The 121896-nt window shown below is 38.0% G+C and overlaps 3 protein-coding genes across 4 annotated transcripts; 2 read left to right on the forward strand and 1 right to left on the reverse strand.

Moving 5' to 3' along the window:
• The first annotated feature begins 8665 nt into the window (after positions 1-8665).
• Positions 8666-12712, forward strand: myf6 (myogenic factor 6). The gene is made up of 4 exons (XM_036575536.1): positions 8666-8862; positions 10209-10588; positions 11733-11826; positions 12329-12712. Exons 1-4 carry the CDS (start codon positions 8718-8720, stop codon positions 12439-12441), a joined length of 732 nt encoding a protein of 243 aa, XP_036431429.1. The 5' UTR covers positions 8666-8717; the 3' UTR covers positions 12442-12712.
• A 12595-nt stretch (positions 12713-25307) lies between these two features.
• On the forward strand, positions 25308-31029 carry myf5 (myogenic factor 5). The gene is made up of 3 exons (XM_036575538.1): positions 25308-26091; positions 29287-29362; positions 30015-31029. Exons 1-3 carry the CDS (start codon positions 25651-25653, stop codon positions 30206-30208), a joined length of 711 nt encoding a protein of 236 aa, XP_036431431.1. The 5' UTR covers positions 25308-25650; the 3' UTR covers positions 30209-31029.
• Positions 31030-36671: 5642 nt separating this feature from the next.
• lin7a (lin-7 homolog A (C. elegans)) lies at positions 36672-121625 on the reverse strand. Of its 2 annotated transcripts, none has more exons than XM_036577200.1 (6): positions 121566-121625; positions 85297-85415; positions 69499-69570; positions 59375-59584; positions 48013-48227; positions 36672-39143 (listed from the first exon to the last, which is right to left on the reverse strand). In XM_036577200.1, exons 1-6 carry the CDS (start codon positions 121600-121602, stop codon positions 39119-39121), a joined length of 678 nt encoding a protein of 225 aa, XP_036433093.1. In that variant the 5' UTR covers positions 121603-121625; the 3' UTR covers positions 36672-39118. The 2 variants fall into 2 exon arrangements, with proteins under 2 accessions (XP_036433093.1, XP_036433094.1); XM_036577201.1 differs by having other exon boundaries at positions 48009-48227.
• Between the last annotated feature and the right edge of the window lie 271 nt (positions 121626-121896).

Below are 121896 nucleotides of genomic sequence, written 5' to 3' on the forward strand. Positions count from 1 at the left end.
GTTCACCACCCAGGTGGACACTCTCATCACAGCTCTTTGACCTCCTACCGGCGGAGTGGAAATCCAGGTGTGGAGTGATATATAATGGAGTGAAATATACGATGTGTCCGTCATGCTGAATGGGACTTCCTCCAGGAGCTGAACAATGATGTTGTAGATTTAAAGAAGAGGCTGCGTTTGACCCTAAAGGTCACTCTGTTGAGTGTCGACAAGGTTCAGAGTTCAGGTTTGCTCGAAGCCTGTTTATTAGGTGTGTGAAGGCGGTGATTAAACTGTAGTGATTTTGTAATGTTAGATTGATTATGATAGATTCAAATAAATCCTCACTCATATTTATCCTTTATTTGTAATTCTTCTTAGACTCAAACAAATTACATGCAGGTAAATGCATAAACAAATCCATGAATATATTATTAAATGAATAAATAAAATATAGAAATGTTTACACTTTTTCTTCGGATTCAGCTTCAGATTTATTTATTGTCAATCTAGAACAAGTTGAAAGGAAATGAAGTGAGGTGCTCAGGTCCCTGTTCAGGTAGCAGCAATAATAAGAGCAAAAAAAACACACAGTAAATACTTCTAAAAATAGAATAGGTAAATAAATCTATAAATATAAGTGTAAAGTGAGCAGATTGTAGATAGAAATAAGACTATGAAAATCTAAAAGGTAAACAAGGTGGCCAGGTGGGCCCTTGTCCAGCAACTTGTCCAGTGACGAGAGCAGTTGTCCAGTAAAGACTGTATAATTTTCAGTCTTAAAGTGCAGAAATTTAGACTTTATCAGATAAATTCTTGATCTTAAGCACATTTAACAAAACTGGGGTCAGATTCTTCATTGTCACTTTCTTAGAAAAGCAGAAATATCCTTTTAACACTTGTTAAACTTAACTCATTCTCATTGTTTTCAGTCATTTTTCACAGATTTTTACGGAACAGTTAACACAGATCTCACAGGAAAACACAGAGGTCATTGGATAACTGTGCAAAACAAAAGGAAAACATGCAGTAACAGCTTATAGGAAATACTCTCATACATATAAATACCTTCAACACCTATGTGTACTGCAATACACAATTATTAGCTCAGCAATCAGCATCACTTGCTGACGTAAGCATTGATAAAAGAGCTGTTAGACGAGTGTTTATCAGATGAGAAATAGGGACTAGGTAAGACTGTCATTATGTAAAACCCATTAACAAAATCACAGACATAATTATTGAGACTGTGAAACATTCAGACAGTGGATTCTACCAAATGTACTGTAACCATGTGTTTATTTACTGCACACCACCACCCACCAAAAAAACAAAGAATTCACCTGAGATGTTCAGAAACATTTGTTTGCTTTTTGCCTTTTTCTGTATTCAGTGAAAAAAGGTGCGAATAGTGGAAAGCTATATTGTCCCAAATGATGACAAACAAGAGGCCGGAGACAGCGATAGTCTGTGGAAGAATCCGTCTGACTTACCTTTTGAGGTTTTTAAAAATTTGTATAATCAATGCTGCAGTGTGTCGACTTATTTAAGGAAGGTTTGATCCTTCCTCCACCTTCGGTCATGGATGTGCCATGAATGATGACAAGGTTTATAACAGTTTTATTGGAATTTCAGTGTAGATTCCAGTTGAGTAAGGTCTGTATGTAAGGCCTTCTGTTTGAGCCCCTCTGACACAATCTATCCCTCCACTGATACACCCAGGCTGAGGGTTTGGCATCATTTTGGATGATGTTGCTCCCAACACTCACACCTGTGTTATATAAAAAAAAAGAATATAAAAAAGAAAAGCTGAATAAATTTCTTTGTTTCTGAATATTATAGTTTCTTTTGTTTTTGTGTTTTGTGTTTTGCAGAGCTTATACAGGACATTGCACTGAAATGGATCTCCATATTGTGATATTCTTACACTTTGGCACGTTCTATTAACAGCACTGATATACAGCACTAATGTAGGCTGAAGCCTGTAAAACTGAAAGATTTAGTATTTTGACTTATTTTGGTTGTTGTTTAGTGAGTGACTAAAGGAATTTGCTCTCGTGATAGTCAGTTTAGTGTTTGATGGAAAAGTTTGCTTTTGTGTTGTGTGTTCAGTGTTGTGTGGAGGTTTGACCATCTTGGACAGAAGTATTTTGGCCAGCAAGCCTCTGTTTAGTATCACCTGTGATTGTGACCTCTGAATGGAGAAAAACTGCAAATAGTTAAATAACTGAACTGTTAACACAACCTCTCTACAGTTCTCTCTACAAAGAACACACTTCAGCACACTTTACAGTTTTCAGACATTATATAGCACTATGTAGTTCACACACATGCTGAACGTGTTCATAAATATGAAATACTATATATGAGAGTTTTTTCCGTAAGCTACCTCTACCTTTTCCCAGTAAACCGTTGTGTTTTTCTGTGAGATCTGTGTGAATTGTTCTGTAGAAATGAAAAATGAGATGAACACAGTGAGACCAGGTTAACACATAAAAGGACATTTATGTCTTGCTAAGAAAGTGACAATGAAGATTAAAGTCAAGCTCAATTTCGTTAAATGTGTTTTAGCAATCAAGAAAAACTATAATGCACAATATTTGAATAAAATGCAAACATTCATTTGGTGAAAGGACAGAGAGAGAGAGAGGACAGAGACACAGACAGAGAGAAAAAAGGAGATAAAGAAGACAGGAGACAGAAAGACAAAGAGGAGATAAAGAGAATGGAAAGCAAGAGAGAGAGTAGAGAAATGAGAGAGACAGGAGAAAGAAGGGAGAGCAGATCTGAGACAGAGAGCAAAAGAAAGGAGAAGAAAGGGAAGGCGAGAGAAAGAAAAGATGCAGAGACAGAGAGTGCAACAAGGGTGAGAAAGAGAAGGAAGGAGAGATGAGAGAAAGTGAGAGAGAGAGAGAGAGAGAGAGAAAAGAGTGGAAAAGAGAGAGAGGAGAAAGAAGGAAGAGCAAGAGAAAGAAAAGATGCCGAGATAGAGAAAATGAGAGTGGGACAGAGAAAGAGAAAGGAGAGAAAGAAAGATGGAGACAAAGAGAGGCGAGAATGGAGAGAGAAAGAAAGAGAGAAAGAAGAGAGAGCAAAAGAAATGAGAGAAAGAGAAAGGAGGGTGAAAGAGAGAGAGAGTAAGGAAAGAGAGTTAGAGTGCAGCGAAAGAGGAAGGGGGGGGGAGAGTGAGTGAATGGAAAAGTGGGTTGTTGACCCCTCTGTAGATTCCTCGTAAATTTCCACATTAGTGTGAATGCGTGCTGCCCTTGCTGCGTTATTGTCGTGTGTATTTATAACTCCAGTGCAATGTAATCTCAGTGTACGGGGGGACAGGACCCCAGCACTGAGCTAATATACAGCATTACATAAACTAAGGACAGCAGGAGAGCAGAGAGGAGGACAACCTTCCCACCACTGATCACAATGACATCCCCCTTTACTTAGATTTACGTTTATGGCATTTGGCAGAAGCTCTTATCCAGAGTGACTTACAATTTGATCATTTTACACAGGTAGGTGAAGGTAGTATTAGAAGTCTTGCCCAAGGACACTTATTGGTATAGTGTAGGGTGTTTGCCCAGGTGTGGATCGAACCCGTCTACAGCGTAGAAGGCAGAGGTGTTACCCATTACACTATACCAATCACTTAGAGACACTTCTTATTTTAAAGGGGAATTCCACCAAGTTTTCAAAATTTCTGCATAATTCAGTCATACTAACTACATTCCAAAAAAGTTAAGACAGTAGGTGAACTGCTAATAAAACTAGAAAGCAGAGAGACAGGAGAATGTTTATCACCTTTCTTTTTAACAACACTTAATAATCGTTTGGAGACTGAAGACATCAACTGATCCAGTATTGAAAGCAGACCTTTTTGGCTATTCTTCTGCTATGCAGGTCTTCAGCTGTGAGATAAAAAAACTGTTGGATCATTGGATGATGCATTTTTTGGCAAAACAGCAAGATTCAACCCATCCTCTCGACGAGGCCACCTGTTTAAGAAGTTTTTAAAAATTTCACAATGCTACTAGTCTTTAGTTGCTCCTGTTCCAACTTATTTGGAATGTGTTTCAAGCATCAGTTTCAAAATGAGCATATAGTTTTAAAAAAATGAAGTTGATCAGATAAAACGTTACATATCTTGTTTGTACTACTTTGTTCTTCTACAAAGTAGATACACAGATCACTTCTGCCTTTTTTCATTTGCATTTTATCTACTGTCCCTTTATCGGGTTGACTGTTATGTTTGTTAACAGCCATTCGGAGAGGTTTTAGTGTGCGTTGCACTGGTGCAGCACACCTTCAGAAGCACTGCCATGCCTGATCCACTTGCACCAGCGCAACACACACTAACATGCCTCCACCACCACATCAGTACCACTGCAGTGCTGGGAATGAGTCACCACCCAAATAATACCTGCTCCGTGGTGGTACAATGTATGCAGAGAAACAGATGGACTACAGTCTGTAACTGTATGACTACAAAGTGCACCTATAAAGTAAGTGGAGCTGATAAAATGGACAACAAGTAGGTAGGTAGTACCTAACAGTAGTACCTAAGTGCTCAGTGAGTGTATATACATAATCAAGAGCTTTTCCGGTCCTTTCATGTGAAAACCCATGTCCATTATAATTTCTAGAAAAGAAAGAAAGAAGCTGCCCTGAACCTTAGAACTTTGATAATGGCTGAAGAAGTTTCAGTATGTTGTTTGAGAGTGTAAACAGGTGGTAAACATGCTCCAGTCACACTCCAGTTCTATCTCTGGGATGCCGAGGATTTTTTCTGTCGTCTCAATCACTGACCCTGTGTGTGTGTGTGTGTGTGTGTGGTTTGGTGGGTATTTAGATGCTGCTCTTGAGCAGCTGAAGCGTCAGCTCCTTGACACGCTGAGAGATTTATCGACACATCATTCTGGAGCCCCCTAAGACGGCGTGATACAGAGAGGAAGAAAATGAGACCAGACCTTAGTCACTCTTCAGAGAAGCGCTGTTGCTATAGAAACCAAGGATGTAAATCTCTGACCTCAGCTCAATTCAGTTTGATTAATACATATGTAATGTGTAACACGTAATGGCCATTCAGCTTCTCTTGCAATCAAATAAACAAATACACTGAATACATATACATACATTCAGAAGCTATTAACACAGACATATAAAAAAGATACTATGTGTAGTACACTATGATTCATTCATTCATTCAAAATTGCCTGAAAATTATGTTTTTGGCAAATAATTACTGCAGCCTTTATTAAATGTTATTATAATTCATTATAATTAATTCTAACGCTCCAAAATTGATTAGGTTGCACTGCCAACATTGCATCGCTGTGCATTTTTGCACCCTTAGCAGAAATATCTATACTATATCTCATTCAACCAGTGTGATCCAGAGAAAGTGTAAAAACTGCAGATCAGTTCCAACAGGATTCGATTCTGACCTTTAAAACATTTAAGAAACATTATATTTGTTGCGCTATGTTACGAATGTTAATACATCAATGATGAGCAGACAGCTCAGTAATCACATGTGCTCAGCTATAGTTACTGCCATAGCTTTGATACGAGTACAGGATGTGATGCACAATGCTGAAGGCACAGGAAGCACAAACAGTACTTGTAGAATCAGGTTTGACAGACTGCATAGTGTGAAAAAAACACACTATTTAAGGAATCAGTGGACAAAAAATGTAATTTACACAGTGTCACCCACTTTGCTCAAATGTAGTCAATCAGTCTGGTTGGTGTTTGAAATTTGCTTCTTTAGTTTTACACTGAAGCTATGAAGCGAATGTAGCTAACGATTAATCAATGTGTCCTGGTCTCATCCCAGGAAAAGAGGTTATGGGTCACATGGGATACACAAGCATCTCTCTGGGGCAGTAACAGTGCAGTACCAGTGTCCCTGGACATTTCGTCTCAGTAACTCAGTAATTGTCACAAAGGCACACAAGTGCTGCAAGTGCTGCAGATAAAATACTGATAATATCTCTTTATGAAAGTGTTACATTCTGTGATATAGTTATTCTGAACAAAAAATAAACAATGTTGTCAGTAAGAAGCACTAATAACTTGCTAAAGACACTGTATACCTTTCAAATAGAGTTAGAACTCATCAGTTCACTATAATTGGATAGCACAGTGAATGGCCTTATAGCCTTGTATGCTAAAATGTAAAGTTGATTGCAATGTGCTGCAAATTTATTTACTTTTTCCCTTGAGACCCTGCCCCCCTACAATATACATTGGACCACTCAACAGAATTATTTCAAACTGCGCTCCCACTGTAAAACTACTTAAAAAAACAATTATGTATTCAGACTTTAGAAAATTATACAATGATTATGTTATGATCTATTGAAACCCAAGGATTAAACTAAGATAGTAATAAGCTAAATATATACAAAATTATCTTTTATAGGGTACTTTCTATTGGGAGGAATCTGTCCCAAAACCTTCAACTTGTGTATTTTTTGCATTTTTTCAGTTGTTTTAAAAAAGATTGTTTTTTAGATTGTGTTACATTAAAGGATGTATATTTGTCATGAGTTTAATTTGTAAATAAAAAATAAATAAATAAAACACACACACACAAAAATGCTGTCCCAAGTTTTTATGTCACTACCAAAAACACAAAGAGTTTTCATCCATAGACAGAGCCATAGTTTAGTCACACCCCTACATTTTAGAGCAGGAAGTGAGACTGCATCACCCTCCTTCATCCACATGGTGAGCAGTTAGATCTCAGTGTTTTGTAGTAAATGTGTCCCAAAGTTTGAAAATCAGTGTGTAACCTTAAGAATCTCAAATACAATTTTTTTTTGCAATTTAGTAAACTTTTTTGTGTTTTAATCAAAATACTAAAATATTATGATTTTATGTGTGTATAACTGTTCAAAGCTATGTTTGTTGGTCATGTACTGGCCAGCGTTTCTGAGTTACTGAAACAGTCACTACTGAAACATTTGGTAAAGTTTCACTAGTGTTATGATAGTTTTGTTAGTGACAAAATGAAATGTTAAATCATTTGTTTTAATAAAAGAAACATAATTAAGGTATAGGGTCACTCAAAGCAAAAGGATTTTAGTCTAAAGTCTGAGTCTGTTAAAAGTTTGAAATGTGTTTTCAACTCTGACTTTCATCCAATTTGGTAGAATCATCTATATATGTAAATGACATCTATTCTGATTGGCTGCTTTGTATCATGCCTCATTCAAAAAGCAGTCTTGGCTGAAACACTCTTTATAACTTCTGCAGGCATGAGTGGGGCTAAACTGCTGTATGTGCTGGAGCCCATATCAGCGGTCATTGGGTGGAAGGCAGGACATCACAGAAATGTAAATTCAAAGCGCTGTTTTTGCAGCTTAGTTGTCATATATGGACTGTATTGACTGTTCACATACTACACCAAGCTTCTTTATTTCAAAAAATTGAGGTGAAGTGAAATTTGGTTTTCCATGACATGGGTCATTTAAGGACTCTCAAGTAGACTTTCTGATCTTATGTATACTTTTGTCCATTTTTATACATATGTGGGTCAGAAACCACATACAAGAAACATGATGCATCTGTGCCTGTCCAGTGTAATGGCTATTTCGACTAATCCTCCAAATTTTACAGAGGAACAGAAGCATGGTACATACTGAGCCTGCACTGATACTGTAGAAAGGGCTGGTCAGAAAGTACTGGACTTTAGGAGCATTGCGAAATATCAACACCTCCCTCAGACAAATGTTACGACTCTGTACTCACTCAGAAAAAAACACACCCCCTCCCCCACCCCACCCCTATGTAGAGCGGGAATTCCCTCCCATCTGCTTCTGAAGAACCCGAAGCCTTCACACTGCAGCACAGCTAGAAACATCCTGAGCAGAGAGCAAGCCATCATGCTCATCACATGACAGTAAACAAACAGAGCAATTTCACTGAGCTACATTTAAAAACAACAGTTCCAACATACCCTGTTTACAACCTCTCCCTCCTCTTCTTTTTTATTATTTATCTTTCTATTTTATTTTATTCATTTTATTATCTGTAGCACTGACCTTTTACAGGACGTATGGAGAAGTAACATACATCACTAACATGCTGGCCCCGCTGAAAAGCCCCCTCCAAACTTTTATTGATTCGAGAGGAGTTGTAGGCTTTAGGAACCCTATTTATACTCTGCACACTTTTCAAAGTCATTTTCTCTGTTTCTATTTATGACAAGGTATGCCAAAACAAAACACAGCCCAGTCCTAGGCCATCATATAAAAAAAAAAAAATCCTTTTTTAAGGTATTATCTAACAGTCGTGAATGTTATGGTGGTCTGTCCTCATGGTCAATCATGCTTTTAATAAATGAAAAAAAGAAATAAAACATTCACATTTGCTCCAAGACATTCATGCGGTCTGTTATAGTGAACAACCATGTAATCTGAGACTGTGCCAGTGGTATATAATATTAATGTTTGACCATGAAACAGATATTTAAAGCACCTGCTGTAAGTCTGAGGTGACGTTTCAGCTTTCATTGAGAGGTGTTAAGGTGTATTTATTTTTTTACACAAACTGCTAGTAGTAAAGGCCCATTGAAAAGTATTTGATGCGCTGCGACAGCTAGCTGACGGGATAGAGTTTCAGATTCTATATTTAAGTCCAGGGGGAACTTGTGTCACTGCGCTATTTAAATGCCAAAGACAAAGTCTTACTTACTCTCAGAGAGCGGGACAGTTTAGAGCCGGGCCAAGCACAACATGATGGACCTTTTTGAGACCAGCACTTATTTCTTTAATGATCTGCGCTACATAGAGGCGGACCAGAGTTCCTTACAGAATTTGGATATAGCAGAAGTGTCTCCTCTTTACCAAGGCAACGGGAGTCCACTATCTCCAGGCAGAGGTGGGTAAAAATTAGCCTCAAGGTACATGTACTTAATAATACTTTTACTTACCATCACTATCAGAACAAAATCTTGCATATCAAAATTGTAAACGTTGTAGAAGAAGTAAAAACATTTTGAACATTGCAATGTATTTCAATGTAACGATTTTATTTTTTGTATTCATGTATTTTATTACATTCAAAATGAACAGCAGATAATGTTTTTGAATGGTGTAAAATATAAATATATTTATAGGTACCTGAGTATATTTGTGAACAAAATCATGTTCAGTTCCATTTTATTCTTTCATGTTTAGTTGCTCAATACATGTTTGAGTTTAATTTCATTCTGTTTGGTTGGTTTCAGCTCCTGGACTGCTTTACTGTTACTCGTACAGTAGAGTAACAGTAAAGTAGAGCTTTAGCATTTTATTTTAGACTAAAAGGAAAGAGAACACAGAACATAGCCTAACAAACCTCAGTTCCTGTGTTGATATATGTTGGATGCACTAAGAAGTTGCACTGCAGTTCTATAGGTGAACTTAGTACTGAAAAAGTTTTTGGGTATGACACTTTCTTTGTTGGCTTTTGCTGAGTTACTTTTATTTTTCTTTGACTCATTATTTCAAAATGACCAGCTTAGAGATTAAAATGCACACCAAACCACACCATCATTCTCCACCAAATACCAACATTCTCCAACAAAGATCATCATTCTATTCCAAACACCACCATGCCAACATCCTCCTATAAACACCATTATTCTCCACCAAACACCACCATTCTCTGACAGACACCTTTATTCTCTACCAAACACCAACGTTCTTGACCAAACGTCAACATTCTCCACCAAACACCAGCATTCAATCATAAACAACTCTGTTCTTGACCAAACACCAACATTCTCCACCAGACACCAGCATTCAATCATAAACAACTCTGTTCTTCACCAAACACCAACATTCTCCACCAAACACCAGCATTCTATGATAAACAACACTGTTCTCCAACAAACACCATAATTCTCCATCAAACACCATTATTCTAAACCAAACACCATCATTCTCCACCAAACATTATCGTTCTCCATAAAAAATCATCATACCCAAACAAATAACAATATTCTCCACCAAAGGCCATCATTCTCCAACAAACATCACCATGCCCCCTCAAACACCAACATTCTCCAAACACTACCATTCTCCAACAAACACCATTATTCTCCACCAAATGCCAACATTCTCCTATAAACACCATAATTCTCCACCAAACACCATCATTCTCTGACAAACACCACTATTCTCCAGCAAACACCAACCATTTTCAGTATGAGTTTAAACAATTCTGCCCACCTCTGTTTTCAGGCCAAGATCCTATTTCAAGTGAGCCAGGCTGTGATAGCAGTGGAGAAGAGCATGTTCCTGCCCCTCCAGGTCTCCAGGCACATTGTGAAGGCCACTGTCTCATCTGGGCCTGCAAAATCTGCAAAAGAAAGTGTGCTCCAAGCGACAGGAGGAAGGCTGCCACGCTGCGGGAGCGAAGGCGTCTCAAAAAAATTAACGAAGCTTTCGACGTGCTGAAGAAAAAAACGGTGCCCAATCCCAACCAGAGGCTGCCCAAGGTGGAGATATTACGCAGTGCTATAAGCTACATTGAGAAACTCCAGGACCTGCTGCACACCCTGGATGAGCAAGATAAACTCTCTGATAGGAGTGCATACGGCTATAACATCAAAGAGCACAACGTAAGAACCTGCTGAACTGATCAAATCTGTAATATCTGCAGAGGTGGGTTGAGTAGTCCAAGTCTATATGTAAGTAAAAGTGTTGGTACCTCATGAAATAATGATTGTAGAAGTAGGTACTAGTAAGTAGAAGTAAAAGTAGCCTAGCAAAAATAATTCTTGTTTCTTCAGTGAAATAATGACTGAAGTAGAAATAAAAGTAGCTACAAAAAGCCTTTTTAAATAAAAAATAAAAAAAGCATGAGGTCCAAAAACTCTTGTAGTACTCTGCAAGACTCTGTTCTTCTCTTTTTGCGTCCTTTTGGTCTAAAATACAGCACTAAAGCTCCAGGGTGAGAGGTGTGAGTAACAGTAAAGCAGTCCAGGAGCTAACCAATGCAACAGAATGACGTAAATAAACCCAAGAAAATGAATTAGATGCTAAATGTTAAAGAATAATATACATGATTCAGGAAAAGGTAGGCTTTTTATGTCAAAGGATATTAGAGAAAAGTACATCTAGCTGAGTACAAAAACTAATTACTACCCACCTCTTCCTATCTGACAGCCTTGTGCTTGAGTACCTACTATGACCTTTAGTAACAACTATAAATTATTCTGTATCATGAATTATTCAGTATCTACTATCAATTATTCAGTAACTACTATGAGCTTTTCCAGAAAATACTAAAAATTAATCAGTAACTACTATGAATTATTTAGTATTTAATATGATTCTTCAGATATCAACTATGAATTATTCAGTAACTACTATGAATTATTAGTAAGTAAGAAAGTAAGTAAATTTTGTTTATATAGCACATTTAAAATCTGAGTGCTTTACAACAAACACAAAAAGGATTTTCACCTTCCAATCACCATCACCATATATTAACACAACAGTGTACTAATCAGCATCTACTATTGATTATTCAGTATCTACTATAAATTATTCACTAACTACTACTAATTATTGAGTATCTACTATGAATTATTCAGTAACTAAAATAATATGAATGTTCTGTAGTCATGACAGTGAGGAACTGAAGTGTTAAAGAGGCATTAAAAGGATTAAACATTTGAAAATGTTTTCATGACATAGAACAGTTCATAAACTGACATGTGGGGAGATAATGGTACATTCTCATCAAATATGTCTGTTTAGGTGGCTAACAGTGAGCATCATTGGAAAAAGACTTGTCAAAGCTGGCAGGGAAACGCGGATCATTCCAGTGAGAACCTGTCTCATCACAGAGAAGGTGTGTACAACTGCTTCCTGTAGTTCACTTCTATAAGCGCTTGTTTTACTAGAGTGATCATTGTCATGTTGCAATAGTATTTAAATATAATCACATAACTATATAATTAATTAGACAGTGAGTAACACAATCACACTGAATCACATTTACAGTGCTGTGCACCACCCTTCATTTATTTCTATGACATTTGCACTATACTGTACATTTGATTTACATTCTGTATGGTTAAGTTTGAATCTGCACTTTTGACATCATTCTGTTTCTTTCTATGTAAAAAAATACTCTACACACAACAATACACTTTCATTTATTTCAGATCATAGTAAAATATCTCCTCTTCTACCTACAAACACATGGGTTGAGAGTTTACAGGTTTATAGAGTGCTCATGAAACCTCAGGCTGACCATCAGAGGTCCAAGCTAATTTTTAAGCCTGCTGTAAGTCTTTACTGCAGAGCTTCTCAGTTTAACACGTGTAATTCTCTTGATTTTGGATGTTTAGGATGTACAACAGAGTCGTCAGCGTCCAGCCTGCGCCGCCTCTCCTCTATCGTTAACAGCATTTCCACAGATGACACTAAAGTGCATTGTCCTGAGGAGAGCGCAGGAAAATGAAGAAGGATGAACGAGAAGCCATCTCACATTTCCACATTTCTGTTATGTTTTGATTCTGCTGTTGTATATTTATATAAAAATATCACATTTTTATTTGTCAAATTTGTGGCCAGTGTATTGTAGTACTGCACGTGATTCCAATCTTTTATGGTCATTCTTCATCAACAGACTGATTCCTGGTAAATCATATTTTCTTTCAAATAACATGTACAGAGACTGTAGTATTTTATTATTACTTAAATTATTTTGTATTTGTGAATAAAAGAGGAATGAATAGGAAATGTTTTTGAGAGCACTTAATTACATGCACAGACCATTTAGCAACAATTAGCAAATTTTGAAATATGTATATAGTGAACTGTTACAATATTGCTTGCTATTCTATACGCATTGCAGGAAACTAGCAATGGTGTTTGGCAAGTAATTATAAAAAGTGATTCAATATCAAGACCTGACCTGTTTAGAGTCATAATGATGCTGAATTAATGGCATTGACGGCATTATGATGCTGAAATAACCACATGCACTGTAAGCCTTATGATACATGCATGGTAGTGTTTCTGTAAGAATGATGATGTTTGGTGAAAAATTATTGTGTTTCTTTGAGAATGATGGTGTTTGGTGGAGAAATATGGTGTTTCTCCACAAATCACCATCATTCTCCACCAAATGATGGTGGAGAAATATGGTGTTTGGTGGACAAAGATGGAGTTTGGTGGAGAATGATGGTGTTTCGTGGAGAAATATGGTGTTTGGTGGAGAATGATGGTGCTTGGTGGAGAAATATGGTGTTTGGTGGAGAATGGTGTTTGGTGGATAAATATGGTGTTTGGTGGAGAATGATGGTGATTGGTGGAGAATGATGGTGTTTGGTGGAGAAATATGGTGTTTGGTGGAGAATGATGGTGTTTGGTGTAGAATGATGGAGTTTGGTGGAGAATGGTGTTTGGTGGAGATATATGTTTTTTATTGGACAATGGAGGTGTTTTTTGAGAAAGGTAGTGTTTGGTGGAGAGTAATGTTTGGTAGAGAATGATAGCATTTACTAGAGAATTATGATGTTTTTTGAGAATGGTGGTGTTTGGTGCACAGTGATGGTGTTGGTGGAGAATGATGTTTGATGGAGAATGATAGTAGGTATTGGAGAATGATAGTAGGTATTGGAGAATGATGGGGTTTTTGAAAATGGTGCTTGGTGGACAATCATTTTGTTGGAGAATGAGAATGAGAATGATGCTGTTGATAGGAGAATTAGGGTGGAGAATGATGTTTTTTGGAGAATGTTGACATTTGGTGGAGAGTGACAGTGTTTGCTGGAGAATGAAAGCATTGTGTTTGGTGAAGAATGATGGTGTGTGGAAGGAGAATGTTGACGTTTGCTGGAGAATGAAGTTTGACGGAGAATGTTTCGGTTTGGTGGAGAATGATGGTGTTTGAGGGAGAATATTCAAGCTAGGTAGATGTTCTCATTAAGCTTTGAAATTAGCAGACACCAGAGCAGCCGGCCTTTGCACTCTGAGATTTATGAGCGTCAGAGCAGTGCCCATCACGGATGACCCTAAAATAGACTCTCAAGGTCCAGTTGCCAGGGCTAAACTCTGGCTCTATGTGGTATATTTAGTCAAAGCTTTGACTTTAGCGCATGATCTGGTCAGGGTGAAATGTTGCAAAGCCGTGATCAACAGTAAAGGCATTACTGTAAGTGTACTATCAGAGGGTGTAATTACTTCCCATGTAGGCAACACTGGGCCGTATGTGACATGCCAAGTCTGACCAATTCATGGTCAGTAAAATTCTCCTCTTTAGTTATAAACCCGTTGGTGGGGTCTAATTTTGAGTATGTAAGCAGCACCCTTACCAATCACTGCCCACAGTTGTTGTGCCCCCCTCCACCGTCACATTTCTCAGGTCAACAAATGGACGGTAAAGTTAATTTTCACTAGCTAGTATTAATAATATGAACAGCCATGAGGGGCAATTTTACCACCATAGTGTATTTTAGGAAACATTTTAAAAGAATGGACATTCAGTTTTGAGATGATATTGTATAATCAGTCAAACTTCAAACTAAAAATTATGTTATAAATTAAAATACTCTGTTACAGAGTCAGTGGCAAGCTGTGAGGAGGATTCGAGGCGCAGGATGCACGAGAGTGTTTGCGTTGGCGTGTCCATCACCTGATCTCACACTCTACTATAAATCAAAGTATATTTAACTTCATTACTGCCAATTCATGAAATGGCGATTTTCATCCTGTGATCAACTATAAATGAAATCAACTATAAACATATTCAAAGTTATTGTGGCCAACATTAAAGGTGCTGACTTTCGTCAATAGTTCAATGTTGAATCAACGTAAAGTCAACATTGAAATTTTAACCTCAACCAAAATGATGATTCTGATGGAAAATCAATAATAGATCAATGCCACTCTGCTATCTGGTTGTAGATTGTCTGTGTACATTTCAAGTCATGTGTTACCTACAATGACTTTTTGTGGTTTTACTCTGGGTTTAATCCTCTGGGGTCTAAGAGCATTTTCTCAATTTTTGCATATCTTCATATAACAACAATGTTCAGTTATCTTTATCACTACTTTCTAAAACTGCTGCAGAAAACGTAGCAGCTGTAAACTTTCCCAAGTGTCCACTGGTCAGTTTCAGAATGGATGGACACACAAATCCACCAATTATGCGTGGTGAGAGACAGATGACGTATGTCTCTTCATAGCATCATAACTCTAGATGTGAGTCATGTACAATCTCGTGATGAGATGAAATGAAAAGGGTTACAGATTCAGGAAACATTTTAACCATATTTCTGCACTGTTCTATCTCTAGGATAGAGAGACAGAAACATTGAATTTGACATGCAGGCAAGTTTAATGCAGTAGCAGCAAAACGTTCTCAGAGAAACAGTGCTGCAGTAGGGAGCTAAACTCCGGCATGCGTTGGTGAAGGCCAGTGTGTGAATAAGGTGATTTTGTATCTCTAACAAAATCCAGAGCCAATTTACGAGTCCCCCAAAACATGGACCCCACAGAACATGGCCCTTACTCAAGTGCGTACCCTGCGTACCCAGACATTACGCCACTGAAAGCTAACTCATCTGACTGCCTGTTCCGTCCATCCATTTGTTCATTCCTCCATTCATTCATTGGTTTGTTCAGCCATCCGTCTGTCTGACCAACAGGCCACGCCCACATTACCTGCATGCACGTCCAGCAGTAAAGTAAGAACATTATCTTTTTTTAAGACGCCCCCATATAAAACCTGGGTAATGTTTTCAGTGAATCATAGGCCCAGCAGGGTTTACAACACCATCTGTAAATGTAGCTTATTTCACTCATTTCTCCCCACTTTGCTTGCACTGTTGTGTTTAGTTCTGCGTCAGTGGCATAGCAGGCAGGTGCTGCGTTCAGGTGCACATCGGAAGGTTGTCCATCCAAGATGGTTAACTGGTAAATGGCTGCTGTCCAAAATAGAATAAAAACCGTCTAACGCTCAATATTTGTCATTTTTTTATTTTTTATACCATTTGAACATGGTGGCTGTCCTTTAAACTGTGTTTCTATAAGTTTGAAGCACCAGTAAAATAGGCCAAAACCAATAGACACCAACTAGTTAACCCATTTCATAACCTCAGTGTTCTCTCACATAAACCACATCAACACATACGGTTCCTTCTCTGAGAAAACTATTGCCCCACTTGCACTTGAAAACAGCGAAAGATTGTATAATACATCACATCTTATAAACTCATCTAGAATCGCCACTGTCGTACATGTAAATATGACTTTGTCAACTGTTCAAGTGCAATTTACAATTAGGAAAGTTTCTGATATCACTTGAACCCAGCACTGGGAGAAATTGACTCCCAATCCCACCTGTGCTCATGGGAATATTAGGACCATGCCAAGATATTTGTTAGATATGTCTGATAAGCAGTTTTTAAGCCATGTTTTATTTTGTTTTTTATTTTGTTTTTTGCTGGATGTTTAACAAAATCTCAATTTTAGAACCATACAAACATTTATAATACTTTACACTGTGTTCTCTGGACTTTAAGATGTCTTTGGTGTTACTATTGTGTCTTTCCAGTGAATGTTCTCATTTGTTGGTTTTCCTAAGATGGACCATGACGACCTTTGCTTGCTTCAGTCTGATTTGCCTTGCAACCTAGAATAACCCTTGGCCATGATTTTGCATACACACACACACACACACACACACACACACACACATGTATACTCATGCTTATGCATGACTCAAACTTACCAATGACTCTCTCAGTTAGACTGTGGCAGTGACGCATGTCCAAAAGGAGAAAGTCATCCACACTCTCAAGACTCATTACTGTAATGTACTATAATTACTGTGGCTGCAGAAGTGATAAGGTAAAAATTAACATAAATTGTGCACTAAAATTTCCCCCAAAAAACTTTAAGGATGTGGAAATCAACTAAACATGTCATTTGACCAGAGGTGTTCAAACTTTTTCTTTATTTCAATTAATGTGTTTGCTTGTTCAAAATCGTAGTTTGTGACACAAACAAAATAAAATCTATGAGTTTTTCGCTCTGTTAGATCATGTTCTTTATACATCAAACTAAATATGACAACAGCGCTAATAAATCATGTTATTAAAGACAAACTGTAGAGTGAATGGCAGAAATAGTTTTTTTTATGCTAATCTTAGAGGGTTTATGCAAAGACTTCATAATTAAGAAAACATCACTGTAATAAAAGGAATAAATGGTAATCTTTACAAATATGTATTGTATCCTCCCACTGCGAAAATGTGCCTAATGTAACCACTGGTTACAGACATAAACAAATTTCAAGGGCCTTAGAAAGTTGCATTTAGAAGTCCTTTCCTCTACCATGATGAAAGGCTATGAAAGGTCAAAGATCAATAACAAGTCAGAACCTCATGAATTGGGATGGTGTCTGGAGATTCCACTTGTAAATTGTAGGTTAGGAAGTCAAATTTATGATTATTCTGATAGCACATTAATTCAGCAAATACAAACCTCAATTCGAAAAAAGTTGGGACAATATGTGAAAAACAAATAAAAACAGAAAGCAGTGATATATAAATCTAGTTTGTACGTGTATTCAAACAACCTGTACTGTATACTAAAAACACAACAAATATAAGATATTTAATGGTTTACATTATCAACTTTGTTACATTGTTTTTCTCTAAATACAAGCTCATTCTGAAACTGATGCCTGCAGTATGTACCAAAATGGTCAAGACAGAAGCAATTCAACGCTTGTGTGGTGTTTATGTTTTCATTACTCAGTGGTCTGGTGGACCCACCGCAGTATTGTTTTTTTTTTTAAATCAATACAGCCATAACAATTTTTGTAAAAATGTTTAAAGATGTTTAAAATGTCACAAGTGGCCAGTGTAGGGTTCTCCTTTAGCAGCTGTAGCCAGTCAGCAGCCTGTCCATGTTGTCCACTCTCACACGCACACATATACAAACACCTACACACACAGACACACACACACTAACAGCAGACCATGTAGGAGGAGAACAGAGTGAAGGACACAGCACCTCCACACTTTTATTCCCTGCAGGTTCACCCCAACACCACACGTGTAATATAAATGTGTAGGGGGTTTACAGTGTGAAGACACTGAAAATGTGTTATTTTATATGTTCTTCACAGAAAATGAGCAAAGGCCAAGGAATCTGAGGTTGAAATAATAATAAATTACATCATTTTTTTCTTTTGGTAAACAATGAAAATGGGTCCCACAAACCCGAACAGCACACAAGGGTTAAAACTAGGAACATTGTTTAAGTGATCAAAAACATAGAGCATCCAGGAATGGTCTAGTCCTTTTATAGGCAAGGACAGATTGAGATTCACCACTTTGCCAAAAAATGCGCCAGCACAGGATTTTCACTACAATGCAGAATTTCATCAAAAGATTTAGGGAATTTAGAGAAATCTCTGTGCATTAAGAGCAAGGCAGAAAACCACTGAATGCTTGTGACCTTCGATCCCTCAGACAGCACTGAACTAAAAACCAGCATGCTTCCATGATGAATATCACCACACAGAGGACTGATGCATAATGGAAATATGCATAGTTGTCTGACGAGTCAACAACTCAGATTGTGTATGGAAATAATGGACGTCGTGTTCTCCAGGCCAAAGAAGAAAACGACTATCCAGATTGTTACCAGCATAAAGTTGAAAAGCCAGGGTCTGTCATGTATGTGGGTGTATTTGTGCACACTGATGTGCAACTTGCACATCTGTGATAGCACCATTAACACTGAACACATTTTGGAGCAACAGATCCTGCCTCTACACATCTTTTTTCAGGGACGTCCCTGCTTATTTTAATATGACAACATTGAGCCCCATTCTGCACGTGTTTTAACAGCATGGTGAGAGTGCAGGTGCTAGACTGGCCTGTCTAAAGTCTCCTCTTGAAAATGTATGGCACATTATGAAGCACAATATACAACAGCAAAGGTTCCATACGCTTGAAGAGCTATTAAAACTGGATGAGTTGGCGTCTTCTTGATTATTAAGTATTAAGGTGATGTAACACAGTGGGAAACATGCTTCTGTCCCAACCTTTATGTAACAAATTTGGTATGAGTGTATATTTACTCAAAAAGCAATAAAATAGGTCAATATAATTGTACTGTTTTTAACTTAATACAGGTCAAACAGAATTTACTTTTTATTAGCATTTCACATACTGACCCAGCTTTTTTGGAATTGAGGTTTGTATCTCTGCAGTCTCCATGTGATCTGAAACTGGCAGACAGAAAGAACAAGTGGCCTAAAAGGCATCAGTCTCAGTGATTTGTGCATGCTGAGAAGATAAAAATAATCAAAACATCGCTGTGTTCTTTGCTCTGTTGGGCTGATTGAGTGAGATTGAGTGTGCGTCGGGCCGACGCATGATAAGCTAGATCATATTCAGACTGCAGCACTTCAAAGTCATCTCTCATGTCTCTGCTCTGATGGTGTGGAGTTAGAAAGGCAGACTGAAATCAGATAGCTCTCTCCGTCCCAGGCTTTAATGGGCTGTGGGTTTGAGTTGGGTGTGATTTTATGGGGCTGAATCACACTCACAATGCCAGACGCTCTGCATGGGTGTAAATATACAAAGGCTTTGTGAAAACACTTGATAGTTCTGGATACTACCATTGCAATACTGACACCATCAAGATCTGATTAATTATCAGTTAAAATGTAAATAAACTAAATTCACAAACAGAATCTTCTTTGTTTCCCAAGTAGGGAACAATTTACATTATTACAAAATCTGTACAAGTGGTTCTTCCATGCCATCGCTCCAAAAAAACTCAATTTGACACCTTTATTTTAAACAGTGTAGATAGAAAATATATAATACATTATACACAACTTAGATTTACTATGTGTTCAAAATGATTTTACTGTTTTACTATGTAAAGTTCAAAATGCCGTGGATATATTATTTATAAGTTAACTTCTGTTCTATTTACAGGGAAATTCTGTGAAGGCACCATTAATGCTGAATGATATATACATGTTTTGGCAACATATGCTGCCATCCAAACAACGTCTTTTTCAGTGAAGGCCTTTTGCTTATTTCAGCAAGACAATGTCAAACCACATTCTGCATGTATTACAACAGCATTGCTCTGTATTAAAAGAGTCCGGGTGCTAAACTTAAATTCAAAATGAGTATATATTTTTCAAAAAACAATCAAATTTCTAAGTTTTAACATTTGATTTGTTGTCTTTGTACTATTTTCCTTTAAAAATGTGGTTTACATGATTTGCATTTCAATGCATTCTCTTTTTATTTACATTCTGCACAGCGTCCCAACTTTTTTGGAAATGTGGTTGTTCATGAAATTGTTATTAATACACTGTCTGATGTTATAGACATTATTTCATAATAGTTTTGAGCCGGTTTGGTCTTAAACTGATTTTAAAATGCTGGAAAGATACACACGTGTTGTAAGGCAAAATAGCCCCCAAAAACATATTTGTTCAGATCTACCACTACTTTACCATCATCAACATTACAAAACTCTGAAGACTGTTAGTCATGTCATTTCAGCGTTTCTTGTATGTATTGTAGATATCAAGTCCTCTGGTTCCCATCACCAGTATATTTCTCTACAATTAACCATTTCACATAAGACCACTCTGAATGACTTTGTTTACATCTCAACCACTAAATTATGAAGAAATTGTTAAAAATGGTGTTAATTTATTACAAACATTTGTTACAAAAAGTTCAACCTATCATAATTATTGTTACCACTTACTTCCATAACTGCATGTAAGTTGAATTTCATCATTTATTTGTCTCTAATCAGGTGGAACAGTTCGTAATCAGGTCAAACCGTGTCGAGCATTTACACAGTGGAGGCTGATGAAAAGATGATTTGGAATAGGAAGAGAAAAGTGGTGATTTACTGCCGTGCCTGTGTGTGTCCTGCTCCGAGGTGATTCTTTGCTGGACTGGAGCTGGCAGGACACTTCCTCACTCTGCCAGACAAATGCTGCTGCCAATCATCCAATCAGATCATGTGATCTAATATGATCCTGTTATTGCAGAGGAGAAAAATGCAGCCAATAGTCGGTCTTAGCAAAAAAGAGGCTTTGGAGAGAGGGGGTCAAACGGAGGTGGAGAACATTTCTGTCTCTTGTTTTTTCCGATTTAGGCGACAGCATATGAAGTTGAGAGCCAACAAGAACTTTGATGCTATTCTATCCATATACAAGCACATACTGGAATGAAATAACATTACTCTAGGGTCTTACCATAGTTAGCGTGCTAATTACTGTGCTAATAAGCTTCTATCACTTGTTAGCTACAATAGCCTTGTAATTAGGGCTGCCAGGTGTCAGGTTTTGGACCATACTGTCCATTTTTCAGCTCCGTTGTCCAGTTCTGTCCACTCACATAAAAAACATGGTCAAGCCTTATTTTATATGCATTGAAGCATATTACGTAGATTAAGTGCAGTTTTAGCCCTGTTATTGCATCTCTCTCTCTCTCTCTCTCTCTCTCTCTCCCCCCTCTCTCTCTCTCTCTCTCCCTCTGTTTCTTTCTTGCAGGGAGGGGTTGTTCTGTGTCTGTGAATCAAACCACATATGCTGTACTAAAACATTTTTCTTTATACACTTTGCTTTCTATACTTTCTATACTGTGGTGTTCCTCCACTGGTCATGCTGCCATATGAGCACGGGAGGCGTGGCCATGCAGATATGTAGATATGCAAAGAGGCTCTTGGGAGCCAGTATTAAATGTTCATGTTGCTATTGTTCAGGTTGGGCTGTAGAGTAGCTGGTGTCAGTGTTAGTGCCTACTGTAAAAAGAAAGCGTATGGCTGGAAGTGACCTGTCTACTTTCCCAGCCCACTAAATAGCGCTGGGTTCTCTCTTCCTGCCTGTTTAGTAAAAGAGCATTTGCCCACATGTGCAGTATTTCCTGTGGTTCTTCTTTGTATAGGTGCTGCAATACTTTCTATACTTTCTTGGTGACTTTGACTTTATTTCACAATTTAAATGGTGCAATATTAATGCTCCATACTTGTGACTTATTGCTTGGTGAACACCTCCTCCAACACCACCACATCCCATCCCAAACCTGACTCTTCTGGTTTTGCCACAGCTGAAATCTGGCAACCCTGCTCAGAACTCCAGAGCTAAAACTAATGAAGCAAACTAACACCTAATACATCCTGGCGGAGTGACTATATTTGGGTTGGGCGGTGGTGGGGGGGGCTTTGGCAAACTATCGCTACAAAGGCGAGACTCAGATGTTAAATTTGTAAGAATAACCAAACAGAAGGCATTTGTTGTGTTTGTGTCTGCATTGTGTCTGAGGCCATACCTCTGATCAAAACAACATTCTGATAGCACGTCAGCTGTAACAAACGATAAACAAAATGCTTTTTGTCATGATTTTAGGCGCTCATTTTTTTAGGCTCTCACTCTGTTTTAGGTTCTTCAACCGATGCAGTCTGTAACAGATTTCAAAATAGTTTGAATAAAATAGTTAAGCAAACATCGATATCATCTATGGCTGCACAATATGTTATTTGTTAATTGGTATCGCGATACTGGCCTTTGCAATACGAATGTCGCAGAAAGCTGTATTATGCAAATGAGCCCTCTAACCAATCACAGTTCCAGATACATTTCTGAGGGTGTTTCGATGAATCAGCATATTTATGTAATCCAACAACAGTCCGTTATTTTGGTGCAAATGTTGCAAGATGATCTTTTGATCATTTAGTACCTGTAGCAGATTTTATATTTTGCAGCAGCTTCTTCCTGCCTGTCAGGATGCCCACCCAAGCACCCACCCACCCACTCTCTCACTAAACTCCACCCACTCCCTAACTTAACAACTTTCATCCTTGCACTAGCCACATTCACTGTTCCTAGTATAAAATATTGTTGCTGTCAGAGCAAAACCTTGTATCTCCAATTTTGTCTTTTTTTCACACATAATCTGAAAGTGCCAGCTGCTTTTCACACCATGTGAAAATTCCCTGACAAAAGAACCAATAAAACATTTTTCCATTAACTTACATTGAAAGTTTTTGTGTTTTTTCCTACTTTTTTGGAGATACAAGGTTTTGTTTTGGCAGCAATGACATTATGTTGCTGTTTGTGTTTGTATGTATTTGGTGTTACAGTACACTCAGTACACACACTGAACTTCTCTTATGAGCATCTTTTTTGCTGTTATTGATGATAACATCATCATGTCCATCACGATGCTTTAGATGAGTGAGGAAGCACACACTGCAAATGTGCAGCGGTATAATCCATATCACACAGCCCTGACATCTATGTCTGCGGAAATGAGAAAGTTGTGGAGTTGAACACTAAAGAAGCCCCTGCTGCCCTGCACTTAACACGGTCCCTGACCCCTAACTACAATCCTCCAGGGGCCAGCGAGAAAAAACACACTGCAGCTTTCCCAGGAGACCACAGCTACTCTACACATCTCACCACAGGTCTGCAAGAGCCTCAGAGGAGCAATGTGCTTTCAACATGTGCTTATGCTATCTCGGCTAGACTCACTCATCCTGGCAGGTTTTCTCGTTGTCTGTGTTGTCCACAGTCAATGGCCTTTGATCCCCGGCTCAGTTAAAGAGCGTTATCCCCCTGTCCATGTCTTCTTCAGCTGTGCGCAATTCAAACTACAGCGCGAGCTACTGCCTGTGTTTGCTTAGCTGCGGAACACAAACGTTTTTAACACACTGGGAGAGATACCCACACTGTATCCTTACTCGCTGTCAACGCTGACCACAAGTAACGACCTCCACTGTTCACTGAGTCAGCTAATTGGCTTCAAATGAGTTCTCTGTTAAGTCTTATTTCAGGAAATTCAAACAAATGCAATCTTCTAAAAATAACTCTTACAGAGTTAGTAGGTCTGTTGTTTGCCCAGTATTCCAGATCAGATACAGTCATAAGCAAATGTTTGTGCACCCCTAGTCAAATAGCATGATTTTTGGTTTTCTTGTCTACAGGAGAAAATCAACAAAGCATGTAATTTGACTGAAGATGTTCACATGTTTGCATACGAATGTGCATTTTACATCACACATGAGTGTTAATTACCCCTTAACTAACTTAATTTGCTTGAAGTAACACTGCTATCTGCATTCCACCCTTCATAGCTGAACAACTGTTCAAATTAGCTCTCTATTAACCCTCATTCAAGCAAAAATTTCAATCAAGCAAAAAGCTCTACTTGGTAACCTTTTACTTCACACTCTAATGAGCTTCAATTAAAACTTGTATCTGCATTGTGTCTGTATTAGCCATCAACACAGAAAGCCTAAATAATGACCTGTAACACCACTGCCCAGTAGTTTAGCCTCATGTGTTCTCATGCACCAACATAGTGAATCAAGTGTCATACAAGAATTTCTCTGTTTTTAGTTCAATGAAATGTTGTAATTTAATGTGATACTATATATATATTTTTGTTTTTTTGTCACACGTGATTGTTAATGACCTATTAAGTAATTTAATGGGCTTTCAGTAACACTGTTCTGCCAGTTTTCACACCTCCATGAGCAGTTCTGCTCCTTCAGTTCCTGGAGCCCTGCAGCTCTATAGCGCCCCCCGTGCAGCTGGGGCCACAACTGTGAATCAATGAGAGAGAATTGGTCACTATTTGTATTTGTATGCTATCTCTTTTTGTGTGTATTATTCAAAAATAAAAAAGGCTCACAAAAAATTAATATTAATGACAGAAATACAAAAAAGAAAATAATATATAAACATAATATAAAGTATGTAACTTCTTTAGGCCTAGTACAGTTAGGCCTGCAGGGGCATACAGTGTATTGTTTATTAAAATCACACAAAATAAAGAATAATTATGATGTGTATATTAGTATTTGGCATTTTTAGTCCAAAATATTTTCTGTCAGGGCTCATAAAATATATTTAATAAAATAATAATTCAAGTTCAAAGTCTCTCAGTTTTTGCTCTTGCTCAAAATATATTCCAAAATACTTTAGTGTTAGTTTGTGGCTATTAAGGAAATGGACATAAACTGCAAAGTATATTAAAAATCTCCATTGTAAAAACTTTCAGATATGGTTCTAAACTATATTTGCTCTCATCACAAGTGGGCCAAATATATGCACACTTTATTGTATATTAAAGTCACAATAAAGAAAAAAACAATGAATATGAAAACGAGTGTTTCTAATTTTTGCTCTTATTGATGATAAAACCCTCTTGCTAGGTCCATCACACCAGGAAGCTGTTTTAGCTAAATGAGAAACCACTCCTTCATGCAGATGTGGGAAACTCCACAGGGTGTAGACAGGAGTCGGGGTGAGGAGGGTGAGGGTTTGGGGTGGAGGAGAATGTTGGGGGGTGGGAGGCGCTGATTTCACCCTTTGCTTTGGGCCAATGGGGTATGGTCATCACAGCTGGCCAATGTGGGCCCAGGCTTGTAGGACAAGCTCCTATAAGAAGAGGTCGAATGGCAGCAGCCTTTACACCTCACTCTGAAGCTGCCAGCTTCAACAACCTCTTTTTACATCAGTCTGAGGTTACTACTTCATTTCAACCTCTTTTCTCAGAGGGTACTACCTTCAACAAGCTCTTTTTACAGGTTAGCTAATTTTCTCTCCAAGAGATTACCAACGTTCCAGTTTTTCCTCCAAAACTCCCCTGGCCTAAGAATGGATGTTTTCTGCCCAACCCAAGCCTTCTGTGCCTCTTCTCCTGAGGCTCTGGAGTTTGGTCATTCAGGTGAACTTGCTGGATCTGAGGAAGACGAGCACATTCGAGCTCCTGGGGGCCTCCATCAGCCTGGCCATTGCCTTCAGTGGGCCTGCAAAGCCTGCAAGCGCAAAGCCAGCAGTGTAGACCGTCGCAGAGCGGCCACCATGCGGGAGAGGCGCAGGCTGAAGAAGGTCAACCACGCCTTTGAGGCGCTCCGAAGATGCACCTCGGCCAACCCCAGCCAACGGCTGCCCAAGGTGGAAATCCTGAGGAACGCCATCCAGTACATCGAGAGCCTGCAGGAGCTGCTGAGGGAGCAAGTGGCGGAATACTACAGCCTGCCCACAGAGAGCAGCTCCGAACCACCCAGTCCATCGTCTACGTGCTCTGACAGCATGGTAAATATAAATACTTCAATATTAAACTTTCTCGCAATGACAACACAGTGAATGTAAATACTCTAGCACAGCAGCTCTCAACATTTTTGAGTAGAGTATGTGCCATCGCACACTTGGCTTACTGGAAATTTGTCCATTTTGCTAGCTTCCTCTGCACCTATCACCGACCTGCATGCACCAGAGACATGACGCTGTTCTATCACAATGTAAATCGTTAGGTGGGCACCGGATAGTCATGAATTGTGATTTGTTGGCATCATTAATAATACTACTTTAAAACAAGTTTAAAACAACCACTTTTTAGATATGACCAAAGCAGATTTAAGAAGCAGATCTGGCTAGAGATCTGCTGCTGTAGCACTTCTAACTTTTCTTTCCAACTTTCAGTCATTATTGATACACGAACCACAAAGCTGCTATGGTTCGCTCCAAAGACGATATGAAAATACCCCCAAAAATGAACCGTGGGGGTGGTTTGCTTGTGTACTGAAAATACCATATTACAATTGCAGCTTCAAATATGCTGATTATGAAGAAACTCCAATTGACTGCATATGTGGCATAAGTAAACGTAGTTCTTATAATTCTAATAATATTCTTCATAAATGTGCAGTTAAGTAGAGTGATATGACCACATGCTGTGGTTTTTAGAAGTTGTGAATCGACTGGACCTATGGTATGATCTTGAAAATGTTTCTAACTGAATGTCTTTAAGACCGTACCATACTTCTTTACATTGCCTAGTTTCACGCTTTTCTTTACCATAACTTTAAGGAAAACGCTAAACTTTGCAAAACCAAGCACTGTTCTAGTCATAGCCTGGACACAGAAGATTTACGAGCCTTCCAGAGATGCAAAATAATAATATTTCCACATGAACTAAAGAAAAAAAAAGTGTAGGACTTTTAGATATAATAAGTTGAAAAGAATAACAGCTGACAAATAATGGATAACACATTTTTATTTATCTCATGAAGGTGATATTAATCATAATATGGCACTGATATTTCTTGTATGTGTAAAACCCATTAATATATGTATATCATGTTAAAAAAATCTTTAAAGTGGTGAAAGTGGTGTTTAACGCATTACGTAATTTGCAAAAGTTTAAACTTCCCCTGTCAAATGACATGTTTTGTTGATTTTCTAAGAACAATAAGTTAACATACCCTCTATGTGCCATAACTTTTGCACAGGACATACTTGAGATATATATATTTTTTCCAATATGTTAAATTCAGAAAATAAACAGTAATTGTACACTGAAATATGTAAAAATGTGTTCTCTGTAAAGGATGTGTTGCCTCCACTTCAATCAACAAAACATGTTATTTGACTAGGAGTGCCAAAACATTTGCATATGGCTGTATGATGTACACGTTTGAATCCCTTATATCAGTGTGGCAATTCCAGGACTGAGATCACTGACCTTTGAACTCAGCTTATAGGTATATGTCTATGTATCTCTGTGAAATACACACTCATACAGTCTACTGAGCTTCTCTCTCTCTCTCTCTCTCTCTCTCTCTCTCTCTCTGTCTGTCTCTCTCTGTCTCTATCTCTGCGAGTGTATAGCTGTCTCTCCCTCAGAGTGTCTATAATAAATCGCTGCCCACATCTGTCTCCTCTTATACGCCAACATATTAGCTTACTGCTTCTTGTCTGGTCTCTTAAGGCTTAGGCAGATTTTATTAGCGTGACGTCCAAATTGTCTTTATTCTTGCATTGCTTCTTTATGGGGGCTGGGAAGCGATCCAAAGGAAGGAAGAGGGTGATTCTTACTGATGAAGGCCTTTTGGAACACACTGGGGTGGCTTTTTAACCTTCTGTCTATAGCCATGATACAATAGAGGGCTTTTAATTAGTAGTGATATGGAATATTAGACGTATTTGATATTAGATTATTTCATATTAGTTACTAAATAATTCATAATAGTTGTTCAGTAATTTGTAGTGGATATTAAGTAATTCTTAGCAGATTAAAAACATTTTCATAGTAGATGCTAAAAAATTCATAGTGGTTACTGAATCATTTGTAGTAGATATTAAATAATTCATAGTAGATACTAAAGAATTCATAGAATATGCTAAACATTTCATAGTAGACAATGAATCATTCATAGTGGTTACTGCGTAATTCATAGTAATCACTGTATAATAAGTCTTAATATTAATAGTTCAACCTGGCTTGCACTGTAAGGAGTTAATTTAACACGTCTTCAACTTTTGTTTCTCAAACATGATTTTGGCCTAATCTGAGTCATTTAGCCGTTTATTTGGCCCAATAGTTTTCCAAGATGTTGCTTCTTGGGACATTAGTGATTTAAGACGTTTTTAAATGGCGGATGACGGCTGGCTTTTCCCACTCAGCTCTTTACAGCCTAATAAAGCCTGAGCTAATCCAGGCTGGGCAGGCAGGCAGGGAAGCCTAAGCGGAGCTGCATTCCTCTCTGAGCTCACTGCCTGAGCTCTGTTCCTGCCAGGATTTTCTGCACATTTACTCTAGCCAGAGCATCGTCTTGCACGGGCCGGTGTGCTTTTCACTCAAACGATCGATTCGGCACGCCTGGAGCCCAGCATAGCGTGGGAGTTCCTCGTGGGGAGTAAGGGGGGGCATGAAATAAAGAAACAGCGACCCAACAGACGAGGAACATGAGAAACTGGCTAATGTATCTAGATCCAGTATACATACAGTCCCAGTCAAGACATGAATATATGTTCAAAAGACATTTTGATAGGCTATTGGACAAATCAGTGAAGTTGATGCTTCTCTATGAATTCATTTCCAAACTGAAAATTCTCAATAAAATGGGCCCCAACAAGTGTTTCTCAGCCAGCATGAAGTGAGTATGTATCTTCTTCAGTGCTGCCAATAAAACATCTCAGGTGGCTTCTCCTGAAGCTGCTTGAGAGACTGCCAAGAGTGCGTAAAGCTGCACTGAGGCCAAGCAGGGTTGCTTTCTAAAAGAATCTGAAAAAAACAGTTTGGATTTGTTTTAAACCTTTTCTGCCCACTGCATAATTCCATATGTGTTATAAAATGCAAAAAAACTGTGAAAAAAACTATGAAAACACTTCATTAAAGGTGTGTTCAGACTTTTGACTTTTTGTAGTGTAGAGAATGGCCTTGTTGTTACAGTGCATGTTTGGATATCACGCAAAACTGAATAGTATGTTGTTCTGTTCTCCTTACAGACAGACTGCAGCAGTCCCGTCTGGTCTCAGATGAATTTGAACCCCAGCAGCTCGTATAGCTACAACGCCCAAAGCAGTAAGTTTTGTTCATTCTTTTTCTTTTAGCTCAAGTTGGCAGATCTAAAGTTTGATTTAAAGTTTTGTTTTAAAGTGAAATTTTGGCAAGATGTATACAATTCTCCCAAATGTTGTCGACCAGCCAGGACATGAAGTTTGTTTCTTTAGTTTAGCACGGGAGCTATGAGGCTAATGTAGCTAACAAGTAATGAATGCTTATTAGCACACATTTAACAGTAGCAAATGCATGTATAAATTATTACACACTTGCCTCAAACCACGTTGAATTGCAATCTCAGTCACTAATATACATGCTAATAATGTTTGCATTAGCTAGCTTGCCAAAATGTTAACTTAGATGCTAATTCTAAAAATAGCAATCAACATGTCAGCACACCATTTTAGTCTCCAATCTGGTGTGTTTACTGGTGATTATCCTCATCTGGAAGAGTAAATGTTTCACTAAATTGTGTTTCTATACGTTTTCCAGTAATGTTAGCTTCAACTTAAAGTGTCAGCAAAGATAGAGGAGAATTTCCAAGTGAAGGCAGAAACAGCTCAAATAAACAAACATTAATGACAGCTGCCCTCTAAACATGTTCTTAACAAGCATCAACATCAGTTCTTTCTGACCCCTGACCATTTCAAACTTCTCTCTCTTGTTTTTCCAGTTTGTGGGATGGAAAGGGCCGTCGGAGCGTCCAGTCTGCAGTGTTTGTCCAGTATTGTGGACAGGCTTTCCTCAGTGGACGCTGGGATTGCTTCTGGAATGAGGAACATGGAGGCCCTTTCACCAACACACAGCGATTCCCAGTCCAGCACTCCAGACAGTCCAGGCAACAGACCCATCTATCACATCCTGTGAAAGCAAGAGCACGAGAAAGAGAGAGCGAGAGAGAGAGAGAGACACTCCAGGACACCACATGATCCTAACAATCACCATGCGAATATAATGTTGGCATTTATATACACTCTTCTCATGGCTGTTGCTGTTGTACACTCTACATAAAATCTTTCATGTAGGACAATCTCAGTAAAAAAAATGTTCTGGCTAAGTAAAAGGCAAACCTAGTCATATGCAAATGTTTGGGCGCCCCGGCTGAAAATAAGTTAACATACCCTCTACAGAGAACACACTTCTGCACATTTTAAAGCACACTTACTATGTGCTGAATTTGACATTTGGAAAACGAAACCAAATGTGGCCTGTGTTATGGCACATTTTATGTTTTATTTTTTTGGAATATGTTCAACTCAGCGTTGAAATTGTGCACCACAATGTGCACAAACATGCCATATTTAAGTGTGTTCTCTGTAGAGCATGTGTAAATTTATTTTCACTAAGAAAATTCAGCACAACAGGTCATTTTACCAGAGGTGTTCAAACTTTTGTTTGTGACTGTACATCAGCCTTATTTTGTCATTATGCCTTGCTTGCACAGTGACATTTCCAGTAAGTTTTAAATGAAGGGCTAATATAGAGACAGTAAAGTGAACGTTGCCCTGTGTTGTAAATAAGTTTTGTAAATACTGTATGTATGTTAATTTACCATTACTGCATTCAGTTAAAGTCATTGTATCATATTTAAATTCTTTTCCTTTTTTGACTGTGTCTCAAGTATGAGTAGTCAAAGAACTGTATTTAATAATCACTTTAAACAAGGAAATAAAAGTTGTTTTTAAAAAGGTGTTTCTTGTCTCTCAGTAAGCGTGAATTGGCATAACTTCAACAAATTGGTTTCTGCAGTCACATGCCATTTGTCGTCACCTGGTGTGTGTGTGTGTGTGTGTGTGTGTGTATACGTGTAAGGAGGTAGCAGATGATGGAGTGATGAGATGGGGTGTTGAAGAGAAAGAGAAGGAGGAAATGAGGTGTGTGTGTAACAGTATAATGCAACAAATGCTACTCATCTTTCACACCTCTTTAATTCCGTTGTTATGAACAAATGGCTTTGTGCTGACACTTCAAGGTGCTGTGTGTGTGTGTGGTGTTTTGAGAAGGATGTGAAGAGCTTTGATTGCGTCTTCCACTGTGTTAGATCTCAGAGGTATAGCAGGAATATCAGCTGTTATATTATTTCAGTTAGCCATCCTGCTGCAGCTCACTGTGCACTGAGGCATTTTCCACAGTGGAGTTGCACTTGTTACATTAGCCTAAAAAAGCCACCAGTTTGCTGTTTTCTCCATCATCTTGCTTCTCTGCTTCTTGTTCTTCTCCACTTCTTCAACAGCTTGTAAGATACAGCCACCAAAGCCAAGTCTTCTTACTATAGAGGAGTTGATTGCTTTTGCTTTTCATGTTGATTTTTCTTGTAGTTTTTTAAATAGTACAGATTAGATGTACTATTCTTACCATATATTTACACGGTGAAATGTTCAGTGCAGCCTGTCATTCACAGGCCGCTGTGATGTCATCAATGCAGCCAGTCCTTGACTTTGGGACATTATGATGTCATCAGCGCAGACTGTCACTTATAAGTCATTGTGATGTCATCTGTGCAGCCTGTTGATTATAGGCCATTGTGATGTCATCTGCGAAGCTTGTCACTCATGGGCTATTGCAATGTCATTAGAGTAGCCTGATATCTATGGGCCATAGTGATGTCATCAGTGCAGCCGGTCATTTTTGGGCTGTTGTGACATCACCAGGTGCAGCCCGTCATTCATGGGTCATTATAAAGTTATCAGTGCAGTTTGTCACTTGTGTCATTGTGACGTCATCTATGCAACCTATTGATGATGAGCTATTGTGATGCCATCACTGTAGCCTGTCACTTGTAGTTCATTGTGGTCTCATCAGTGCAGCCTGTCAAGTATGGTCTGTTGTGATGTCATCAGAGCAGCCTGTGACTTACAGGTTATTGGGATGTTAGCTGTGCACTCTGGAACTTATAGGCCTTTGTGATGTCATCAGATCAGCCTGCCAATCATCCACAGGCTCCATCTAGCTTAAGAAACAGTACAGTGAACACTAAACTACTCTCCTCTACAGGAATTATCACTAACACCTACCTACTATCATTCATTTTCTCCATTCTCCCATTAAAAGTAATTCATTTTGGAACCCCTTGAATTTTCCAGCTTCAACCAAACTTCTTGCTTTCCAACTAGTTATGTACTTTGAGTTATGTTCTTATGTACTCAAGCTAGTAATTTCTAGAAGTTTGCCTCTTCTAGTTCCATCTGTCGTTTGTGTAGCCATATATCAGCCAGAGAGAAGATCTTTTCTTTCAAGAACTGAAACTCATTGGCTAGTGGAAATTGTCTTAATTACATACTTTCATGCTCAGTCAAGTTGCTTAATTGCCACTGGCAACATCAGAAACATTAATCATAAAACATGCAGTACTAGTTTTGGCCACCGGGTGGACACAGCCTGCATTCTCTATGCACTACACCCACTCTGCTAGTATTTGTTTATTTGTCTGTCATTTCATGAGCCTACACAGATTGCACAGCATTATACTGCAGCATCTTCTGTATACTGTACAATGAATCACAAAACAACCCAGACATTAGAATGAGGTGGGAGAAATAACAGCTTTAACATTTAGCATTCAGCCTCACGAACAAAAGCCGAAAGGTCATTCGGGCGTGACCTAAACTGTGTTTCTCAAACCCAAAGGAGGTGTGGGAAACGTGGGAAGGAGTCTTATTGGTTTTAGTGCGGCCTAAAACATCATTCTGAGACAAGTAGTAGCAAAAAAACTGAGGTGAAAAGGTAGCTGGGTTTACTTTGAAAGCTTCTGCAAAAGGTTTTAAACTGTCCCACTGTTTTCATTTCTTTAGTTTCAGTGTCACTTGAGACCTTGAATTGGTATCAGCACTCCAGTTAGTAGATTAGAGAAGATGGAAGCCTAATGAGGCGTTAAAATATCACACACTTCAGTTCATATCAGAAAATGAATCTGGTAAAAAAAAAAATAAAATAGCAAGCCCTGATTCCTCTGATAGCAGAATTGAGATATTGGAATACTAAAGTGCTTAATCCAACTCAATCAACATATGTCGCTACACTGAACACATTTTACCATTAACATATGCAGTAGTAATTATTCTGCTGCGAAATGTAAAACTGAAATCTACTTATACTTCTCTCTTTTCTGCATTAGGCATGTTTATTCAGTTTCTCAGGGAAAGAGTTAACATGCTGATGTATTTCCATACAGAAATCTGACATGGGAATATACACGTCAAATATATGCGACATATATTAGCATATAAGAACTTCTCTTATATCTAACTTAGATTTTGTCCTTTGTGGACATATATGTGACATATATGCCAACTTTTTTGAAATTAGCCATATTCATATATGGGACGTTTATTGCAACATGTACAAACACATATGTGTAAAGTCATGATAGAAAACATTATTTACATATTTTTTTGCTTTTCATTTTGATTTTTTTGCTTTAAAAATCTTTTGGTGTTTGTATCAGAAAGATATTGAACCTACATTGTATGTATAATCCATATTTTCTGCATGTATTCACCCACCCACCTATTAGACACACATGTATGATCCATATATAATGCATGTATGTTCAGTATTTGATACTTACATATATGTACACTACATATATGACCATTTATTTTGAAATATATAACCCTTAACAATATATGTACATATATGGTCATATATCAGATTTCATATGGGTTTTAATGCCTCACTGCAGTGCCTCAGAAATTAACTCCTCATTCTCAAGGTCCAGTGAGTGTTGGTTTAAGTCTCAGTATTGGCCTCACCTGGACTAATCTAATAAGTAATTTAACTATTAACATTATAAAGAGGGTTAAAAAACAAATACTCAGACTTCAAGATAGCTGCTACTACTGTGTGGCATGCTGTTATCTATAAAAGTAGACAAAGAAGTGTCATACCGTGCCAGAGGACATTTAAGCAAGTCTATTTGAACTTACTTAACAACATGACAGAGTGTGAGACATGTGTTTGACGATTTAGGCATGCAGTTAGCACCATGCTAATTCATTACTTGGTTAACACTTTATTTGGAGAGTTCTTTTGTGATTAATAAACTCTTAACAGATTATCAGTAACACATCAACAGCATATCAGTGAAGTAGCAGTAGCAGTGAATACACTGAAGTAAATATAGTGTAGATGTTCTGTTGATTCATTACTTACATTAAGTAGATGTGTTATTAATATTTTACTTTCATTATGCAAAACCTAACCTTACCCAATCTTACCCAAAATCGAACCCTAACCCTGGCCCTAACCTTAACCTCAGCTCAAAACCTAATCCTAACCCTGACCTTAACCTCGACCCAAAACCTAATCCCAACCCTCATATGTTTTTGACATGTTACTGTGAGTCCTTTGAGTGTTTGTTCAATCTAAAAAGGACCACTAAAAATAAAGTGTCACCATTACTTGTTAGCCTTGAAGCTCCTGAACAAAACTAAAGCAGCAAACTTGCCTTGGCTGATTGACTACATTTGGTATAAGAGGGGGGAATGCCAGTACATGAGAAATCTGCTATATACAGTGGCGAAAAAAAGTATGCAAACCTTTTTTCTGCAATAATTCATTATAAAATGTGATCTGTTCTTCATTATAGTCACAGCTACAGAAAAACACGATTCGCTAAATCAAATAACACACAAACAATTATAATCTTTCATGTCTTTATTGTGCGCACCAATTAAACATTCACAGTGCTGTTGGAAAAAGTAAGTGAACCCTTAGATTCAGTTACTAGTCGAACCTCCTTTGGCAGCAGTAACCTCAAGCAAGCGCTTCCAGTAGCTGTGGATCAGACCTGCACAACGTTCAAGAGGAACATTGGACCATTCTTCCCTACAGAACTGCTTCAGCTCAGCCATGTTCTTCAGATGTCTGGTGTTGAACTGCTCTCAAGGTCGTCCTCAGCGTCTCCGTGGGGTTAATGTCTGGGCTCTGGCTGGGCCACTCTAAAGGGCAGGTTTTATTTTTATAGTACACTCATAAACAGAGATGTTAACCAGTTCCAAATATGTCTTTAAGGCTTTAGTTGCTATTCTAGAGTTCTTATTACATCAATTAGCATTCTGCGTTGTGCCTTTGGAGTGATCTTAACTGGGCGCTCACTTTTGCATAGCCTCAGTACTAAATCATCTCCATGTATAGACAGTTTGTCTGTAGATTGATAAACTCTTTGAAATTAATTTGTAACCTTTTCCAAATGTTTGCAAATCAACAATTATTGATCATAGGTCTTCTTTGATCCCTTCTTTTGCAAGGTATGGTTCATGTCAGCAAATGTTTCCTGTGAATAGCAAACTCAGAATGTTTGAGTAGTTTTTAGTAGTCTTAAGTCAATGTAGCTCTAACCCACACTTTCAATCTCATTTCATTGAACTCCTGACTTCAATTAACTTTTGTTGAAATCATTAGCCTAGGGGTTCACTTACTTTTTCAAATATACACTGTGAATGTTTGATCGATGTATTCAGTACAGACAAAAACAATACATTTTCTTGTGTTATTAGTTTAAACCGATTGTGTTTGTTCTTTATTGCAACTTGATGAAGATAAAAAGCAGACCATATTTTAAGATGAATTTATACAATAGTGTAGGTAATTTCAAGGGGTTCAACAAAAACTGTGCATTAGCAGACAGACTACAGTCCCTATTTGTCTGTACACCAGCAAGGTGGAGCTATAAGAGAGGGGGTTCTGACAAAATGGCTGGGAAGTTAATTAATCTTGCTGATTAGATTTATAATTTTTGAAATATTAAGTTTAAAGTAAAAACAGTTTAAGCAGTTCAAAGTGTTTTTTTTTCCCATGACATCTTCTCACTTACATGATGGAATTTTCAGTGTGATTCCAATTAAAACTGTCACTTATGGGCCACTGTGAAGTCATTAGTGTAACCTGTCACATAGCAGCCAGTGTAAAGTGACCACCGTGATGTCAGTGGTGCAGGCTGTCACTTATGGGCTATTTGTGATGTCAGTGGTGCAGGCTGTCACTTATGGGCTATTTGTGATGTCAGTGGTGCAGGCTGTCACTTATGGGCCACTGTGATGTCATCAGTGCAACCTGTCACTTGTGGACTATTCCGATGTTATCAGTGCAGCCTGTCACTTGTGGGCCATTGTGATTTCATTGGTTCAGGCTGTCACTTATGGGCCAATGGCAAAGTCAAACTGTAAAACTCAGCAATGGCTGACCTTGGAGTTGCAGACATGCCCTTTGTTTCATTTGGAGGAAAAAAGTGTATGCATAACCACTATTTGCAATGTCCTCCCTTAATCTTTTTTTACCCATTTTTGACAGGGTTCACAGAGAATCATAAGGAACAACAGAGAGCATTGTGCACACAGACATATATATTTATTTATACAAATATAATATGTATAACAATTGCATATCACCTGGTATTGTTTTTGTCTCTCTGTATAGTAAGTACAGTTTTAACCAGTCTTGAAAATGCAAGTCATCGGTAAGAAAAGTGTTTAAGTAAACATACAAAAAGGGAGAAAAGTCAGTAGATGAACAGCTCATACAGCAGATCGAGGGACAAAAACAAAACTTCACAGCATCGCCAGCTTCCACTAAGAACATCTGTACTTACTAATACTTCTCTCATAGGCTACCAACAGCAAAGGAACAATAGAAAATATTCAGGTTCGGACCAGGAAACTAAACAAACAAAGTAACAATAATATAGATACAACACTACCTTTGACTACTGTTGATCATTCACTGTTCAACTTACTGTTCTATAGCTGCTTTTCCACTGCATAGCACATTCCAGCTCGACTCTACCAGCTACTTTGTTTTCTGCTCCAGATAGAGTACCCCCTCAATGTTGCTGGTCATCATAGCAACGTCACATGAAACTACCGAGACGTGAAAGAGACAATTGTTTGTTCAGAAAAGCCGGATGGCAGCATGATAAAATACTGCTAAAAAACCAGGAAAGTTTGGGAAATACTACATCAGACTTCAGACGACGAAACAACTCTGATTGTTCAAAGGCGACGCAAGAGGGAACGCTAACCTGGTAACTAGCGTTAGCGTATATGATTAGCAATTCTCTCCAACCAATCGGTAGTCTGTTGCATTTTTACGTCACCTGGTGTCAGCTCAACTTGCTTGGAACCTCAACGGAGGTGGTACCAAATATACTACCCGATAACAGGTACAATGTACCAGACTGACCAAGTGGAAAACCAAAAAAAAGAAAGTAGAGTCAGGTAGAGTCGAGTCGAGTCGAGTCGAGTCGAGCAAGTACCATACAGCGGAAAAGCGGCTTATGGTTCTTTGATATTAGCGGACATACAATAATTTATATAAGGGATGGATTGCTTGTTGTCTGTGTCAGTGTTGTGGTTTGGAAAAATAAAAATACTCCAATAAATGCAAATCTAATCGAATGATTGTCAAAAGTGGACAGTGTACAGGAAAGAGGTGGAGGTGATCTGATTAGATTAAGTGGTCAGTTATTAGTTGCAGAATATACAGTAAATTTTAATACAGTAACATCACAATTAATAGCCTGCTGAAAACTCTGAGATCACAAACTAGAAAATATAACCATTTAAAAATAATAAAATATTATGTCATGACCCCCCCAACACCACCACCACCACCACCACCACCACAATATATATATATAAGTTTGCGCATATCTGTTTGACATTCTGCTCGTCCTCAAATAAATAATATAGGAAGTTTTTATAGTATAGGCTTTTTCATATTAAATATTAACCTAGCATAAATAGAGTATCTTTTCATTAGATTTCTGTTGTGAATAGTTTCCTCACATTTCTAAAATTGCATTAGAACTTTGTACGTAACATAACGTTCACACAGTTTCCAGACATCTTCTGAACGGAAACCTCTTTGATTAGCACTGGTGCTGCAGCTAGCCTATACATTAAGGACATTCTGTGCAAATGAAGTCGATGGCAGAACCTATCTTATGATAAAAAGGATTGTTTGGCTAAAAATGCTAACATAGCTAACAACAAACCGGGCTTAGCAGAGCATGAAAAGTTGGCCGTTAGCTAGTACATAGCTAGGAAGCTAGCTGCTGCCTTTTGTTCCCTGTTCTGCTAGCTTGCACTCGTTGCTAGCCATGTTAGCATTTCCGGGCAAGCGATCCTTTAAAGGACCACAGCACTACCATCATAAGCTTCTGTGTCCTTTATATTCCTTTAAATTTCCCCAGAATTTAACAATGACGCATGTAAAACCAACTTAAGTGTGTTATTGCTAAATCTACCTTGTTTATACAAAATATTCCTTGCTACAATATGGTATAAAATACCTCACTTTTATCCAATCAAGGACACGTTTGACACAAAAAGCAATTTTCTTTCGCACAGACACAAGCACCGAAGAATCCGTCAAGAGGTTATTGTACAAAGCTGTGGCAATGGGAAAACGTAAAAAAAAAAGGTCTGTCAACAAATTCAGTTGAACACAAGTAAATACGGCGTCACAAACTACGAGAAGGACTTTCTTTGGAGAGGGTCACAACTTGCAACTGGCTGAGAAGGAACTAAAAAGTTAACAACGAAAAGATAAAACAAGTGCTCTCTCTCTCTCGCGCTGTCGTCTTTTCCAAAACCAAGCACCAATGTGTATACGTTTCAGGACACGGATCATAGAGGTTTGTCGACCTTTGTAAAGCTGTAGGTAGTACACTGAACGAGGGGTGGTCTTCGTTGGAAAACAGCATGACCCTCCTTTCTCTTCTGCTGGATGGCTGCAGGTCGCCGGATTTGAGTTCTAGCAGAGCTCACTCCGAATCCTCTATTTCTTCTTCTTCTGGAACAACCTGCAAAGCACCGAAGGGACAAAAGCTGAGAGACTTAAGAGCGAAACCTGGCTGTCAGCTAAGGAAACAGCTGGACTCCTAAATGTTTCACTCAAGGGAAATCCAACACACTAAGTCATTTCAGGAATACAACTGCTTAAAATTATAATTATAGGGCAATCTGACTTTTATAAGACTTTACAATAATTTTACATCATACAGACCCATGTGTGCTTGTTATAGAGGGGTTTACATTTAATGAGGTTTATACTTTTCTATTTTATTTATATATTTTTAAGATCAACAGTATTTTCATGAAAGGAAGTTCATTAAAGTATGTCCTCACCAACCGTTGGGCACTTTGTCGGTGCGCCACTAAAAGACAATCAGGTTGAGATTCAAAGAGTCTCACAAGGCTGACGTTTACAGACAAAATTCAGACTTGGATGATATTTCCAGAGTCACCACTTGGCCAGATTTAGGGGGGTCTCCCACTCTCTTTGGTCACCCACTAAATGTTCTTTAGCCACCCTAAATAGGAACATAACTTCTTTATACCATCAATAGTTTTTTATCATTAATTCATGCATTGTTTATTCAACTGTGTTATTGCGTCTCCAAATTCAAGTACAATATACTGTGATAGCAGAGCACTAGGACCTGGGGGAGGCAGCTGCTGCTCTAATCCAGAGCCACTATGCCTGCCAGGAAGGTGTTTTAAGTTGGGGTTCCTGAAATTTTAAGCAGCGTATATGTGACATAAGCGATTATGTCATGCAAAATGATTCGTCTTTTTATTCGTTTTTGTTTTTTTTTAACTTTTTTTTTACATTAAACAGAACGTGTCATGCAATGAGGTAAGAGATGAGAATATACACATATAACTGATACATCAGACCTCTGCCTCACATCCTCTCTCTGTTCTTTCATTCTGGACAAGCTTTATGCAAATGAGCTGAGTGACCAATCAGATTGTTGGTAATTGTTGGCAGGGTAACTGATTGTGTCATGCCCACAGTCACACACTGAGATTTAACCCTGAAATGAAATTTATTACTTAGCTAAATCTAAATCTAAAAATTTAGCATTGTTAGAATGGGAGATATAACTGCAGATTTAAAAAATATATAAAACACCAACTCCACTCTTAAACAAGTACACCAGTCTTTATTAAGCTCAAATTACTATAAAGTCCAGATTGTTTTATAATTATTATTAACAATTGCAGTCCTGAAATAAGGGGGTGCTGCAGCCCCCTCAGCACCCCACTTCCCACATCCCTGCTGCCCACTTTGCAACGTGAGTACGATGTCAGTCAGCAAAATTGAGATGCTGGCTAAAAGTTTACTAAAACACTAGCTAATTCAATAAATGTCGTTGCTGTCCAAAGAAAAACAATGTATCTCCAAAACAGTAACTTTATAGGAGAAGGAAAAAAAAACATTCTTCATGTTTAATATAAGTCAATGTGAAGAATGAAGATTATCATTACGCTACATAAATGTACAAAGTGTGTAATGTAAAAAAAAACTGAAGGAAAATGGTGTGGGAAAAGTATTGCCTGCACACTGCTGAAAAGTCAGACAAGTCTAACCGAGATATATGTTTATTCCATTAAATTGAGTACAAAAAGCCAGACACAAACCAAGCTAACGTTTCAGCTCCTTGTTATTATCAGCTCATAGTGCTGATAGCAAGAAGCTGAAATGTTTGCTTGGTTTGTGTCTGGCTTTTTGTTTAAAAGAATATATATATATATATATATATATATATATATATATATATATATATCTTTGCTAGACATGTCTGACTTTGCAGCAGTGTGCAGGCAATACTTTTCATTTCTCATTTCATTTTCATGTAAGTCAATGTAAAAAAGGTTTTAAAGCATTTCAGTTGGTCCATTCATCATGAAATTTTCACACATTTGCGGTGTTCAAATGATTTAGTGAAAAATAAAAATAGAGAACAATGGAGATACATGTTTTCCTTGGACAGTGACGATATACAGAGTGAAGCAGTAAATAGTTACAGAGTGAAGATACCTAGCTACAGTTTAAAATTGTGGCAAATTATGGTCAGTATAACTAGCTAGCATATAAACATGACTTCAGGTTTATATGAGGTACAGAAAAGGGGACAGGCCATATAACGTTTACATTTGAGGCATTTAGCAGATGCCTTCATCCAGAGAGATGTACAATTTGTGAATTTCACAAAGATAGGTAAAGGTAGTGTTAGGAGTCTTGCCTAAGGACTCTTATTGGTATAGTGTAGAGTGCTTGCCCAGGCAGGGGATTGAATCCCAGTCTGCCACAAGGCAGACAGGGGTGTTACCCACTACACTATACTAACCATACCAACTGCTAATTTTATAACACCAATGTTAACTAGGTGATGAGCCAACTATTTTAGGAAACTTCACAGACTGTGAGATGTGTGAACGAGTGAAAAAGATAAAAATAAGGTTACTGATAAGTTTATATTATTTGCTCTTGTATCTCTCACAGCAGTGGTTCTCAAACCAGTCCTTAGGAAGCCCCAGATGGTCAAGATTGTTGCTCCAACCTAACTTGTAAATAATGTGGAGCATCTGGGGTCCCTGAGGACCGGTTTGAAAACTTTAACTTAACTTTACAGCAAGTTAATATCAGTTAACAGCAAGTTAACACAGTGTTAATCATAATGCAATTTTACATCCCTTAACTTCTCAATCTGTAGATGGAACATAGAAAACTTCTTTAAAAGAGGTTTCAGCTTTGCTGATGGCCAGTCAGGTCAGTTCAAATAAAACTGGAGTTGAATGCAAAAATAGTGTTATAAAGGCTTAGCCCTTTTCATCTATAAATCTCTAGTGATGACTCTGGATATTGCTTAAGGTGTAATGATTTCAGTCCTGTATTGAATAATAAAATAAAAAAGAATATTTGAAACCGTGTGTTCAAAACTTTTCTGAGTGTGTCTCATTTGCCATCTTTCATGGAAAACTCAAAATGATCAAAACTAGGCATCTGTGTGCAAACTGTAAGAGTAAAGTGAGCAGGGGGCGAGGTGTATGCTATGGCTACATCCATACGCAAATACCTGTTGAGCTTTATTAACTCTAGAGATTGTGATCTTTCATGCTTACTCTGGGCAGTGCAGCAGGTGTTGAAAAAGTTATTTTGGAGAGCTGTTATTTAACCGAGCCAAACCAATCTACATCCAATAGAACTGGAGCTCTGTAGAATCAAAAACATTGCAGTTCATGTGTCATATTCTAAATGTGTCTGTGCATTATCAAAAACCAATAAACATTCATTAACAAAAAAAACTTAAAATTAACACATAAAACATCAGAGTCAAATCAAATTCTGACCTCAGAATAGAAATCCGAACCTAAAATACGTGTATTGTTACACCCCTAGGTACTACTGTTTTCAGCTCTGTGGCATAGTCATCTATAAATGTGGACAAAACAACATAAGCAATCTATTGGAGATTACTCAACAACATGACACAGTTTGAGGCAAGTGTGTGATACTTTAGGTATACAGATTGGAAAAACATGTGGAAGTAGCAATGACTAGATTGGGCAGAAAAAAGATTTGACTATTGAGGATTTTTGCCAAACTACTCCTTTAAGTTTTAGTAGTATTACATTAGGCTGAGTTTAAAACGTGGCCTTGACAAGCTGTGCTGTCAGGTGGTTAATAATAGAGGCCGCTTTTATAATCAACTGTAGAGCTTTGTCAGTGTATTTGACATGTGTATGCCACTGTGTATATATGACTGCGTCCATGTTTTAGAGGTGTGAGTGTGTGTGGCTCTGTTTGAGCGTGCACTTTGTGTGTGTGCTACATTCTCCATTTTATTACATAATATTTCTCACACAGCCTCTCCGTGACGACACGGCCTACAGCAGTATCAGAGGATTACAGCTCAAACCCAGAGAGACTTCGCTGCCTCTGGGGTGAAATTTCTTTTGGGAAATGCTGCTAAAGCTGCTAAAGCCAGTGAATTCCTTATATACACTGCCTATAGGCAAGGTAAGTCGTCCGATTTGCTGTTTGTGTTCGAAAAGGAGATTTACAACGGACACATTACACACTGTGCAACATGACTTGCCTTGTCGCAGCCATATTCAGTAATATTTGATGTTCCAAATGAAAAACACTTTAAGGTCAATGCAAAAAAAGCACCTATTTAAGCCTTTAAATCAACTCTTCTCCTTCAATGACATGATTTCTCATTGCCACATTTACTGTCACATGTAATATATATTTTCAACACATGAATAGAAATAGACTTCACATTTCAGTGGGCTTTTGTTGTTGCTCTGAAACAAATCAATAACAAGCATTTCCATGGTGATGTGTATTGCATTCTGAATGTGGAGCATGCTCTCTCAGAAACCATCACAGTGCATCCAACAATAAAGGCAGCATGGAGCTCATTTTATACAGAGATAGAAAACTCCAATTCCTCATACTGATCTATTTTACTGACCAACATGGATGTGCATGTTCACCAGCTACTCTGGGGGAAGTTTTAATCAGTTAAAGAAGACACATAAACATGACCAGTGGATTGATATCTTAGGTTTGTCAGAGTACACTGACAGTAAAAGGCCAAAAACAGACTACAAAGTCAGTCGCATGGATGACAGCATCACCACACGTTTAACAAAGCCACACTGGCAGTGAGCTACGTGTTTTGTAGTTCAATCATATTTTAATGTTCATAGTTAAATTGATTATTTATTCTGAAATGATTCTTATTCATAGCTGCTGTGTTTATTCAGTTAGAAAATGGGTCTCAAAATTTCCAGCCTTAAGTGATTTTTAATCATTGTCAAAATACGATTCAAAATATTATTAACATAACCAGCAGGGGGCGTAGCTCTGTACTTTCCCTCTCCACAGGGCAGTGGTTACAATTTCATTATAGGCTGTCCGGGGTCTGTTCTGGGGTCAGGTTTGTCTGCTTTAGTGTATCCACAGTCCTACTGAACTGTGGTTGTAGGCATTGAGGCCTGGATGAAAAAATGATGTTTGCTCTTTCTTGGACACAGAGAATTGGTTTTCTGGACAGGGATAAAGGTTAATCCTGAACTACACAGGATTCTGACTGGAGATTCACCATATAAAAGACAATTAAGACCAGGACTTGGCTTAATCCTTTTTGTTATATGCAGAACCTTTAAAAAAGCCTATAATTCTCCTTATTTATTAGCAGTTGCCTGCGTGTAGCTATTTAATTGCTTTCTTTGTTTTCTCCAGCCAGACAATCCTCCACTGACTCCACCACCAACAATCATATTTAAAATTACAATTTAAAAAATGAAAGCTGAAACATATTTTAATAATCTCCCCACAATCTTTGAAATGTGGGACACTGTTTTGTTTGTTTGACCCTTGTTGGTCACCCTAATTAGGAAGGAAGTTAGCATCTTGTGCCTGATTTCCACAATAATGGAGCATCACCGAACGTTTTCCAGAATATCAGATGAGAGAAACTGTAGTTATATTTTTTGTTGAAGATATCTTGAATTATTATCAACCATGCAACCACAAAATGACCAATGTACAGTGAGAAGTAGAGGTTTAAGAGTAAGTGGACGCAAAACATTCTTACTATCTGACTTAATAAGTGCCATCCATGTGGCTCCTGCTCAAAACCTGATCTTATTAAATGAAGAATAACAATGAAGACATTAAAACTATGAACCTATGAGCTCATAGGAAATTACTCCAGTCAGAAATACAAAATATGATACCCGCCCTCCCTTACCACAACATCCCTGATTGGCTGGTAAGAATTTCCGAGGAAGGTCATTCCACTAATGTGTGTTTTAGATCAAAGGCTACAGTGACATTACAAGCCGTGTTGCTCAATTCTGATTTTTTGCCCAGATCTAGTCTTTCTAACTTGATATTTCACATCAGTGTAGGTAAATGACTCAAATCTGTCATTAATGTGAATGAACCTGTGTCCTGAAACGACCCACATGCACACATTGTAATCAATAATGTTACGTGAATGAACACGTGCGTCATGAACAACAAACTGACCAGCAGAACAAGCTTTGTCACAAAGATCATCTGCTCTGAGCAGCTCTCAGCTGGTCATTATTACAGCAAGACGAAGGTGATAAAGGATCAGATTTCTTTGCTTTTGCACTGTTTACTGGCTCTAACTTCAGGTTTGATGCTGCTGCCACGTTAACACTGAATGATGGCACATGCGCAGTGGTGAAAAAACATGAATTCTGAACTGAGCGTTCTCATTAAGGTCGCATGGCCAGTGGTCAGATATGTATCTGATCTAGGACCACATATAAAAGTGTCTCAAATCTGAGATCAGATGTGTGTCCATACAGCTCTTAAAACATCCATCACATTACTCTCCGCATCATCATACGGCAAAAAAATCGGATTTGCATCACTTCAACTCGGTAATGTGAACGTAGCCTGAATGAAGAACATTCAATCAGGTGTGTCCAAACTTTGTACAGTATAAATACTATTATCCAACAATACAAGAGAAGGGAGTGCTCTACAATGAGATATTGACAGGCTGAGTAGATCAGCACAGCAGTGCCAATATCACCTGACCTCCAGTGTATTACTGTGATTATACCACAGTTTCATTACTCATATTTATTATTAGATCTCGAGACATTTATGACATAAAAACTGAACAGAGACTAGTGACACATAACATTTCTGTAACACATTTAAATGCAATATTAGCAGCTGACAGCAAGAAGAAAACAGTTTAACGGTATTAATATTCAAAACTTCCAGAAATCTAGCAATTTCCTGATGAACTGTGTCGTTTAGGTTACTATCCCAGATAGCAAGCATATATCAGTCCGCTGGCTTGATAAAGTTGGCACCCCGCTAACTGTATTGCACTGCTGGTTCACCCTTGGACCACCCAGATTGTTGTCCTGCACACAGATGTCAAATGCATGCAGCCTTTTATTTTGGAAAATAAACTAAGGCAAATGTAATAATAATATCACAAACAATTGAGAGAAAAAAATTAATGACTAGGCCTAATATAAAATGTTTTTTTTGTTTTTAAACGTTGTTGCTGACACTGTGCCACACTGGTAACAGCTTTTTAACCGGCTTCATTTATGATATTGCTGCTGAAATTTACAAAGGATAACAAAAGAAAGAAATGAAGAAAAATGGGTAAATTGGACTATGAGGGGAAAATGAGCAATTAAAAGTGGCATTTTGTCTAATACTCTGCTCAACCACCAGTGGGCTGCCTGGAAAATGCTGAGCAAAAATCCAGTGGGCTGGCAGCTTTACTTTCAGGGATAGCAAAACTTGTTACTTTGGTCTGGCTGTCAGTTTTTAACCGCTAGTTGTCGTTGCGAGATTACAGGCAAATAAGTTAGAGTGATACTTAAAGAGATTAATTATCATTATTAGGACATATAGACCTCTAAAGTCGATTGTCATTCTGCAGTCAGAGTCATGCCCATATTAGGAGCTCCAGGTCTAAGCTGGTTTTCTCTAATAAACGGCATTTTTTAAAATCGCCACTGTCACGTCCTGTAGGGAACTAAAATGCACCAAAGCTAATACGTTTAGTCCTGTGTACATTTTTGACCCTCAATGTCACTGGATCCTCCAAATTACAAAGTCATTTAGCAGTTAAAATATGAAATGTTACATACATGCTTCAAGCAAGCTAACACCATTATATACCAATCAGCCAATCAAACTGTAGCCTAAAACTGCCAAAAGCCTCTAAACTACCAGATTTGATAAAGCTTGCTGGTCGGCAGTTCTTTGACGTAAACTCAGTGTGAAGCAGTGTTTTTGGCAGTTTTAGGCTACAGTTTGATTGGCTGATTGGTATATAGGTTGGTATATAATGGTGTTAGCTTGCTTGAAGCATCTATGTAACATTTCATATTTTAACTGCTAAATGACTGCAAGTAGCAATAGTCGTATTTTGGCTCCTTAGCAGGCTCGTTGTTCAGTATCCAGTGACATTTAGAGGATAAATGTCTCTACAGCAGAATGTATTAGCTTTGAAACATATCATGATAGCAGCCCATAGATTCTGATATGGGCATGACGCTAACTACTGAATGATGCAAGACTCCAGAGGTCTCTTGGCACTTATATAATGCCTCTCAGTCGATCACACTGTGAGCTGGGACCTAACTGTGGTATGAATGTCCAGTAATTATGTCCATATAAATGTGCCCTCTGTGTGACGTAATCAGTCCTACAAAGCCAAGTGCTGACTGCAGCTGAAACATCAACATACAGTGTGACTGCATAATACAGGCTGAACACAATGGCACTCTGTGCCAAACACAGCACGTCTCTCATAATCTTCTGGTGGCGGGCACCGTGTGGCTCCAGACCATGCAAGCCCTCTGGTGCCCCCTCCTGGCCATAGGGATAAGGGCCAGCTTTGGGCCCTCCAGGGGACATTAAAGCAATAGCTCAGCAAAAAATCTAATTTACACAATTCCCCCCCTTAACCCAAATCTGGCCAATCAACCAAGACATGTTCAGTGTCTGAAGTTTGCTTCTTTAGTTTTGCAGTTAAGCTACAAAGTAAGTCATGGAAGTACATTGATTAGCACTGTACAAACTGCATGCCTAAACTATCATGGACTTGCCTTAAACCGTGTTGAGTTGTTACATAATCTCAAACAGACAAATATTGTCTATATAAGTTAATTACACAGACATATGTATACAGTTTGATGTAAGTGTGTGAAGATGTATGCAAGCAGTTTGGTGCTAATTAGCTCCAGTGCTAAAACTTCGTCTTGGATGATCAACTAAATTCGAGGTATGGGGGAAAATCGTGTGGACTTGACCTTTTGCTGAACTATCACTTTAAAGCAATGAAAAGCCTCACCTACGACATGTGGTTCTGCTGAGTGTTGAGGTTTTGCTGCTGCTGCTGCTGCTGCATCAGTAGCTGCTGTTGCTGGCGCCTGCGGGCCGTGCGGAGCTTCTCAAAGCGAGCCTCCATCTCCTCCAAGACCTTTGGGGTGTAGCGAACCACCAACTTCACGCTGTCCTTAGCGGCTTTCAGCAGCTCCACTGCTTTCTCATGGTGCTCTCCCTCCACGCTCTGAGGACACAATACAAAAAAGGGTCAAAGGTTAGGTCAGTCTGGTCTGTGGTCTTTGTCTTTCTCGTTTAGTTGAAAATCTTGTTTGAAATCAAGATTGCTACAGTGAACAGTTACGTTCCATATTTTTTTCCCATTACCACTTTTTAAATCTGTGCATAATAAGGTTTTTCTTAAATGTGTTGTAAGATTTCAATATTTCAAGGTTTTTGAAACAGCAAAAAGTCATTAAATAAGTAGTGTACTGTAATTTTCTAATTTCTCTACATTTTCATTTTTTACATTAGCCATCTGCCTGAGGGGTAACCCATAATAAAAGGGCAGTGAAGTGTGAACTATATTCCTACTCATGAGTTTGCTTGTTTAAAAAGGACTCAAACAAAATAAAAAATGTATGAATTTTGGGCTTTGTTAGATGATACTCGATGCACAATTAAATGCAACAGCAGTGTTGAGAAATTGTTTTATTAAATGAGAAGAATAAACTAAAAGGCACTTTTTGCTAGTTTGAAATCACTATTCAGGTTTTCTTTTCATCACAGGAAGACAGGAGGACTGTAAAATGTGACAGTTTTGCTCATATTTGCAGATAAATGTATTATATTAAACTTTGCTGCTCCAAAATGATGGCTTTAACATAAGTACGTTGCCAAGGACATACTGCCAAGGGCATGTTGTTAGTTAGGCAGCAGGCTTGATTTACCATTGCCAATGTTACAAATATTAATATTAGGATGGGGGTACACAAAATATTTACAAAATAACCACTTTCTTGCACCATCAGCACACATCTGAGCACCTCTTTAGTGCCCGCAGAAAAAAGCTGTGAAATACGGACCACAGGGTCCTTACGATGAAAGACTGAGGATCCTCTTACAGCACCTTTCTCCAGTCACTCGCTTCACTATGCTGTACCACCATGTTGCCTGTTGTGTCTGCTTAAACCGCAAAATAGACATGCTTTCTGGTCAGACACCTCATTCTTTGCCAGAACCTACTTTGTTTTCGCTATGTTTTAGCAGTTTTTAGTATGGTTTTGTTGTTTTTGCTACAGTTTGGCAGCTTTGGTATGTAGGTTTTGGTATGGTTTGGTTATCCTTGCTATGATTTGACAGTTTTTGGTAAGATTTGGGTGTTTTTGGTATGGTTTGCTTGTTCTTGCTATGGTTTGGTTTTAGGTATGGTTTGGTTCTTGCTGTGGTTCGGTAGTTTTTGGTATGGTTTGGTTATTGGTAAGGTTTGGCTGTTCTTGCTATGGTTTGGCAGTTTCTGGTATGGTTTGGTTGTTTTTGCTACAGTTTGGTTGTTCTTGCTGTAGTTTGGTAGTTTTTGGTATGGTTTGGTTTTTGATATGGTTTGGTTGTTCTTGCTAGGGATGGCAGTTTTTCACATGGTTTGGTTGTTTTTGGCAAGGTGAGGTTGTTATTGCTGTGGTTCGGCAGTTTTTGGTATTGTTTGGATTTTGGTAAGGTGAGGTTGTTCTGGCTATGGTTTGGTAGTTTTTAATATCTACCTCACACTGCTACAGTCATGTAATAACTTTCTGTGAGGGAGCTTTTTTTTATCACCACCACTGTGAACAGTTCTGACTTTAGAATGGTGCTTTTTAAATCAACCACTTTGAATGACTCTGCCTATATCTTAAAGACCAAATTACACAGGAATTGTGAAAAATCATGGAATTCCCCCTTTAAACATTAGAAAAAGATGTTTTTTTGTCTTGGCATTGAAAGGTAAAAGCTGGATGTGAACTCTTGAATATAGCACACAACAGGAACTGCTTTACTGTTTTTTTAGTGCTGCAGTTATTTTGGAACGTGACAAACGTCCAATTAAATTTTAGAGCAAAGGGCCATTAATTTCTACTTAGCTCAGCCGCCAGCACGTGCTTGGCTTAATGAGAACTTACACTACAAATATAATGAGAGACTTTCTCATTACAACCTTCGGAGCGAGCGGAATACAACCTTCGGAGCGAGTGGAATCAATCCTGCTGCTGGTAGAGGCCTTCTGATCACTGTGTGTGAAAGGGAATTATATTTTGAAGTCGGTGACAGTTGAACTTCAGAAAAGAGCACATTTCTGATGGCATAATAAAACTGTCACGGTCTAAAAGTCTGGTACAGAATGACAGTCAGAAACTGGTTTAAAAAAATACTCTGAAATCTCCACAGCTCCTTTCTAGCGGTGATGCAGAGCACTTTTTAAAGCGGAGACAGCTTTTAGAGCTGAAAAAAAAACCCTCATTCCCGGCTGACTGTGCTCTCGCGCATTTTAAAAAGGCACGGCAAATTTAAAGCTGTGAATTTAAAGTGACAGCCTTCTGACGTCTGTCCCCTTCGGGTTTAAATTCACACCTTCTAGCAGCCATCAGACTCAATATTCTAACCCCTTACTGCTTTAGGGGGCCAAGCACTGAAGACGCTTAATGGGGGCTTTTTCATTGATTCACTCATAATATGCCCTATGATACATACATATACATATTAATAACATACACCCATACGCATAGAACAGGGTTTCTTTTTTGCTATTATTACTATAAATTATTATTATTTCCAGAATGTCTCATATTTGAAAAGTGGTGATCTAATTTCAGGCGGATAACTTCTATTAACAGATGATTATTACATTATATTATTTATCATTTAACTCTTAGTGTTCTCAAAACCTGAAATATTAAAGGAACTGCCTTAAAATATCTTGGTGCCTAGCTTATAATATTTCAGTCTACACTGTTTAAAAGGTCTCATAGCAGTTGTCAAACCATTTCCCACACAGTCGGCAGGGTTTGGCTGGTCAAGTGTGCCTGACTAGCTCTAGTGGTCAAATCTTGTCTGGGGCCAAAAAGTCTTTTACTTACAATTACTCTCCAAACAATTATTCTCCAAATAATGTTTAAGTCTCTCCTTCTTTGTCTTATCAAACTTTCCAGTAAGTTTATTCTGGGATGTACAAATCTCAGACAGCAGGCAGTGTATTTAGAACTATTTCACATAATATCTTTCTATGAGAGAGCTTTTACAAGCATTAAACTGTTCAGATGTCTGGTTCCTATCACTACCACGACTCAGTAAGTCTCTCTAGAGCAGATCATTTCACATAAGACTTCTTTGAATGACTTTGTTTACATCTTAACCATTTAATTATGTCAAACTGTTGAAGAATCAGGGGAATTGCCCTTCAACATCTATACATCAGTATTCTCTACCAGCCGTTAGTCATTCCAGGGAGACAGGCAGAGAGACTAAAAAACAGCATTTCTTCTTCTTCTTCTACAGCTGCCTGAGGAAAACATGCTGAAAATCTGACAGATTGATGTCAATCAATCTAAATTGGGGAAAATATGACAGATTGACAGACGTTCCATCCCAGACAGCAAAATGGTGCCATATTCTTACTGTCTGCTGAAAAACCCCACACTGTAAAAATGAGAAGTCAGCTCAACTTAAAATCATTAGGAAAGTGATTACACTGCTTTTCCTGAGTTAACCCAACTTGAAGACACTAAAGTTCACCCAACTCAAACTTCTTAGTCCAGTCAAAAGTTCTCCCAACTCTCTTTTTTTCTAGTTCCGCATCTCAATTAGGTAAACAACACAGAATTTATTTTTCACTCAATTTTGACACTAGCTGGGACTCTTAACATCACATCTCCTCTTGGGCTTCCACATATGGACAGCTGTGGCTTTGCTGGATTTCAGACTCACAAGCTCCTGATGTTGGGATGTTTAAATATTAGATCATTAGACAGTTGCACCACGTGTGACCATGCTGCTTTTCAATATTAAATACAACAAATATTTTCTACAGCGTGTTAAACATTTGCGGATACGATATCTGAGCATATTCAGGTGATCCTGAGCTGTGCAACAGACTAAACTATCACCCCAACAGGAGATCACGTAGTCATCCATAAGTGGGTAAGAGGAGAAAACACCCCATAGGACTGTGTGTTGGAAAGAGTACAGGGGAAATTCTACATTATTTACCAAAATAAGAAGCAGAACTAAAAGAATAAGAAACTCTTGACTGAACGAGAAGTTTGAGTTGAGTAAACTCCTGTGTTAAGTCAAGAAAAGCTGTGTAATCAGTTATCTTATCATTTTAAGCTGAGTTGATTTTCATTTTTAACGGTGTTGTGAGTTTAACAGTTATCAGAGTTCTGAGCCCAAATTCATCAGACACTTCAGTGTAGAGTAAAGGTCACATACTGAATGGAACATGAATAGACGGCGTGAAAATACAAAATATTAAGATATTTTTCATTGCAACAAAACTATACACACTGGATGCAATTTTTTTGGGGGAAAAAACTGGACAAAAAGGTAGAATGACTTTAAGAGACAAAAAGATATCTAATAACACTTTACTTGAGCACTGCTACAACAGTCACATGCAAAAATTTGAACACACTTGGTCAACGTAAAAAATAAGCTAACACATCTCCTACAGAGAACACACCTAAGACATTTTTCTGCTAATTGTAGCACACAGTTTCTAGTTTATTTGTTAAGTTTAACATATTGGAAAAAAGTTAAAATATAAAATGTCCTATAACTTTTGTACAGGCCATATTTTACGCTCTTTTTTCTCAATATATCACTTTAAAAACAACTTATAAAACAAACCAAAACGTAATTTGAGCAGGGGTGCCCACACTTATGCATATGACTATTTGACATTGACCTAACCATGCCATAAATGTTGTTATATGCTGTCATGAGTTGTCATAACAGATTGTGTCCAGTAATAAAAGAGTGTTATGTTACTGTTACTGTTAATTGTCATGACCAGTGCCACAATTTTTGATGTGATGAGGTCTAACTAGAGTACATTTTGCAAAAATCAGCATGTAATATAAACTGCCATGACATCAAACATGCCATTATGCCATGTACCTTGTTCTTAAACCCTGTTCAATTTTAATTGATTTGGAGGAAAAACACATTTGCAATTTTTAACGCAATGGAAACTTCACATCAAGTCCAATGTGTTTTTTTAAACACTGAGAATGCTGAAGGATGAAGAAGAAGAAATGTGTATAATTTTCTTTTAACTCATCTAAAAGGTGTACACACTACATAGAAACACTCATTATCTTTGGGCTCTGCCACAAGCAAGATGAACTGTTCTGTAGCACACTTTCCTGGACTGCGTCCATGACAACGGAGCTCTGATTGGTCAGCATATTTTTTAACACATTCAAATGATTCTGTGAATCAAGCTGGCTCTAATTAAAAGTTTTAAGCAGCTCCGCAGACTCTCAGTTTCAGACTTGATGTGAAAGACGGCATTAATATGCGCGAGTTCCTTTTTAAGATTTTTTTTTGTAAAAATCGATTTTTTCTGTTTGAATAGGCTTTTACTCTAAGATGCTTCATAAATATAAGGCCTGGAAAAAAAGTGGATTTTCCTGTGGGATCATTGACATTCTACTGTTTTAAACCTGCCTAATTAGTTCCCATCATGCACTTTTACCCATCTGTTGTTTTAATTGTTGTAATTGTTTTTACCCAGACATGCCAACTAGACACAATTACTGTCTACATTTGACTAATACTAATACTTATGTGTTTAAAACTGTGTATTAGTGTCTGTAAGGACAAAGTGCTCAGACTCGCCTTTTAAATGAATGCTATTTAAAAATGATGGAGAAAAACATCCGGTATCAGATTTGGCTGAGGTGCTAGAACTAAAAAATAAAAATGTGAAAAAAAATCTACATGTGAAAAAAAACTACCCTTGTGGCAACCGTGCCCAGTGTCATAATACTTTGAGAAGCAATGACTTTAGACACCCTAGGACTGGAAAGATATTTTCAATAAGGGGAGTCTTCACATGCAATACAAAAAATGTTTACCTTCTGAAACATCCACGTGATAAATATTAGGTTGGTAAAACGACCCACCCCTCAAGCAAAGAATTAGTGAACATAAAAGTTCCACTAGATGCAAAAATCTGAATTATCCTATAACTTGTCATTTCAATAATCATTCACATCCTAATTCCACTCTCATGTTCCCGGGCATAGAGCAGATTATTGTACGTAGAGAGGGTGATGTCGACCGGAGTTATGCCAGTGAGAACTTGTTTGGATTCACATCTTAGGTACATTACAAACCACTGGGTCTTGATGAAGATTTGCAGATGGGTGTTTTTATATGAATAAACTATAATGGATTCTATATGCTTTATGTTTTATGATGGCTGATACCATATGTTCACACAGGTTATACATATATCTCTATTATTGTGCATTCACTTTGTGTATTTTGGATATTGGAAGTGCTTAATGTTCTCAGTTGTCTCTGTGGACACTGTGTCTCTAACTTGTACTGTACTTGTACTGATTAAGGACTACAATTCCATTGATGTCGAGACACAAGCTCAACTGACTGACACACGTCCTGCATTTAGGCTAATCACGTGCTGTTCTTAATCTTTTAGCACTTTTGTGTTCATTTGTTACCTCTTCATGCCTTTAAGAAGGTCCCTGCCTGAAAACGTATATAATAAAACGTTTTTGCAAAGATTTGAGTGTGCAGATGTTTTACATATGTCACATTTAAATGAATGCTATTAAAAAAAAACACTGCAGTAATAAAAAGCATTTTTTCTCTTTTCAGATTTGTTCTGGAGTGCAGTTCTGAACAGAAGACAGATGAATAAAAGTACATGTGTACAATTAAAACAAATAAAAATATAAACATACACAGTAACCTGTGTGTGTTAATCTAGTAGTGTTTGTAGTTCAGAGAGGTGGAGCGGGCAAATAAAAGGGAAAACTGATTAGAAAGTGCACTTTTATCTGTAGATCAGGTTTAATCGATATTAAGTGTGTCCACAGTGTTTTGATCTGCACAGAAATTTGGCTTAAACACTCAAAACAAAAGCTCTGAAGAGGCCGATAATGTTTAGAGTCTGGATTCGATCCACTAAAAGTTAGACTAAATTAGGAACTGCGTTAACTGGAAATGAGTTTCTTAGTAGCTTTTTTTTCAAAATATTTTTACTACAAATGATCATGGTACAGACATGGCAGAGAGCATGACAGAGAAAATGACCACGAATAAAGTGAAATATGTGAAAAGGAGGATGAGGAACACTCAGAGTAAGCAAACACCAAAATGAGAGGCTGCAGGATGGTAGACAATAAGGAGGGATATGAAAGTTCTAATTAAATATCTATTACTACAAATGATATCTGTCCAGCAAAAAACATTAAGGTTTGTTTTCACTGAAAAGAGGAGTTTTGTTCACAGTTTTTACCATGCCTCACATTTTATAGCATTCTGTGCAGCATTCTTTCTGCAGAGTGCTCAGTTGAAAAAATTTAAAGTGGTCAAGTAGCTGACAGGGAAGTGCACTTTGCACTTTTAGCCTCCAGAAAAACACTACGTTATCCTGTACTTTTCGCCACCCTGTTAACAATGTAGCTTTTTGCAGTTCTGTAAGAACTCTTTTTTCTCTGTTAGAAATAAAAAAAAATTGAAAAGTACTATTTTATTTTATGCTGTTATACAAGCATCATAAAGGTACCCACCCCCCATCCAAAAGTGTTCTATATATTCTAAATATAAATAATAAATATAAGTATAAATAATATTCTAAATATTCTATTGAACATTATCCCAAATAATTAAGAAAAGGTTTCAGTTAAAAACATGGAAGGAAAAACAACTTTTTTTATTCTTACTGGCACTGTCATTTGATATTATTATTACTACTATTATAATAATAATTATTATTATTACTATTATCATGTTCTACAGGATAAAAAAACATTTATATATTTTGCTTTTTAATAAACTACAATGTAAACGAAAACACTTTACTGATAAAAAATTAATGCTATTTTCATAGGAAGTTGCATCAAAAAACTAAATCAGTGATCCTGCCCAATCTGGCAACCTGGGACACATCAGTTGCTGGCTCTGATTGAACAGCAGACAGTAGGGCAGGAAAGCAGAGTCAACATGTTTGTAATCATCATCATCTAAACTGCTTCACACTGGTGCCCTTGCTAAACTCGGCCACGCCAGCTTAATTGCCTGGTGCAATCTGAATCATGTCCTACAGCTCTGGACAGCTAACTGGCCAGCACGGTCTCATGCATCCTCCATAATAAATACAACTGAGATCATATTACCTAGCTAGCTAGCAATCCAGAGCAGAAGAAAACTGAAATTTGTTTGTAGTTCATTGTACATTTATTATCATTTATTATATTATTAATTCTGTATTATTATAGTTGTAATCCACCAGTGCATTGTAAAGTCTGGAAGCAAATAACGGTGAGGTTATTCTCTGTTCGTCTTCTCTACAACTTCTTCTGAATCACTCTCTATTGTCAAGTGAATTTAAACCAAACCACCTTCATTCTTATTATTAAATAAACAATCAGTAACAATAACATTTGATCTGCCCTCAGTGGATGTCTGAAATTTGGAACCAACGAACATCAATAAACAAATAATACCCATTTAAACCATCATGGAAAGATCAATTCGATTCCTAACCAACAGTGAACAGATTTTATTTAAACATGGAGAAAGAACTGTTTTATTCTGTTGGAAGGTTTTGCTGATATTTAATAACGATAGAAAAAAGCTCAGTTTCCAGTTACCTCAGACAGAAGCACTGCATTCGGCTGGTCTTGAGAACAATCTCCACCTCAACCCGAGACCGACCAAGGCTGTTAATTACACTACTTAACACAACTTGATAATCACCAAATTTCCCCATGGACGTGTGTGGGTTCATAAAAGTGCTAATTGTGTGTATTATTTAAATGGATTTTACATTTTCAAATATTTCCGTTATAGAATTTATCAAATGTAATTGTTGCGGCTCCAGGGCCCACTGCTGAGGCTTGTCCTCCAGGAGTAAGACCAAAACTCTACCACTGGATTAGCTGCTTTTGACAAACTAAACCTTTACAGGGATTTTTACCACTGTTGTCAGACCTAGTGTGTTTGCTAAAGTCCACACCAGAGTTTTGTTTGCTTCTTCATTTGATTTGGTTGGTTTCATTCTGCACATGTTGGCGTGCGTTTATTGGTCTGATATTTGGTGGGGATATAGGAGCTCAGTTACTTACACATTTACCTCCATTGGTGCCAAAAATCAACTTCTTTTATCAGCCTATCATTGTATAAAACCCAGATCTATCCCTCACACATATTATTGACATAAACGCATTATCTTACCAATTATGCTGCATGAAAACTGAGACACTTATATGTATCTTACTGCTTCTTTAAGACTGACTGTTTTATCAGTTTGACTGAACCAATCAAGTCACTGATCTGAGTGTCAGTCAAGTGCACCGCATTTGAGTTGTCTGGTGCGCATCTGAGTACAGGTCGAGCGTTAACACCTGCCAAAACAGAAAAGTTTGCTCGGCTCAAAGCCAGCTAGCTGTGAACAGTGCAGAGAAACAAAATGTTAACAGTGAGAAAATCAGACATTTCTGAGAGAGATTAACCCCGAACCCCTGCTGCTAGACTGTAGTCCTGCTTATAGCTACATTTTTTATTAATACTTATTGACAGGACTGCTGAAATGATTTGTTTCCTGTTGTATCTGTAACAGTGTGGGATGGTCAGTGCAGTAAAGTTTGTCAGGAATGTTTACACACTCAAATCAATGTGAGATCACTTCAGAGATCATGATCCTGCTGCTCCTTCCAGTCCGGACTGATCTGTATTGATTAATCTGTCAGAAAGGCCTTGATCACGCAGAGCAAGCGTGCTACACTGTGACACTTTGAGGTAAACATCAAATTAAATGCTTCAACACAACCGCAATTTGTCTCTGAGCTAAACCCAAGACTAACTCCTGGCTGCTGCCCTCATCCACCAATAGATCATTTCATTAAACATTCTTCAAGTAGTCAAGCTAAAGGAAGCAAAATTCAAATGAAGAAAAATTCATTAAAAATTCATTAATGAAGTAAAACCTATTAATTAGGGATACACAATATAGCACTTGTTAAACTATAATGTCATTTTTTTCCCTCAAAAAAGCTAGCAGTGCAGACTCGAACCTGTTCATACAGAACTTAAATCTAATGTAAATGTAATTCATGAAAAACATGAAAAATTAATTCAATAACTACAGAACTTAGACATTCCTTACCTAGAATAAGTCATAGTAGATGCTGAAAAATGCATAGTGGTAACTGAACAATTCACAGTACGTAATAATTCAGGCAACACTTTATTTGGAGTGGTCGTTTGTAGATGATTAATAAACTCTTAACAGATTATTAGTAACACATCAACAACATATTAGTGAAATATCAGTAGTGCACTCTTAATATGTTACTTCCATTATGCAAAACCTAGCCTACCCAACCTAACCCCTGGCCCTAATCCTAACCCTAATCTTAACCTCAACCCAGAACCTATTCCTGACCCTCATATGTTTTTGACATGTTACTGAGTGTCCATTGAGTGTTTGTTTAATCTAAAAGGACCACTTAAAATAAAGTGCCACCATAATTCATAGCAATTACTGAACAATTTATAGTACATACTAAAGAATTCAGTAGAGTACTTACTGGATAATTCATAGTAGATACCGAGTCTTTCAAATCAGCTATGGAATAATTTATAGTAGCTATGGGAAAATTCATAACACAAAGTGAATAATTCATAGTAGTTACTGACTAATTTAGTGTAGTTACTAAATAATTCATAGCATGTACTGAATAATTTCTAGTAGGTACTATATAAATCATAGTAGCTGTGGAATTATTTATAGCAGTTACTGATTATAGTAGATACTGAATAAATCAATAGCTAGTAATTGCTGAATAAATCACTCTGTGATAGACAGGCTGTTTCCTGCCTTCCGCCCAATGACTGCTGGGAAATGCTTTGCAACCCCCACAACCCAGAAGGATAAGCGGCTTAGATAGTATGTGTGTGTGTGTGTGTGTGTGTGTGTGTGTGTGTGTGTGAATAAATCACATCATTCACTGAATTATTCATGGTAGGTACTGAATTGTTCATATGTAGTTACAGAATTATTTGTAGTAGACGTCAAATGATAAATGTTCTGATTAATAACTGAATTATGTTATAATAATGTTGAATAATCATACTGTTGAATGTAACTGAAGCTGTATTGGTGCTCACCACTCCATTGACAGACAGAAGCTGGTCTCCCCTCTTCAGTCCGCCATGTCGCTCAGCCACGCCCCCGGGGATGATGCGGGAGATGTAGATTGGTGAGTTTTGCTCTTTTCCACCCATCACGTTAAAACCCAGCCCCTCATCGGTCTTTGGCAGCTCCACCACTCGCGGATGAGAGTGACCTTCACTTGCTGCGAAAGCCGCCACTGTGGCCTGATGGGAAAAACCAAGCAAAGGAAAATGGGTTAGAAACATGAATTAAACATTTACAAAGACAAACTGAGAAATCTAAACAGATTCAAAAGCTTCATTTATCAAAGCAGATTCTAGGAACTGTATTTCTTGTAGATGTACTGTGAGTAGCATGAATAGCTCTATTATGAAGAATAGTATGGACAGGTGCATCAAGACATGGTGAAGTTATCAGCGCTGTGTGTAAACTTAAATATGCAAAGTTATAGGAAATGTTTATGTTGATATTTACTCATAATGCCTGTAAACAAGCTAAGAAAGCAAGCCAGACAATCATAAAACCAACAGCTCTGCTAGTGGGTTTCTCACAAGCAGAAGTACACAGTGCTTAAAATTCAGAAGGCTACTGTCTAAGACTCTGTCTAGATGTATACAAATGTACAGTATTGGACTGGGCCTAAAAACCTGGACCCACCTGACTAAATAGTTGTATGTTCTAAAGGCTCATGCTGAAGTGCTTTAAGTATAAATAGTTAATGTTGATGTTTGTCAAAACAAAATCAGATTGAATCCAGTCCAGGCATATTTTAATAGATTGGGTTTTGGCTATAATACGCCAGATCCAGATCCAGATCCTTTGTTTCTTTTTTTCCCACTTATTTATGGCACTATCAGAAACATTTTTGCTGCGTTTGAGCCAGACACTTCTCATAAAATGCAGCTCTTTCTTGAGAAGGTGAAGGTGACTATTTTGGAAGGTGTCTTTTTTTTCTGCTTACCATGAGTGTCATGTCTCCAGAAGCACATACAATATACACTCCTGCCACGTTTTTCACTCGCAAGTCGCAACCAGTTAAAAAACAAAAGTACTGCAGAGATGTTTCAGTTTTCAGGCTGTGATGCTTCTGGTTTTATGTTGGCATTTAACAGTGCATTCCAAACCAAGAGAAAGGAGCAGCTACTGTGCAATATGAAGCATATGAAATCAGCGTATTCACAACATTATAAAATGGTTATACCACATAAGTAATATACAAAAATAACATATGAATTCAGAGAGTATCCCATTATGACTATGTCAAAAATGAACTGAGTTAACTGCAGAATATTAAAGTAACTGGTAGCCAATTGAGGACAATCAATTTGGTCATAATCAATATTAAAAAAACAACATAAAATGGTCATTTTAAAAAGCAGTTGACTTAAATTGTGTGGCTGTATTGTCTATAAAAATAGAACGATCAGATCAATATCGGATAAGGCTCAATATTAAAGTACAGGATCAGGACGTTGTTTAGTCATGCTTAATCCTATGTGTAATTTCATAATTTCGTTCTAAAATGTGTAAAATTGTAAAAAATCCTGTAAGTATCCAAACTTTTCATTGGTATTGTGTACAGTGAAAGATTTATGGTCAACAAATCATTATAATTTGCATATTTCTCTTGCAGAAGTGGACCCGGATCTCCTCGGTCTTTAACGATCCCTTCATGAGGCCTTAACTCAGCTGAAAAAGTGAAAAGGCTCGCATTTGATATCCTCCTGTGCTGCCTCCTGTGTCGTCTGAACCGCAGCTAGCTGGTGCTTGTTATTTCGTCCGAGGCTTTCAACAGCAGGCAGAAAAAAGACAAAAGCTGTAAATCTTCTATTCTTGCTGTAGCCACAGGTGCTTCTCTGTCAGCTTCACTTCATTATTAAGGCATTCACGTTCAGGGAAGGAGAAAGACAAAAAGAGACAATTTTCACAGCCTTTCGAGCTAGCAGATACCCACAAGGCAAAAGCAGGACTTTTCTGATCTCTCTGATTCAAAACATCTTCTCCAGTTGGATCGCTCGGTGGAATAAAGCTGCCGGAGCGTGTTGTGTATGCATGAACAGCTCCACACACTCCGGGCAGATCTTCGCGACCTTCACGGCTTCACACTCGCTCAGAACGAAGGCGACACAAGGCAGCATATGGCAAACAACGTTTTTAATGCCAACTATCCTACCAAAGCCTTCCCCAAGATATGGACACCACATCCTACAAAGCCTTCCAATACCAAGTCACTACACCATATGGCTATTCCTGCAAGGGCTTGTCAGGGGGATAATTATCAGTTTTAGCGATGGCCATTTCATTAAGTATCTTTGTCTCTACACTCAATGTCCATTCTATCAGCTCCACTTACCATATAGGAGCACTTTGTAGTTCTACAGTTACAGACTGTAGTCCGTCTGTTTCTCTGCATACTTTGTTAGCCCCCCTTTTACCCTGTTCTTCAGTGGTCACGTTATTAAAGGAGAAGAGTAGATTAAAAGGCAGAAATAGTCCTATGTTCTGAAGTCAGAAGCCAATAGAAGCACTCAGTAATGAATTCAGTTCTTATACACTTTTAATGCACTCATATCTGAGGATGATGAGATGCATCAGAAAGCAGTGGAGTTCAATAGCAGCATCAGTGAGGATTCTCAGAGGACGCTGCAATCCTTTTAAAGTGACGCTCCAGTCCGTTTCTGCAAAATTGATTGAAAACAGTCCCAAAGGAACGCAGGCTACATCTGCTCCATGTTGATTACTCCAACACTGGTGGCAATGCTTTATACATTTGTGAAAAGTGTTGCATTCTTTTTCTTTTCAAACAGTGTTGGACAATTCACTGGTACTGATAGGGTACAGTAACTTAAGTCGCTAGCAAATTAAATAAGTAAACAGCAGTGTATCTCATTTGCTAGGAGCTTCAGACTGTTTACAGTATATACAAATTAAAGAAATAGTAAGCTTTTCTTTCTGTGAATGTGCAGCCTGGTTGGCGTTTACAACAGGGGACACCAGTCTTATCTGCAAAGGGCTGCAGGTTTTCATGTTAGCCAAGCAGGAGCACACCTCATATAGCTAATCAAGTGTTTGAAGAAGGAGACCAGAAGATTAAACCACACCAGCCCTTTGTAGATAAGACTGTGGACGCATGATGTATCCCTTTGTTGTCATTTTAAGAGAAAACTGAACAAAACTGTCTAATCAAAACAAGCTGCATCAGGTTTGTAAGACATTCTTGAAAGAAAAACTTGAACAAAACACAAGTTGCACAAGTCATTAATGCTTAATAGAGTATAGAGTATTTTAGAGTATTAGTTATCATTCTGCTATACACTGAATTAACAAACACCTATTCACATCGCATAGTTGTTTAAATGTAATTACATAATTGCAAAATGAATTGTTGTATGCAAAAGTTTGGGTGCCACTGACGTTTGTCATTTTTTATGTGAACATAAGGTCACTTCCTACAACACATGTCTGCACATTTTAATGCACAATTGCTGTTTATTATTTGCTGAATTTAACATATAAAAAAACATAAAATGTGGCCTGTGCAAACGTTATGTCACAACAGGGGAGGAGACTAGATGCAAGTTACAGTCAAATAAACCTACAAGACTGAAACAACAAACAAACAGTCCAAAAGTCCACAACAAAACTGGCTAACAGGCTGCTGTAGGTTAGGCAGGCTCAAAGTCTGAAAGCAGGGAAACAGGCCAAAACCAGAGAGAAGCAATCACAAAAGAAACACAGATCAGAACAGGAGAGAGAGGGAGAGCTGAGCCAGTGATCAGTAGGCCACTGAGGCAGAACGCTGGAGAGTGGAAGGAGGCGAAGCCTGAGATATGATATTACAGCACATTTTACATTTTATCTTTTCCAATATGATATATTTAGCAAATAAATAAACACTGCACATTACAATGTGCAAAAAAATGCCATATTTAAGTGTGTTCTCAGTAGAGGACATGCTAACTTATTTCACTTTTAGAAAATCAGCAAAACATGGAATTTGACCAGGGGTGTTCAAACTTTCACATACGACTGAAGCTACACTCATAAAAAAGATGGTTCTTTGAGGGTTCTTTAGTAAAAATAATGATTCTATATAGAACTATGAACAGTCCATGAACTCAGTTTGCATGCTTAAGTGGTTCACTGCATGGTGAAAAAAAAGGGTTCTGCTATTGTGACAAGTTTGACATTGTAACAATAGCAGAATCACTTTTTGGTGCTACAGAGAAACTTTTTCAAAAAGGTTCCATATAGACAATACAATATCCATCAAACCGAAGAACACATTCGTCATCAATCCGAAAAACAGCACGTCCTCAATTAATCTGAAGAACACATTCTCCATTAAACTGAAGAACAATAAATTCTCCATCAATCTGAAGAACAACACATTCTCCATTAAACTAAAGAAAAACACATTCTCCATCAAACTGAAGAACCATTTCACCACGCAAAGAACCCCATAAGCAAGCAAATGGTTCTTTGAGTGTTTATGGTTCTATATAGAACCAATGTCTTTTTAAAGAAGTCTTGAAGAACCATCTTCTTTAAGAGTGCACCTAATGAACTGCATTTACATTCGACTTACATTCTGAATGAACAAGTTGATGAATTTTGAGATCTAAATTTCTCAGGTACTTAAAACTTATGCAACCTTTTTAATTTTGATTTTGTGTTTAATAGTAATTTAGCACCAAAATACTATGTTATAAGATACATTTTAAAAGCTAGATATGAAACCTGTTGTCTTTGTTTGGTTTTTGACCCTCAGCCTACAACATTGCACTTTGGACCCACATGACAAAAAGTTTAGGCACCCCTGTTTTAGAGGAACTCAGTATAACAAAGTATTTGTGACAGCAGGGACTTCAAGCACAAGAACAAGTGATCACAGTTCAGAATTTTGGAGTTACTGTCTTTTAGGATAACCAAATTCAGATTATAATTCACCAAAATGTAAGATGAGGCATTTTCATCCTTAATTTTCAGTGCACTCTTGTTTGAATTGGGCTTGATGAGACGTTTGGTATAACAGGGTTAACATCAGTATATTCAGTTTAGAATGAATTTATCTGAGATAATTCAGTTTTCGGCTTAAATGTGTTTAAAGTGCAAATTTAAATTAACTGGAGAAAGGTGTAAAGAGGGCACATAATTATTGCCCTTTCTGTAGCAGCGGCAAGGACACTGGCTCATCGAAATTCAGAGAGCATACAGCGTAAATGAATTACCCTCTTATCATAAAACACACCAGACAAAGAATCCTCATACACCTCCAAATTACAATCCCACAGAATCTGGAGCCTCTATAGTCTCAGATATTAGCCCTCATGTAAACTAGGCCTCTATGTACATATCAGGGGCATGACTGATAATACACATTTCACCTAATAATTCATATTCCACCTGATAGGAACTAAAACAGAGACCCTTTTTTCACTTTTAATTCAGTGGACATGTACAGAATGGCCTGTGACTATTACTATCTCCTGTTTTCCCTTGTCTCTTCATTGTTAATTGACTATTACACAGTGCTCTGGTCTAATTGAGTTCAAAAACATAATCAGTACAAAACCCCATAGACCTTTTCTTTTCATCTCTCTGTAAAGGTATCAGATCTCTGTTCTGAATGCTTTGTTTGAGCCGGTACTGCTTTGTGGCGTTTCTCTTTCACTCTATTCATCTTCTCCATCTGCATGGTGGGTGCTGTGGCTGATTGAAAGCCCTACCGGTCGATGAGTGTGGGTGTGTGTGTGTGTGTGTGTGTGTGTGTGTATATATACGTGTGTGTGTGTGTGTGTACGTGTTTTTGTGTGTAAAAGACTGGGCTCCCTGGGCAACAGCATCACCTTAAACGGCCCATCAAAAGTTTGAGGACATCTAGCTTTTTCAGAATGCTGTTAATATCAATGTTGATTTTCTTTGTTAGTTTGGAATAACTTACCATATCAAAGCATGATCAGGTTTATTTAGAGCAGGGCTGTCCAAAAGGTGGTCAAAGTGGGCTTGTGAGGACATTTAATTTGACCCACCAAAATGTTATCCTAGCCCCACCCCCTCACATCTAAAAAGGCCGCTGCATCAGGAAGCAGGGAGAGTCAAATTCCTGTACAGAACAGCACAGCGCAGCGTTTCTTCCGGTCGGTTAAGCTGCTCCTGCTGCCCGTCTTCCTAAAAGTCTCTAATAATAGTAATAGTGCTGCTTTGGAAATAATGCCATGCATTTTAGCCCCTTTTGTGATGTCGGCACTCATCACCGTTCCACCAATTTTTTAAAATTTCATCAAGATTTGAACCAAGTCATTCCATCAAAGTGGTTTGATGTGGAATGCACTGTTCTAGAGTATCCTAACAAGTCAGAATTATTCACAGTGGTTGTCTAAAGAGACATCTGAAGACTTTAATGCCTCTAAAATACCCCTCAAGTTTTTACATGAAATTTTTTAATACACTGCGTGATGCCTGCGACATTGTTTTATGATTTTTTTAAGAAGTGTTTGGTCTAAAACATACTTTTAGCATCCATTCATGGTGCAGAACGACATACAGGATGTTGTAAAACCAAACAGTAACCAGAAAACCTAATTTTTCAGATTTAGCTCTATTTTACCTTTATCAACACTACATATAAAAAATTTTAAAGACACACTTAGCTTCACTGGTAGTTTTGGACAGTAAATAAATTGGCTATATTTGTGTTGTAGACTGTGCATCACCACCACTGCAATGAAATCTGAGTCTAAGTTTTTCTACAATGAACCATTTCACACCAAACCACTCTGAATGACTTTCACATTGCAACCACTGACTTATGTACAAACGTTAGAATTTTCTCAGAATTCCTGATTGATGAACATGATGAGCTGCTTTATGATCGCTCAACCTTTCTCTTACTTAACTGAAGTTTAAATAATGAAAATCAGCTTTTAAAGAAGGCAAGATGGCCCCGGTCTGTGGACAGGCAGTGTATATCTGGCACGATGCACCTTTTGGCACGGTTTCACTCTTTCTGATGGATTGGCAACAGTGCAGAAAGGTGCGCTGGGGTGAAATTCTCTTTTCCAAAGATTCACCCTCATATCAGGAGTGCTGGCTCTAGTCAACCTGCTTGTCCTTCACTGTCATAGCTACATAGCATTCTTTCTTTTGTTTCCCTCCCTTCTCTTTCACTCTCTTTTTTGTCTCTGCCACAACTGCATACTCTTCCCTACAGCAGTTGAATTTGAATGAACGTCAGTAAATTGAAAGACTGTCTGGAGGCAACGCTAAGTGTTTGTGTGTAGGGCGGGCTAATTACTGCTGAAACTGTTTGTTAAATCTGTTCGCACTCTTGACGGATTCAGGTGGGGGGAAAAAAGCACATTTGAAAGTCTAATATAGTTCTGTTTCTCTTGAATATAAAATATGAACTCATGTAAAAAGAGTGGAAGACGGAGGAACAGAGACTACGCCCAGCGTCCACAACAGACAAATTATACACAATCTATAAATGCAGACAGGACTTTAGCCCTACTGGAGATGGATTAGTTCTCCCAGAAGAGGTTCTATATTTAATGTGTGGGACTTGATTGGTCGTTTTAGAATTAATCATGAAATTAACAGAGCAATAAGCAATGTTTATGGGCAAGAAAACACAAAACAGTATGTGTAAAAGTGTTTTGTCATTGTTTTTTTCATAATGCAGAATCACCTAAGACAGACACTCAAATTACTTCGTCGGCTTGTATGTACCATTTTATCATAACGGGGCATGAGTCCACACATGGGCTGTGCACTGTTTAGATCAGGTCACAATGGGGGACAAGCTTGCTGTAGAAAAAAAAATTGTGTGCTCACTGGTTAAAGCTGCTCAGCCTATGGTAGTCACTCCCATATATGCTAATAGCATTCTTACCACATATTGACGGTACACTAGTTATTATTCTGCAGCCCATAGTATTGATGTAATCATGCTTGGTCCTCATCAGAAAGAGTAAATAATTGGCTAAGCTGCGTTTGCTGTCAGTGTGACACTTTCTCGGTAACTCCAGCTTCAACTGCAAGTGATAGCAGGGATGGATTCAGTGATACCAGGGTTCTAGGCAAATGAAAGGAACAGGGCCCCATGGATGCACATTTGTTAATATATATAAAGACTCTGGGCCCCGAAACCCGAAACCATCTATACTGCCAACAAGAATTTCTCAGAACATGTAGTAACTGAGATTACATACTAAATATATAATCATTACATTTTGATAGAAGTAGTTAATAGCTACTTCTTTTTTTAACTACCCCAACACTGGAGCTGTATGAATGGTAATGCTAACACTATGTGCTGAGCCTGTGCAGCTCTCTGTTCTGGCTGAAAAATTTCATTTAACTTTGGGAGCGTAATGACAAATGTTTTGCTTTCGTCCTTCTTTTTGTGTTTCTCTGCTGCTCTTGGATGACTTTATTTGATTTTACCTCTCAACACCCTAAAATATCACATCTAAAACCTGTCTCTCCAGAATGTAGATTATCGCTATATTTCTTTTTCCATACCAGTCTGTCTTCACTCTGTTGTGTCAACAATGCATTTTTCAGAATAGGTTATCTAACATCAACATGTACCTTATATTTATTTTCATGGGGCCCTTGCTTAATGGGGGCCCTAGACAGCTGTCTACCTTTGCCTAGTGCAAAGACCACCCCGAGTGATAGCAAAAATATGGAAAGATTGACATTTGAAGACGGAAATACCTCGATTTTAAACAAACATTCTGTAATGCTACAAATGTGTGTGTAGTGTGTTACTTGGACTGATAACTATGACAACAACCATGTCAGTTATTGACTACACAGCATGAGGGCGATTGCCTCTCCACAATACTGGGGGCAGTATCGGGGGCTTTGTATCGCCCACACCGACAGGTGTCAGTATAGAGTTCCAAAAATACGCCATTTTGGTTGCTTCACAAGACAAAGAAGAAAATCATTTACTGCTGCTTTAAAGTCTCTGTGCAATTATGGCTGTGTTCAAAATCCTCTATTACCTGTTGTAAAGGAGTGGATGCTGCTTGTTAGTCATGCACTTTCACAGATTTTTCAGAATTTGTAGTGAGGTATTAGTCTGTACCTGGCTGTCATTAGTGCTAGAATTTTGGTTACGTGCTTGCAGAGCTGCTTCGTGTTGTAGCACTGTTAAATGCTAAACAGATGATGTTATTGCTGTTAGTGCTGTATGTAATCTAGGGCACATCTGTTTTTTAATTTCACAGCCACAGACTCTCACACATGCAAACCAGAGTACACTCCAGAGTGAATCACATCTATACACTGTTTGAAATGCAGGTACATTTCATTCATCAAGGTAGAAACAATGTAAATGTACCCTCAAAGGTACGACAGTGATTTAGGGTCTAATTATGTACCTTAAATAAGTTTTTCTCATCTCAAAACCTAATATTTGTGTTTTATTTATTATTATTGTAGGTTTTTTGTAAACAAATGTTTCAGGTAAGCATTAGCATGATCAGCATTTTCTCCTATGTTATTTATTCATTTATTTATAATTTATTATTTCATTATTGTAGTCAGTAAAGTTCTCCCAACATTATGTATTTGTTCATTACTATGGTACATTACGCTAACAAACTTTTGTACATCTACTATGTTGCGTCATTGTGTTGTGGTAAATGTTGTATCCTTAAGTTGCTGCCAATGCCAGTTCTATGCGTAATTTCCCCCCAGTTCCCACAGATAGCATGAAATCAGTAAGCCACAAGACACACTCAATAAACAATGACGACACAGCTGTGTCTATTAGCAGGTTTTGCCATTCCATTAATGTGAGGTGGATTGGAACAGAACTACTATTACTGCAGGAATTCCAAAATTAGCCCACTCACTCCACAATTAGACCACTCACTCCACAATTACTACTGTCAGACTGTACCAATTACACACACTACAGATTCATACTGGATTAAAATCACTCCACCTTTATTACAGCCAGACTGTAAAAATTAAACACACTGCAGATTCATACTGGATTAAAATCACAGATGTTGGCACTAATCACTTAAATTACAGGAAAAACAGAGGTAAAACTAAGCCAGGTCCAATAGGGCTTTTGTGAAAAGGGAATTCTTACCTTTGCTGTGGCGCGAGCTTGGTACTCTGGACAGCCATTTACTGTTATTGTCTCGTGCATATACTGGTAGACCTGATGGAAAAAGTAAGAGAGAGAGTTAGTCAGAGACAATGTACATAAATCTTAAATTCAGGTCACATCAACAAACATCATCAAACCTGAATATTAGGTCAGTGTACCACACCAGTAAGCAGTTGTTGAGAGTCTATAAAACGTTCTCCCCCATTCACACAGATTCATCTGGTTCCTCAGTGCTATAAGGCTGTAGGAGAATGACAGTGTGTGGGAGAGAATGTTACTGTTTGCCAAAGCATGCTGGTGTTTGGTGGAGATTGGTGGTGTATATTGTAAGATGTTTGTGTTTGGTAAAAGATTTGTTTCATGGACAATTTTGGTTTGGTAGCACATCATGGTGCTTTATGGAAGATGTTGGTGTTTGGTGGAGAATGGCTGGTGGGGCATGAAGATGTTTGGTGCAGAATGGGCGTTTATTGAAAAATGGTTGTGTTTGGTAAAATGTTGGTTTCATGGAGAGTTTTGGTGTTTGGTGGCAAATGATGGCACTTGATGTACAATGCTGGTGTTTGGTGGAAAATGATAGTGTTTGGTAGAGAATGTTGGTGTTTGGAGAACGTTGATGCTTGATGGAGAGAGAACATTGATGCTTGATGGAGAATGATTGTGTCTGCAGGTGTTTGGCAGAGAACTACAGTGTTTGATTGAGAATGGTGGTGGATAGTAGAAGAAGATGGTGTTTGGTAGAGAATTATACAAACTGTGGTTTCTAGTAAAGAATGCTGGTGTTTGCTGGAGAATAATTTTGTTTGCTGAAGAGGTTGTTTCTAGGAAAGTGTTGAGAATTTTATTGGTGGTATTTTCCATCATTCACAACAGCTATGGCCCCTCAAAGGAGCACTGGGAATGAAAAATCTCTTATCAACAGTTCAATTTAAAAAATAGTTATCTCATTGACCGTGTCGTCCTCCAGACTGAGTCATCTGGAGCTGCTGGGCTGTTTGAAGGACATCCAGTGTTTCTCTCATTAGCCTGTGAGGATGCTGGCAACAGCAGCACTTTTCCCACTTTGATGTCTGATCCAGCACCTCAAACAGCATCTCAGTCACTCTAGCTACGAGCATTTCACTCAAAATGACCATTACTCGGTCACATTCACTGAAAAAGCAAAGCACATCACATCTCCTTTACTGGTCACTATTCAGAAAACAGCACAGACAGTAGGAGCTTACAGAACACACGCAAGCTCTTCGGAAGTGGAAAGTTGGAGCTCGGAACTGGGTCATTTTCAACCTCTGCGCATTCTAACATGGACGCCTCCATGAAAGTGAGTATTGTTAGCAACAAGCTAGCCAACTAACATTAGTGATATGAGTGATGACTTTAACATCCATGATGTATTTAGCTTCTCAAAGCTTTATGGTTAAAGTTATAGATTCAAACAACTACCATGTCTGTATGTAGACTATCCAAAGCAATTCTCATTTAAAAGCTGAGAAGTGATTTGTTGTTACTATTGACAGTGTGAACAGCCATTTGGATACGACATCATATGCTGATCTCGGATTTGGAAACGCCATTCTTTATCCCAGTAGGAATTTCCAGCTAAGGGGGTGTGTAACACGGCATTTGCTACCCAGGGCTCAAGGAAGACGCTGGAGGCAGGGTTCAGTGCTGCAGCAGTCATTACTTTAATTCACCCAAATAAACAGAAAGTAAATAAACACAACCAACGCTACGCTAAGCTGGCCACTTTTCAGTGGCTTAAGCTAGCTAGACTTTTCAGTCTTTTTACTCAAGCTTTTCAGCTCTTCACTCAGTCGCTCTTGTGGCTGCTGCTCGTCCCTCTCTCTCGCTCTGTTCCCTCTCAGCTCTTTTTAAAAGGCGCTCACGCTGCCAGTCAGATCAGTATGTACTCGAGCTGAGAGGGAACAAGAGCTCGCTGATCCGCCTCCCTGTCACTGCCCCCAGCTTGCAGCTTGGCCGCCCGGGTGGAACGTGAGGTGCAGTGAAGCGGCCTTGCTGCAGAACAGGGGGCGGGGACTCGCTCCTTGCCCTGGTGCCTCTCGCGGCCGGCACCATCGTCCTCGTCCTCCCGCTGTCACTCGCATGACTCGCATCCCTCGGCGGAGCTTGGGCTTTGCGCTCCGCCCCCTCCCCACTCGCGGCTCTCTCACTGTCGTCCTCGCCGAGGTTCGTCGCCACTGGGTGTTCGGGCCCTGCCTTCCTGCTGGCTCGCGCGGCCGTCATCGTCGGGGCCCGGGGGGTGGGCACATGCCATAGGGTGGTTTGTTTCATATTTCCTAGCTAGAGTTGTGAAATTCTGAGTTTCAGTCAATGCAGCAGTGGTAACACTGCATTAAAACTAATCCTGTCATGTGGAGGCTGTACTTTAGCCTGGCCAGCTCTCACTGTGAGCTGTTTACATGCTTCAAAACAGGGCTAACATTACAGACACCAAGAAAATGATTCAAATAATATAACAAATTCGTTAACACTTTACTGTAGGGTACTGTTCATAAGGTTACATAACACCTACATAAGATTGTTATGACAACTGACATAACCCTACATGAATGTTTGTAAATACTTATTCCAATAGCTATCAAACTTTTGATCAAAATTAGCTAAAGTAGCCTTTATGACATATGATGAAGATTGGAATAAGGCATTTATAAACCTTTATTTATTCAAATTCTATAACAGTGAACTCTGTGACATACAACCCTATAATCGTATGGTGAAAAAATGAAAAATCAAAGAGGAAAAAGTCTGCTGTCAAATTCACAGATGATGTTGGTATGGGAATGCGAGAAGATTACCAAAAGCACATTCTACTGGAACCTGTTCAACTGCATGAGAAGTGCACGCACATCCATGTACTAAAGAACACCTACGATGTTCTAAAGCAGTAAGCACTACTGCCTAAAATCTCACTGGTTTCAGACTCAGTTCAGAGTCAGCAGAGGCAGAAATGAGAGAGAAATCAAACTTAAAGTGGCTTAAGGTCAGTGAGGAAACGCTCTGAGGCTCTTTGTGCCAGCTTTAGTATCTCCTCTGTACACACTGCTGAGGGATTACATTCAACAGCGTCACTGTCAGCAGCTGCAAAACGTTCACAAGCTTCAGTTTAATGATAACAGCGAGCAGCCGAGCTACAAACACTGTTTTCTCTGATTGTACATACTGAGATAACATTCTAATCAAACACTTTATTCATGTTTTTCTGTTTGATAGTTAGTTCTGAAGCTTGTGGTTGCTCCCTTGACAGACACAGCAGTCTGCCCTAATAAATGAGCTTCAATCTTTTATTTTTTAAAAGAGAATTATAAACTTCTAGAATAAATCCCTGTGTGTTTTAGTTGACATTGTAGAATCAAAACATCCAGCACAGATGGACGAAAGAGGTTTAGGTGTGTGTGTGTGCGCGTGTGTGTGTGAGTCTCTAATTGTGTCCAGGAAATACATGAATATCAATAAAGGTCAGGCTATTTTGGTTGGTAATGTTTTTGTAACAGCAAGTGGCAGAAGACATGAAGGAGAAGTTATGAACAGCAAATAAGGAATTTTAAAGGGCACCTGATAGTCAAATTTGTATTAACTTTTTCTCCCTGAGCTCCATGTCTAATGTTCATACATGTTTATGTAGCAAAAACAGTGGTAATCCATTTTTACGTAACCCATTTTCCAACCTCTTTGTCTCTTGATGTCTTGTTACTGTGCCTTTAAGACTGACCTATGTAAATGAGCTTGGTTTGATTGCCTGTCCTGTATTGCATCTCATTCTAAAAGCAGTCCAGGATAAAACACTCCTTATAACTTCACCATGAATGGGCAGAGCTAAACTAAACTGAATAGGCAGATATATCTAAATGTGACATCACAAAAACAATAAAGCTTAATAGACTTTGTGGGTTTGGAAGTGAATGGCATTAAAACTTCCATGATGTTTACAATCAATGTTTTTCAATCAGTGTTACAATGTTTTTCCATGATATGAGCCTTTAAAAGACAAATATTAAAACAATGGTCTGACGGAAATATATATGTCCTCTGTGCCAGCACAAAATAAATGCTTTTAACTGTCAATCTGAGTAATGGTGGCAGCAAAACAGCAAAACGATGCCAGCTGAACAGCTGCTCTGCTTGAGTGTGCTTTGAGCGATGTGATAAATCACAGGCTTTGTCACGTCGTAACTTTCTGTCGAAACCAACAATCTCTGATAATTGCAATTAATAAGCAGAATGAGAGTAACGGTCCAAATGCGTCACTGCACTGCTAGCTTCTGTTATACGTATGCAGATATCCTGCTGTTTCTAACCCACTGCTTACTGTCATGATAACAAAAGCAGGCTGTAATTTTAGATGAATGATTTCTGTAGCTCACTGAAAAAAGCAGAGAACTTGTGTTGAAAGATTATAAACTTTCAATCTATACTACATCTGTGTTCATAAGTAGTATAGGAGATATTTTATTATGATTTAAATTAGATGAAAAGTTGTGCTTGTTTGCAGAAAGAAAAAACATCTTTTACATTTTAGCCACATTTTTGTTATTTCTTGACATTGAAACACAGAAATAAGTCAGAAGTGGAGGCTCAAATCTCTCCATACAGAATGTAAATCAAATGCAGATGTAATTCATTACACGATTACTTTTAAATTGTAATGACAAAATGACACTCATTAATATAAGATTTGAAAGAGTTCGATACTTTTGTCACTGTTAACCTGTTGCTGAACAATACTTGGGTAATAATCATATTTGATAGCATGACTGTGTTAAGGACAGTATTGACAAAGCATTATAACAGTAATATTGAACAATGAAAGTAACTACAAGAACCATAACAAATAATAACCACATTATTTACAATAATTATAAAAATGACATTATTATTGTCATTATAATTATACTAATTAACAAACTAATGATATATTTGTATAATTTGTAGTGTTGGAGGTCACAATAAGGTGGGGGTCAGATGAGTGGGGCTTAGTAGGGTGGGGGTAAGGGGGGGTGTTGCCCACTGACTCCCAGGTGGTCACATGTTACATATTTAGCAGTAAAGGGGGCGGTGTGCCTCTCTCTAAGAATGCAGGCCAATTTATGCCTCTGTGTCGTGGGTCAGCGTAGCCGTGTAGCCTATGGCACAGCCTGATGTGAATCTCCACAGAAATGTAACTACACATTGCAGAGATGCAGATGGCAACAACCGTGAATGGTCCACTTAGTAGCATCGCATTACCTCCTCCGCATTTCCGGCTAACTGGTACTCTACTGTCACAAGGACAGACAATACAAACTTATAACAGTGAGAGCTGATTGATGTTGAACTGCTCTGTAGTGTTTCAAGCTGTAGCCTGCTGGGCTATTCTTATGCTAGCATACTGAGTCTCCCACCACAGTACAGGCTCGGTTCCAGCTAACTGATGCTTAAAAAATACCCGTTTAGAGGATGAAGACTCATCTGAGCAGACAAATTTGAATGCCTGGTGTTGAAGTGACAGAAAAATGAAAAATAGAACTGGTGTAATTACAGAGTGACGGAGACTCAACAAAGTATAAACGCTCACAATGGCGTAGGCTACAGCACAGACTCTGTGTTGATTTGAAACAAACATCAATCGGCCCCCTAACTTCTCCAAATGTGTACATTTTTCTAAATTTGGGATTAGTTGGTTGAATTTATTTGTGCAAATTTTAGGTGTTGGTCTAAAATATACACAGTCAAGAAGAAAGTGCATCTCTATCTCAATTTCACCTGTCACCCAGTGACCACACAGTCTCTCTTCTCTGAGCAGCCAGGACTTTTTACAACTGCTTTTTTTAAGTTGTGGTCATTGAGTCTGACAGCAATGTTCCAAATAATTACTCCTACTATAGTTGATGATGTGATTAATGTTTAGTTTGGGCTGTAAAGCAGTGCTGCAGCGAGACTGTTGTGTGTTAGGAGCTGTTAGATGGTTAATAAGCCTCAGAACCAGGAGGGAACTCATTTCAGGGTTCAGTTCTTGGCTCTTAAAAAGCAGTGTTTCTCTGGGACTCGTCTTCAAGTGCATCCAGAAATTTACAGATCTTTTTTGAATGTTTATTAACCGAGGGAATTTGTCTAATTCTGCCCTGCATGCATTGATTGGTGTTAGGATCATTATTCTGCAAGCAGGGCTTCTGTAGGTCCCATCTAGTGTAGCTGTGCTCACTAAGTGGATCCCATTCCTCACCCGGCAGATCAATAGGCTGGATCGCACTACCAAACGCTTTACACCAGATTTAGATGGAAATGTTATAATAAATATTGTAGAATTTCCTCCTGATTGTGTACAGCACTCTGCAAGCTTTTTCCTTAAGTGCATTCACTGCCATACTGAAACTCCGAGGTGCGGTAATGATGAGGCCGAGGTAAGTGTACTGCATTGTGTGCTCCAGGGTGATGCTGGTACCTGAGCTTTTCTGGAAGATCATAACTTTTGTCTTCTGTTCTGGCAGTACTGCTCCAGCAGGTCCAGATGCTCCTGCTAGTCCCTGTGTGCTCGGAGACAGCAGCACCTTAAGTATGTAATAAGCCTGGGATTTTAAGGGGTTAATGTAGATACTGACCAGTGTTGGACTCGGGCTGCAGTCCTGTCTCACTGCTCTTTTCTGAGTGAAGAATTATTATGTATGTTTGTCACCAATTCTTGCCCCACATTTTTTTTCTGACTACACTGATTTGATGAAATCGTAAACCTGACCCCCTACACTGCTCTGAAGAAGTTTACAATAAAGCCCCTCATGCCAAAGAGAATCAAATGCCTTCCACAAATTAAAGAATGCAAAACAAGCAGAAATGTTACCATTTCTTGGGACATTGTGTTTGTCAGAATTCAGAATTCAGAAATCTAAAATGCTGTTAAACACATTTCCCTGATTCCTGGTCCAGGGTCCAATTTGTCTCCACTCTTATGGATTGGGGTTGGAAGTCCTCAGTTCCAGACATCAGGAAAACAGCCTGAACTCAGAACGAGGTTGAATACTTTGAGCGCTGCCCTCTGCAGCTCAGGAGCGTTGTTTATAAGCATTTCATTTGTGATGCTGTCAGAATCACAAGCTTTTATAGATTTTAACGATTAGTGTTTTTGAGACAATTCTTTTTGCCTCTCTCTCTCTCTCTCTCTCTCTCTTCTTTCTCTTATTCTTTGTCTTTTCTCCCTCTTTCTTCCTCTGTGCCCTTTCTCTCTTTCTCTCTCTTTCTAAACTTTCTCATTTTTCTTTCTTTTCCTTCATGTCCTTTCTCTCTCTCTTTTCTCTCTCTCTTTCTTTCTTTTTCAAGGTCTCTCTTTGTGCCAACTTTTGCTCTGTCCTTTCTTTTTTGCTCTTGCAGTCCTCTCTCTCTCTTTCTCTCTCTCTTTGTCTCTCTTTCTTTCTGTCTCTCTCTCTCTGCCCTTTCTTTCTCTCTTTGCATCTCTTTGTTTTTTTCTCTCCCCCCACTCAAAGCAAATCAAATTAAACCAAATATGCTTTATTAGCATGACAGAATATCAGACCTATGTTGCCAAAGTGGTACATGTTAAATTGAGTTATCATTAAAATATAAATGAATTAAAGAAGTTCATGAGGATGAATAACTAAAACAAAGCTATAAAGTCAGAGGTATAAATATGGTAATACATATAAGCATAAAATGAATATGGACATGCAACAAAAATAATCATACTAATAGTACTATGACTACTACTACTACTAATAATAATAAATAAAACAAACAATAAGGTAATACGAAAAATTAAGTAGTACATCTGAATATCAGGAATTAGATTTTTTTTTAATGGGAGTGTGAACTGATGGAGCTATTCTGCTTACTATCTTAGCTTAACAAAGTTGTGCTGATGAAATACTCTAGTATGCTTTTCCACACTCACACACACACACAAATGTCTGCAATTACACAGAATCATGTGTGGAATCAAACGAAGCTTATATTTAAAGAAACACCAATCTTCTTCTCTCAGGATATCAGCAGTACTGACCTGACTTATTGTTTCTTCTTTGATTTAAATTCAGTATACCATATATGTGCTATTCCAAAACATAATTATCTAGTTTAAGATTTTTTTTATTGAACTATATTCTTTTACAACCCTATTTCCAAAAAAGTTGGGACGCTGTGAAAAATGTAATTAAAAACAAACTGCAATGATGTGCAAATCATTTAAACCCTACATTTCATTGAAAATGCTTCAAAGACAACTGAGAAATTTTATTGTGTTTTGAAAAATATAAGTCCATTTTGAATTTGATGCCAGCAACATGTTCCAAAAAAGTAGAGACGGGGGCAACAAAAGGCTGGTAAAGTTGTGTAATGTTAACCTGGTGGTTAATTAGAAACAGGTCAATAACATGATTGGGTATCATCATTTTCGGGTACATAATATCATTTTAAGATTCAGAAAATCTGGAGAAATCTCTGCATGCTTGGGACAAGGTCGAAAACCAGTATTTGCTGGCCGTGATGTTTGATCCCTCAGGCAGCACTGCATTAAAAACAGACATGATTCTCTAGTGGAAAGCACTGCATGGGCTCAGAAACACTTCTGAAAACCACTGTCTGGGAAAACAGTTTGGTGCTGCATTCACAAATGCTACTTAAAACTCTAAAATGCAAAGAAGAAACCATATATAAACAGGATCCAGGACTGAGGTGAAGTGGTCTTTTTGGAAATCATGGACTCTGTGTCCTCTGGGCTAAAGACCACTCAGCTTGTTATCAGTGCACAGTTCAAAAGTCAGTATGATGGTATAGGGGTGCATTAGTGCACATGGCATGGGTGACATGCACATCTGTGAAGGCACCATTATATGTTTTGGCAACATACGCTGCCATCCAGATGACGTCTTTTTCAGGGAAGTCCTTGATTATTTCAGCGAGACAATGCCAAACCACATTCTGCATGTATTACAACAGCATGGCTCTGTATTAAAATAATCTGGGTGCTAAACTGCTTGCAGTCCAGACCTGTCACTGCTGAAAACATTTGGCACATTATAAAATGAAAAATATGACAAAGGAGACCCCGAACTGTTGAACAGCTGAAATCCTTAAGCAAAAAAGGAGAAAACAAAAAAATTCCCATCTTTTTTGGAAAGTGTTGTTGGCATCAAATTCAAAATGGGCATATATTTTTCAAAAAACAATACAATTTCTCAGTTTCAACATTTGATTTGTTGTTTTTGTACTATTTTCAATGAAATATAGGGATTAAATGATTTGCACATCATTGAATTTTGTTTTTATTTACACTTTGCACAGTGACCCAACTTATTTGGAAATGGGGTTGTAATTTAATTTAGGGCTACAAAGTCTGATTAATCCCAATAGACAGCTTAACTATAACCTTATCTCAAAATCAACCAAAAATCTGACAATTCCATTTTTTAAAATATAAAATTAATTAAAAAGCCTGAAATGATCAGTTGCTAAATTAGAAAAGGCCTACCACACAAGGCTTTTATTTTGACAGGCTACAGTGCTTTGTAGAAAAACACATAGCATGTTTCAGAACTCTTAGAATATGGTGGCCATGTAGGACCCAGAGATTTTATTGGGGTGGCACACTGCTAAGAAAAAATAAATAACACAGTGTTGCTGTATCAGAATGACAAAAAATGATGCGTTGGTTTTCCATTCGTAAGCAGCATAAAAATGGAACCTCCAGACTGGCAGACAAAGGAAAAAGCAGAGCTCCAGTTTTCTGGTGCCAAACTTGTCCAGTCACATGATCTGACTATAAGCCCCTCCACCCACTGCCAAAATGCCACTGAATGTACGGAAGAGAAAAAGAGGCAAGATGGAGAAAAGTGCCACTTCGTGGAAAAAAAACACAAGTACACAAAAAAAAATTAAATAACTTGAGCAAAATGCAGCAAAGATAAGTGGTAAAGCACAGCAAGTTCACTAGCTAGCAGCCATGCTGGTAACGTTAAAAGGCTGAACTGAAGGAAGACCAAATGCCCAATTTGGCTAAAAGTACACTTGGCTAGTACTAAGACAACAGTTTACCTTAACAGCTGACCTTAGCTAGCTAGTTGTCTACCTAGAGGAAAACAGTTAGCCTACCTTACTTAGCTACTTAAGACAACAGTACCTCACTTACCTAGTTAGCTATTTAAAAAACAGGTAGCATACTTTGCTAGTTATCTAGCAAGGAAAAGGTTAAAGGTTAGCCTATCTTACATAGACAGTTAAGAAAACAGTTAGCCTCCTATAATTAGCAAATTATTTAGCTAGTTAGTGCACAAAAATGTGTTGATGTAATATATTTTATACAGATATTATGTACATATTTCACACAAATTGAATGCATCACTATTTTCAACACACACACACATTTGACAGCTGCTGTTTGAGTCTGTTTGAGTGTGTGTGCAGACCAAGGTTGAGGGGCCTTCAATGCTCTAATGGACAACCTCTCTCTCTCTCTGTGTGTGTGTGTGTCTGACTTCCTCTCTCTCTGTCTGACTTTCCCTGACTCTCTCTCTCTCTCTCTCTCGTCCCCCTTACGGTGGCATCAGGATCAGGACATATTAAACTTGTGCAGCACTTTCTGTGCTCTCCAACTGTTACAGTAGTTTCTCGGTTTTAAGGAGCTTCTCTCTCTCTCTCTCTCTCTCTCTCTCCAGTACTGAGTGTCAGACAGGGCAGTATTACCAGCCCTCATATTAGAGAGAATGGCACAATCAGGCTATTCTCCACACAAACGCACAGACAGTGTCTGCGTCACCACAGTGACCGGTCTCAGTGTCCCTGTTTCTATAATAGCCCTGTTGTCACACACCTCTCAGATTTGCATGTGAAATCACACACACACACACTCTGTGTAGGAGCTGGCAGACAAAGCAGTCTCTAATGGAGCCTGACTAAAAATTACAGTGCTAACACTGCACACTCTGAAAGAAAGACTGAATAAGTGGAGTCAATTTAAGGTTTAGAAATCTCAGTTATCACTGGCAATATCAAAAACATGATGGAATTTTATATGATTTAGCTACTATCACACAACACAATTCCTGGCATTCACTATATGTATCTATATAAACCAATGAACCAAAACATTAAGGCCTGTCTGCCTAATAAGCTGTTGGTCCTTCATGTGCCAACCCAAACAGGTCTGAACTGCTGAGACATGAGCTCTACAAGACCTCTGAAGGTGCACTGTGGTATCTGGCACAAAGATGTTAGCAGCAAATCCTTTGTCCTGTAAGTTGCTATTCAGATTGAGGTCTGGGGAAGTTGGTGGCCGGGGCAAAACCTTGAACTCTTCATCGTGTTCCTCAAAGCATTCCTGAACAATGTATGCAGTGTGGCAGGGTGCATTATCCTGCTGAAAGAGGCCTTTGGGGAATACCATTGCCATGAAGGAGTGTACTTGGTTCTTGTGTCGTGGCTCTTCTGTCGGCTTTGACCAGATGGGATAGCCTTTGTTGCCTTGCCCACAAGCCGTGCCGTTTCGTCAAGACCTGAGCAACTTTGACAAAGTCACTCAGGTCTTCACGCCTGCCTCCCACATCCAACACAGCAACTGTTCACAGTGTCTAATATATCCAAGACCTTGGTGTGTATATTTATATATACTTAAGTCAGAAGATGCACTACTGAAGCCCCCGATCCACCTCCACATACTCACTGTAGGTAAGCATTCCCCATAGACTTGTTGCATCTTAATGCGTGGTCATTACTCAGTTAGGTGTGGGAACAAGATCCTAATGCATGGTCATGACTTAGTAAGGCTTAATCTCATTCCCATGCCTTACTAAGTCATGGCCACGACTTAATTATCTCATTTCCACGGCTTACTTAGTCATGGCCACACATTAGGATCTCGCTCCCACACGTTAATAAGGCCATGCGTTATTTTGTTTTCTATGTTTCTAACTTTAAAACGATGCTAGTTTTCACTAGCATGACTAGTTCGGGAATCTCTGCTATCTACTCTCTTAGCACCAGGCTAACAAAATGTACTGCTTTTTAAACACAATCTTTCTTTACAGTCAAATAAGATCAATATGATTAATCAAGATTAACCACACAAAATAATGCCTTTGATTGAGGTTTAATCAAGTTTTAATCGTTTGACAGCTCTACTTTTAAGGTATCATGAAGTGTCTTGTGATGTCATATATCACCCGGCCTTGTCTGACGCCCTGCCCAAATCTGAGCACTCTCAGTGTCGTAAATGAATATTGACATTGTGCCAATTGCCTTTAGACTGCTGCTAACTGGAACATAAGTGACAGAGCGAGTCTTTATGATACCGTGTGTGTTCACTGGGGCATGAAATGAGAAGCTTCAGCCAAACAAGTCTAAAACACATACACACACACATACACGCACAAGCTGAGAGTGTGAATTAACATCCACTACCAAACAGCATACTTACACACTGAGAAGCAAAACAACAACAAGAAAAAAAAGCCCTGCAGCAAGAACATGACTACATTACAGTTTCCAGCACGTTCAAACACGCACAGCAGGTACAATCATAACACAACATAACGGCTCCAGAAAGAAAGAATATCAAGGCCATCTTTTTGTCTCTCAAATAAACAACCACTCCACTACCAGGGTCAGGGATTTAAGACGGGGACAGAAAATGAAAACAAAAGAACAATACTTTTCACAGAACATTCTCAAAAACAAGAGAGAAAGCTTTTGTCAACTGAAATGTCAAACAGTTAACAGCATTATTATGTTTCATTTCAGTTTATAATTGGTGGAGTATACTTGTTAGCTCGGTACTTGTTAGGTACTTTAGCCTTGTAACTTGAAATATTTCCATAAACAATTTCGTATATTTCAGTTACTTTCACCTTAACCCAAAAATGGCCTTAAAATGAGTGTTTTGTAGGTCCCTTTTTCTCTGTCACCTTTTATCATTCTGCCTCAGCATACTACATGTTCATTAAAACCTCTTCATTAAACATAATGGCCCAGCTCTTACTTACTACCTTCAAATATGGACTAGGCTGGAAATCGTCTCACACTAACCCAACCCTGCATTTATTAAACAATGGAATGAAAAGTGGAGATTTTAGTGCAAATGATGAATAAGTTTCAGTGCGTGAAATCAAGCGTCCACTTGCTAGTACCTCATTTACATGAAGCATGCCCTAATTTGTGCAGATATTTCAGTAGGGAGCCAATAAAATGACAGCATTCAGGGGCCCTTGAGCCAACGGCTGTGCTCGTAGGTGGAGTTTAAGGTTGAGTAGAAAGTGCACTGCTCCCCCTACTGACCATATATTATAGGGTTGAAATTACGACCACTGGAAAAATACAATGTCTTCTTGTTCTTAAGACGGTAGAACGGTGTGATTGAGTGGTGTGATTATTTTCCTGTGTTTTTATATTTTATTACATAGTCAGTAATATAAAACAAAAGCATAGTATGTCTTTGAATGAAACACAGAATAGCAGCATTTGTTTATACCAACATGTACGTAAAATGAGTACATCCACTTTTGTACTGGATTACCACTGTTCACAAATTATTAGTATTACTGTTATTTTCTATTTTTATTATTATAATGGGTATTATAGATGATATTGATATTAGTTCTGGCTAGTTAACTACAAATCAAGACTTTTTTCAGGTTCTTAAACTTCAAATGCACACACTCCTACCAGTTAGATCGTACAGATTCGCCCAAGACAAAACTGATGAATAACAAAACTGTCAGTGAAATCTATGTGCGCCCATTTTATGACCAGATTTGACCTTATGCAACTTTGAGGGGCATTATGTATAATCAGTGCAGCAGTAGTTTAACTTTTTTGTTAGCTGAAAGTTGTACATTCCACCTGTTATCTGTACAGCTACAACTCCAAAATGATCTGCATACATGCTGAACACTCTCTGACTCGTCGACACACTGGCTTGTTACATTTCTGGAGCTAAACAAGCCATAACAGCTAATATTAAAAAGTCAGCTTACCGTATTCTCAACATTGCCTGCAGTAATGTTAAGTGTCTGCAAAGCTGTTCATTTCAGCTTGAGTTGGCTGGCAAATCCTGAGCTGTACCGAGTCCACAGTAAAATGCTCACTACAAACGCTTGTACCGTGTGTCACTTCAACGCCAAAAATATTTTTTTCTTTAGGCTTATTATTTGGAACTGAATGTAGAGAGTGGTTGTAGTCAGTAAGTGTAATGTGTGATGTTAAAAATGACGCCAAATTAAGTGTAATTGCATAAGACTTAGAGACAATCTAAAATTTTAAATAAGGAGGAAAATATAGTGCTGGGCCTTTAATAGTTAACCATTCACCACCACTGTGTTCCAACATGGGGCTTGAGATAATCAAGTACTGATTAATTAATCAAACACACACAGCGGTGAAGCAGCCTTTTCCATTCAGAGGACTTGCTATCGCTTCACATCACTGTGTAAACAAGTTCTACTTGCAATGTGTTAAAGTGAATGGAATACAGGCAGACACAACTATCATTTATGGTGTTCCACAGGCGTCAGTTCTTGGCCCACTTTTGGTTAGTATCTACATGCTCTCTCTTGTTTGCATTATTCATGAGCCTGGCTTCAGCTATCATTTATATGCTGACTATATTTAAATTTACAGCTGTATGAAGTGTGATATTCTTTTAAATAAAGCCTGATCAGTCGGATTCATTAAACATACTGTCTTTACAGGTTAAAAATCCTGATTATTTTGGAGCACTTTCGTTTGATTCACATGTTAACAAAAGAAGCCAACAAAAGTAGCTATTTCACTTGAGGAATACAGCTTGGAATTGTTACACTTGCAGTTACTGTGCAGTCTACATACACTTTTACTTTAGACTCATGTGGACACATGCATTGAGATGTTCAGTGAGTATCGGCAGAAGAATATACTGGACACATATTTAATGTAGACAGATCGTCCTATGTCTAGACTACTGTAATGCATTATTCACAGAATCACATAAAACCTATATAGACAGACTGCAGCTAATTCAGAACTCCCATGCCGCACTACCATGCACAAAAAAGTTTTTTAGGGTTTTTAATGCTCTTCATGTGTTGCACCTAAAGAATGTTTCTGAAAGCCTTCACACTGTTTTCCAAACAGGATACTGATGATTCCATATTCTATTTAATTGTCATACTTAATAATATTCTTTTTCATTGTTTTCGTTTTTATTCCCTTTTCTTTGTTTATTTTACTTTAGTGCTTTCCAGATATTTTCCCTCTTATTTGTTGTTTTAATCGTATACTATTTTTCACTGTTTTATTCATACAGTCTAATTCTATTGTGAAGCACTTTAAGCTGCATTTTAGGTATAAAAAGATGTTCTATACAAAAATTTGAGCACCCCTGGTCAAATGATATGTTTTGTTGATTTTCTAAGCAAAAATAAGTTAACAAATGCCCCACAGAGCACATACTTTTGCACATATTAATGTTAATTTGATGTTTATTAGTAGAATTTGACATATTGGGAAAAAAGCGTGGCCAGTAAAAAGTATTTAATTATTTATTCAATTATTTATTAATTTTTACTTTTTTTTATTTTTCCAATATGTTAAAATCAGCAAAAAATAGAAATTGTGCACCAAAATATGTAGAAAAATGCCATATTCAAGTGTCCTGTAGAGGATGTGCTTACAAATCAACAAAATGTGTAATTTGAAAAGGTGCATATGACTGTAAATAAAGTTAAGTGACTTTAATTATTTGAGTAAGCTGAGTACTGGGATTTGGAGTGTGTTTCAGGTGTGTGTGCAACCATGCAGGTGACTGACCTCTCTGATGGCCGTGCAGAATTCACTCTGTAGAACCTTCTTCAGAGACTGGAGCTTATGGCCAGGAACATCACCAGACTCCTGCAGCTTCTCCAGCAGCTCGATCGCCCGTGCCACATCTAAGAGAGACAGACAGGGAGATAGAGAGAAAATTGAAATTTCCTGATACTCCAAATCATTCCCTAAAGAATCAGAGATTTACACATGGAAATAAGATGAAGAGATTAAAGAGAGAGAGGGGGGTATAGAGAGAGGGAGGAAAGAAAGGAAAGAGAAAATGGGAGAGAGGGAAAGGAGAGAGAAAAAGAAAGGATACAGAAAGAGAGAAAAAGAGCAGAGAAAGAGAGAGAGATAGAGAGTGTGAGAGAGAGGGGGAAATGAGAGAGAGAGGTAACAGAGGGAAGAGAAGTGATTGCAGTGCTGAATTACATTAAGAGTGAAGGGCAGGAGAGGAGGAGCTGCACTGAATCCATCAGAGTGATAATAGAAATCGAGTGAAGGCCAAGAGCCGATGAGGAAACAAACAGAGAGCATGCAACAACACCAAACTAACCACCTCCAGGCTTTGTAAGCATCAAGCTTACGAAGCAGAGACAGGTACATATACACAGCTCAAACATTTTGAGACAAATTGAGGCTTTCAAATGATCTTTTAACACAAATTTCTTTGTCGGTTTTGCAATAATTTACCATATTAAAGCTAATCAGTCTAACCTTTACAGGGATTTTTCTTACTGAACTGAAAAGAAACAGTGAAAACTTCAAAAGAAGATAAACTGTCCCTAAACTTTTGATGGGCCAGCCAGAGAGCCCGATAGAGAGATAGACTGACAGACCAAATCAGATTTTTGGCATATCCGGATTGTACCCAGATTGATTTGTGATAGTCTGGGCAGCTAAAAACCACATGAAATCTGATTTTTGCAAATTAGATCCAAACCCCATTTGGAGATTGTTTGAAATGCGATTCCAATCGGATTTTTACAGATGCATCTCAGTCTGGACAGTCTGGCCGCTCACATCAGATTCAGATCAAGAATCTTTTGTGTCACTCACAACATGACAAACAACAATGATTAGAATGATGTAAGTGCTGTGACTCCAGAGACGCGCCAAAGTTTCATGCTTATGCCAGAGAATGTTGAAGAGGGTGAGACGATGCACCTCCATCTCTCTTGCATCCGCATTTGAAATCCACATCACCAGCGTAGCTGAGTTTATTTATTTTTTTATTCATTAGAGGGAGAAAAAGAGAAAGCAAAGGTAGAGAGAAAGAATAATAGATGAGGGATAAAAAGTGTGACAGAAAGAAAAGGGAAGAGAGAGAGAGAAAGAGAGAGTGAGAGAAAGAGAGAGAGAGAGAGAGAGAGAGAGAGAGTGAAGAGGTAGTGAGAAAGAGTAATAGATGAGGGATAAAAAGTGCAACAGAAACAAAGGGGAGAAGAGGAGTGAAAGAGAGAGAGAGAGATAGAGAGAGAGGAGGAGTGATTTCTCTATCACAGAAAAGCCCCTCAGCAGTTCTGAACTATATGACAGTTCACATCATTAATCCACTGATGCTCAGTGACCCTCTACGCTTAATTACATAAAGCACCGAACACAGCGGCTCGATGTGTGGAACTGAAGGCCTAAAGCTCATTCTCATCAACTTCTGTTCACAGCCCCTCACTGTGGCCTTAAATCCCCTTAAATCCCACTGCAGAGTGTTTAAAAATGTGCGCATTACAGGTCAGAGTGAAGATCTGACTGAGAAATGATTCACTGAACAACATTCACCCTCAGGGCACGCTTAAATCACACCGCCTCTAACACATGCACAAGTAAACACTCAAGTGTGCTAGCACCAAAACGATACAGCTGCAGAACATGGCCTGGACCCAGAGCAGAGATGATATAACTAGATGATGTAACTAACTGTAACAAAAGATCATTTTTAAAATGACTAGTTAATCAAGTTCTGACACATACTTTTGACGCATATTCAGTATTTTGGTTTCATCCTTGTTAAAGTGGCAGGTTTTGTTCCACTGCTTGCCACTAAAATACAAGACATTCTTGTCCACCCATGATTATATAAAATAAAATTTTGTAAACAATGTCATTTATAAAAGTCAGTGCTTCCTTTCTGAATCATGTCTGATTTTAATGCACATGTAAACATTAACTTCATAACTGTGGGTCACAACACAGGAGCATCAGTAGCATCATTTCCTTTGTTTTACCCTATCATTGGTGATATTGGTGGAAGATTTTATGGAAAGTCTCTCTCAAAACTGTCATCAATAAAACTAATTTATAAAATTCGAAGGGGCACACCCACACCATCACCCCCCCCCCACCCCCGCCCCTTATTTTTGCACCAATGCTTACAACATCAGAGGCAAAAATAAAGTGTTGCGTGCAAGAGGAATAATTAAAGTGAAAACTTGATACAGGATGAACACTAATAGCTAAAATTTATAGAAAATTTCTTCTAATTTAGACCGATAGTTACTTAAATCTGCCTTCATGGATTCATTTGTGACGTAGCGGTTGATACAGCATGTCAGAGTTAAGACATGAATAGAATTATCAAACAAATCCACTAAGACAGCAGATTTAATTGTTCTATTTAACAAGAATTTCACCGCAAAAGCTTCACTTGTGTTCATTAAGAACACCAATGCTATTACAATATAACCCATATATCCCACATCATTCTACTCTACTGTTAAATGGAAGTACTATGTATTCATATTATTATTACTACTACTACTGTTAATAATAATAATTCTTATAACTATTATCACCAATTGCAGTAGTAGTAACAGTTGTGGTTTGTGGTGACAGAAGAATTGCGATTAACCCCTTCAATCCCAGTCACATACTAAGGCTTATTAGAGCTTGAGCTATTCTTAGGTTCTAGAAGTGTGTAAAAAAGCTCTGGGTCTGCTGACAGTGACCCAGGGAAAAGAAATGTCTTGGCTTGTCTGTCAACAGGATATGGTAAATGTTTTGTTACCAAGCCTCGCCAACTGTTTACAACTTGATGTTTAAAACTCAAGCATTGATGCTCTTGGTTATATGTCCATTACTATACATAAAGGAGGAGCAAGTTCCTTTTTGTAGTGCAAAAGGGAATTCCATCAGCAGACGGAGGGCACAGCACAGAAAGGGCTGAAAAATAGCTTCAGACGGTTTCAGCATTGCATTTGGAACACGAGAAACAATCGTCAGCCAAGACAGATGGAGACACGCACTTCAGACAGACTTATTCCATCAGCGGCTGGCTGGAATAGCTGTGGACAAGTGGACATACCATTGCTCAGTGGTGAGTACATGCATTTATGTAAATTAACATTGCTGTGGTTTGGTGCAAGCAACAGGTGTACTTTTTGCACACTTTTATTAAGGTGCGATGGCACATCGTTTATCGTGAATACAAATCCAAGAGCTTGTCTTTCATCAAACATAACTCACAATTCTCACATCACCTTCACTCGAGCTGTATCATCACAACTGTGAATGACAGAAGCCACATACAGCTGCTGGTAACTCATCGTCAGTCTAATAAAGCTAATGCGTTGTTCAGTTAAACGGAATATTTTTTACATTTAATTTGACCATGTTATGGGTTCTTAGCAAAGACACAGACAGACATCCACATACTTAATTGTAGGTTTTTGGTGGACTCTTCAGTGATGATAACTTACAATAATGGGGCTAACAACAGACTTGCTGTCCATCAAACAATGTTGACAAATGCACCATTGCCCCCAGCTTTGAGCTCTATCTTCATGAAGTGTTGGATTGATTTCGAAATTTCACTCTCAATTTGTTCCCACCCTAATATAGTGGAGTCTGAGACCACACTGAAAATCTGGTATGGTTTCATTTAAACCTGGAAATAAACAACAGAATCTTGAAAAAATCATAAAAAAAGTTATGACAGTCAAATTAGAGAAGAAATATTCAAACATTGCCCTATTTCTGTCACTATTCAAATTGAAGCAAATTTGTGAAATTGATCATGTTGAGGCCTTTGTACAAAAAGGTCATCTTTTTAGTTTTATCTCTTCCATCCATCCTCATGTTCAGAGGGTTTGTGTTCAACTCTGAGGTGGATTTGATCTGATCAGAAGCTTTTGCACAAACTTATGTTCATATCAGCTTGAGCACACAACAGCTATGTCTACATGCAAAGATTTTTGCCAATTCGATTGAATACAATCTGATTATACATTAAGACTGAGGTGTTTATATGCACAATGTACTCAACAATCTGATGGAAATCTCCGTTTACATGCACACTGCAAGTAATCTGATCCAAAATGACGCTCATGCATAGAGTACCACTTAGTGTAGAAGTAAATTATGGCAGACTCAGGAAAATGTACTTCACACGTACTTATTAAAGAAGGGACAAGAGAAGACGTCATGCTCTGAGACACATAAGCTGGACGTCAGTCCCACCGCCTTCTTTTAAAGTTCAAAGCATAAACTTTGTCTCCTCTGCAGTTTCAGGCAGTTCATGCTGAACGTTCTAAACTTTCACTATGTACACGTGCAAAACGTACTTAAACTTTCCGACTACGAATGTAATAGGGATACAGGTGTTAACACCATTATTATTCTTCTATTTAACAGATTATTTACAGGATTACCCACCTCGTTCAATCATATAGAAATTGTATTCTGAATGGCCTCAATCTGACTAGTCTATTCCGAATGAAGTGTACACATGGACGTATTCTATTCTGATAGTGATATTAGTTGGACTATTAATAGTTCATGTAAATATTCAAAGATTCTACTTTTCACTCCAATTATTATGCTGATAATATCATTTGTAATGAAAAAAGGCGTATTAAGTTAGAAGGGAATGCAAAATAAAAGCATTTTCACCAGTGGTCTCAGACTTTTGGACCTCACTTTAAGTCTACATTCCCACCCACATTTAGCCCAAAAATTCTCATGGCTGTCCCCAGACGTTCTTGGCACAAGATCACATCTGGAACTGTGAGACTAGCTGGCTAGTGGCCCCCAGGTAAACTGAGTCTGAGACCTCTAGGATGGAACATTAAAACATAAGAATGTTACATACTAATGCATTCTAGAATATTGACAAAAACAAAAATGTTCTAGAAAATGTTGTAACCTAATTAGATTCCTGAGATCATGGCAGTTTATTACTGATTCTGATGGACTAAATGGCAGTAATGTATGGATGTGTTCCCAGAGCGGTGTAGTGTGAGGTGTTGCGAGGTGTTAGAATACGCAGTCCTCTGTGGAATGTGAACTGAGTCTGACTCTGTGATGAAGCAGTGAAATCCCCCAGTGGACTGTGATTCTATTAACACAGCTCTGATGCTATTAGCACAGTTTAGAACCAGAGCATGAACCGGACACGCTAGTTTACTGGCATCAGCTCAGTTGGCAAAGGCAGAGATTGTCAGGGGAATCTCTGTTAGACATTCATCTCCGTCTGCTTCTATACATCACTGAAAACATGTGTGTCCAGCTGAATAAAATGTCCAGTTTCCTGTTCTACACAACCACAGCCAGGTGAATTTATCAGCTCTTTAGTGATTTATTCGTGATGTCTTTATTAGTTTATTAGTGATGACAGCGTAGAATGTTTATATTATCAGTGTGTAAGTCGCCACAATGACTGTGACCAATTTTCTCATTTTTATCCACTGTATTACTGAATATGTTTCACATGTAGTGAGTAATGTGTTAAAAGTCTCAGTTAAAGCCAGCAAAAACAAACGCATGGTTATTTCTGACTCATAGCTCACTGAAGCAAGTGGAAATTGTGTGGAAAGTGCATATTCTAAACATTCACTCCACACCACATTTGTGCTTGTAAGTAGGAGTTATTTTATCATGATTTGAATTTGATGAAAACTTATTTTGCATGCAGTCATTGTTTGGGATTGAAATAAACGAAAAACGGAAATGTCAATACAGAATGTAAATCAAATGCCACAGAATTTGTTCTGGTTGGTCTGAAGTGATGAAATCCGTGCATGAACATCAGGCAGTGGCATTTTCATTTAATCATGTAATTTTCATACCTTTTATTCACAATCAAATTTGGATTGTCTACCATTATGTAGATTTGGAATTCTCACACTTACGGTATAAAGTTTGTCCAGCAGGGGGAGCTAATAGCACACAAGTTGCACAAGTTTGTACGCGTCATTTGAGAGAAGAAAGCACCATGAACCCACACCAGCAGGAGCTCACGAATGCACGTATTAGTAGTCACAACTTTCAAAACAAAGTGAAAGAGTGTACTGCCAAAAGACACTGAGATACTCAACATTATAATATTTAATATGTGATTTTCTTTAAATCAGTTAATTAAAGAAGTATATAAGCTAAACAAAGCATATAGAGTAGGTCTAATGGAACTTGTGTGACTGGGGGAGCAATATAATCGATAATCCTGATTTTTTAACAAGAAAATATGAGGCTAATTATTTTTAGATACTGCCCAGGCCTATTTTTTGTTAAAAATCCGTGGTATCAATAGTAGTTTTTTATCAATTTGAAACATTTCTATGGATTGGAGTCTCGGCATGTGGTAGTGTTCGGTAACTCGGTATACCATGGAATTAAATTGACAGATTTTTTGGAGCCACAAAGCAGTTCTGCTTTCAAAAGCTGCCACTGTACTGTCCCAGTCTGATTGTGATACAGCCTTTCCTCTGAACAGATCAGAGATGCAAGTAAACATTCGCAGTACACTGCAGTCACAGCACGGCAGAACTTTTTCCTCAATTAAAAAAAGGCAAAAACTTGCACCCCACTTGGAAGACACTCCTCTATGATGGGGAGCATCAATGTGGATTTTTTAAATGATATTTTATTGTACGTATTGTACATATTTAACCCTCTACATATCCCCGCTATTTAAAAATGACCTCATTTGTTTAGCTTTAAAGATGTAACAAATTTGTTTGAAATACAATATCGTAATACATCAAGACATCATGATATCACAATGTAAAACTGCAACAATGTGCGCTGGAACGATGTGACAGTGCATCATGGAGAATGGACATTAATTATGCCACTTAGTGCAACTGCATTGTTTGAGCACCAAACACTCAAACACTTAGCACCAATCATCACCTCACTCTAGCAGTTTCTCCTGCCTCCCACCTCTACTGTCATTAGTAAGTTATACAACAGCATGATTATAGTCATTATACTTCATTTCTCCTTGTTCAAAATATTGTGAGAATTGTTAACCCAGTATCATGAATTTAATCAAGCACTGACTGTATCGCTCCATCCCTACGATATCACAGTCATTTTGTAAATTGTAATAAAAGGCTAGGTAATTACCATAATGTACATTTTTATACCTGCTAAAAAAAAAAACACAGCATAGACCAACATGACACTATCCAGGTCTAAGCTGGTTTATGATGGTCTGGTGCTAGTTTAGCAGGTCACCCGGTAAAATCATGTTGACCAGCCTATCAGCATCCAACACAGCATATGCTTGTGATCAGTCTTGCTGGTCTATGCTGGTTTTTCTAGCAAGACAGCTGAGAGGCAAGCTCAGAGAACATGAACCAAAAATGGACATTAATGGGTTAACTTAGACAGAAGCTCAGTCATTACGAATGGTCTCCAGCAGCAGCAGTCTCTAACAAGCACTGGGTTTGGTTAGCACTGCAGTAATACGCTGCAGTAATAGGGACCTTTAATAGTATGAATCCAGCCTGTGCAGGTATCTGCCTGAAGCCTCTGTACACATTTATCTCTCATTATCGAGAGGTCAGACGAGCAGCATGAGTGATTTCTCTCTGCCATTCCCTCTTTCACTTTCTCCCTCTTTCGACAGGTCTCCCTTTGTGACTCATTCACTCCCTGCGTCTCACTTTCCGTCATTCTTTTTCATTCTCCTTTCTCTTTCGCTCTCTCTTTCTCACTGCTTAGCATAACAGCGCTAGGTTCCTGCAGGCCCGTGGTGAAAGCTAACTAAGAGAGCTATTTCAGACATCAGCTATGAGCTTCAAAGCAGGAGACTGAGACTGGATGTGAATGTAGCAGTTTTTTGTTCTGCCTTGAAACACTGGCAGCCCCCAAGGCCTTCACTTTCACTAAGACTTAGCAAGCTAGTACTACCACAGTGTGCTAAAATTCATGCTAGCTTTTCAGAGGAAGAATCAGACATCTAATGTTCTATTAACATGCTGAGGATGTTAGGAAATTACCATCATGTGCATAATTGATTCACTTCGCTTACAGGAATAGAGAAATATTCATAGAGTTAACACTTTTATTAAAAAAGGAGAGTTTCTGAAGGATGGCCATTTTCAACAGTCAGTTATATGGCTATTTTTAATAACCCACAGTCTACATTTTTCTTTTTTTTCGTTATATATATTTTCTTAATGTGTTTATTTTTTCTCTATAAGTCATCTTATGATATCTGTGTGGATTTGTGTACCAACATAATTCATCATTCATTTTTTGCATAGTCATTTTCCAACTTCTCTTTATCCCTTAAAATTAAACAGGTTGTTGTGCTTTTAAGACTGATATATATGAGCTCTGTTCTAATAGCTCTGCTTTACACCTCACTCAAAAAGCACTGCAGGCAGAAACACTCCTTATAACTTCAGCAGGAATGGGCGGGGCTAAACTGCTCTAGGGTAAATGATACATATGTGGCACCATAAAAGCAATGCTTTTTTGTAGTTTCGTTTCATATATGGACTTCATGAACTGAGGATTGAACGATACATTTTAAAAATCTGACAGTGTTTACATGCTGCAACTTTTATTTAAAAAAAGTGCACAAAATTTACCTTTGAAGTCCTTTCCTTCTCTGAAAAGAGGCAGTGCAAGAAGATTGATAATCAAATTTCTGCTGCGTTATGTAGAGTTATTACAGATATGATTATGTCCTTGCCATCCTCGCTACATAAATCCACACTACAGGTCCCTTCCTTTCTGTCGCTGCATAACAGCACAGGAAATGGAACATGGCCAGCCACAGACTGATGCCTCTTCTCAGCCACAAGTACTGAGCACAATTTCATATTTTTTTAAAGAAACATCAGCAAAAAATGATACTCTTCACTTCCTGAAATAGTCTGTCAACGAAGACGTTAAGTAGTCTCTTTTGCTTAAGTGTTTCTGACACTGTATGACACACTGTAATCTATAAACATGGACAAAGGTTTGTACCTGAATTTTGTCCACATTTTGGCACAATATTAGAAATGACATAAGCAAGTCTATTTGAGATTACACGACAAACTCACCATGGTTTGTGACAAGAGTGTGAACTTGCCATACAGTTTGCATCATGCTAATTAACGTGCTAATAAGCTTCCTTTGCTAGTTTGCCGCATTAGCCTTACAGTTTTAGCGCTAAAACTAAAACAGAAATCGTTAGACACCAAACATTTCTTGGCTGCTTGGGTAAGGGGGAAATAAAATAGATTAGCATTAGATTGTCTCTTATTTTTACTGTCTTTCGTGACTCTGCGGCATGAACTAAGTCACAGTTCTAATTGTTGATATAGCAGCACGAACGTACAGGTTACACACAGGTGTACTGATTAGAAAGCTCGCCATACAGACTGTATAAGTAGCCTACGACACACACATGTATTCACTGTAAAAAGAAATTAAATAGATAAATTAATAAATTAATATAATTTTTCCATCAGTGCCTACTTCATAATGTAACTCACAGAACAGAACTGCTGAAGGGACCCACTACACATTCACTCGCCTGTCTGCTGAGTACATTAGCCTATCACGCATTAATAAATGCAGCCTCATCAGACTCTCATAACTGACTGATTACTACCCTGATGGCGGATTTTCACCATAAAGTATAATTAATATTTTATTAATGATGGTTGACTGATGTCAGCTAGCTTTACTTTCCATAACTGGGGAGGTCAGAAAGGTGGCCTTGCTTTATTCCAGGGTACAATTCTAGTCTTCTATCATCTAGTCACAGCAGGCTTTAATCCGATTTTACTGCAAACTAAAATAATACCTTTAATGGGTTTATTGAAATATGGTGCTGTAGCCCTGAATAGAGGAGAATAAAGGTTGTGAAACTCGAGCGTGGTGTTTCATCTTATTTTATTAACTAGAAAAACATTTAGAGCTGGATGTTAGTAGACAAACACAATAATCTTCCTTTAGCATTCTTCAAGCCCTAATCAAAAGCAGATCTATTTGAGCTTTATTTAGTTATGCTTAAAGGAATTATTAACACTATATGTATACATTTCTATGAAAATATTTGTGAATTATTCATTGACTCAGTATGGATTGTGAACCATTTAGTCAGAGATGAATTCTTCTGATATGAACTGATTATAAAATAACTCCTAAGGAATCACAACTACATTTGATGACACCACATACACATGATAACACTGGTAGCTTTGAAGGTTATATCATGCACTCAAATGACTGGGCTTTTTTATTTAAGAGCTTATCAGTTCTAGAGGTTGTGATTTTTTTTTAATTGAAAAAAATCTTGATCTCAGAACTGAAAATCGTATTAAATCTTAACATATATGTATCACTGCATATCTACATAAAGGTTAGCGATAAATTTTAACCCACACAAGAACAGCTATCTCAGCTGCCTGTGTGTGTATGTCCAGAGTTACATCACCACCACTGCTCATATATAGGACAAACTTTAAAAAAAAACTTATTTTTCAATTCACATTTCAGACTGGTACACGTAAACACATTACCATGGAGACTGGTACAGGAAGCTCCACAGCAGAAAAGACTCAGACTATAACCTTATCTCTTTCAAAAAGCCATACATCACATTATCTCTCAAAGTGCGTGTATATCAACATGAAGTCTAGGTCAACATGATTATGTAATCTCCTTTCACACTATAAATACTAACTGTACAGCCCACATGTTGTTACCTGCCTACATTGCACACTGGGGAGAGAGAGAGAGAGAGAGAGAGAGAGAGAGAGAGAGGAGAGAGAGTAGAGAGAGGGGTGGGCAATATGGCAAAAAATATTGTATTATATCATGATACTTCAATACATTTTCACAATGCATCATGATATTTAGCTCTTCTGAGATTTAATAAGTTGGAACAGACAAAATAGAACCTGTAGTGCCACACATAATAATAATAAGGCCTAATTATGCTCTTGTTGTAATGAAACATGTAGTTTGTCGGTGTTCTTTATGACATCACTGATATGCTCAGAAAAGCGTATTGTGACATAATTTATCACATTCATTTACACTAGGTACAACCAATTGCTTGTGTTATGCAAATCAGGTCATATATACTGACCAATTATTTGTGCTCACCCTCATTTTCAGTCCATCATTTTTATGGACTGTGCTTCCCAGTCAATAAAGTCAATAAAGATTCTGGCACCTTTTACCTTCCATAAAATGAACCGTAGAAATAACCACAGGTCATAGTAATCCCAGGAGTCACTAAAATGCTATCAAAAATGATGGAATGGTGGAAAATGAGTTTCTCAACTTGAAGAAGTGTTTACTTGTGTTCTCTGTGGCTTACATTAGGCTGGTGTGTGCTGTCCTACGTCACATGTACAATTCAGAACATGTAACAATTACAAAAAAAGTTTGAGTTTATGCAGTGATGTTGAATGATGGTGGCTGTGAATTCCCAAGCTAATTACAACGTTAGTGACACAGTGCTTTCACTTTAGACAGCAAGATAGATGGTGAGGGTAAACAGTATAACGGCTAAATTATATGTTTTGACTCATTTTCTGCTCTTTCTGGAGTAAAGGCAGAGCGTAAATCGAGTAGCATCTCCCATCTATGTCATTTATGAGATTTCTTATCCTGTCTTTTTCTGTAATGTTGTATTGGTCATAACCAATCCTGTCCAAATAGTACTTAAGACATGTTTTCATTCAGTTTAAAACTGTCGTTGGCGTTGGCCATATGTGCAGTAGGTGTAAAACAGAATCAGCCACACTCTCACACATGATTTGGTTCTGTTCAAAATGAACTGTCTTTTCTGCTTCTTTTTTCTTCTTCTTTCAGGAATTGTAGAACTCAGTTTAGTAATAGTAATAAAAAATTGCACTTAATCAAAAATGATAAACCCAATGATGTAATTATTTAATAATGTGCCTAATAAAGTAATACAATGCCTTGGCTGATGATGTAATAATATTTTGCCAATAATGTAATTCCTTCTTTTACTATTGGGAATTTATTACACTTTTAGGTTGACCATCGTTTTTTGAAAGACATGATGTAAAATCTATCCATTTAAAAAACTGTCAACTCATAAATAATGTAATAAGATATTGCACATGGTCAACCTAAAGGTGTAATAAATTCCCAATAACGTAATAAGGTATTATATCATTGAAATAATACTACATTATCAGTTAACACATTGTATTACATTGTTGGGTTTTATTACATTAATATAATCAAATTTTTGGGTATTTTTTACAGTTTTGGGGAATGATTACATTATTAGGTTCTGCAGGGATTTTTTTTAAGAGATCAATTCAACCATTTCCCACTGGAGCAATACTTTGAGTATCTCCACAGGAGCTTTGCTAAGAGAATTCAATAAGCTGATGACCTTTGTTATTTTCTTAGCCAGGCGACCTGTACTACTAAAACTGAAAGACAAATTCTGCCTAACTTTAAACACTGGATGAGAAATCTTAAGCATCATGTGACCCCAGAAAAAAATAGCTACTATATTCACGTTATTCCTGCACCCCATGATGCTCTGAGTAACTTACGGACAGAACTTCTAGTACAATAAATAAATATGTTAAATTATTCACACAGTAGAAATAAATAAATACATAAATAAATATATAAATAATCTTTATTGATGGAATGCTTGAGTGCTTTTGTGCAGATCTTTGTAAAAGTCATTTCATTTCAACTTTTCAATTTTGTTTACAATGACTGCCAAAATCATGAAGTGCATACTTAACATACACTTTTCATTTACATACAGAAATGTATTTATTCCCTTTAGTCTAACAACAAAACTGCTGATGATGATGCTCATTTTTCCTAGTGACCACAGCATCTTCTCTATGGCCAGTTAGCATCAAGCTAGCAAGGTTAGCTCAGCACTGCATTGGATTTTGGTGTCAGCTTTAGTTTAAATACAGACATTTTCAGCTCGTAAAAGGCATGCACATAACATATTCTTAATTAAGTTGCAGTTTTACATGAACCCCTTCTTTAAAGATTTGAACTCTTTTACTATCGGAGTGTCAGCCTGCTAGCCAATTAGATTCTACTCTACTCTAGTAAGGGCAGAATACATCCTGTTATAAAGAGAAGATAAAGTATAAACAAGTTAAAGAGAGTATTTTAGCAGCCACCAGTGGTGTTCAATTCATCATATGGTTGGATTAATGGGCAGTGATTTCAGCTATAACAGCTAGTCTATTTCAAGGACTGATTATAAAGCCCCCCTGTGTTCTGAAGCACTGCGCTTTCTTTACAGGTTTTTGCTTGTAATTTTCCTGTTCTTGTCATAATTTCTGTAGTGGCAGCTACAAATTGAATGTTGTCCCAGAATATCTCAGAGACATAAAACGATAACCAGATAAATCAACTTCAAGTGTAAGTACACTTTGTTTTCCTTTGCTAAAAACATTGATAAGTGCCAGTTTCCTTCCTAACTGGATAAATCAGCTATAATCTTGAAATACAGTGGTCACATGAAAAATAAGGTGGATAGCTGGCTGTGGCCTTCATTTCTATGCTACCTGGCAGCCTGTCTTGTCACACATAGAAAAGAGGGACTCTGCTGATATCTCCCAGTTGTGAAACTTCCCTTTCAGAAACTGTTATTCTTTAAAACCATTCAGATATTATGTTGGTTTTTTATAGATATATTCACTGAATGGTATAATGATACAATTACAGTGCAGTGGTGCGGTACAGACGGGGTGCAATGTTGTTGGGAGGGTTTTAATTTTCTTTTTCTTATTTCCTTTTTTCTTCTCTCCTGTATTGTCTAAAACAATGAAAGACCATGGTTAAAAAGGACAGCTGCTGCCTCAAAAGGCAGAATTTGCTTGCTGTTATCCATCGCATTTCACTGGATTTACAATGATGCTAACAAGAAGATGACTGTTTACAATAATTAGCCTCCTTTATTAGTCATCTTGGTCATCACAAACTATGTGATACGTATTGTAGCGAGACAATGAATAACACTTTGGAAGAGTAAAGATTATCCAAAATGGCGCTGTATTTTACCTAGCTTTAGATGATGGTTATTGATTTAAACTTACTGGAGAAACTCACATGAACTGAAGGAGTAGTGATGCTTCCAGGGGGTGTTTTTTCCCCATATGCAGAAAGTAGGCACTGTCACAGTATTGTGAGGGGTTTCAGTTGCCATATGCCTTTTTTGCTCCCATTATTTCTACAAATACAGTTTTACTTTTTGCCTTTCATTGCTGTTATTGTTGTTTTTAAAATAGGGCTGCCAGTATTTTATTATTATTATTATTATTATTAAGTTGGCTTGAAAAAGACAACTTACTGTTCCTCGTTTTAATATTCTATGCTTTTTTGTATCGTTTTAATGGGACTGCAGATTTCAAGCTAGAACCAAGAAACATTGCAGGATCGTAGAGTTCATATTGGAATAGTACGCTTGTGCTTTTAGGACTGATTGCACATACAGTTTCTGTACAATTTTTAGAGAAATGAAGGGCAGAATGTTGAGAAAATTCAGATCTTACTGGCACAAATGTCACATACACTTCTCACTCATTACACACAATTTTCAAATCTGATTTTCAACATTGTATGTGTTAAAACTGTCTGAAAACTACAGAGCTCTAATTCAGTACTACACAGATTGGTTTGGCTCAGACAAATAAAATTTCTTTAGTAACTTTTCCAGTTATCATAGAAGACAGTAAATGAAAGACGCTACGAAGAGAGTGAGTAAGCTGAAGATCTTGCTGAATTCTTCAATAAAACCCAGTGGCCTCAAGCTCAACGGGAAGCCACACTGTTTAATAATTACACAGCTCAGCAATCAGTCTCCATCTTCAGCATGTGCTTCTGCTAAACACAAGGGCAGATACATCTGTCTTTCTAAACTTCATTATCTCTCTCTCTCTGTTTTATTCTCATTCTCTCAGGCGCTCCTGACAGAAAGGGCATAACCCCCAGCACTTTGCCTCCTACGGAGGGAATAGGGGGGATCTAGATGTGTTTCACATCTGCAAAACTACATCACTGAATGACCTTGTAGCTGCTCTAAGCCTTTAGAGCCATGCACACACAAATACAAACATATTTATAGATTTTCCCATTGAACTATGCACTATGTAACTATGTAAATCACCAACTTACAACAACAGTTCAAATGTACAAATCAAATGTACATTTTCCTTCCCCTTACCCCAAATATAGTCCACCAGAGGACAGGTTTAGTTTATTTCTAAATTGTACATTGGAGCTATGATACTAATGTAGCTAACAAGTAATGGAAGCTTATTGGCATGGTGTTAACTGCATTCCTAAACTATAACACTTGCCACCCTCAGTCTCAAACGGCCTTGCTTATGTTCTTTCCAAAATAGACAAATATACACGTTATTTGTCTGTATACTTGCCAATTTTAGATAACAGCAAAAGCAAGTCTGTAATGACTTATTCATGCCATTTGCACAATACTAATTGTTATGGTAATAAGCTTCCACTAGCTGCATTAGCCTCGTAGCTCATGCAAAACCACAGAAGCAAACTTCGGACATCAAACGTGTCCTTGCTGACTGCTTACATTTGAAGTAAAGGGGAAAACTGTGAAAATTAGATTTTTCGCTGAACTATGTAGTTATATATCTCTGTTTAGCCTTTACATGTTTTTCTAAGCCATTGACCAGCAGCCTGCTTCTCAGTGTTCTCAGTGTCAAAACTTGAAACAGGCAGTTCAGACAGATTTTTGCAGAATACCCTTCACTATTTGAGCACTGCCTAATGAGGGAAACTGTGTAAATGTAACTTTTTGCTGAGCTACCATTTAAAAATTATTAAAATTGTTAACTACAACCATTTCTCCTAATAAGACCCTGCCTAATGTCCACCTGGTGTCCACCATCTTATTTGTGTGGATCCTCCAAAAGTCAGAAAACATATAAATACTGTATCTGACCATTTTCTCCACCATTTAGCTTTAAAAGTAAAAAGCGGACAACTATTGCTGCGTTCTACTAAACTCAGAAGTGGGAAGTCAGAGCTTGGAATTACATCATTTTCAACCTCTGCATAGTCACACTACAAAGTGGGAAAAAACAGGGACACCTTCATGAATGTGAGTATAGTTACCAACAAACCAGTCAGCTGACATAGATGCCTTTCAAACCAGCATCTTTACAGTCAGTGTTATTGATTTTACCAACCAGGTTTGTCCGTGTGTTGACTGATCTAAAGCAAATACTATTATAATCTCATTTAAAAGTAGAGAAATGGTTCTAACTGCTGTTGATGGTGTTAGCAGCCATGTTGATATAAAGCCTAATGCTCAACTCGGAGTTGGGGACACATTCCTGACTTTGAGCAGAAATTCTCAGTTGAGCGGGCCTTTTTTGTGTTTTCCTAGTAGGAGGTTGGAAATTCTGAGTTAAAAGCTTTAGTCAGCATAACACAGCATAACAGACACGAAATGTGACCCCTAAGATATGACGAAAAGTTTTTCAGCATCTTTTATGTTTGCCTTGCTAATAAAGTGAGTGCCACAATTCATAGCAAGTGCAGACCATAAAATAAGGCTTCAACTGGGTTACCGCAGACGACTTCAAAAGAAAACAATGGGGCATAAAATATTTAAGGACTTGTGTGAAGTCCTATAGAGCACTGCATACTCCAGACAGGTGGGGAAGGTCATTGTCTGAGTGTGTTTGAACAGAAGCACATGTATTATTGATCAGGTGTGATTTATTGTGCAGTGTCAACCCCACTAGGTGTCTAGCCAAGACGTTTGACTCGGCAATTCTTTTTTCTTCATTAAATGAGCAGTCTCGACGGCCCAGGGGTGCATGCAGGTCCACGTTTCCATTTAAAAATAACTAAAATAATGCAATTATGCAAATAACCAATTTGCATTGTTTTCCATGTAGTTATTCAGTCAATAAGCCTCAGGATGCAATAAGCCTGGAAATTTAGTGGGTTAACCCTAATTTACCTAACGTATTGTCTGTGACCCATTTGTGTTTGTCCCCTTTAACTGATTACATTTTTACCCAACTAAATCCCTGTATAAAAGCAGCTCCATGCTGTCTTTATTGTTTACTGCTCTGAGCTGGTGCCGAATCGTGATTCTTATTTTAGAACCAAAAAATGCTGAAGAAAAATACACAAAAGAGTGGCTAACTCTAATTTTTATCCTCTAAACAGGTGTTTTTTAAGTATCGGTTTGCTGGAACCAAGCCTGTAGCAGCTGGAATGATTACCCTCCATGCTCAGAACAGTTCAGCCCTGCAGTGGAAGTGAGGCTATTCAAAACTCTGATACTAACAACATACTAGAGGTGTAGCTGTTTACCCTTTTACAGGTCTGTGTAGTTTCTGGGCCACAGTTCGGATTGTATCACAGTTCAGCATGGAAAAATGTATCCAACTTTGAGCCTCAGATTTTTTTTGCTTATTACACACAAGTTAAATGCAAGATACAACCGATACGTCTTTTCAAAAAGATAACAAAACACAAATTTTACAATATTGTTGCAAAACAAAGTGCAAAAACAAGTAAAATATACGTTAACATCAACAAGTAGAATGAAACATCAACTGGAATAAAAATGTAAACATCAAGAGGCAGAGCAATTGTACCAATCAATGAATATAAATACATGAAAAAAACATTAAGTGAAATATGGGATTATCTAACCATCACTTGGTTTTCAAGTTTTCTTTTTATCAAGAGATACAACAACCTGAGCTATCTGTCTAGCTATCTGTCATAATTGCAATGAATTGTGCCTTCATAATTCGTTTCAATACAATAGAGTGGTATTTGATTGAATACAATTTTTTAATACAGAAAAAATAAGGAGTACCTGAAAATGTTACTATAATATAAAAGTACAATAGTTAGAATGCCAATGAGGAGATTAGCCTGATCAATGCACACTTGTTTCATATTAGCATATAAGCTATGCTGTGGGTGTTAGCCACAAGCTAATAAGCTAGCCCTAAGATAACACATCCCAAATATCAAGCATATATCTCCCTCGGACTACCTGGGTTCTCATCCCACCCTCATCTCCTCAAACAGATTTTGAATGCACGTAGGCTTTTATTTTGGAAAACAAACTACTGAGAGAAAAAAATAACAATGATTAGGCCTAATATAAATATAAATGATTTTGTTGAAAATGTTGCTAACATTGTGCTAGGTGGGTTACGGCTGTATGACGACTTGTTGCTACTTCATGTATGATTCTGCTGTTGAAATTACTTACTAAACTAATTTAGAAAAGATAATGAAAGAAAGAAATGAAGGTAAAATTGAGTAAATTGGACTGCGAGTGGAAAATGAGTGATTACAAGTTGTATTTTGTCTAATACTCTGCTTAACCACCAATTGGCCGCCCTTTCTCAGGTATGAGTTCCATCATAACTGCTATACTGGTATACTGCAGTTACTGGTATACTGCAATACTGGTATACTGCAGCTTGTCAGCTGAATCAGATGACCTCCCAGTTGCAGCTTTGTGCACAAAACAAGCAATGGATCAGCTGATACTGAAGCGTGAATGACTGTAATGTTTTCCAAATTCCAGCACTGTCTGACAGCTGGACGCTCAAGTAGATGGGACGCACATATGAGACAAATGACTAGAGAAATTCGACAGAGCTGAATTTGGCTTCTTATTTGAATTTCTTGTTTCATCTTAAATGGTGAAGCACCTATATCAGAGGTGTGTACAAGTCCCAGAATGTAACTGCTGCTCCATTTTAGGTGGAACAAAAAATATGAACAAACAAGAAGGCGACTTAAAGCCTTGAAATTCAGACAATACACTACGTTATAAAATTTTGCCCATACTGCCCACTGCTAATTGTTACACCCCTAATGTTTAATCACCACAACAGACTGCAGACTAATCACGAAGTGCCGATGTTAGTGACATGCATACTGAATGTGATTTTTTTTACCTTAGCATTAGCAAGGTTCAGAGTCAACAATGTAAGCTTGTATTGCTTTGGAAATTAGCATTGAACCAGCCTCTATCCATTTTAATGAGGTAAACAAATCAGTCAGTTTGTGCAGAGAAGAGAATGTTTACATGAGCTTTACAGAGACTGTGACTATACATACAGGTGTCGGCGTAGTCTCAGAAAGATGAAAATAGCACACACACATCTACAGGGAAACACAAACCAACACAGGCCAGCGAGAGCAAATTGAAATCCAAACCCAGCACACCCTGGACACCGGAGCTCTGGTTTAGGTCAGTGTGTGTGAAGTAGTGACCGCAGTGCTATGTGAGTCAGAGTAAGTCCCTTTCTATTACTGAGCAGATTGGAAATCACATCCCACAGCTCCATTTCAGAGACAGAGATTTAATAACAAGGACATCAGTCAGAGTCTGCCAGAAATGGTGTAGCCACACACACACAGTTTTTTTTTCTTATGCAGGTTTCCTATCGAATGCTATTGCTATGCATTTGATAGGTTTTGAATACTCGTTGATATTACTTGAATGCTCAGTATTTAAGCAGCACTGATGCATAAAGAATTAACCTGTATTAGTTCTACAGCATCTATTGCATTTATGAGTCACATATCTAGACGCTAAGAGTGGAATGAATTCAGATTATAGCTTCATTCATCACCTTCATGGTTTTCGTTAGGGTTTCCTAGTCCAAATTCCGATCCCATGAGTAACCGACTTAGAATAAAGTAGTTGTTAGTGAAAATGAGCGCAATGCACCTTAACAGTTAAAACACCTAAATCTAGCAGATTTTAAATGAAGCACATTAGCTAGCTATGCTACATTAGTTACTTTGGATCGAGTTGTGTTGCAGTGAAGTTCCACATCAGAAGCGTGCTTCTGTACAGCTGTAAGTAAAGTATGTTTCATAGTTTTGATCCCACACTGCTCATCTGTTTCTTTCAACAACATTTCAATCACATTCAAGGTTACTGCATCTGAAAAGTTCACCTGTCAAATTTTACATCGTGTTGGAGTCTTGTTCTTTGGTGACTCACACTGTACATTTAAATAGACCATTGTGTACGGAAACTCTTGGTCAGACTGACGTTCTATGTGAAACAGAGCACTTACAGACAGATCTGTCGCTGGACAATTACCAATAATGCTGTTTCATTCAAAACACACTGTGCACCCAAGTACTGAGCAAACATGCTGAGAAAATAAGCTACACTAGCTTTGCGAACTTGAGCCACACTGTTCACTGATATTCAAACCAGGCAGCGATGTACATGGGTAGGACAATACAGTCTCTTGACAGTATATTTACAATTTAAAAAATCAACATATTTACATTTATACCTCACAATTCTATTCAGTCAAACAGAGTAAACTCAGCTTACTTTAAAATGGGCTGAAATCGCACAGTGAATTCCTGGCAGGAATATGCAGTGGTGGAATGTTTAAAATGACCAACAGCTTTGTGTCCGATTGCCATGGCGCGCGCAACACTTCACTGTGTGAGCAGACCCTTGTTCAGTGCCAGCTTGAGTCATGTGTTCACTAGCTTGGCAGCATACACTCGGCTTACGTCATGTTATCAGCTATGAGCATGGCATTGGGCCAATACCCAATACCAGTACCAGTATCGATGCATCCCTAGTTTACTTCTCTCAGTTTATTATATTTATTTATTTTATCAAGTTTTGTATGGCTAGTTTACAGTTTTTTTATCGAGGAAAGCAGCAGTGAGGGTGATACACAGGCCGAGTTGAGTTCAGTCACCCGAGCTACAGAGAATGGAGAGGACTGAGGAGCTTTTTGAGCTCCAGGTCCATCTCAACAAGAGAGGACCACTCTGAAAGCAGCTCGGCAGACACCCCGCTCAGCTGGTGCAGCCTGTCCTCCTGGACCTGGTACCAATCTGAATCTGTGATCACGTCCACTCGAATGCAGCTCTCAATGTACAGCATAAAGAGTAGCTGGCTAAAGAGAACTACAGTGATACTTATCTGAGTGGTACTTGGATGTTTATTATCATCTTGTAATTTAAAGGGCTTCCATACATGATTTCTTTCCAAGGCATCTCTGCTCCTTCAGGTTCAATAACTGTGTGGAAAGTGGTGCAGTTTGTTGCACTCTGAGGCGAGGTGACACGGAGGCTTGGTATTAATTTATAATGTATTCAACTAAACCAGCTATAGTTTAATTATATTTAACATTTTTGTTATATTTACAATAACTGTTCTAGCTCTATAGGTCTTTGCTGACAAAATGTATTGTAACAAATGGCAATGTGAAGAAACAAATAGCAATGTAAAGAATGAATACTCAATTGGTTAAATAAATTGGGCCAGCCCTAGTTTTCTACAGAGTGTACTACTGTAGCTAAACACCCAACACTAACTTTAACTTCACATTTTATGCATAATATCGTAATATTAGACCTGAAATTACTGTTCAATGCCATTATGTCAAAATTATATAGACTACTGGTTTGGATACAAATATACAACTATAATTCTTAAAGACATTTTAATCTGAAAAGCAACCCCCTGGGTAAAACTGCATTTTACCTCTTTTTGTTAAATAAAATAGTTGGATATAGTATATAAACATTGCTAATATTTCAAAACATGCTATTTACACCCTATCCAGTACAGTCCATATATGGAAACTAAGCTGCAAAAACAGCCTGTTTTGAATTTATTGTTTCTGTGATGTCACCTATTCAGCAGTTTAGGTCCGCCAATTCATGCCAATATTATAAGGAGTGTTTTGGACACTCTTAGACAAGTCTTGAAAGCACAGCCTGTTTAATTCTAAGTGATGAAGTGAGGCTGGAAAACAGTTATGTAAAAATGAATTATCTGTTGTTGGTAATAAATAAAACCACAGTAATATCGGCCCTTGTGGAAAAAAATGAAAATCCAAAAAAAAAAAACAATGTAGGACATGGGCCCTTTAAAATATCTTAAAAGGCTATATTGGCCATCATCAAACAGATTTGTCCAATAAATAAAAAAATATAAAGCTGAGAGTGGAGCATAATGAATGGTGTCTGTGCAGCAACTGCTCTCCTGGGCTAACAGAGAAAGAGAGTACACATGCTATAAAGAGCTTCACTATCATTTTGCTGAAACTGACCCTTGTACATCTGTTTTACCTTTTTTTGGAGGGGGTGTACTCTTATGTGAGCAAGGAGAATCTCATTTTAAACCAGAGGAGTTATGCATTCATCATAGCCCTCATACCAGCTGCACGCAGCCAGCAGCCAGCCTGCTTGATATTCAACTATCTGTAACAGTTAATGAATGGCTATCCTGTTAACTGCAGGCAAGAAAAAAAGCAATAAAAAGATGGGAAAAATGGACTTCGGCCAAAATGAGCGTGCAGCTGTAGCCTTACTTTTTAGATGATAGCACTGGAGGTTAAAATTTGAAAACATGTTTTATTATTCAAAAATAGCCGAGAGATATTCTTAGGTTTCATGTGTGATGAGTAGCGGAAGCTGTCTCTTCAGAGGAGCTAATGAGCTGACAATGACTGCTACAACCGTGACTGCTGATGGAGACTTGCCGTCTCCTACATGAGGTCTTTTGTCCTCAGAGGATGATGTGAAAACATGTTACTTTGTGAGAGGTGTATCTTTGCACTGCTTTGTAATGTATCTAACATCAACTAATTAGCAAGAATGTCACACCAGAGCTAGCCGCACTGTCTCAGCCTTCTCAGGCACGTCCTTAACAACACACCCTTAGCATCGCGCTAACGTTCAGGCACTCCTAATATACATACACACAAAACTGTCACATTTTTTTGCCGCTTACTGCAAACACCATGCTAGACGTTTCAGTCAATATGCCCAAATGAAAAGAGTGCAGTGGCTATAAACCAGCAGCAGTGATATTAGCCATTGGCTAGCTACAAGTTAGCTTGTATGGTTTCTTTCAAACAGTTAAAAGCTCAAAACTCAATGCTTATCATTTACAAGCTGTAATGCATGTTTATACAGAATCTGATGATCAGTAAAGATATCTGCACATTACGTTTACTCATTTACTGCAAGTAAAGAGCCCTGCTGAAAAAATTAATAGAAGTCATTAAAAGTTTCTTTTGGTTCCTGGTGGTGTCCATTAGACACTAATGGTATTTTCTTTCACTAATAGTGTTTTTTGATGGGTTGATATCACAGTGTAAAGGATTCCAATTAGAGCTGCCACCTCAGTCCTGTAAAATTAATAGACACTCAATCAGGAGCTTGACTGATGATGCAGTATAGATAGACAGACATCAGCTCAACTACAGAACCTTCTCAGTTATCACACTAAAGGGCTTTCTGGTGCCTAAATATGTCAACAGTGCACCTTTCCCAAAGAACTGTCTGTACATTGAGGGTCACCTGAAATAATTAAGCCCATTCTTTATGGTCTGACTAGATAAAAAAAGCAGTTTAAGCATAATACTAACACATAAAAATACTTGGATTCCTGGACATGTTGTGAAATCCTGGTCTGTGGCAACCCTAATGGCTTAACAGGTGTTCTGTGACTGATTCCAGATGCATTTGATGGTTTCCTAAAGGGATCTAAAGGTTTCCTACCTTCCCATGGTCTCTAATGGTAAGCATTAAGCCAATTCACATTAGAATGAAAAACTATCACAGTTCAATTCTGGTGGTTCTAATGGTCTTTTTCAGCAGGGAGTGTGGACTGGCAAATGCTTTCCGCTTGTAAGTAGTGTTTAGTCTGAACTCGACAAGAATTCCATAGCAGTTCTGACTTGTTGTTTACACATTATTCCTGGGTCTGCATCTGAATAGATGAATGAAACTGCCTTTTCTATTTGCTTTCTTTGATTCTGCCTAATTTAGCTCATGGTAAATAGGCAAAATATATCATCAGAGCTGACTGACACGGGGATCCACATGGTTATAGAGTAGAGATGCACTGATTTTTTTTTTCCCTTCTGATACCGATACCTGATCCTTTAGTATTGGCCGATAGCGAGTACCAATACTGATACTAACTCTATCTAACCTAACTCACATAGTCACAAGTCCTGATATTTATACAATTACATTTTCAAAATATTTTATTATGGCAAAATCTATGTTCAACATCACAAATAAAACATACTTGCATTTGTTTGTTGGAATATATATATTATTAGATGCTTAAGAAAATTTATTTTTTTTCTGTTTATTTACTGTATATATATATATATATATATATATATATATATATATATATATATATATATATACATATATCATGTTTAACAACTTAAACAGTTAAAAACAGAACTGAACAGCTGAACAGTATGCAGCTAAACCTATGGTGTTTACACATCAGCACACAGCAGCTTTTCTGGCTCAAAACAGAGCCGAATGTTGTTTCACATCCAGATTTCTCAAGTCATTTGTCTCCTACGTGGGTCTTGTTCCCTCGTGCTGCATCTCTGAATGTCAGTTCAGTAAATATCACCAGCTTTCACACTGTCAGTATCAGCGACTTTTAGTGTTTTTTTCTAACTTGTTTGAATACAATGCTTGTGTGATACAGCAGACCGATGGAGGCGTACCACAGGCAGGGCTAGAGGATGCACAGGCTAGCATATCAAGGCTATTACGCCGAGAGTCCGGCAATACCTTTTGCTCTCTCAATAACATTAACTCGGACAGTAAGTTACCACATGGTGGCAGACAAGTTATTACTAAAAAAAAGCAGCTTAGCCGTACAGTTATGGCTCCATTAGCGTGTTCTTAATACCAAAAACTGCCATTACAGATTTTGCCATTAGCATTTTTACTGCTGCTTGTCATCCCACACCGCCAAAGGGTTGTTAAGTTCTGCCTACTGGTGGGCACGAACCCATTAGAAATTGCTTTGTGGTATCGGTCACAGGTATTGGTATCTCCATCATTGATACCTATACTGCATTTAAGTGCCAGTATCAGCATCAATACCGATACGGTATTGGTATCAGTGCAACACTATCATAGCCCATACGTATCATGTATTGTGAAAATGTCTCCCAAGTATCGTGATATATTTTTGCCTTATAGTCCACCTTTACTGAGCAGTGCCACTACAAGACAAAGATGACATCAGACTGTTTGAGCTTGGCAGCTCCCAATGTTGAGGGAAGGCTGTGATTTAGAGAAAGCCTGGCTAGTTCAGACACAAAGAGAATCAATGGGGCACCACAAGCATCAAAGAGCAAAATTCAAAGCATGATCCAGAGACCAGATATAAGGCAATTACACCACAGCAACAATGCAGCTTTCATACTTCAAGTGCAATATGGTCAGCACAACCATTATCAGACACCCATTAAAGGACAGAAAATATCTGTCCTTTAGCTTCAGCCTCTAAAGCTGAGAATGTGGTTAGAGTAATGTCTCTGATGTCCACTTTTAGAGAAAGGCTGCATGATGCAGTACTGTGAAAACATCAGAGACCACCCTTCACTTATTTCATTTCCAATGAACAGCTTTCCTCTGGAGATATTTCTGAGGAAATTAAGATATAAGATAATCCACTTGCACAAAGAAAGGGAAAATCAAAAGAAAATAATTGAAAAAAATATGGGTTTCCAAAACCAGAGTTTAAAAAGTATTAAATGATTTAGAGAATTTGAGACTCCTAACAACCATGCAAAACCTTGTGGACCACCAAAACTGTCACTGTCAGATAAACAGTACTTAAATCTTTCATCTTTGAGAGAGAGAAGAAAATCAGTCTCCACTCTTGCTTCAGATCTGAAAAAATCCACAGGTATTTCTGTCCATCCTTCCACTGAAAGGATGTGTAGCTGTAAAGAAGCTGTTGCCAAGAAAAGAGACCAAAAAGAAGAAAATGTGCACTAGAACACTAAAAGTGGACATCTGATGCGAAGTAAGGTTTATAGGCTGATAAGTCTAAATGTTTAATTGGGAAAAAGAAGCTCTAACAAAGGATAAACATACTGAATAGTGAAAAAAACTGATTATATTTAGTGTTGAAGGCTTTTGTGTAATTTTATGTTAAATATATGTTTCCTGCCATTTTCTGACACTAAAGAATGAATAACTTATAATTAATGCTAGTTTTGACTGGTTTGAGTGGTCTCTGACTTTTGCACAGTATATAAGGAAAGTGTAAAACCAGCTCATTTCAAATTCATTGTTTTTGTGATGTCACAAAAACCAATGCCTTCACATATATACACCTATTCGGCCTACAGCATTCACAGACTAGACTGCTTTTTGAGTGAGGCACAACAAGAGGCAGCCAATCAGAACAGATACAATTTACATGTGTCATTATATTCATAGCTTATCAGTCATACAGACACATGAATAAAACAGTCTGTTTAATTCTAAGCCTATATTGCAATACCTATATTGCAATATAGGTATATTGCAATAGCAGTATGTAGCATTATAACCATAATATTTGTATTTTGTCCATATTGTGCTGCCTGATTGTCTGGAGCAGAAGAATTGTACTTTGGAGGTAACTGTCTCCCCAGAATTTTTCATGGCAGAATGCATCACTGGAGAGAAAAAGATGGAGGGAAATGGCCATCTGCTATACTTTCTGTCATTTTTTCCTTTAATAGATTGTGCTACACCAAAAAATACCTTTCTGCAGACCTCAAGCTTGCCAAGAATCCAGGAGTTTGTGCAGAGGCCAAATCCACCTCAGGGGGTTCCTCTCAAATCCACGCTAGCTCACTTTATCAAATCCCCCAATCAGCGCTAATTGGTCCAGTCGTGACATTCCAAACAACAGAGGGCACACACATACCTCTAAATCAAGACTCCAGCAGGACGCTGTGGCAGTGTTACACCAATGACCTCACACTACCTTTGTCCATGAAAAGGTCACTGTTGTCAGTGAGAATCTAATACAGGCAACCATGTCTTCTGAAATGACAGACAAAAAAATCAGATTTCCACCAAGTTCCACCAACTTTGTTCAGTTGAACAGCCATGGTCTGCTTCATTAGTTTTGCATTGATGCTACGAGGCTAATGTAGCTAACAAGTAATGGAAGCTTATGTACTCCAATAAGCATCATGCACAGCTAGTTAAAAACAGTAGTAACAATTATCTTAAAGCCTGACTTTTGCTCCAAAAGCAAATATATTTTTGCTTTAAACTCAAAATTTACCATTATCACTACACTGCTGTTTGACTTAAAAACGATCAGTAAAAGAACTGACAAGCTGGGTGTACGTTTGCAATGATTTGTTGCCCAGGTTGTTCATTATTAAAATGTATTATTGAACTACGCTACAGGAAGTGTAGGGGGCAATATGTCTTTTATTGTTTCATTTATAAAGCATTCTGTAATAATCTGTAATGTTCATGCAATCTACAGCGTCATTCTGACACACTGTAATACACTACAGGAAGTGTAGGGGGTGATATGGCATCTATTGTTCCATTAAAATAAAAACTTTATAATGCTCTATAATGTTCATATGATCCACACAGTCATGCTGACAGCTTGCAATACACTACAGGAAGTGCAGGGGGCGATATGGCTTCTATTGTTCTATGTAAAAAGGGCTCTACAATGATCTACAATGTTCACATAATCTACATGTTCATTCTGAGAGATTGTAATACACTACAGGAAGTGTGGGGGTGATATGGCATCTATTGTTTCATTAAAAAAACTCTATAATGCTCTACAATGTTCACATAATCTACATGTTCATTCTGAGAGATTGTAATACACTACAGGAAGTACAGAGGTGCTATGACTTCTATTGTTTCACTGTATCATGAATGGTCACTCTGAATGGTGTGAAACTTACATTTATTTTGGGAGACTTGCTTTCAGTTTTTCAAAGAAACCTGCAGGGATATTTTTCCACACCTCAAAAGTTCAGTCATAGAATTTAGTTGCATTTTCTGCTTCTTACAATCCAAATAATCCCACATACGTCCAGTGATGCTGAGGTCTGGACTCTTTGGTGGCCACTATATTGTGCTGCAGCTTCTTTGGCTTTTTTCGGACAAAAACACCTGTGGATTTTTTTTTAATCTGAAGCAAGAGCAGAGCTTGATTTTCTCCTCTCTCTCAAAGATGAAAGTACTGTTTATCTGATGGAGACAGTTTTAGTGATCTACCAGTTCAGCTTTGGTGGTCTAAGTCCTCAACTAGCATACCTAGCCATATGACACAGTGCTAAGGGAGGATACAGCTGACCCTTTTTTAAATGTCATGTTGCATTTGTTGAGTGTAGCCTTAAGCTACAGCCTACAAATATGTTTGTTAGCTAATGTATAGTGAGTCCAATGACAAAAAAGCTTAATGTCTGCTAGCTACCGACTTTATGTTGATTGTTGTTTAAACTATGCACTTCACGACTAACTAAACTTCAAAGCAAGTAATATGGTAAATGTACTGTAATTACTTTACTGTCATACCTGCTACATTCGGCTGCTTTTTTATTCAGTAAAGCCTAAAGCTTTGTTTATATGCTGTTCTGTGGTTGATGTTTTCATGGGTCTTGTCTGTGGTTTTAGGTTTGTCAGCCAATTAATCACTAATAATGTTGGTTATCAGTCAAAAATTCTGACAATACCGATATGTATCATGTATTCATCATGAAGAGCGGTTTCTTTGTTTATCTGAACTGCTGGGTATCGTTCAAATATCGTTTCAATACTGATAACAATTTTTCAACTTATTTTCATCGACTATAATTTTCTAAATCTTTTTTTTTTTTAATTGCAGACCAGTGAGTGTGGCTTATAGCAGAAATGAGTGAGGAGTTAGATTGGGTGAGATTATAGACTGATCAAGAAGCACTGATGTTGACAACACAACTTGTACAAAATGTAAATTAGTCAACCAATCTGCAGTCTACACTAAGCTCAATACTAGTATTTTGTACACATTGCAGGTCTAATGTCAAATCAGATTTGACCTTAGGGTCTCAGCAGATTTTCTGCCAGTTTTGACTTTTCGGCTATGTGCCAGGTCTGCCTGGGCCTTGTCATAGAGCAGTATTGATTAATGCCTCGAGAATATCTCTGCTCTGCATGTACTACATCTCCATAAGCTCTGAATTGAAGCTGCACAGGAGACACTGAGAGCCATTCTTCTTCATTCAATGAGGACTGTGAAAAATGTTAAAGGGCAGAGGATTGTTTAAAGCAGAGTTAGGTAACATGACAGTACTTTATCATTACTGTAATAAATTATGTCACAATATGCTTTTCGGAGCATATTGCAGATATTGTCAGTACTTAAAGAACATTGACTAACTGCATTTTTCATCATAGAGAGCATAATTAGTCCTGTTTAACTAGACTTACTGTAGCACAATATGTAAAACTGAATAAATATAATAGTTTTATGAAAAAAAAATGTGGCATTATTTACCTTGTGCATTGTATCTGTTACAGTTTATGAGTACAGTACATGAGTGAAATGCATGCTTGATCGGTTGAAAGTCAGGTGATTAACTTGGCCATTGCCAAACGTTCCACTTCTTTGCCTTAAAAAAGTCTTAGGTTGTTTGGCAGCATGCTTTGGGTCATTGTCCATCTGCACTGTAAAGTGTCGTCCAATGAGTTTTGAAACATTTGGCTCTATCTGATATCTGCAGATATTGTAGCCCAGTACACTTCAAAATGAATCCTGCTGCTTTTGTCTAATCTGATGTTCTTGTTTTTGAGGTTTACCAATTGTTTACATCTTGTGGTAAATCTGTATTTACTCTGGTGAAGTCTTCTCTTGATTGTTGACTTTAACACAGACACACCTGCTTCCTGGATGGGTGTTCTTCAACTGGCCAACTGCTGTGAAGGCTTTTTTTATCACTACCATCCGCCACAGTTATTTTCCATGGTCTTCCAGGGCTTTGGTGTTTCTGAGCTCAGCAGTGCGTTGTTTCTTTTTAAGAAGTTTTAAGATCCAAAGCTGATTTGGCCACACATAATGTTTCTGCAGTCTCTCTGAGGTATTACAATATCTCTTTTTTAGCCTAATGATAGCTAACTTCACTGGCAGTAACAGCTTTTTGTGCTTCATATTAAGACAGCAACATATTCCAAATGCGCATTCCACACTTGAAATCAACTTGAATGTGAAATAACACAAACTTGGCCATGGAACAGCTGAGCAGCCAACTGTCCAATTACGTTTCAGCCCCTGAAAAAGGGAAGGATATGTATGAAAATTATTTCAATTTAGACACCGTTCACCCAATTTGGATGTAAATAGACTCACATTAAAGCTGAAGGTCTGCACTTTATTTTATTTCAGCTCCAATATGCTGTGGTATACAGCTAAAATAACAATAACCTTGTCTATGTCTAACTATTCATGGACCTATCGTATATACTGTGTATCATAAAAATGACTTCAAGTATCGTAATTCTTGCCATATTGCTCACCGCTAATTTGAAGAATGGGAATATGCCGATATGGGAATTAAAGGCCAATGCCGATATCCAATATTTTTATGTACATATCTACCCATGCCAATGCATACACATTTTGGTACTGTCCAGGAGAAGGCAAAAAAGGGTCTTAACATTTAATGTAAGTCCATGAAAAGACGTTTATTTCAAGTGATTTTGGAGCACTTCTATTGGTCCAATCATCATGAACTTTTTACACAATGTAAATGACAGCTGTTTAAATGGTGTAGAACCTTATAAATTGAATATAAATACAGTGTACAGTGGCAATTTAGGAAATGCAAACATTTAGACTACTTGGTTTCGCGTTTCACAAAAATCTTACATTTATTTATAGTCTTATAAATGCAGTAAAATGAATAAAAAGCAGATATTTTAGTGCAGCATTGGCTATATGTTTTGCTTTGATTTGACTGATTCCATCTGGAGCACATAAATACAAATCAAATATCGGTCAACTCTAAATGTCTGATACCAACTGTTTTTTTAAGCAGTTATTTGCCAGTACTGACATGATTCCATAATCATCATGTATCCCTGATGAAGAACAGTTTCTTTGAACTAGGGTCTGGTAACCAGAAGTGGTCTGTATATACAAGAGTAAAGTCCCATTTCATAACCTCTTGTTCTTGATTGTCAAAACAAAGGATATCTCCCTGTAAATACTTCATTAGCCTACTTGTTTCATGAAGAGTGCCACTGTAACTCCAGCAGAAAATTCCATAGCTTACTGCTGCCCTTAAAGGGAAATTTCACTGATTTCACAGTGGTGGTGATAGGAAACAGACATCTGAAGAGTTTAATGCTAAAAGCTCCCTCACAGAAAGTTATTACATAAATTGGTTATGAATAGTTTTACAAATGTTCTGGTCTAAAATGTTTTTATTGTTTTTTTTATAATCTATTCATGGCATAGGGGTACAGCATAGTGCAAAGATAGAGACCACCTTTCATTTGTTTAATTACCATTTAAAATGGCCATTTAGTAAAAGTTATTCATTTTGCTTGAGATATTTCTAAGGAGATTAGATATAATCCACTCGCATCAGGTAGAGTTTCCAAAAGTAGAGTTCAAAAATGCTAAAAAAGGCACATGGAAAATATGACCCCTAACATCCCTGCAAGACCTGGTAGACTGAAAAGACTAAAAGTGTCCACATCAGATAAACAGCACTAAAGCTTTCATCTTTAAGAGAGAGGAGAAGATCAAGCGCCACTCTTGCTTCAGCTTTGAGAAAACCCACAGGTGTTTCTGTCCTTCCTTCCACTGTGAGAAGACAACTCTATGCTGCAGCTGTCAAGAAGACCTTACTGAGGAAAGGAAACAAAAGAAAAACAGAAAATACAAAATAGAAAATTTGCACATCAAATAAAGAAGCTGCTGGTGTTCTCAGAACAATGGACTGACCACCCCAGAGTTCAGACCTCAACATCACTGCATGTGTTTGGGATTGCTTGGATCGTGAGAAGCACAAAATGCAACCAACTTTCAAGACTGAACTTTGGAGGTGTGAAAAAATATCCCTGCAGATTTCTTTGAAAAACTGAAAGCAAGAATGAAAGCTGTAATAAAGGCAAATGCTGGACACACTAAATACTGCAAAAATGAATAAATTTATTTTTTGAGATTTCTGTATGTTTTCTGTTTAATCTATGTCATTTTTAAAGACTTTTACTGACTGGTTTAGATACACCCTTAAAAACTGTTTTAACTTAAAAAAAACATGTTTCTTTAAAATTTTGAGTTGATTCAATTGCAGATTTCAAGTTAACCTACAGAGTGTAATATACAGACTGTTCAGTTAACTTCCTGTCCAAAGGTATATGTTGCTGTTACATGTAGAAAAGCCAAATAACTCAAAAACATTGAAGGCAGACTGGTTCCTTACTTTTTTAAACAAAACACGTCTTTTTCACAGTCTATTAAATGAAATGGCCATATTTTAGACTACATTATATACACTGCATCCCCTGTTTCCTGTCACCACCACTTTAAAGTGATCTGAGTCCGTAGGTTTCTCTACAGTGACCCATTTCACATTAAAATACTCTGGCTAACTTTGTTTACATCTCAAGGAATTCCACTTTACAAGTTCTACTATCACAAAGTAAACTATGCTTTATATTCTGACAGTACTGGAAACAAATCTGCCTTATTCAGCTCTGGAATCTTATACCTGTAAAGAATCTTCTTCAACACAAACAATACTTGAAAGAATAAAGACTAATCAGCACTACAAATAAAAAACACAGAAAACAACACAGCATATAAAGAATAGGACAGCACTGCAAATAAGGAGTAAGGAAAAACAGAAGGAAAAACAAATCAAACAAAAAATCAACATACCTTACTGAAAAAATCCAAAACAATGGAGAAAATTTCAGACTTAAACATGGTTCTGCCTCTCAATCTGAATCCAACTCGAAAAGCTCATGTTTTTTTCCCATTTTTTCTACGAACACTCTTAACTTGGTATATATTGCCCCACTCATATATTGTTTTGTTGTCCTGTCTAGTATATACCGTCATGTGTATTTATGTTCTGTATATTTAATCTGGTGCATTTATTGTATATTCTGCACTCATTTCACACTGTTGTGTATCTGCTCTCAATGGCTGGGTTTCCATTCAAACGTTTCGCTAATGATCTGCGCATTTACAAAATTTCTGTAGAAAAAAAAACGCTGCGTTAAGTAGAATTATCCTCACAGCCATTTACTATTATCTACGAATGTGTTATTTGCATCTTAGAGACGCCGGGTAGGACGAGAAATGGCCCACCTAATGAGGGCTGAAAGTTCCATGCCACCCTGATGACGTCCACCTTACAGTGGGAACACAAACGCCCCAGACAATTCTGGGAGCACATCATGCAGAGCAATTTTTGCACAAGCTTGGATTAGGCATTTTAGAATGCCGAAAACAACCTTTGAAAAGCTATACGCCACAACTGGACCATCTGTAGGGCTAATCATTTCTCACTTACAGCTTGATGCGTCTTCATTTATTTGAAAAACCCTTTTCCATCTTTTTCGCATTTCGGCTTTAGCAATATTCAAACTTTTCAACCTCGTCCTAGCATAAAACTCAAAAAACTGGGAGGATGGAAAACCCTCTTATGTAATCCTGTGTAATGTACTACTGTTGTGTGTTGCACTTTGGGGCCTGAAGAATGACATTTCATTCCAATATCTACTAGTTATATTGAGGAATAACAATAAAGACCCTTTGATTTGATTTACATTCTGTTCCTCTTACCATTGCTGATGCTAATGTCCGAAACAAGCCCCATTTTATGCATAACGACGACAATGCATGTCAAATTGCACATTCAGAATCTACAACAGCAGTCAAATGTGCATTTCTCATTCAACTTTTTCTTAAAGGGCTCATATCATGGACTGTCAAAAATAAGAGTTCGATGTACTTGTAAACACTGTTAAAAGTTTCACAATGTACCATTCACTTCCCAGTCCATACAGTCTACATATGGAAACTAAAATGCAAAAACAGAATAAGTTTTGAATAAGTTGCTTTTGTGGCGTCACAAAACATTTACATATATCCACCAATACAGTCTACAGCCCCTTTACACTGAAGTTATAGGGAGTGTTTCAGCTTTTTGAATGAGCCAAAATACAGAACAGAGGTCATTTAGATATATCAGTCTTAAAGTCACAGTAACAAAAACAGCCTGTTTAATCCAAAGTTCGGTAAATGGTCCTGTAAAAATGAATTACGGCACATAAAATCACACAAATGGTATAAGTACATAAGCCTGTTACCGCCACTGAGAAAAAAATATATATATTATATAACCAAAACAAAGAGAAAGATTCCCATAATTATGATTGAGTATCTCATAATTATGATTTAGTTTTATAATTATTACTTAGTATCTCTTTATTATGACCTAATCATAATTATGAGATACTATGTAACAATTATGACATTATCTCGTAATTAGAATTGCTATCTCATAATAATGATATCTATCTTATAATTATGGCTTACCATCTCATAATTATAACTTAGTATCTCATAAATACTACTTGCTATCTTATAATAATAAAAACCTTTTGAGAAAGATTCTCAAAATTTTCACTTGGTATATCACAATTATGACCTAATAAATCATACTTAAGACCTGCTATCTCATAAATATGACACTTTTCTGATTATTATGAGACCCTGTCATTATTTTGAGATCTTAAGTCATATTTATGAGAAAGCTTCTTATTATTTTGACATACTACATGGCCTTTTTTATTCGAGCGGCATAAAAAGGCTTCCATACAAAAACCTCAGGTAAAAAAATAAAATGTAGGACACGTGCCCTTCAACCATTATTTTCATGTGAAGATCAGATCTTGTGATCTGTAGTATCTTAACCTACTGAGCCACTTGTTTCCAGCTTGTGCTACTAGAGCATTAAGGCTGTCCATCATTTATTCACACACTGCTCCATTCTGCACAGCTCGGGCAACGTTTTAAACACGATAGCCCCCATGCCATACCAGGGCTATCCCATTTCTCTATTAATATCTCCTCCATGCCCTGCTGTGTGCTTGTTTCAACCTGTTTAAGCTACCAGTCCTATATAACGCTCAAGACAACAGTCATTTAAAAATGGGCTGAGCTGCCAGTTGGGGGCTGTTCAGGCTCAGTGCAGGCTGAATTCCATTGCTGGATCTACCACACGGGTCACCCGGGTGACTGTCCAGGAGCACCAAAAGGTTGTTTAAAAAATTTAAAACGACTTTAATCTGTTAACAGTTCTTGAAAGATTCAGTTTAGGCAAAATCTATTCACACCAGTCAGTCAGCCTGATAATCCAGCCATAAACGTCCAAAAAGCATGACCACTGTAAATCTGGTAGACCTGACTGATCTCAGCTGAGGAATTAACTTAGATATTTCCTTAAGAGTGAACAGAATGAATCTTCAGCAAAGCCAATACCTTCTCAGCAAAGGTCTCAGTATATCATCAGTGGGCTCTGCAGCTCTAATGCCCAGGGGCAGCACAGGGTCTTAATCTGGCCCTGCTGAACGCGCAGAGTCCGTCGAAAACACAACATGCTTAACAAAAATGCATGCAAAACAGCATAGCAGAGTAAACCCATCATTACTCCAATCCTGCTGTGCCACATCTGCTTCCGCTGGAAATCCAGCGGTGCATCTGAAATGCACTGCCACATGCACGCGCAGCTGCACGTCCATAAACATGCAGCCACTTCGTCAATAAACTGAGTTAGAAGGTTTGTAAGCGGCTTTGGAAGCATTTATGAGGCAGAAACAACCCAGTGTTCTCATTTTGGGTCGAAAGTTGATTTGGAGGAAAGTAAAAGAGCAAGACGTGCTCGTCAACAGCGGAGCGCACAACGTGCAAACCTGAGGAAGAAATCTGGAGCAAATGAGGGCGGAAATAATCCCAGCGCGACTCCGGAGCGCAGAGTGGCAGCTATCGCTTCAGCATCGCCTCACATGGAGCCGCGCGGCTCCGCTCACTTCCAGCATCGAGCGGATCCGAGCGAGGAGGAGCGGAAATCAGACACCCTGCTGGGCGCTTTCTCTCAGCAAAATGAACGCGATGAAGCTTCGCGGAGGAAACAAAACGACTACAAATCAAACTACAGTCCCCGAATCCACCGAATCCATCGCGCACTCACCTCGCTCCAGAGTCAGCGGCTGGACCACCGTCGCCATGTCTGCTTCTGCTGCTGTAAGTGAGGAGAGAGAGAGAGAGAGAGAGAGAGTGGGAGTGGGAGGGATGAGGAGAGAGAGGAGGGGAGAAGGAGAGGGAGGGGGATGAGACAGAGAGGGAGAGAGGTAGTGACAACGAGAGGGAGTGGGAGAGGGAGAGATGGAGAGGAAGAGAAAGCGAGGGAGTGAGAGAGAGTACTTGAGAGAGAGAGAAAGAGGAGAATGAAAGGGAGGTAGAGTGCATAATAAAGAAATAAAGAGGGGCGCACACATTTTATTTATCTATCTATTTATTTA

The sequence above is a fragment of the Colossoma macropomum genome, unplaced genomic scaffold (assembly GCF_904425465.1).
Source record: "Colossoma macropomum unplaced genomic scaffold, Colossoma_macropomum, whole genome shotgun sequence".
Lineage (NCBI taxonomy): Eukaryota > Metazoa > Chordata > Actinopteri > Characiformes > Serrasalmidae > Colossoma > Colossoma macropomum.

Bases quoted from the DNA above. Each gene is read 5' to 3' on its own strand.
- myf5 (XM_036575538.1), top strand. From the start codon at position 25,651: ATGGATGTTTTCTGCCCAACCCAAGCCTTCTGTGCCTCTTCTCCTGAG. The intron at 26,092-29,286 runs GTAAATATAAAT...TTCTCCTTACAG, and splicing joins CTACGTGCTCTGACAGCATG to ACAGACTGCAGCAGTCCCGT. The intron at 29,363-30,014 runs GTAAGTTTTGTT...TTGTTTTTCCAG, and splicing joins TAGCTACAACGCCCAAAGCA to TTTGTGGGATGGAAAGGGCC.
- myf6 (XM_036575536.1), top strand. From the start codon at position 8,718: ATGATGGACCTTTTTGAGACCAGCACTTATTTCTTTAATGATCTGCGC. The intron at 10,589-11,732 runs GTAAGAACCTGC...ATGTCTGTTTAG, and splicing joins ATAACATCAAAGAGCACAAC to GTGGCTAACAGTGAGCATCA. The intron at 11,827-12,328 runs GTGTGTACAACT...TTGGATGTTTAG, and splicing joins CCTGTCTCATCACAGAGAAG to GATGTACAACAGAGTCGTCA.
- lin7a (XM_036577200.1), bottom strand. From the start codon at position 121,602: ATGGCGACGGTGGTCCAGCCGCTGACTCTGGAGCGAG. The intron at 85,416-121,565 runs GTGAGTGCGCGA...TGTCTCTCTTAG, and splicing joins GCCGCTGACTCTGGAGCGAG to ATGTGGCACGGGCGATCGAG. The intron at 48,228-59,374 runs GTGAGCACCAAT...TTGTGTCCTCAG, and splicing joins TTCTGTCTGTCAATGGAGTG to AGCGTGGAGGGAGAGCACCA.